This window comes from Cygnus olor, chromosome Z (genome assembly GCF_009769625.2).
Source record: "Cygnus olor isolate bCygOlo1 chromosome Z, bCygOlo1.pri.v2, whole genome shotgun sequence".
NCBI lineage: Eukaryota > Metazoa > Chordata > Aves > Anseriformes > Anatidae > Cygnus > Cygnus olor.
Window position 1 is genome coordinate 73,197,554 of NC_049198.1, and position 130,859 is coordinate 73,328,412.

Here is a 130,859-nt window from a genome sequence, read left to right on the forward strand (position 1 = left end):
GGTTAGAAAAGACCTCCAAGATCATCTGGTCCAACCATCCCTCTACCCCCTACCACCAATATTACCCACTAAACCATGTCCCAAAACACCAAGTCCAACTTTCCTTAAACACCCCCAGGGACAGTGACTCCACCTGGGCAACACATTCTAATGCCTGATTACTCTTTCTGAGAAGAAATTTCTACTTTCCAACTTGAACCAATCTTGGCACAACTCGAGGCTATTCCCTCTTATCACTAGTTATCTGCAAGAAGAGGCCAACCCCCAGCTCCCAACAACTTCTTTTCAGGTAGTTGCAGAGAGCATTAAGGTCTCCCCTGAGCCTCCTCTTCCCCAGACTAAACAACCCCAGTTCCCTCAGCCACTCCTCACAGGACTTGTGCTCCAGGCCTTTCACCAGCTTCATAGCCCTTCTCTGGACACGTTCTAGGGCCTTGATGTTCTTCTCATACTGAGGGGCCCAAAACTGAACACAGTAGTCAAGGTGCGGCCTCACCAGAGCAGAGTACAAGGGGACGATCACCTTCCTGCTCCTGCTGGCTGCACTATTCCTGATAAAAGCCAGGATGCTGTTGGCCTTCTTGGCCACCTGAGCACACTGCCAGCTCATGTTCAGGTGAGCATCGACCAATACCTCCAGATCCTTTTCCTCTGCACAGCTTTCCAGCCACTCTGTCCCAAGCCTGTAGTGCTGCATGGGGTTGTTGTGACTAAAGTGCAGGACCCAACACTTAGCCATGTTGAACCTCATCACATTGGCCTCTGCCCATCAATCCAACCTGTCCAGGTCCCTCTGCGGGGCCTTCCCACCCTCCATCAGAGCTACATGTCCCCTCAACTTCGTGTCATCTGTAAACTTACTGAGGGTGCACTCAATTCACTCATCCAAGTCATTAATAAAGATATTAAAGAGGATGGACCCCAAGACCGACCCCTGGAGAACAATACTGGTGACCGGTTGCCAGCTGGATTTAATTCCATTCACCACCAGTCTCTGGGCCCAGCTGTCCAGCCAGTTTTTAACCCAACAAAGAGGGTACTGGTCCAAGCCATGGGCTGCCAGCTTCTCCAGGATAATGTGGGAGACCATACCAAAAGCTTTGCTGAAGTCTAGGTAGACTACTTCAAATGGTGTACAGGTCCTAACTGCAGAACATTTAAGTCATCCATAGAGTTCAAGGCTTACCATAAGAGCAACATGACCTAGCAACAGCCATATTATCACAGAATCTCTGTAGGATCACAGCCAGAGGGACAGATCAGGCTGCTCAGGGCTTTGTCCAGTCAGGGTCTGAAGCTCTCCAAGAGAGTGCATCTTTATTAGAATGAGTCCAGAGGAAGGCCACAAGGATGATGAAAGGGCTGGAGCACCTCTCCTACAAAGACAGGCTGAGGGAGCTGGGGTTGTTCAACCTGGAGAAGAGAAGACTCCGGGGAGACCTTACAGAGGCCTGCCAGTACTTAAAGGGGGTTACAGAAAAGCTGGGAAGGACTCTTTGTTAGGGAGTGTAGCGACAGGACAAGGAGTAATGGTTTCAAACTAAAAAAGGGTAGAATACAGATTAGCTATAAGGAGGAAATTCTTCACTCTGAGCGTGGTGAGGCACTGGAATAGGTTGCCGAGAGAATCTGCGAATGCCCCATTCCTGGAAGTGTTTAAGGCCAGGTTTGATGGGGCTTTGAGCAACCCGGTTAGGTGGGAGGTGTCCCTTCCCGTGGCAAAAGGGTTGGAATTAGATGGTCTTTAACACAGACTTGAGAATTCCTCTCTGTTAGACCTTATAATTAGGTGGTTACTTGAATGTCTTTGATCCCACTAACCTGACAGAACTTTAGAGCAATGCTGCATCTCATTACCCACTTAATAGATAATGGAAAGTCTGTGGATGTTGTTTACCTGGATTTTAGTAAAGTGTTTGGCACTATTTTCCACAGTATTGCCCTGGAGAAACTGGCTGCTTAGGGCTCAGACACATACAATTCACTGTATGAAGAGCTGTCTGGAAGGCCAGGCTCCAAGAGTCCTAGTGAATGGAGTTCAATTCACTTGGCAGCTGGTCACCAGTGGCATTCCACTAGGCTCAGTATCAGGGCCAGTTTTGTTTAATATTGTGTGGTGGTTTAACAACTGATGGGCAGATAAGCAGCACCACGCTGCTCTCTCACACCACCTCAGAAGGACTGGGGGGGGGGGGCGGTTGGAGCTGGAAGGAAGAGCTCATGGGTAGAGAAAAATAAGGAGAAGTTTAATGGCAGGAAAGGTTGTGCAAAAGCAAAGGGACAAAAAATAATAATTCTCTTCTTCCCATCAGGAAGCGATCTTCAGCCACTTCTTAAGAAGCAGGGCCTCAACATATGTGGTGGTTGCTCTGGAAGACAAATGCTGTCATAACGACAGTCCCCTGTTCACCTTCTTCCCCACCAGCTTTTCATAGAATCATTAAGGTTGGAAAAGACGTTCAAGATCATCTGGTCCAACCATCGCCCTACTGCCAATGTCACCCAATAAACCATGTCCCTAAGCACCAGGTCCAACCTTTCCTTAAACACCCCCAGGGATGGTGACACCACCACTTCCCTTGGCAACCCATTCCAATTGCTAAGTACGACGTCCTAGAGTATGGAATATCCTTTTGGTCAGTTTAAGTCAGCTGTCCTGCTTGTGTCCCCTCCCCACCTCTTGCCCAACCCAGGTCTAATGTCCTTGTGGTGGGAACAGTAAAAACATTGGTGTTATATCAACACTGTTCTATATCAACACTAGTGCAAAGTACAGCACTATATGGGTTGTGTGGGGAAAGTTAACTCCATCATAGCCAGACCAGGTACACATTTTTATCAGTAATCTGGAAGAGGGGATCAAGTGTACTCTTAGTAACTTTGTGAATGATACCAAGTTAGGTGGGACTGTTAATTTGCTTGAGAGTAGGAAGGCTCTGCAGAGGGTTCTGGATAGGCCAGATTGGTGGTCCAAGTCCAGTCACATGACATTCAACATGATTAAGAGCTGGGTTCCCACCGCAGAGAGGGTAGTCAAGTACTGGAATGGGCTGCTCAGGGAAGTAGTGGAATCCCCATCCCTGGATGTGTTTAAGAGATGTGTGGATGTGGCACTAAGGAGCAACTACACTTTAGTGATGGGACTTGGTAGGTCAGGGTGATGGTTGGACTTGGTGATCTTAAAGGAATTTTCCAACCTAAATGATTCTATGATTGTGTACTGGTTTAGGATCCCAGAGAAGACTCCAAGCCTGTGTGAATATCATTTGTTAGCCATCTGGCAGAAAAACATGGTGCACTATTCCTCTGTCATTTTTGGCTGCAGCTCCTTCTAACTTTTTATTTTAATTAAGTACATTTAAGCAATTTTTTATTCATATTAATTATCTGGAAGTACAGAGAAATCTGAGAAGTGAGGCTTCACATAAACAGCAGCATGTGAAAAGGTTTATGCCAAATAAACTGAGGAATAGCCATGGGAAAGGCTCCAGGATCTTTTGTTTGTTTGGTTGGTTGGTTGGTTGGTTTGTTTTGTTTTCTGGTGATGCTGAATTTAATTTCATATTGGCTAACACATTGCCTGGCCCATTACTGTAACTTCCAGAGACTAATGTTGTACATATACTTGACATTACAGGAAATATTAGTTATACCTTACATGCATTTCATTTATTGAAAAAGTTAAAAGAACAGAAGTTTTAGAATCTTTTTAGGTGAATCTTCTTATGTTGAAGACATTTTGACTTTAACTCAGCCTGCACTAAGTGTCAATATGTATTCAAGGGTAACAGGCTTAAATATGTGTCTATGCACATTTACTATTCATATATTCAGCTTATTCATACATTCAGCTTCCTGGAGTGACTTCTTGACAGTAACTTTCTTCTTGGCAGTAATGAGCAAAGCAAGAATTCTAAGGGTCACAAGCAAATGCAGGCCTCCTGGCAAGGTGTACAGGAAAATTAAAATAAACACACGTGTCTCATACTCCATGAGCTAATCCATTCCACTTGGATTTCTAAACAATGAATCAAACAGCTAAACATGCTATACTCAAAAGACAGGGAAAAGCAAAAGCTACAATAAACACATACTAAAACTAGTTACTTCTTTCTAAAGTCTGAAACAAATCTTTTTCAAGTTTCCTTCAGACTTCCTAAGGAGGAAGCTAATATTATTAGCAGCTTCTTACCTGTAACAAGATGTCATTCACAATTATGAGTTGCCATGTCCCAGATCTCTGTTACATATCCAGAACATACATACAACCTCTTTTTGATCTTGATGGAAATCGATACACCAAAGATTGCAAGCTATCTATGAGAATGAGGTCACTTTTGCCCCATATGCAAGTGGGGAGCCTGGTTCCCTTAATAAAGATGAACACTTACTTTTCCTTACTAAAGGAATGCACACAAATATGATTTATGTAGAAGTTAATTATGTTCGAGCCCTGAGTCTCTTTCATTGTCCCTCTATGAAATGCTAACAGAGAGCTCTTCTTCTCAGCTTACATCTAAATTTCACAAACCAGATGGCAAACATGCTACTTTGTGTAAAGCCTGTAGAGAGAACACAAAATAGTACTACTAAAATAGTGTGATTTCCCCCAAAAAACACAATGAAATGCACACAGTCCCCTGAAGTAATTTCATTATAGTTTCCAGTAAAAACAGTGCAAGTCTTTTGTCACCTTCTTCATAAGCATATCTATCTACGAAGCTCCACACCTGGTACCAGTACCATGACAGTTAGAGGTGCGATCTTTAATTTACAAACAATTTATGGTAGAGATCAAACAATGGCAGAGATCTCCTCCAAACCAACTTGCACCAGTAGTAGGGTGCATCCCAAACCTGCACCTCTGCACAGTTCTAAAAGTCTGTGAAACACAGAAAGGTTACTATGAAAACCTTGAAGTAGAAAAACGCTTTCTGTGTTACTTCAGTTGCTTAACTTAAAATACTCTGAATAGTCAACAGGATTGCATTGAAATAGAACTAGAAATGGGTGGACCACTGGACTGGCTTGCCAAAGAAACACTTTCTATTCTGATCTACTCCACTTGCCTGGTGGATAACCTTGTACATATTATCTAGCCTTCCAGAGCCCCTCACTTTTTCTATGTGTAGTTCTAACAATAGAAAGAAAAAGATATTTTCTGTTAAAATTGCACAGACAAACTGCCTGAAGCTGAAAGACTCTTGAGGTCATTTAGACATCTTCTAGGTAATTTTTCTAGCCTGGCTTCTACCAGGGTTCTGCTCAGAAAAGAAAAATATTTTCATGTTTTCTATTAGCTACAAATATACATAGAACTTTTCAATTCAATTCAAATTATTCTTATTGGCCCAGTTATTATTTTATTAGTCATTACCCTACGGCATCACTTCATTCACAGATAATTAGAAATCAATTGCAAAGATAGGGAGATAGCTTACCAATTACCTTTGTGGGCAAAACAGATGTAGTTTGCAGAATATTGTCCGATCATTCAGGGATGAAGTTAGGAAAGCCAAAGTCCAAATGGAATTGAATCAGGCCAGTGATGCCAAAGACAATAAGGGGCATGAAGACAGTCAAGGCAATAGAGCATCTGTCCTAGGAGAAAAGGCCGAGAACTGAGGCTTTTCAGTCTAGAGAAGAGAGGCTTCAGGGGGGATCTTATCAATGTATACAAATACCTGAACAAAGGTTGCAGAGAGCCAGGGTCTTCTTAGCGGTGCCAAGGACAGAACAAGAGGCAATAGGTACAAGAGGCAATGGGCACAAACTGAAACACAAGAAAAATCTGTCTAGACATCAGGAAACACTTATTTACTGTGTGGGTGACTGAGCCCTCAAACAGGTTGCCCAGAGAGGCTGTGGATTCACCATTCTTAGAGATACTCAAAAAAGTTGTCTCGACAAAGGCCTGAGCAACCTGCTCTAGGTGTCATTGCTTAAACAGAGGGATTGGACTAGCTGACCTCAAGAGGTCCCTTATAACATAAATCATTCTGTGTTTCTGTGAACATTAACTTAATTTACTGCCAAATAGAATAGATCTGAGTAGGGAGAAAGAAAAACACTAAAACACCTTTACTCCTCCCTCTCTTATTGTTTTAATTCTCTTAATCTTTTTCCAATATAATATATCCTTTTTGAGGTGGGAGGACTTGTATTGGCTCAAAATATTCAAGATCTGGGCATGCTCAGGTGAGGAAATTCCCCTCTTCAACACAAAGTTTTATGAAGGGAAAGAGAGTAATCTGGATGCAAAGGAAGTGTTCAGAATACGCACAAAAAGAATGAAAATGTCATCTGAAAGCATGAAGTTTACACAGCTGCCTTTGTCACACTCTTCAGAAACATTGCACTGGCGAAGGTAAGGCTGACTGTCCACTTATCTGCAACCTGCATATTTACACTGAGTACTCAAGAGAAATTTTTGCCTTCTTAAATGTCAACTAGTTCTCTAGCCTTCTCTCAGTAGTGACATGCAATCACATCTTTCTTCATCCCAGCATACAGCCTGATTCTTATAGTACTGAGAAAAATGAAATTGGTGCATATAAGGTGAATTGTTCTTTCCCTTCATTCTGGATGAAACTGCACACTTCACTTGTAAGAGAAGCAGCAATATATTTCTTAATATAATGTAATGATCTAACAAAGCTTAAACATAAATAAGACAGTGACTTTAAAAGATTAGAGATCATAGAATCATAGAATCATAGAATATCCCGAGTTGGAAGGGACCCATAAGGATCATCAAGTCCAACTCCTGGCACCGCACAGGTCTGTCCAAAAGTTTAGACCATGTGACTAAGTGCACAGTCCAATCGCTTCTTAAATTCAGACAGGCTTCATGCAGTGACTACTTCACTGGGGAGCCTGTTCCAGTGTGCAACCGCCCTCTCGGTGAAGAACCTCATCCTGATGTCCAGCCTAAACTTCCCCTGCCTCAGCTTAACACCGTTCCCGCGAGTCCTATCACTGGTGATAATGGAGAATAGGTCACCTGCCTCTCCACTCCCCCTCGCGAGGAAGTTGTAGACTGCGATGAGGTCTCCCCTTAGCCTTCTCTTTTCCAGGCTGAACAGGCCAAGTGACCTCAGCTGCTCCTCATACGTCTTCCCCTCTAGGCCCTTCACCATCTTTGTAGCCCTCCTCTGGACACTCTCCGACACTTTAATGTCCTTTTTGTACTGTGGTGCCCAGAACTGCACATAGTACTCGAGGTGAGGCCGCACCAGCGCAGAGTAGAGCGGGACAATCACTTCCCTCGACCAACTAGCAATGCCATACTTGATGCACCCCAGGATACGGTCGGCCCTCCTGGCTGCCAGGGCACACTGCTGGCTCATATTCAACTTGCTGTCAACCATAACCCCCAGATCCCTCTCTGTGGGGCTGCTCTCCAGCATCTCGTCGCCCAGTCTGTATGTATAGCCAGGGTTGCCCTGTCCCAGGTGCAGGACCCGGCACTTGCTTTTGTTAAACTTCATGTGGTTGGTGATCTCCCAGCTCTCCAATCTGTCCAGATCTCTCTGCAAGGCCTTTCCACCCTCATCTGCGTCCACAACTCCTCCAAGTTGGGTGTCGTCAGCAAATTTGCTCAAATCACCTTCTAGTCCTACATCCAGAAAGTGATGGCAAGATGCAATTTTTTCCTGCACAGAGGACAGGGTAAGTCAGGAGCATTGTGGAGACCATCCCGTCGAGTCATGAGGTTCAGAGCAGACCCGCTTGCTTTATAAACTCCTTGAACCAAGGTAAGGGCCTAGGTGCAGCTAAATCCATTCCTAGTTCCAGACTTGGACAATGATTTATGGCTAAGGATTACATGTGCATAATTAATCTAAGATATAAGTGAAGCTATTAATCACCTACCCAGGATCTTTTGCAGCAAGGAATGTCTCACAAGGAGTAAGGGATCTCTGCAGCAGGCATGACCTTGAGAGATAACCTTATTCAAGGGGTGATCCTGACATACAGCCAGCTGTTGTGCAGAAGAGCTCAAAGAGCTCTTGGTCCACTCACTATTTATGGGGTAAGATGGTGGACTAACAATCATCTGGGTTTTGGCACATGCTCCATTGGCCCTCAGCTGCTAAGCAAGATGTCTGTCAGTTTCACCAGCACCCAGGTTGAGCCAATATTGTGGTTGCTATCTGCCTGAGCAAAGCCTGGGGTGCAACAGCCAGTATTTGAGCAAAGCAACAGTCAGACTGAAGGCAAGGGTGGGGAGCACACCGTCACTCCCTCTCTGCAATGCAAAAAATACTAATACCATTGTACAGGCTAACTATAAAGAATCACTCACAAAAGAGAGCAAGGTGTCCCTCCTCTCTCAATCATCAGATCATTTTCAAAGCTACCCCAATATATCAGCTAGACCTTGTATATGTAAACTGCATGCTAATAATATTGGAAGTGAACAGAGAGAACAAGCTGAGTTGCAGAAGATTAATGCATTTCCATACATAGTTTATTTAAACAAGAACCCAATATAAGGACATTGCAAGTCAGGAAAATAATGCCTCCTTCCAACTTTATCCTAAAGCTCTGAATGGAGCATGAATTGCAGCATTAACAGGAAAATCTAAGTTCATTCCTAGAGGAAAACAATTCCAACTACTGGGATCTCCCTGCAGGCTCCCCGTGGTAAACTTTACAAAGGTAAAGGTATTTCTGCATGTACTGCATAGTAAAAGGTACTTTTGCAATGTGTACAGACAAACAATGAAATGAGTCAAGGTCAAGCAAAGGTGTGAACTGCATGCTGAAGAGGTAAGGCAAAGTTCAGACTTGGACTTCTCTTCCTTCCAACTGTAGCTGCACAAATTACATTGAAAGTGAATGGTCAAACTTTGGGGGAGGGAAAGCAGTTTTGAAAGGAAACAGCCCACCAACCCCTTCAGCCTTGTATTTCCAGTACTATTAGAGGCCCTGGGATACCTGAGGGATTTCAACCATGCTGCATGAAGTGATACAGAAATAAAAGCAATAGTCTGGCTTCAACACCGTGGGAAGTCTGTGATTTTTGTGGTGTGAATCACTGCTGCTTTGGAAGGAACTGCATATGGCTGTGTTACACCCTAACTGAGTCAAAGACATACCCAGTCTTCTTCCTATTGCATCTGTAATTACAGCACCTCAGAATTATGCCTTACAAAATTATCTGACTAGCACCAGTTAGCCTAACAGGTGTGCTTTCTATACTTTTAAGACTTTTTTCTACCACATTTTCATTGCAGCATGAGGTAAGTTACAAAACAAGGCATTTCAAGCTCTTTGTGAGGAATCCACAGCTACACTTAGCATTCAGCTCCCCCTGGTCTCTCCAGCATCTTGGGATGAAAGGCTTTTCCGATGCATATGGCTATTTATTCCAGCTTTAATCATCTTGCTGACCTCTGGAAGAAAAGGCCCAGAACACCATGTAGCAGAACTAAAAAGAGAAAAATCACACATATTTGTTCTTGTAAAGATCTTCTTGCTTGAAGTTGGCTTTGAAATAAGAGCAGCAAGCACTTTGATAAATGGGCTAGAAAAGGATGTCCAGTAACACTGCCACTTTTACAAGCACAACAGCATAAAGTGTCTGAATGAGGAATAAGAACATTTCCAAATCAAACAAGAAAATGTCTGTCGCATGATATGATGGACTATCCAGAGGTCAGGGATTAGTTATTAGAATAGAGCAGAGCCACAAAGACATACTCACTTTTGGGAGAGAATAAAAGGCTGTGCTACTTTACTGATGTGATGGTTTCACACGGATGGCTAGCTAAGCTCCACCACACTTTTCTTTGACTCACCCTCCTCAAAAGGACAGGAGGACAAAATATGATGAAAAACAGCTCATGTGTTGAGATGGGATAGGGAGATTGCTCCCCAGTTACCATCACAAGCAAAACAGACTCAGCATATGGAGATTAATGTAACAAATTGTCTATTTCTTACAGACTAGAGCAGTGAGAACTAAAAGCAAACTAAAACTACCTTCTTCTCTCTCCTCTACCCTCTTCTACCTCCTCCATCCAAGCAGCACATGGGAACTAGGGGAATGGGGAATGGGCGCTGTGGTCAGTCCCTGACGCTTCATTCCCGCCATTCCTTCACGGTCCCTCTCTGCCCCTGCTCCACATGGGGTCCCTCCCAGGGAATGCCGTCCTTCCCGAACTGAGCCTGCGGGGGCTGCCCACAGGCAGCAGCTCTTCAGGAACTGCTCCCACACGGCTCCGTACCACGGGGTCCATCCATCCCCCAGGAGCAAACTGCTCCAGCACGGGTCCCCCACGGGCGGCAGCTCCCCCCAGACCCCCTGCTCCTGCGTGGGCTCCTCTCCACAGGCTGCAGCATGGAGATCTGCTCCAGCGTGGTTCTCTCCATGGTCTGCAGAGGAACTTCTGTTCTGTCACCTGGCGCATCTCCTGCCTTTATTCTTCACTGACTTTGGTGTCTGCTCAGTTGTATCTCTCTACATTTTCTCACTCCAAATGCTATTGTGCAGCATTTTTTCCTTTTCTTAAACATTCTCTCACAGAAGAGCAGCCATTATTGCTCATTGGCTTGGCTCTGGCCAGCAGCGGGTCTGGCCTTTTAGAGCTGGCTGGACCTGGCTCTTTTCTGACATGGGGCAGCTTCTGGTCTGGTACCAAAACCTTGCCATGTAAACCCACTACACATAAAGAAAGAAAATGCAAAGAGACTATCACTCTTAATTTAAGATTGTTAATCCACCTGGTTGTCAGTCTGAGTATTTTGCTCTTAAAGTTTCTAATAGCACTGTTGATCACTTTACTAAGCCATATATAACATATTGAGACAAAGTAGAGTTTGGGACTTTAGCCTCCCACAGCACTTCTTAATTTTGAAGTTGAAAGTTCTGCATGTATGGAACATTCATACTGAAGTTTCACTGTTATTGAGAAGCTTTGATTACAGACGGTCTTAAAATTGATGTAGATTAATATAAAAATCCTTAGCATTCACTCCTCTGGGTGCACAGACAGGCTTCTATTCTGTACTTAAGTAACTTCTAAAAATTGTTTTGGATAACTGCCATATTTAATTTTCAATGTGTTTCTTTGTTTATTTCTTGGAAAAGACTAAATCTGATTTAATCTCTTTCTAAAACTGCTATTTTTAAGATAAAATTTGGAGTTCAGTATCTTATATGTTGTTATGTAATTCGGGCATTTTTTTCACTACTCTGAAGACAGGCTGAGAGAACTGGGGGTGTTCAGCCTGGAGAAGAGAGAGCTCCAGGAAGATTACATTGTAGCCCTTCAGTACCTAAGGGGAGTTTATAAAAACGATGGACAGTGACTTTTTACATGGGCAGACAGTGATAGGACAAGGGGGAATGGTTTAAAACTAAAAGAAGGGAGATTTAGATTAGATATGAGGTGGAAATTCTTCACTCAGAGGGTAGTGAGGCACTGGCACAGGCTGCCCAGAGAAGCTGTGGGTGCCCCATCCCTGGAGGTGTTCAAGGTCAGATTGGATGGGACCCTTTGCAACCTGATCTAGTTGGTGGCATCCCAGCCCATGGCAAAGGGATTGGAACAAGATGATCTTTAACCCAAACTGTTCTATGATACTATGGTTCTATGAAAACAGAGTTACAGGAAACACTGCAGATGCTGTTTTTTGCTATAGAAGTCCCTAGGAAAAACTGTATTTACAATTCACTGCAAAAAAAAAAATACTTTTTATTGTTTCCACAAGACCTTACCACAGAACATACATGCTGTGAGGTAATCATAAACAAACCACAGAGCTTTTCAATTTTATTAATTATCCCTAACTAGACTAAATAAATCTTTTATACTTTGACAAATGTACAGTGCCTTCTGGGAGGTGCTGTATTTTGCAAGCCCTGTGTGAAGATTTTCAATTACTCCTGAAATATCTGTACCTGTATCATTAACAATTTCCCACCAGCACAGCTTAGAAGCATGAGTCCTGAGGTAGAACAAAGCAAAATGACAGAAAAATCCCTGTGTCTGTCATAGAGCAATATTAGGCTACCAAAATCAATCTTCTTGCAATGGGTAATAGCAGGGTGATTGCACTGAATAACTGAAAAAGCATTACAGAAAATATAGTGGAAAGACTGTAGCTTTGCATAGATGCACCTGTATATTATTATATTCCATTCCTTGCATAAGTAATTGCCAAAGCTATGGAGTCAAGCTGAGAAGACACTTATGGTCATTCTCTGAAATGGGTACAGAAAACAGACATGATGTGCACAACTTCAGAAGATCCAAGTAGTATGGTAATGTCATGTCAAGTCATACAATAAAGCAAGGTGATAAAAGGTAAATGCAGAATGAGAGCCTGATTATCTAGACAGAGCAGAAAATAATGCAGACGAGGGCCAGTCTACAGTCATCTGAAATCAACTTTTCTTGCCTGGAGGCGACAGTAATGACTGAACTCAACAAGACTAATTGCATCTATGGAGTCACACGGAATTAACAAATAAACCATCAGTAAGGACACCTGTCATAAGCTGGAGGAGGAATGTGAATAAATGCAATTTGTCATTATGTCAGCTAAAGGAAACTTGGATATCTGTTATCAAATATATGGGCATGTTAGTGGTAAATCTAGTGGCGAATGCAGACGTTAGAGCAACCAATTTGAAAGTACCAGTTGTCCAGGCTGGCTTGGATAGAGCAGCTTACACAAGTGGCAGAGTATAAGATGTGAATGAGCCAGAGCCTTAACAGTTCTCAGAAACAAGTAAAGGTCCAATAAATGCACCTAACTTGGACAGAAGACAATGAAATCGGTGAAATACAGGTCCTTCCCTAAAGGCTTCAACTATGCAGCCAGATGCAGAAGGAGTTATCCTCAAAAAGACATTCTGATGAATATTTTAAACAGTCTCTAAATGCCAGGTGTGGTGGAGCTTATGCACATGTCAAGACACACAATTATTCTATCTAGTGATCAAAAAAAGATGGCATTTTTGTCTAGACCTTGTGGTCAAACTTAGAGCAAATTGCTGTATAGTCAGTCTGATAATGTTATCAATGCAATGCAGTATTTGTCATCATATGAATATTATTTTAGCTTGAGCAGTATGTCTGGAAGAGACAGTAAATGGAGTTGAACAGTGCTCTGTGTAAATAGAACTGCTGCTCAGACCCCATTCAATAAATCAAATATACTAAAAAAGTACTTTCTAGCCTTACCATTCAAACATAAGGATATTGATAGTACTTGTCCTGTTAACACAAGAGGAAGACAATGTTACAACTGAGAAAAAAAGTCTGATATTAATGCCTTCACATTTGTAAACTAAAACTGGTCCTACAGTGCACCCCAAAACAAAAATTGCTGTCTATTTTTAAGATATTATACAGTCTATATACGTCTATTGTCTAAAAGTGTCTATTGCTAAGATATTATACAGTAATCACTGAATGCAATGCAAGCTCTTTTTGTAGGAAAGCGCTTGTGGGTTTGAGATCTCTTTTGCAGAAAACAGAATAAAAAACATAGAAGCACTTCATAGTCTTCCAAAGTATTCTCAGACAATAGCACCTGCAGCTTCTGTTTGCAATTGCAAACATGCTGGATATTTAGATTCATGTGAAATATGCATAGCATCTGGCATCATAGCATAAAAATCTATCCAAGCAGTTATAAAGAAAATATTACTACAACCATGTAGTTTGGCTGTCAAACATTATACAAAAATTGTTACTGATTAGCATGAAAATACTATCTTTTTGATGCAAAATAATTTACACTGCCTATATTGTCCAAAGAGGAATAATTTAAATGGAGTTTCCAGTAGTTACATGTAGGTTTGGTAAGATGCAGCCCCACATACTCAATCAGTTTTCACAAATGGTGCATATTTTTGTAATTTATCTCAGTCATCTGTCAAACGAACACGACAAAATATCAGTAAAGCAGCTTAGAGGAGCAAAGGTTCAAACACAAGACTTAATTTAATGAGTAATGCTTAAGTCATTTTGATCTAAGAGATATCATAGATGTCAAAGTATTTCAATAAGCCAGATTTTTGATTAAAAAATGGAAGAATAGAAATTGCACAGACAAACTTCAGAACAAAGTTATCGATGCCTGTATTAGTCCTTCTTTTTCAAACCAATTAAAAAGGAAAAAACATCATAATAAAATACAACTTCTTGGATCTCCTCGTAAGAAATAGCTACAAAAATGCAAGGCTATTGTCATGTTTCAAGTGATGGGTAACAGACAAAGACACAGATATCCTTCGCACTGTTTTGAGTTCAGCAATGATTTATCTTACCAGATGTGTACAAAAATTGGAAGATAAAGATGGATCTTAGGAAGTTGTCATGTTTTGATTTACTTATTTGCAATTTCTCTTGTTTTGGGGGCACAACCTGAAAGAAAAGGATATAATGAGGCCTGAAACTTTGTGAAAACTTTTTCTCAGTTTGGACCATATTAGGTGCATTTACCAAATCTTATAGAAATTGTAGAGTGCATGTCTCATGCCTCTATCCCTAAAGGAGCCACAAGAGCCAGGAATCAGCCAGTAAATCAACAGAAAATAATTGTCAACAGAAATGGAGCTCACTCCACACAGTTCCTGTACAATGTCACCTCTTTAGGTCCATGCATGATGAAAATGATCAAGAACAAATCCGAAGATGGTGCTAGAAGGATGAGTGTACTAGGGTGGCAGATATAAGAAGTTATTTCCAGAACACTGCTGCCAGAAACAATTGAACAATCAGAAGGTGGTTAGATGATGAGAACCAAAACCATTTCATGGTACTAAGAGGCTGGAGTTCACCAAGGTGTGGAGGCTATGATTCTGTCGTAAGGAAGAGGAGGAAAAAAAGGGAGACATAACAAAAAGGAAAATAGTGAAACGTATCATCCCAGTAGAGTTACAGTTATAGTCAAAATATACGATTGATAAGCTTGCCTGTCTGGGGCAACACATCTATGAAACGATATTTTTTTCATAACAAGGCAATGAACTGGATTTCTTAACTGTATTAACAATTATTATTTTTTTTTATCTAAGAAATCCAATATCCAGTAAATACGTGAAGAAAAATACACTTCCTACTGACTGGAAAGGTGCTGTCATTCAGAATACAGCTGTCAGGACTGAGCCATCATTCAGCCAAGCCTATAATGGAACATTTTTTGGTGAGGACACCTTTTTCTGCATTTATAAGAGGACAGAAGAGACTCTGCTTAAGTTTAGGAACATAACTGCTTACCTAGTTCTCATTTCCATGAATTACTTCTCCAATAGACCATTTTTACAGGGCAAAATGTGTTTTGTAAGTTTCTAGGAAAAGTTTTGCTTGTTTCAAAAGAAATACTGTCCCTTCAAAATACAGTGTTCTTTAAAAATAATAATAATAAAATCAAACCATTATAGAAACTCCGGACAACAACAACTCCAAAGCTTCACTGCAATCCTTAAAAAAAAACTCTTGCTTTCACTGGAAATAATACATCAGAGTAGGGCATCCGCAGGCAAATCTTCACAGATGGATATCTTATTGGCTGTATCCTCAACAAAAAGCAACACCTGCTCACCATCTCCTTTACATCATCATCAGCAGAAGTCAGTTTTAGCAGATGATGCTTCTGTGGGTCTTGGGATATGCCAGTAAAACTTCTCAACATCTAGCATTTTGACCTTGCTTGGTGAGCAGTCTTGTGTTTCCCTGGGGCAATCCATTTGACTGGTATTTTATTTCACTAAAAGCAGCTGCTCACTGCTAGCAGGGAACAGGCTACTACAGGTAGCATAAAACATGTCAATTGACAGTATTGTCAGATTAAATGTTCATGATATTTTCCATGTGTTTCATTTTTTCCTACTGACAGCACTTTGTTGAAGAGCAGCCTAACTCAATCTGTGTGTATTAGCTATACTGAAAAATGTAGGTATCTGATAGATGTAAAATGCAGGTGGCCAGAGCAGAGGTTAAAACAAGCACACAATGAGCAGCTACTGTTTAAGCTCACTTTTTTGGTCTTTGTGCAGTTCAGCACAGCAATTTCTAACGTTGTTTTGGTTAGGTTAAAACTTTCATTTCAAGAAAGTTCATTCTGAATACTGACATTTCACACTTCATTGATAGGATGTAAATTCTAGAACTAGTTTAAATTTTCATAGATTATTGAAATTTGCATCATTTATAGTGGCTATTAATTTCTGCACTTTAAAGAATTAGAAGTTAAGGAATTAGTTGGTCTTTAAGGTCCTTTCCAGTCCAAAACATTCTGTGATTCTGAGATTCTATGATCTACGTTTTTTTATGGGACACTTTTCTGTGAAGGCAAAATTTTGCTGAAAAGTGCTTGTGAATGTACCACAGCAGTCTGTTTCCAGATGGGACACTGCAATCCTAAGAAAAATCTCAAGAGCTGTTTTGATTGTTTGGACCAGAGCTCTCATTAGCACAAAATATATGAAAAACACTAGTATGGAATATGTGAAGATTTGTAAGTTAACATATTTTAGAAACACACTTAACAGCTTTTTGCCTAGCAGAACACCATCCCTTTCTCTAAGTATTAATGGCTACCTTTGTGAAAATGATGGTGCAGATAGGATGGCAGACTACACTAACTGCCTCCCAAACAAATACCAGTCACATTTCATTGCCCATTGAGGAATTTCAGTCTCATTGGATAAACACAACTATTTATGATCTAACAAATCCAAAACAGAAATGCATCAGCTACCATGTCTTCTTTTCCTGGAGAGGAAAGTCTTCTGAGAATAGAGCAACTAAAGAGAACATGCTTATAGTCTTGTCAGTAGAAAGCCATTTAATCTCTCTGTGATCCCCCCATGTGTAAAATCAGAGTGATAGTTTATTTCACAGAAGGGCAATGAAAATGAACCTAAAGAGCATTCAGATGGTGACAAGTACTACAGAGGCTTTTAGTTGTGTTCACATGAACTAACTACACTAATTACAGGATGACATGCCATCATCCTGGCTATTTATCCTTTTTCATTGTGGTTGTGCAATCTCTTGTATCAAGTTGAGATATTCTATGATTCTATGATCTGACACGATTTCAGTGTTTTTTGTTGGTGGTGGTGGTGATGGTTGGTTGGATTTTTTTTAATGCTGAACGGCATATTCACTTAGCCAATGAAGATCATAGTCTCTTATAGCCTTATAGCACTGAGTGCTGCCAATTTTTATTGACCCTTAACTCATGGGGGTTGTTCAGCATCTGCTAAGGCTGGGTCTGAAGAAATTAGAGTTAATTGCTGCAGTTTTTCTTGATAAGATTATTTTCAGTAGAGGAAGCAAACACTGACAGGCCGGCACCACCCATTTGACTAAATATGATCAAAGATGACATTTCTTCTCCCAAAGGGACAAACCAATAGAGCAAAATTGAAGCTACACTGCTGTATTATAGCTGAGAGGGATTAGCCTCTTCTCAAGACCCAGCCTTAAAACAGGACTAATTGATTTTCTGTTCTATCTGACCTGCACAATTATTGCATTATTTTAACACGAAGCTAAAAAAAAAAAAAAGCCAAATAGGATGGCAGAATGGAAGCTTCCCCCAAGTATTACTTGTAGTATTAATATTATTATTTAATCTAACTGATTTAGAAGACTGTCCTCTGAGTCTTTATCCTCTGTCCAACAGACTGCTACCAGGCTGTTACTGCACACATCCTTTAGAACATAAAAAGCAGCTGCCATTCTTGGCCTTCAGACAAAATATTGCAGGCACCACCCACTGGATGTCAATTAAGCCCCTAACGTCTGCAAATTGATTTTTATTTTTTTTTGTCACATCTTGCTTTTACTGTTGAAATGTACAAAAAGGTACTCTAAACATAGTTTTAATTCTTCTAGATTAGGTTTTGGATGTTGCAAGTGAAGCTCACCTAAACCCTTGCAAGAAGGAATGAGCACAAATCTGTGGTCACTGATTTTTATCTCTTTTTTTATTATTATTATTTCTCTGCCTGAATGCAGAGTTTTATCTACAGTGTAGCTGAAAACGGGAAAACCTCTTGAACTATAACTCCAGCAAATCCCAGGAAAAGTTGTTTTATTGGAAAATATTCTCGAATTGACTCCATGCCAGTGAATGTTTTGCTGGGCCCAAGGTTAAAGGTGCTGCTGTCCTAGAAGGAGATGAGGAAAGGAACCACATAGGGAGGACACATGAGATCTGTTGGGCCCCAGGAGAGATGAAGTGAGCAAGGCAGGAATTAACTCAGGAAGAGAAACCTACTGTTTTGTTTGTTTGGGTTTTGGTGTTTTGCTTGTTTGTTTCTTTGTATGTTTGTTTAACAAAAGATAAAGGCTTACAATTATACAGAAACCTGTAATCCCGTGCTGCCAGTGTTGTGTACTTTAGTGTGAAGTATGCTTGATGGATTCTTGTGATGAAGGCAGAAAATGGAATGGGCCCCATGAATCCAGTCACGACATTGCTGGGGACAGAACTATTGCAAAGGATATTTAGGGGAGGAACCAAAGACTGGCAAAAGGATGGAATTAGATGATTTGGGGAGGAAAAAGTGTGGGAAAATAATGGCAACATGGGATAAATAAATGGCCAGTCAAATGGGGATATGCTTGGTGAATATGCTGGTTGGTACACTGGTCTGGCCACGCCCTCCACCGGATCAGCACAGTCTGTCAGGTTTTCTTGCTCAACTCCATTTCTAGCTTTTCTCCTGAGTGAGAAGCACCTGTTCTGTGTGCTTGTGTGTCTATGGGGTCTGGGTGCCACCAGCTGGGCTAGGGTAAAGGGCAAGAGCCCAGGCACGTGGGTGCCTGTGGCTGCAGAGACACGGTGAGTAAAACCATGTGCCAGCAACTGGAGTGACACCACTGTCAGAGGCTCCTGAGCCTACCATGCCTACAAGGGGAGTGTTTGGGTGTGTGAGCAGGTGTGTAAGTGCTAGTGATGATCAAGCCAGATATGCCAGAATGGAGGTGACATGCCCGGAGACACGGGGAGAGAGTGGGTATCTAAGGGCAAGACAACAGGACAAGGTGGCTGCTGAGCAGCAAGGAACAAAGGTCCCATCAGCCCAAGACCCAACACAAGAGTAACAAGGATGCTGTGAAAGGCTGAAGCTCCCCCAGAAAAGGGTATTAATGAGCCATCCAGAAAGGCAGAGTGCCCTGGAGTGCAGGAGCCAGCAGACTGGGCAGGGATACCAAGTAGCCTGTCCTGGGCTGGCTGTATTTGGCTTATGTGGCAGAGTTTTGATAATGGGGTGTGACGCCCTATTAAATGACAGCCAGTTCCAGCCAGCTCAAAAAGGAACCCACTGCTGGCCAAAGCTGAGCCAATGAGCAATGGTGCTGGTTGTGCTTCTGTGACAGCACGTGTAAGAAAGGGAAAAAATGCTGCACAACAACCGGTGGGAGAGAGGAGAGAAAAAACATAGAGAGAAGCAGCCCTGGAGACCCCAAGGTCAGTGCAGAAGGAGGGCAGGAGGTCCTCCAGGTGCCAGAGCAGCAGTTCCCCTGCCGCATGTGGAGAGGCCCCTGGTGGACCAGGCTGTCCCCCTGCAGCCCAAGGGTACGTGGCAGGGTAGATCTCCACGCTGCAGCCCGTGGAGGAAACCGCAATGGAGCAGGAAGATCTGGCATAAAGGAGGTTGTGGCCTACAGAGGCTGCATCTCTGGACAGAGATGAGGAACCCAACTCGCTCAGCAAGCTCTGCCTCCATTCTACTCGTTGGGGTCCTCAGGGAGTGCACTGTATGCCTTGCTTCCTCCTGGCATGGTGATATGGCTCACTGTTCTGTCCCCACACTCTTGCGCTTGAGCCTTCACCTCAGCTCCCCACACAGCAGCCACCATGATGGGAACTTTGCCTGCTGTGCACAACAACAACATCTAACCCCAGTGACACTGACTGTGACAGCCACATTCCCTATGGCACTGGTACCCTACCACAGCCAGGAGAGCTGACACGCTCTGACACCACCTAAGCACGCCTACTGGAGCATCCACACTGCACCAGTGCTACACGCACAAAACTACATGCACAACGACTGGCAGCAACACCTGAGCATGCAAGTGCCCACGTCCTGAATTGGCCCTTACCCAAAAACCACAGCCACAAGTCCAACAAAGCATGTTTATCGCCCACTCCATGGAAGCTTCACTTTGTCAGCATCAACACCAGCGGGGGCAAGTCCAGGGGCCCAGCAACACCTCCAGAATGTCCTTATTCTCCCAGTGAAGCTGCAGCCTGTAGGGAGGGGGAGCACAGTCTGACTTCTGCACACAAAGTCTGGCTCTGGGAGGTGCACTCAGGCTCCAAGGGGCAGGATCTCACCAGAGAAAGGCTTCTACTCTGCTGCTGGCACCTCCTGCAGCCTGCAAAAGACTATAGCCATCAGCAATCTTCCCCACTCTTGCATGGCCTCACACAATGCTTCAGACTCCTTCAACCTCTCTCCTGGCTGAATGGCCCTACCCACTCACCTATCACCCTTCCAGTGGCTGACCAACTTTGTCTGTTCTATGGCGCTGGTCACCGTCCTGGTTGCTGCTTAGGTGCTCTGCACAAGTTTGCTCTGGAATGACCTGGCAGAGGAAACGAAAGTGGGACACAAGTTTAGAGCCTGCTAGGACCAGTCCTTGCTGGCCAGAGGTCCCCCAGTGTCAGACCTCACCTCTGGAGTGCTGGCAGCAGAGGAGGTCTTGTCAATTTCTGCAGATGGTGATGCTTTGTCCATGGGCAGGACAATGCCAGTTGTCATGTCCTCCTCTTCTACTTCTGACGTAGAGGAGGCCTCCTCTATAGGCATGGCCCCCTCTGAGCGTGTGTTGAGGAGACTAAGCGCCCTGGGCATGTGGAGCATGTGCGCCAGCAGGGCCCAGCAGAGGAAGAGGCCCTCAGAACCAGGGCCAGGACTCAACTGAAGATATATCCTGTGGCCTGTGTGGAAACAGAGCCACAGACGTTCCTCGGAGAAATCCTGCACAGCCAGATTTATACACCACAGTGGAAGCAGCCTGGAGGAAAATCTAGTTACTGGGGTACTCCCAGTGGTGGGCCCCCCAGTGTCAGTGTACATACTACGTTGGCAGACACACCACCTCTTGGGCTGTCCCACATCACGGAAGGGAGTGTAGGGAAGGTCGACTACAGGGACAGGTGGTACCTGGCGAGCTCCCGTCCCTCAGCTGGAGGGGCCGCAGTGACAGCAAGTAGCAAGGTGTCCCCAGTAGCACCTGCAAGGAGCCCCCAAAAAGCACCTGCCTGGAGCTTACAGGACAGAAATGCTCACTTCTCTTTGAGCTCTTTGGCATAATGCTTGATGCCTCAGGCTGTCCTACTAACTAAAACAAAGTTCTCTAATCTTCTCAAATTATAAAGAGTGCCACAGACGATTCAGAGGAATTTATTCTTTTGTTTTAGTCAAGTGGACACTGAGCTATAACATTCAGAAAATGTTTATCCTTCTTCTCTTGTTGCCATAGTTAATTCTTCACTGTAAGAAAGCACCAAGGACAGGGAGGGTTCTCAGATTTCTTGATGCTTTCAAAGAGTTTGTAGGGCTTCCTAAAAGACCTCACGAAAAAATTGTGGACAAGCAGCTGGACAAATGATGTAGAGCTCCCTAATTCATGATTGGAGAAGAATGCGGGTTACAGGAGTGAGCCCAACAGGAGGCCTGCGAGGCCAGCCACACCTAGCCCACAGACTTACCTGAAGAAGGTGCATCTCCAGGGAGCAGTGTGGGACACAGTTCCGTTCAGGGAGCAGGACAGGCCTGGAGGCAGTGCAGAGGGTTTGGAGAAGACAAACCCCAAATCTGAATGATGCTGTGGATGTGCTGGATAGTAATTGTATCAGTAAAAGTAGTTGTATTACTACTTTGTATTTATTACTAACACTAAACTAAAGAGACATTTCAGTGGCACACAGGCAAGAGGCCCAATGAACTGAGTCATTAGCTGAACTGAGCAGGGGTCATACCCTCCAAAGCACCCTAGAGAGGGGGAAGTGTCACAAGTAGAGCTGTAACAGAACTTAAGCTGTAAATTTCCCTGTTGAAAATTAAACAGTGGTGACAGAGTTAAAGACTACACAAGGTTGTTCATAGGGGACAAATCTAAACCTTTTAATAGCGGCATTAATTCCAAGGTTATGGCTATACATGTATTTTCTAACTTTGGATTTTAACAGTAGAGAAATGCAAACACACATCACACATTCAAATTTGGTTTGTTCTTCGTTTCCTTATTTATGTGGTATCACTAATTATAACCTGTTAAGTTGATTTGCATGAAGTAATCCCAGTTACAGTGAAGTGCTAAACCACTTAACAGTCTGTTCAGACAAAGAAAAAACACTTTTCATGTGTCAATTACCAACCATGGGATTATTCTTTGTTCCAGCACAGCTGCAATTTAAAGAGAAAACTGCATGCTACACCAATAGGTTCCTACAGAATACAAAGGACAAAAAGGACTTCTGATTGATTGTTCTATTTCCTCCTCAATAAATTATGAAAATATTTTCCAAAAAGGAATCCAAAATAATGTGTTGTACAACATATGTTCAACCTATAAACACTGTAAAAATATCTGTAGCAGAATACAAAACAGTATTAATACAGTAGGAGTTTTATTTATATCATCGGTATAGGATATAAAACTTTTTACATATACCCTTTAGTCTCTTCTTTCAGAAGGTTCAAACTTCCAAACAGCAATTTCCCTGAAGGTATAAATTTTAATAGAACCTTCAAATGCTGACAACTAATCAACCATGTACTTAGGAAACCCACTGTACAACTGCAGAGTAAATTAATATGTGTAAAAATAAAAATAACTTAAGAGTGAAACTGATTATCTACAGTCTTTCAAACTGTATCATTTATCATTTACTGTTCTCTCTCTCTTAGTATAAATTACTTTCATGGCTCAGAATAGGCAGGGAATAGCCTGCAATTTAGTATTCTGCTCAGGTCTGATCCTCCAAAGCTAAGGGGAAGCTGAAGAAACATCTTGATACTGACACATGTTTAGATCTGGCTTCCTCACCCACCTAAGTAGCTAAAGGATTACTGATGTGCAGACCATACTCACTTTAGCAAAGGCCTTTGATGCATTTTAATCTATTCAGGCAACTCAGTGGTTGATATTTTGCTGTACTCAGTCACTATCATATTCTTCTATTTTTAACTCATCTTCCTCCATAGCTGCTTGGGCTGCAACAGGCTGAGGCTGACTGCAAGGTAGTTCACTTCCACTGCACTGGCTAGAAGAAAGAGGGAATCCATCTGAACCATTCTCGTCTGTTCTGTTTTGCTCCACCTGTACATCCATCTCTGTAGCATGCAAACCATCAGGGTCCCCCTCAAAACTAACAAACAGGTCTGGTATTCCAGGATCTTTATCAGTAAGCGTTTCAAGCTTTAACCTGTAAAATAATCATCACAAGATTAAGTTACCACCAAAAAAAAAAAAAGGACACACAACCCAACAACCCCCCCCCCAAAAAAAACATTTCCTGCTCTAACACAAGCTGCAGTAAAAAGACCACCTGTGTAGCACCTTCCTGTTCACTGATGCTGAACAGCTTTCACATTTTCTGTCAGTAATACTCTTTACAAGTCAAATTTAATTCAAACTGTACACATCCTTTTTTTACATCACTACTTCCAATATAATGTTTTACTTCTGTACACATCTACCAAGTATAGATATTTATGCCCAGAACTCAACGCTATATAACCTGCAAGACCAACAGAAGATAGAAGCTTCTCTCAGGTGAAAAACAGTACTATCTAACCTAAAACTAGAGCTACAGCAAGAGCAAAGTATCAAGTCATGTACGTTTTGTGTTCTTTCTCCAGCACTGTCTGTTGCTTGACATTTCTTCCTTATGGTGACAGTGTTTTTGGTTTGCTTTCCTCAAGCACACGAACTGCTAACAACTACCTTACTGACAACAGCCCATGATACATCAGACCCCTTCCAAACAAGAACCAAGGCCTTTATGACATGAAGCAACTTAACTTGAAACAGGTAACTTAAGACAAGGAGTGGAAAGTATTTCTTTTCACATTTTTTATTTCTTTTACTATTTGGACTTCTCCATCTTTGTAGCATCCCTATCTCAGTATGTTATCAATGTTCCATTATTTTTTTCCCCCATTTTACATGGTATTAATAAACTTTCCCAAAAGTTACTGAAAGAAACTCATCCTGACAACAATCCCAATTTAACAAATAACATACAATCTCCCCAATGCCAATTTTCTTACTACGGCAGTATTCCTATCCCACTAATAAATGTGATGGAAAATAATATTCTTATTTCTGTTGAAACATATATTATTGAAGACTACTTTATATAAAGTGGTCTTTAATAAAATAAAGTATTTAACAAAAGTAGTCTTTAATAAAATAAAATAAAGTCTTTAACAAAATAAATGATTTCCAGTTGGGATTTGTGAAGGAAGCAAATACGTACTACTAAAATATTTAAACTTCTTTACACTTCCTTTCCAAAATAGTGAACAAATTAAAAGGATTTCAGTCTTACAAAGTTGTCCCTCAGATAAACTAAATGGTACACACACAACTTATTAATGCAGCTACAAAATGTTTATCACTATTTAGAGGTACGCTGCAGATAACGTTAATGGCATAAGAAAGTCTATATTTATAATTTCACAAGTTCATCAGTTTGGCTCAGACTAGGAAGAATACAAAAATATCTCCCTTTCTTCCTGACTAGCAGCCAAAATGGTTTTTAATTCATATGTCCGGGAACAGTGTGGGTTTTGGTAACTTTACTAGGTAGTATTTCACAGTTAAAAAAGTCAGACAACAGTATTACACTGATAAATATGAGATGCTTTGTCAGATGCCCTGACAAACCCTTTTCTCTTGGCTAAAAAAAACACAACACCTTATTAATAGAGGCCATCACAATTAAAATGTTTTAGTTTTCAGAGGTATCAAGGTCATAGAAATGTAACTAAGTCTCTACTTTTTGAACAATCCCTATGGTTCAGAAGCCCACTAGAGTCATAGTACAGCATATCAAGCTATATTGCCCCATAAGCACTACAGAATCTGTAAACAGGCAACTGTAGCATCACAACTGAAAAAAAGTATTTTTTCAGAATTCTAGCATCTAAGATGGAGGAATTTCAGTAGTTGTAGTTTTATGAAAAAAGATACACATAATAAAGTCAGTGCTGCTATTTAATTTCAGAGTAAGCACTCATTAAGTACTTGTTAGTTCCACAGGCATACAATTGTTTCAAAGGAAATATGAGTAATTTCTTGTATCTTCTTTCTTAAGCCTCTAACAAATGACATAGAATATTCTATCAAAGTTTCAGATTAATGTTTTATGTCATGATAAACAATAGGCAAAGCACACTACACTCATACCAATTGTGTTTTATTCTCAGTTCAATGTTCTCGATGGTCAAAACAAAGATTTCATCCAGATCGTGCACTGGACAAACATAAGCATGTCTAGCACAGATAAGTAGTATTTGATACAATGGAAAAGAAAGCTAGACAAGAATATAAAAGTAAGACTATAGTTAAAATATTGCTACTAACATCATAATATAGATTTGAACTGGAAAAAATTCTAACAGCCAAACTACTAAATGAGCATGCTGCAAGTGAGATAAAATGTCACACTACATATATACACTGAAGATATTTTTGTACAAAACAATTCTTTTCTTAATATGTTGAGGAAGAAAGAAGGTATTTTATTTTCTTAAAGAAAGCAAAAGGCAAGTTTACCTCCCAAAATGTCTTTTCAGGGGTAGCCTCCCAACATCTTGAATAAAAGCAATCTGAGCTGAGAACAAAGAATCACGAGTATCGTATTAAGTACATCATAATGCACATAGAATTAAGCACACTGGAAAGCAAGTAATTCATCATAAGTTCAGTTACATGGTTCTGCATAAATTTGCTCATCAAAACAGTTTATATGGTAGTATGACATACTTTGAATATGTAGTATGTTTATATATTGCCTACACAATTATTATGAATGCTAGGGGTATTATAACTCTACAGCACAAATTTACAGCTTAATACATATCCTACAAAATGAATTAATCTGGATGTTATGGCCTTAGTTAAGACATACAGCCTTTTACTAGACATAATTAACATAACATAAGTGATCCACCTGTCTGATCAGTAGTTTTTGGATTAGATATCATACAAAGTAAATTTTTATGCATGTACTATCTGCTCATGGGTTACCTTCATTACGCACTTTTTTAAAATGCACTGTAAATTTTGATTTTGGTTACTTCTTTCTGGGAAAAGCTTTTTAGAGCCTTTTAAGTCTGTTGCGGTTACTCAAAAGGTATCAGAAGCAATGAAGATGTAGCTAATGTAGTCTACTTGGTTTCCAAAAGGCTTCTAAGTCCCCTACCAGAGGCTTTCAACAGAAGCCTTACGCCTGAAAGAACAACTTAATTAGTAAAGTCTGATAAATAATTAATGGATGGGAAATGGGCGCCATGGGTATGAATTGATAGTTAACTCCTGAAATGGAGGAAAATTGCCAATACATCTCTGTAGAGATCTGTGCTAGGATCTGGGTTATCCAGTACGCTCTCAAATGTGAAAAAAGAGTTGAAGAGTAAGATTAGCACAATACCTCAGGGCACCGAGTTGAATAGGCTAGTAAGGATGTGGGCATACAGAAGAACTGTGCAAGATCTTGAGACTGCACAACAGTCACATAATGAAATTCAGTGCACACAGACACTCAAAATCTGTGCAGTAAGCTAGAGGGAAGTAGGATTTTTAAGTACTCCAACACAAGGACCAGACTTACACATTTATAAAGCAACGTGTATGTATTGTATATGTCTCACCTATTACAAGACAGACAGCTTGTTTTCATTCTTTCAGTTACAAAAACTTTAAAGACATTCCTGATTTTGTTTCAAAACCTAGCAGGACAGCTTGAATTTTGATTACGCACCAGCTCACTAGCTCTATGTGTGTACCATATGTGGTGGCTTTGGGGTTTTGTTTTTATTTGTTTTGTTGTTGTTGTTATTTTTGCTGAAGTGAGGCAAAAGGACAGATGGAACTCACATTCTCAGTTACTAAAATTTTTCAGTATGCTTTAACGTTTACAAAAATCTAAGAGCAAGTGTAACACTGATCTTACCTTGGTTTCTCATTGGATTTGCTAACATAGCAAGGTAAGGCAATAGCTCCGTCTGAAGACACTCTGGTGGTAAACAGAAGCTTGAAAAGAGAGATTTTGCAGCAAGGCAGTTTTCTTTATACTGTTAGAGTTGAGGAAAAAATTAAAAGTAAAAACTCTACTAAGCGAAAATTATTATATGTATTCTGTACCAGAAAAAGCAGCAGGATGACTTTCTTCTTGTCTGCTGGATAACTATGCACAAGCTTCTACAGAGCAAGTCCAGAAAAGAGAGAAGCAGTTAGAGTTACCATATACAGATTACAAAAAATAGTAAATTTCTTCATTTTTGTCTTTCACTGGACATTGAAGTTTCCTGAAAGTTTTTATCCTTTGATTATAGTATTCCCCAACCATCCTGGACATTTTTTTTTCCCTCTGTCAGGCACAGCAAGGCAGGTATGTGTTCAAATGTAAGAAGCTGCCAAGAGCTTTGGTATCTCATGAACAAACCATTTCTGATAAACACATATAATACTACAGAAGTAGTTTGTAATATAAGAGTGTAAGGCAATTTAAACTACTTAAATTAAACTTACTTTTAGGAATATTTAAAAATATTTCAACATTAACTGTGTTCCCATAAGGTGGGGGTTAATACTGTCCCAGAGATACAGTAACTCTGGCACAGGGAACACTGTTGGAGGTCTCCAGTTTCTTTTTCCACTAATGAAATAATACAAGTAGACCTCTTCAAGCAAGTGATCTTTACAAGTAGCTTATATTAAAATAGGGTATTTGACAAGTTCAGCACCGTATATAAACTTCACATATACTACTTAATCACTTTGAAATGTAAGTGAAATACCTTCCTCAAAACATCAAGTTTTTACCTTGTTATTGATAAAGAACCACTGGGGTTTATGCAGCGGCCGGAACCCCATCCCTCCTTGGCAGTGGGCAAAGGCTCGGGATGTGTTTGAATGTATCACACCTCGGGTAGCCACAGATGCACTGTATTCTTCCATCACAAGCCGTGACTAAGATAGAAACTGGGCATTAGATGAACTCAAGGCCTCTGTACAGTGCATCTCATTTGACTAAAACACGCTCTTTAACTGCAGTGACAAAACATGTTTAGCATGTATTTAGATTATTGCAGAACCTCTGGTCAAAGGAACTGAACAAAAAGCTAGCTCAAGTACTTCAGGGAAAAGACACATAGCCTCTGATACATTTAACACATTACTGTTCTACTTAAAAACACTCTGTAGTGTAAAATATTCTATTTTATAATATAGTGTATTTAATATACCATATTATATATATATATACACACACACATTATATACACACTGTAGTGTATAAAATATACAATGACCAACTATAAAAAAAACACTGACAAATTGCACAAAAATTGTACACAAATGGCCTGCATCTCTCCTCCATTTGAGGCAGTTTAACAATTCACTGTCACCTGTATCGTAAGTTTGAAATGATACAGCTTATTTCTTATTAACTTGCACGAAGATTGCCTTCTACTATTTATAAATACTTGGAGAAAAATCTAGCAGCTCAATTTACATATGTATAAAATGACACTTACATTCCAGTTACTACAAAGAACATCAGCGGTGCTCAGGTATTCACTGGCTCTCACAACATCATCTATGTCAGTAAAAAATTCTACATAGTTCTGGTGAAGGTATAAATTAAACATGCTTCCAGACATGTGTGATTTTTCCACAATAACCTATTGGAAGTGAGGGGAACCACAAGAAAAAACTTCAGGTTTTATACAGTATAAAAGGAAATGTATCCCATAGAAGTTATGACACATTTAGATGATTACAGAGCTGGCACACATGACCTACAAAGGGAAGGGATGCCACCCAGCAGCACCTTGACATGCTTGAGTGATGGGGCCCACAGAAACCTTGTAAGGTTCAACAAGGCCAAGTGCAAGGTCCTGCACCTGAGTGAGGGCAATCACAAACATGAATACAGGCAGGGTGATGAGTTGATTAGGAGCAGCTCTGAGGAAAAAAGACTTGATGGTACTGGTGGTTGAAAAACTGAATACGAGCAAGCCAGGTGCGCTCACAGCCCAGAAAGCCAACCGTACCCTAGGCTGAACCAACAGCAGCGTGGCCAGCAGGCCAAGGGAGGTGATTGTCCCCCTCTGCTCTGCTCTTGTGAAACCCCACCTGCAGTTCTGCATTCAGCTCTGGGGCCCCCAGTCCAGAGGAAGGCCACAAGGATAACCAAGGGGCTGGATCACCTCTCCTACACAGACAGGCTGAGGGAGTTGGGGTTGTGCAGCCTGGAGAAGAGAAGGCTCCAGAGAGACTTTACAGTGGCCTTCCAGAGCCTAAAGGGGGCTGCAGGAAAGCTGGGAAGAGACTCTTTGTCAGGGAATGTGGGAATAGGACAAGGGGGAATGGTTTTAAACTGAAGGAGGGTACGTTTAGATTAGATGTTAGGATGAAATTCTTCACTCAGAGGGCAGTGAGGCACTGGACCAGGCTGCCCAGAGAAGCCGTGGAAAGAGAAGAGAAGCCCCATCCCTGGAGGTGTTCAAGGCCAGGCTGGATGGGGCTTTAGGCAACCTCATCTAGTGGGAGGTGTCCCTGCCCACGACAGAGGGGGTCTTGCTGTCTTCAGCTCTCCAATGAATGACAACAGAAAGGTGAATTCAGACTCCACTAGATCACACACAGCAAAAATGTGAGAGAGAAATCATCACAGCCTGCAGCAAGGGAAAGTCCACCCTTCGATGCAAGTCAGAAATTCTCTCACCTTGCTGACTATCATTGGAGATACTCAAAACTAAACAAGACTGAGAACCTGACTGGTCTTTGAAGTTGGCCTCCAAAGGTCCCTTCCAGATTATTCTGCAACTTAGACAGATTGAATATGTATATATTAGGATTAGTGACAAAGCCACTGTGCTTGAGAATTTGTAACAATTACTCAGGTTTATTGTTTGGTTTCCTCCCATATCAAATTGGAATCAAGCAATTAATGCAGATATACCTCAGGCTGAATAAGCAGGGTGTCTCGACGGTATTCTGATAAGTGAGAAGGCAGCTGAAGAACTTCCGACTCTGACAGAGGTTCTCCTAAAAGGAATTTTATAATCCTTAGTCCTCTAGTACCACAAATAACGTTATGTTACTGCATACTATCAAAAAGCTGACAGGAGAAAGAGGCAGGGAAGACAGGCATTTCAGACGTTAAATTCAAACTCAGAAAATCAATGAGATTGAGAGCAAGAACAGAAATGTGCAACTTCATAAACAGTAGTTTTCATGTATAGTGAGCATGATTTTTAGGCAACAGTTGACTTTACCAACATCTAGGTTACACTGTTTTCACTTCCTAGGAAACTATTTATGCCTGCATCAAGAATTAATTACATAGTCATCAGCATGTAATTAGATACACTATGCTTCATATAACACATTTCTCCTAATAATTTTCATATTCGCTCATCTCACCATTTCTGAATTGATTTTGGAACAGATACTGTGAGTTATTACATAAAAGGTGAACAGCCAGTGGCATTATGGATCCTTATTTAGCTGAGTGTAGATAGTATTACAGCATAAGTATCAAGTTCTTATGAATTGTATTATTTAAATGTTAAAAAAGGACTGTAGCCACACCCACGAAGCAGAGCTGAAGTAAATTTACAGAGCTTGAGTATATAAAAATCAGTAAAGTGAAAAGTATTTTGGAGAGGTGGAAAAGGAGATGGGGTAGTAAAAAAAGAAAAAAAAAGGATCAGATAAAAGTAGGGAAGTAGGGAGGAAAAGACAGCACAACAATCCAAAACTATACACATCAACAGGGGAGGCAGCAGCCAAGAGGCTGCAGGGCCGTTTTGTAACCTCTAAGAAAACAGATGAAATCAAAACATAAATGCACAACTGTGTATAATTCTACACAAAAGGAAAATTTCGCTTTTGGGCAAAGCAACAAATGTGATAGCTATCTATCTAGCTGTACATGCATGACAGCATATGGACCTAATACAACTAGAGGTATGTATTTTATTACATACATGCAGTAGATTCTTTAATGAAATGTGTTATTTCTCTATTACATAGAGACTGCTGCAATCTCAGTTACCAGAGGCGTTTATTACTATCTTTATACTGTTATATATGAATTAGGGGTCACACCTAAGCCTTACTTTATCAAGTCTAGCTACTAGCAGCTGACATACTTTCCTTGTTACTAGGAGAAGTAAGTCAAAGTTTTCTTACTTTTGCAGTAAATTATTTTCCCCAGAGCATGGAAAAGAAAAATGGAAGCATCTTTGCCACCAATAGCTTGTATCTCCTGGTCTTCTGAAGGATCACATTTACTTTTCTTTCTTGATTTACACACTGCTGCTGCTCCATGTTTTAGTGTGGAGTTGCCTTCCTTCCCTGACCAAAAATTTTTCTCCAATGAGTAGTCTATCAATAAAAGAAACAATACAACCATGATGAAGTACATGAAGTAAATAAATAAATAAAATCTATGATACAGAAAAAGTTTTACAAATAAAGTAACTAAGAGAAAGCACATTTGTTAGGATGGCAACCTCATCACCTAAACTACCATGATTTATTACACTTTTGCCCCTTAAGCCATAACTAAGATGCCAAGTATTTCTTCAAATAATAAACAGCTGTTCTAAAAGAAAAGCTGGTATTCTTTCTTACTTACCCTAGTTCTGTGTGCCCAACTTATATTTTATCTATAAATAAGAAAATTGTAAGTAATGCAGCTGGAAATAACGTAAATGGTATTTTCATTATATTTTGTGCAATTACCAATTTCTTTTCTATTTGCAGGGTATGTTTAATGCTCTTACTGAAATATATGAAGGTAAAGAAAACCTTTCATTTAGTGATTCTTCCAACAGCCTCCTATTTCCGCAATCATCTGAGCTCCATGGAATAAAACCCTTCTTTGATTAGCGGCAGATGAAATGTCCTCTGTCAAACTAAAGGAACTTAAAGTAGTCATCTTTCTCTTCTCTCATGATTATCATGGATTCCTTTTACCCATTAATACTACCATAGAGAATATATCATTTGTCTTACACACATAGAGAAATTACATAAATGTAAAACAAATTCTGCATTTTGATGGCACGTGGAGATGAACGTGAAGGTGAGGTCCCTCCAAATTTTCACTGGCTGCTGATCTATTATCTAACTGAAACACCTGAGCAATTAAATAATTTCTATTTGACATGAAGACAGCTCTCTTCATCAGTGTTTAAAAGGAAAAATGCAAGACGGAATGTATGCCTTTATTCTCTCCCAAGTTCTTTTTATAACTCCCATGTTTTTACACTTCCAAGATGAGTTTATTTAAAATTACACAAACCGGTCATTTTTAAGACTATTTAGATTTTCTACAGTATGTATAAAGCATCTTGGCATCCACCAGTGAGCTAGACCAAACTACTCACAGGTACTTCCAACCTACTTTTTATTCATTTAATGGCACTACAATCAAAAATGGTTTTGCTGAGAGGAATATTTTTTTTTGAATAAAACAGTAAAAACTACTACTCAAAAACATCAGAAGAACTTAGTTTCCATGTTTACAATTGAAACCTAGAAACTTGACTTTCTCCCCAATTACATGTAAAAAACACAGCTAGAAATCCATTTCAATATACTGTAAAACCCAAACCACAAGGACTTGAAACAACATTTAATCTATTCCACATTTTCAACTTGAGAAGTGGAATAGAAAGGAAACGAACAAAACAACATGATCACTACCAGCTTTAAGAAGTACCACAGAAGTCTACTTCCTTATTTCTGGTTTGAACGTAAATGCTGGCATCATCTACAGGTTCTCAGAATAAACTACAAGTACCAGAGACCACGTACCAATTTGTTTCCTTAAGTTTTGACTTCCAGCACTTAAAAAAAAAGACATGGTCTTTTCTTTCTACACTGGAACATTTAAATAATCTTAAACCAAGTCTGATTTAAGCACTGTATAGCCACGTATTTTAAAGGCAACTGTAATGCTGAACTTCACAAAGCTATTCTATAATCCTGTCAACTTCATAAAAGGTCATGCTACCTCACAGCTTTTCAACTTATCAACAGCTGTAGGCACTCGAAAGCAAAATCAATCATTTCAGAAATGCCACACATAAATTCAATGGGCTATTTCAGAAATGCTACATGAGCAGAGATGAGGACATAAACAGGTATAAAGAACCAAGCAGTGAAAATACTCCTTTCAAATTAAGTTTGCATCATAAAAGCTTTCATCAGCAAATGTATACTGGTAACAAAGATATCAAGAGGAAGAGAGGTCACTGCATTAAACTATATCAATACACATGTAGCAGATATTTAGAAATGGCATAACACTTAACTTATTTAGCTTTAAAGAAAAATAGTCCTTTTCGTCTTGCTCCAGCGCAGCAAGTTAAAATTGTTTTCACACAGCTCACCTAACAGCTTCAACGGTGAACAGCATACCTTTACAGCAGCAGTGGTCAAAACATCATTCACTTTCATGAAAATCATAGGTATTTACCTTTCATAGAAGAAAACTGAAGACTGTTTATTGCACTTCTTATATCACCTGAACAACCTCTGCAAAGCAGCTCTAGAGATGTTCTGTCAGGAACATAATTCTTATCTCCATTCTACAAGGAAAAGCAACATCCAAAGTAATAACAAAAAGTAGGATAAGGAGTATTTGAGTATTATTATGACTGTGGGTACTCACCTCTGATATAGACCATAAACAGACTGTATCAGGACCCAATCAGAAGCTCAAAGTAATAGGTCTAATTTTAAAACATTTAATCAATTTAAACATATTGCCACATTTTATACAGCTATACTAGAGAAAACAATGCACAGAGGTCTTTCCAAGCTGTTAGTCAGTACTAGAATACATTGTAATCAAGTAGTTGGGCAATAACACAGGATTCAAGTCAATGACCTCTTCTGGTCTTACTGGAGAAGATGGGATTGTCTTCTACTCTTATTGTTTATATATATATATATATATATATATATATATATATATATATATATATAAATATTTTATGTAAAAAGCAGAATTTTCAGAGGCAGATTTGAAAGTTTATACCAAGGATCAAGTGGAACTCAACTGAAAAATAAGATGGCTTTCTCCTTTGTTCCTTGTATTCTGCTCTTTTTTAATAGATTTTTTCTTTTGTTGGGTGAGGGGAGGGTTGTTACGTGATCAAAAGATCAATAAAATAACAATTAAAAATAGCAATAACATATTTCATATATAAATGCCTGAAATCTTTTGATCCTAGCACTGTGCACAAGTTCAGTTTTGACAACTTACCATACTAGCTTCTGTTGCAGCTATTCGATTAAGAACTTTCATCATATTTGTTGGTGCAATAGGCTTGAAACTATTAAAAGTCATTAAAAAAAAAAATCAATTAGTTCCTCACTTCTCATTTATTTTGATGACGTTTTAAAGAGATAAAAGATCTTACCTGATAATTGAAATACACAACTCCTCCAGAATTTCTTTTGGAAATAGTAACCTCTGGTTGCTGTCTCCACTGAAGTTATCTGAGATTATAAATATAAGGGGACACCTACTTGTACGAACGAATCTCCTAAATTGAAAAACAAGCAGGTGAAACAGGAATCAAACTCCACTTAACACAAGCGGCTAAGGCTAACTATTAAAAGTTCATTTATAACTAACCTGAGAATTTCATGTAGACTGCTAGGGTCTCGATAGAATTGGTTTGGTATGTCCTATTCAAAACAAATGAACTGCTGTCATTACATTCAAATGTAAATATTCTCTCCCTCAGACTGACTGTAACGCCACACTACACTGCTACACATTTTGTCCTCCTAGTTACCTTGCTTTCAACTAAATCTGAATGCAGCTGGCACTGAAAATAATCAGAAAGAAAAAGAAAAAAAAGCCTAGTATTTCTTTCTTTCCTTATGGAAAAGAATTACCTAAAAGAAGCATTTTTTTCTATCCTTGTTTCCCAAGAAACAGCCATGGATGACTACATTATGTACTAGACAGTTTTATCCAAACATAACAGAAATGCTCAGGGCAGCACCTCCACTGAAGGAGGCATACTACTCGAGATAGGAGAGAATCTAGACCATGAGCTGACTTTATGAAGAGCAATCACAGGAAACCATGCTTCCTAATTTATACAATACACACATTACTAAGTGAGAGCTCTCATCTATTCTTTTTCTTGACAGTTTACAGGCAATTTCATCATTGTACTTTATAAAATTCTTCCGTAAGAAAACAATGAAGTTTTAAAAGGACATACTAGTAAAACACATTCCTGAGTAAGTGTAACAAAGCCTTCTCCCAGACCTCCTGTTATGGCTTACAAGAATGTTAAATTACAAACTCCTTAAGTTGTACTAATTCTCAAGTTCTTCTACACTATCTTGCATCCTCAACAAACAAGAAAAGTGGTAATTTTTCCATCTACCTGTTTATAAACATACACATTTCTAGAAAGCAAATCATACAGAAGCACAGATGGGATTTTTCAATATGGCTTCACAATCTACTTTTTAATAATCTATTGCCGATTTCTGTATATGAACTAGTGTCCAACTTCTGCCTGGCAGTTAGCTTATATGGTTTAAGTATGGGTAGATTTTGATTCTAGCCAGCTGTCAAGACTCAAAAAGTAATAACTGATCTGCAGAAAAGTAGTCAAACTTGTGGCAACACCAATTCACCAGCAGCAACTAGTTAGCATGTCAAGATTATCATGAAAGTTTTCACTTACTTCAATGAGAATAAGCTTTTTATCATTTCCTGAGGACTCCCCAAGCATCTGAAGTTTGTTATACTTATTTGCTCTTAATAGAAAATCTTGAAGAAGAGCTGCTTGGGCCTGACTCGGAAACGTATGAAAATTTGAGACTGAAACAGAAAATTAATTAAAAATATGTATTCTATATTATACCAAGTAAAATACAAATAACCACAAGAACTAATTCCCACGCATGCTACTTTTTGATAAAAGCCATTGAACACCAGCAGCCAAGCCCTTTGGCAAACATAACTGAAATACAAAACTATTTTTACAGAGTAGAATTGAGCTGAGGACCCAGACAAAGACACATGCTTATTTAACTAGTTCAGATGATATCCAGGATATTACATAGCTCTCTGTGTGAACTGTAAACTATTTTGGAGTAAACACTGTAAAAAAAACTAAATCCCTTCTCAAATAAAAGTAAGATTCTTATTAAACTCTAAGGATCTGACTTATATGGACATTGTATTTTTTATTCTTTTGCCTCTGTCACATACGAAGTCAGATCAGACTACAAAAATCATGGAAGTATAAGGAAAAAAAAATCAAAATACTTACTGTGGCCAAATATACTTCTTAAATCTTCTTTTGTAAAGTCTAATGATATTGGATTGGTCCATTCTTGCACCTGAATGTCAAGATCTTTTGCTAATATTTGTATAGTTGCTGTCTTTCCACACCCAGGAGGACCAGTTAACAGTAAAACAGAGCCACCCTGTCAAAGAAAGAAAATAATACTCAACATTACAAATAAAGACCAAAGCTTGGCTGAAAAAGAGTTCTTCTACATTTTCTACAGTACTGATTCTCTTTTACAAATGAAAACGTAGGTAAGTATTTTGTCTTACTGATTTACCCGTTGACTACTTTGAAACAGCTGGAACAGAACTTGGGAAGGCACGCTGGCATGCTCCCAGGTTTTTCAAAGGAATCTGCTTGATTAACTGCACACCAACATAATACATACAGGAGAATCAGGTTTGAAAAGCACTATTCGGGACTACTAAATGACACATCAGTATAAGAATGCCTCTTATCAATCAAGAAATTAAAAATACCCTCTTACTTCAAGTCACTGTAACTGGAAATTTGCCGTGCTATTTAAAATTAGTCTCTTGGATATAAAACACAGTTGTAAGCACAAACCAAACAGGTATGAACTGACTGGATGCTAGAAAATAATGCTGCTGAAAAAAAAAAAAAATAGAATTCATCTGTGCTTCCCTTAGCAGCGTAAGACCTAAACTAATGTAAAAGCTCTAACCTATGTTCTTAAGAGATTTCTTATAGAGCGATATAACCACTATCTAAAAGTAGAATCATAGAATATCCCGAGTTGGAAGGGACCCATAAGGATCATCAAGTCCAACACTTGGCACCACACAGGTCTGCCCAAAAGTTTAGACCATGTGACTAAGTGCACAGTCCAATCGCTTCTTAAATTCAGACAGGCTTCATGCAGTGACTACTTCACTGGGGAGCCTGTTCCAGTGTGCAACCGCCCTCTCGGTGAAGAACCTCTTCCTGATGTCCAGCCTAAACTTCCCCTGCCTCAGCTTAACACCATTCCCGCGAGTCCTATCACTGGTGATAATGGAGAATAGGTCACCTGCCTCTCCACTCCCCCTCGCAAGGAAGTTGTAGACTAAAAAAAAGTGAAGAGTTTGTTGTGGTTTGTTTTGTACTTTTTTTCCCCTGAAATTAAAAGAACGTTGAATCCAGCTTGTTTAGACAGTTTGGTACTTCTAGCTGTTAATTTGTAGCAAAATTACCTGCTTTGGTGGCCTCTGAAATGCATGTGTTTTTAACCAGGTTTCAACTTCTTCAATTTTCTTCTTTTGCACAGCAAGGTCATTCTGAAACAAGACGAAAGCATATGAAACGCATATATATGCGCATCTTGTCTTCTACAACTTTTAACGATGGGGTTCAAGAACAGAATACATACAGACTAAAACAATAACATATATATTCCAGTTACATATATTTACGCTATTTTAGAAGTAACAGAAAGATGATCATTGGAGCTTCTTTCCTCAAACAACCAATTTTCCATGGCCAGCAGTATGGAAATAATGAATAATTTATTATTCCTAAAGTAATAACACTATACTCCTTCATGGTAGTATGCTTTATAGCTATTGCTAGAGCTGATACTTTTTAGGCCTTACTGACTCTAGAACTACATATATTTGGGGGATTTCTGCAGATTTTGTGGAACTTACTCGCGTTCTAGTCTTCCTCTCCAGAGATGAGCTATTAAAAATTTCAACATAAAATACAAGTACTACACTTAGTTTTCTATTCTTCCTCTAGCTGTGTATTTTTCTAGTACTTGTGGCTGACAAATTTGGCTAAAATTTGACAACATATTCAAAAGTTTAGGAGTCGATGAACAAGAAACAACATCTTATCAGCACATTTGTATCCCCAGGAGGCCTGCTAAGAAATGCACCTTCTACAGATAAGTAGTTCATTAAAACCTTCAATACAGACAGTAGATAAATCAAAACAGTATTTTACTGCCCTAATAAAATACAACATATTTAGGACCCAACCAAGTTGGATTAGAAAGACGAGCATGATATGTTACAGTGTAACATTACTATTATTTTAGTACTTAGAATAGCTCTCACACCTGAGTTTCAGGTTTGTATTTATCTACCCATGGCTCATCTTGAGATTGGCTCTGATTTTGTCTGCACTTGTTGCAAGGCAGACCTACTGAAGATGACTTTGTTCTTTTTTTGGGTAGAACTCTGCTTTTGCTACATCCCGGCACAGAAGACAGGTCTTTGTTCTGCTGACAGTTTCTTCCAGAGTTGCTTCTAGGCAGCTTTGCAGAAACTGTGCTAGAAGAAACAGATGTGTTTCCAAAGAAGTCATCGAATGAATCTGCCAACCAACCTTTCACCTGGTAAAATAAAAAATAAAAAAGTTATTATTGTAACATTGTCTTCCTTTTCTTAATTGGGCACAACTGTCTCCAGAAAATTTGAGATTTCTACCAGGTGTGTATAAAAAAATACCTTGTACATGCAAAAGAATTTCATTAACATTGAGAGGATATTTAAAATGCCAGCTACCAACAAACGTTGGCACTTACTCTGCTTGGACTATATCAATTACAAGCTTCTTAAGGGTCAAAGAATAAAGTTAATATTTACACCTTGTGCCAGAGGATTTTGCAGCAAACTGGTAAACCAGAACAAGCTGAAATCTCCGCTAAAACACATTTAAATAAAGAAGTAAAGTTAAAACAGAAGTAAGAGTGAAAAGGCAGCATAAGCTTATCCATATTGTCTTCACATTAAGATCAAGTTTGTGTCGCCTCTTTTCCATTTTAGAGACTTTTTTCCCCCACTTACATTTACAAGGCAGCTTTTCTTCTTTAAAAGCTAGAAGCACGCAACAGAGAAAAGTGATGTGAAGAGCATGATAAAATCAAGTGTTACTGTTTATCTTCAACATGATGACATATGGATTGATCTCGAGTCAGCAACTGTGACATGCATCACGAATCTGACAGTGACACGTAAAGAAACCACTATTAGCGGTTTATTTTTTACGACATTTATTTTTGCACTTGAGAAATACCCTGTGAGGCCGGTGGACAAGGTTGCACGCGCTGAGCTACTTCTCAGAGCACCTGTGGCTGCAGAGTAACACAGCAAAGGGCCCCACACACAGTTTGCTGCTGTTAATCGCAGGACAAGCTCTCAGAGTACGATTTTTTATGAGTTAAGGTGACTTCCCCGAAAAAGCTAAGCGAGTATTTGTGTATCTGCGCTTATGACCTCTCCCAAAAGCTCTCTGAAAATTAAGAAATTAACGGGAGCCTCTCAACGCCTGCAAAAAAACCGCCTGGAACCGCAGGCGAGAGCCACCCCACGCCCACCGTGCCCCGAGTGAGCCACCAGGGAAGGAAGCTTCATGGCCGCTCGGGTCCCCCCTTCCCCCAGACCGATCCCTACCTCCGTCTGCCGCCCCGCGGAGCTCCGGGACATCGCGGCCGAGAGCGGGGCAGGGAGCTGGGCCGGGCGCCTCACAGCGCCGCCGGGCCTCGCTGGGTCCTTCCTCGGCGCCGTCCCTTAGCTGCCCGCCGCAGCGCCTTGCCCCGCTCGGGCTGTGCGAGGCGGGACGAGCGGCAGGCCCCGCGCAGCGTGTCTCCCGGGCGACGGGGCGATGCGGCGGCCCAACCTGCTGCTCACCGGTGCGGGGACGTGGGGGACGGGAGGGGACGGCGGCTGGGCCGGGAGGGGACGGCGAGCCCCTTCCCCGCCGTGCCGCGCGCCTGCTTTTGCTGCCCGTGCCCCTTCCTGCACCCTTCTGCCGTACAGACCCGCTCCCTCTTCTCGTTTCCTGCCAGAAAGGTCTCTGTGGAGGGTGCCTGGCTCTTACTCTTTCACGTGGGCCTTTTTATGCAGGTACGCCGGGCGTTGGTAAAAGCACACTCGGGAAGGAGCTTGCGTCGAGGACTGGGCTGACCTACATCAACGTGGGTGACTTGGCCAAAGAAGGTAGGCCGTGTTAGCGAGGTCGTGCGCCAGAAGGCTCAAAACGCCTTTCCTTTCTATAACCTTACACTTCTAAAGTGTTTATTATACAGTAAAAAATGCAACAGATTTGCCTTAGTGGAAGTAGTTTTGCTGGGATGTGTTAAGAAAACCACTCGTGTAACAGTAATTTATTAATCAATGCAATGCAAGTGACAAACGTCTCTTTATAGGAATTTGTAGAGGTTGGACTAGGTGATCTTGGAGGTCTCTTCCAACGTAGGTGATTCTGTGATTCTGCAAGTGAAGCACTCCATGCTCTGTATAGTATTTTAGTCTGTACAATCTTTTGTTTACAGCCTCCCAAAACAAACGTAACTATATTTTTAATAACTCCTGCTATTTCACTAACTTGCATGAATTATTTTTGCTGCAGGAGAACTATATGAAGGTTTTGATGAGGAGTATGAATGTCCAATTTTGGATGAAGACAGGGTAAGTTCAACTTCAAAACCTAGGATTTTTGCATTTGTTTTGATCATTCCTGTGATGTCACTTAAGCTTGCCTGTCTGGTTTTTTTTTGCAGGTAATCGATGAGCTAGAAGACAAGATGCACGAGGGTGGAGTTATTGTTGATTACCATGGCTGTGATTTTTTCCCCGAACAATGGTTTCATATCGTATTTGTACTTCGCACAGACAATTCGTTTCTATATGACAGGCTGGAAAGCAGGTGTGTCAGACAATGAATAAGTAAATTGCTGTTGTGTGACTTCTTCACAGACTTTAATGTGATATAAATTACTGATTCTGCACAATATATTTTGTAATTCTCTTTATATCTGAGGCTTAGCTCTTGGTGCTGTTCTTGTTTTTTAGGGGTTACAAAGGGAAGAAGCTACAGGACAACATTCAGTGTGAAATTTTTCAGACTCTTTATGAGGAAGCTATGTTGTCATATCGGGAGGAAATCGTGCACCAGTTACCCAGCAACACTCCAGAAGACCTAGAGAGAAATTTGGATCAGATTATGCAATGGATTGAGCAATGGATGAAGGACAACAACTGACATTTGGTGAAAAAGTAACTTTGCTGGTCTCTTCCTGGGAGGTTTAATAAATGACATTTTTTAACTCTTGTATGGTTAATTAAAATTAATTTAATTGTAGTTTGACATGGTTGGAAACTAGAAAAAGCTTCCAAATAACCAAGCTGTAAGGCTTTGGAACAGTCTGTGAAGCCGTGTGGGAGAGGCACACAGAACTGAGACCAGAGTAAAAATTGAGCAGCGAATGTAAAGAGGATAACGACGCAGTTGCCTTTAGTAGCAGGAACAAACTTGAAACCTAGCCTTTTTTTTTTTCCCCCCACTAAGAAAACTGTAAAATCCTTAAAATTAAGGAGCATTCAATTTCAAAAGGGTAGATCAGTCAGTGTCCTGAACAGCAGTCAGTTTCTGAATTGCCAGACTTCGAATTGCTAAGCTCCACTATATATACTTGACTATGTGCAGGCTAATGTAGGGTGAGGGGTGATAGATTTTAAGGACAGTGCTTCATTTTTTGAGGGAAGAGATGTGACCTTGCTAAAAGAGCTGTGTATAAATGGAATTATTCATGGTGTAAGGAAACGTTGGCTGTCCCTGCAGTAGCATAGAATAGCAAGCTGCAAGCTTGCTTTTTCCTTTTTGTCTCAGCATTCTCTGTCGCCTATCCCAATCATAGAACGTATTCATGGGTTGAAGTCTATGAAGAAAGTATATCAGTTGGTAGGACAGCTAGGATGCAGGAATCCAAAAAAAAAACACGGTTACACTTACAGTACCAGCAGCTATCTGTTCTAATTGTTTAGAACGGTGATGGTGTGGGTCCCAGGAGAGCACGGATGTTTACCTTTCTTCACTGAAAAGGTGGATTGTAAAGCCTTATTGAATGTTCTGTGGAAAGTGCTTGCAAATAAACTTTTTATATCCGTGAGCTTGAACAGTAAAACTGATTCCTGGTAAATTCTATTGTAAAGAGTGTTGTTGTTACGTGTTTTAGATCCTATCTTTTTAATCAAAGTTCGATGAGGCTGACAGGAATGTTTGAGAGGAAGCGAAAGTCTTTCTGCAGAGCATCTTCAGGTGCTGTTAGCGCATCAGCAAATCAACCCGTGTGCACAAGGACCGTGAGTGGAAATGGTGGGAGAAATCTGGAGCTTCCTTGCTGGATCGGGACCAAACATGGTGAAAAAGCCCTCGTTTTGAGTAGCAGTTTTCAGGGTGAAGGCATGGACGGAAAATAAACGTAGGCACGAAGCTGGGTGAACTCGAAACCGTTCCCAAAACCTGCTTTGCGTGCGAGGGCGGCTGTGTGCAGAACACAACGCACCGCTCAGGAAAACACGGGAGGAGCCGCAGCCCGCCCTGCCCTGCCCTGACCGGACACCGGGGCCGGGTCCCGGCGGCAGGCGGCGCCGTGCCGAGCCGTGCCCGGGGGGAGCAGGGCGCACGGTGCCCGCAGCCGTGCCGCCACCGAGCAGAGCGATACCCCTGCGGCTTGGGGCGTTTTCGGGGGGAATCTGGGGGACTGGCCGCCTTCTGCACCGCCAGGGAGGCGGGACAGGTAACAGGGAGCAGCCACACGCTGAAAGCTTCGGGTTTTCCATTTCGGTGGTGTTTTGCCGCTTTAATGAAGGGGCTGGTTTTGTTTTTCCAGGTAAATTACCTGTTGGCAGGGAAGGGGCGCTGTCCACGCGGGCAAAGTGAGGCGCGCTCGATTAAAAGAGAGAAAAAGCAAACAAAGCAGGAAGAAGGGAAGATGGAGGAAGCAGAAGAGGATGACATGGCATGCGGAGACTTGGGAAACGGACTGGGGAGAAGACCTGGAGCTGCATACGAAGGGGAAAATGCACAAAACTATTCGTTTAGATCCAGGAAGGGATCTGGAAAGGCTTGCAATAGTTTCTTGTCAACGAAGAGAGTGGAAGAAAATGAAGCTGCTCTTCCCTGCTCCAAGCAAAACAGCTTTTATGATGGATCATCCAAAAACCCTGTTACTAGTTTGACCCGACAAAAGAGCTCCGGTAAGACTAATTTGGAGTCGATTATTCACCTTGAGGAAAAACTTGGCAAAACGGGGCAGCTGAGCTACTTCACGAGGCGTCATCAAATTTAGTGTAAACTGTTTGCCAAAACCCTCTGAAGCTGCAGAGGATTCCAGGCACATGTTCATCACGTGCCTCCTGGGGTCTGTCACTGCGTGGCCTTTGAGCCTTGTTCTGTCAGGGCAGCGAGCAGTGCACGGAGGAGATACTCGGTGTAACCAAGGCAGCAAAGTAGTCTCTGCTCCAAGCTCTTCCTCCCGAAATTGCCTTCCAGCCGCTCGGGCTGTGGCCCTACTTAGTGTGAAACGACCCTTTCTAGTATTTAGTTTTGCCTTTGAAAGTGACACCCTGTGGTAGAGAGCAGCTTTGTTTTTCTCTACACACACATATATATGTGTGCGTATATATATATTATTATTAGATTTAAGATACATACATACATATATATGTATGTATATTAAATTTAATGGATTTGTTTGGATTTCTGATTTGAATGTACCTTCCCAGAGACTACATCCAAAATTTAGGGCTAAATATTCAAAATCCTGTTTGTTACTGAGTTGAAATTTTTGAACTGGCATAGTTTTAAGGTTAAGAAGTTTCTGTACATCTCTGTTATCTCAGTGTTGGCATTCATTTTTTCTTGTGAAGAAATGCTACTTTAAATAAAATCAGGTACAGGCAGTGGTGTTCTTTACACTTTAGCTTCTTTGCTTTGTATTTTTAGTGCTTTGACTGAAGTATTTCCATAAAACTTGCTTATTTCTCTCCTTTGCAACAAGTCCACACTATCTTCTCTACACACTGCAGTAAACTAAGCCATGTAATTATTCTCTGTAGGTTTTAGTAGTGTCAGTGAGAAGATGGTACAAGAGCAATGTAATTCCAGTTGGTCTCACTGTACTCCTGCCAGTGCTCCTGCTGTCTTGGACCTAGGTTGTTCATCTGGATCATCCACACAGCGCTATCCATGAAAGCACAACTAAATCCCACATGAACGTGACTTGGATTTAGCAGGAGGCTGTGTGTTAATATATTTCTGTGCTGCTCAGTTTAAGGAAAAATGGTGCCAATAGGAACCGCTTGTTTAGACAAACATTGAATCCTGCAGAATACACCACTGTACTTCATCTCAGTGTCTTAAACATTGGCCTGACTTCTGAATTGCACTAGCTACTGTTGTGTCAGGTGCAGTTGAAGAAAAGTTAAAATTTAAAAGGAATCTAAAAAATTAAATTATTTTGGGAGTAGAGATCACAAATTTGTTGTTATTTCTAAATGGAAATTTTAACCTTGAAATTTACTTTATTTTAGATTTCTTTATGACTTCTCTTTTTCTTTTTCTTTTTTTTTTTTTCCATTTGGTTTCTTTAACCATGAAACAATGTTTGAGTTTAGGATTTATATATTTCTTAGATCTGCTTATTAGCTCCAGGAGGAAAAAAAAAAACATATATGAAAATCATTTCTGCATGTTTCCTGTTTTCAGGTTAAAGCAAATTCTCATATTTTCTTTTGTAACTGTTTTAGTATCTCATATTCTAGTATCTCCTATCAATTTTACAGAATCCAGTACTGAAATGTCAAATGAAGAACTGAAGCAACAACTTCGAGAAGCTCTAGAGGTTAGTAACACTGGCAGGTATGCTGTTTTTGAAATTGGCATTTCATTTTAATGTACTGAAGTAAAGTATAGTGTTACTTTGGCAGATGTTTGCATGGTCAGAATCTTGGATGGAATCAGATTCTTGAAACTCATGTACTACTTGGAAGCCTAATTCAATTTTATGCTAGGGAATCATAGTGTGAGATGCAGTTTATACTCTGGATTTTTAGAGGGAAAGAGTATTTTTAAAGATGTAGAGAATGTTAGAGGGATTGTATTCCTTTTCTTGCAGTTTTTCCTTTTTATTGAGGTTTGCGCCTGAAAATCTGGAGAGTAAACTGAATAGTCTTTGGCTTTTTAATATACGTTTTTACCAAAAGGTAGTCAACTCCTATGTTTTTAATTTTACTGTGGGTAATTGTGTTGGCATCAGTACAGGCAGAAATAACAGAGTGATCTCAGCTGTAAAAACATATACTTCACCTTTACTGTGTTCTTTTAGCTCAAAATACCTCATGGTATGGCACTTTTAAGCTGTCTTTAAGCTGTCCTATGAAGAACCTTTACTGCAGAGCAACTTAAAACGTCCAGGAACCTTACTAGTTTTCAATAAAATGAAGGTAATAAATTGGCACTGCCCACAGATACAATCCCAGTATCAACTGCTGAAATACTAGAACTAAAAGACCTATGAAATATGTTTTGGATAGCCACAGATGAACAATCAAGGGACCTACATAGAGGTTAAGCAAAAGTCACTATACAAAGTAGTGAATTTTCTTTGACTTCTTGGAAATTGAAAAACTGCCTTCTTCTAAAGGGAGGAATGTTGCTTAAAGGTATGACTGGATCAAGAATCTATCTCGTTTTTGCTGTTGTTTTGTTCTGGACAGGTAATGGTCTTGATCTAACAGATAGTCCTGAAATAATATCCATTCTATAGAGTACTGATATTTTGTATAATATATTTATAATACATCATATTATAAATGTATAGTAAGTCCTAAGTGCTATTAATGTTTATAGTATATTTTCTTTCTGCTGCACGTATAAAGAAATTTATTCTGTTTGCTCACTTAATGTAAATGCTCTAGACCTATGTTGGTATATACAACTTCTTTATAAAGGGAGAACTGCAATATTTAGTGGTTTGTTTTGTTTTCCTAAATACACTGGAAGAGAACAGAATGAAAAATTGCAAGTATTCTTTAAGGATTTTGCGCTAGCATGTGCTGTTAACATTTCATCACCAGCAAGCTATTAGAAAAGAATCAAAGAGGATAAAAACAAGAGGAGATTTTTTTGGGGGGAAAGGCAAATTTACATTGATGTTATACTTGAGTTTTTAACAGGATTATCTTGACTTTTACCTAGTGTGCCTGTTTTATTTTGCTTCAGGAAATTGAAATTTTGAAAGTTGAGCTTGAAGCTTCTCAAAGACAGCTTGAAGGAAAAGATGAAGCCCTAAGAATTCTGCAGAGCATGGTAGGAGTTGTTCAGAAATTTTCTGCTTACTTTGTGGTAAAGGAAAAAATATATGTATATATTTCTGCCACTCCTCATCAAACCCCACAAAACTTAAAGTCTTCCTAGGGCTATACTTTAAAAACGCTGAGTCTGCAAGTCTGTACAGACTAGGCCCTTACAATTTACTACTTTTTCTGCATGGAATCATCACAGTTACTTAAGAAGACTTTACTGTTGTAGCAAATTTTCAGTAACTTATCCTTGAGGATTCCAGGATTGTAATATTTTATTCACTGTCATAATGCATGATGTTGAAATCAACTGCATACTTGCGTAATCCGTTTATAGTTCTGCAGGTTCTACCCTCAGACATTTGTAATAAGTCAAACCTAGATCAAGGTATAGGTATGTTGTAACCAAGTTTTCTGAGAGTTGATTTTGGGGACAGTCCTTGCAGATGTGATCTCTTTCTAAGTCATGTGGTATTTTTCAGGAAGAGTCTAGGGGATTGAAACACAAGTTTGTTATGCAGTGTAGCTATTTAGTATCTTGAAATTAGAACCCATGGGGACTTATAAGGTAATTGCTAATGTTTGAAATTCAACACACTCCTGGTTAACCAAGAGCATGGACTTGATTGATGTACAACTGAATATTGGGCTTTATTTAATTACAGTATTTGACAGTTGTGCCTTTTCTTTTTTTTTTTTTTTTAGGCAGTATTTAATAAAGCCACTAGTCATACAAAAGCAATGCTTCAAAAAACTGAGGAAGAAAAGAGAACTTTAGAAAAGGTAAGGGTGCAGGTTTCCTTTAAACTGGCACGAAATCATAGAAGTTCATCACTATTAATAAGGGGTGGTCATACTGTTTATGTAAATCTATCCCAATCTGCCATTAGCTCATTTTTTTTCCCCAGCCATTCTATTTTTAAGTGGAAAGGGAAAATGTTAATGTGTCACTCTTGATCTAGATGTTTTCCAGCTATACCGTGTACAAATAATAACTGCGAGATACTGGAATTCTTTTTGTGTTTTCAGTTGGTCTGTGTTGTGAGATTCACAGTTGTTGATATTGAGTTGCATTATTTCTGAGTTAACCTTGAACTTCCAAACAAGTCTAAGAAACGAATACCCTATTTTAATCGGGAAGATGAGGAGGAGGAACGCTTTGAGCTACTTCATTAAACGGAGTTCTATTTCTCTTCTTATGTGGCCTTTCCACAGAACAGTAATGGAAGAGGGAAACATGACAGCATGGGTTTGCTTTTGTCATAAGCCAGTACAAGCATTAGCGCGTTCAGCATGGTCTGGAACAAATAGGTTAGTGACGCAGAAACTCATTATTGTCTGCTGCCAAATTCATTTTAAAAGACATAGATTGTAGTTACTGTTGGTCACCTTAGTCTCAGTCAGTGCCAAATACAGCACTAGCTGTTCCATTTCTTCCTTCCGTTCTGAAGATTATAATGAACTTCTGCTGGTTTGTTTTGTCTCTACAGGAAATAAACATTTTGCAATGGGAAATCGAATTTGATCAGGATAGATTTAAAAACATAGAAGATACATGGACAGAAAAATATGACAGGTATTTAACTGTTTCTTTTTTCTTTCTTTTTCTTTTTTTTTTTAACCCCATTTTATGCTATATGTCGTCTTCATCTTGTTCCAAGTTTGCTTCATCAGGTCTTCTGGTGGTGGTGTTGGTGGTTGTTTTTTGTTGTTGATGCTGTTTTGTTTGTTTGTTTTATTTGTTGTTTTTTCTTTCAAAATTTCCTTCACGATTTGGGAAGATGAATTTAATTTTCATGTTAGTCAGATTTGTATTTTTCAGTTAAAACTACTAAAATTAATAAGTCCAATTCTTTAGCTGGCTGGCTTTGCTAGGTTCAGTTTTCATTTTTATCCTTTTACTTTATTATGTTAGTCAGCAGGAACCAGACTGTCTCTATTTACTTTAAATGTAAATGAGGCATGGAAAATAATGGTATGTGCTTGCATGTGGAAATATCGTTTGCTGGTTAATCATTGCTTTACTTTCTTGCGTTGTAGGTATGAGACTAGGTACAGGTAAAATTGAGTGCTTTTGAGAGAGGCAGATCAACTGGTTCTTTGTTTAAGTAAGAATTATTCTGGATGGACTGAAGGTATAGATAGGCAAGCAGAAGAAGCCAGAGGCACTAAACTAATAATGCAATAACAGACATTGAAAAAGTGACCAGCAGCCTCGCTTATTTAAATGTACATATAGTATGTCTGACCTCTACACATCAGAGTTACAGTTATTTTAGTGGAGTTTTTTATTTAAAACTTTCATACTTAGAATCAAAGAATAAATAAAAAAAAAAAAAACTATTCATTTGTAAGAAGAGTTTTGCTAAGATTTTGTATCTTGTTCACCTCTTAACATAGTTGCAATGTCAAGGAATCCTTTTTGAAAAACCACTTGGCTTTGTGGACTCAGGAAAGTAGCAAGAGGTGCGAGATAGCTGTGAGTAACAAAATTACTGTTAATGGTTAGAAGCTGGAGACTGAGCTTCAGAAAGCTGCAAGCTATGAGCTGAAGACATGAACTAGTCTCTGCAAAAAGGTTTTCAGAAATCTGAGACACAAGGATGAGAAGAATGTGTATTTCCCTTTCTTTATTCAAAGGCAATACTCCAAGTTATTATTTAGCTTTAAACAAAAACATGAAGTCACAGTATGCTGCATTTACTGGCAGCTGAAGAGATACACCGAAAAATGTATATTGCTATAACATTTAGGACTTCAGATTTCCTGGAAGCATTTCCTGTTGAATGGAAAAATGGCAAAATGAATTATAAATGTCTGTTGTATGTTCTCAGTTTGCAATGCTGAAAAGTACAGCTCTTCTTTGCGAGAGTATTAAGATTACAGGAAGTTTACTTTCTGAAATCGAGACCCAAGCCATATTGTCGTATGTCCAGTAACAATTTCCTGTTTTCAAGGAAGCAAGAAATTGCTAGCAAGTGTTTCAGAGGTTTACAATACAAATTTTATTGAGTTTCTAATGGTAATTATGATTTTAATGAGTTTCTAATAGTACTTAAAGACATCTCTTGTTAAGCTCTGAAGTTTGGGGCACAATGTACTTTCATGTGAAACATTTTTTTTATTGCTTTTTTTTTTTTAAAAAAAAAAAAAAACTTTCACTTGAGCACACACAGACACAATTAAATTGGTTGTGGGTGTGGTTTTATTATAAACGTCAGCCTGTTTGAACAGCGTGTGTTATCTGGATTGTAGAGAAACCTCCACATGAATGCAGAGATTCTTGCTTTTGCTTCTGCAGAGCCAACTGCAGCCTGAATAACTGGGAGTGACCCTGCAGAAGCCAGTGTGGCATAGCCTGACTTCTTAGCCTTGGTTCAGTGCCCATAACAAGCCTACGCAGAGTCCCTCAGGTGTACTGTGGTCACCAGCCCCTGTGCAATCTGTACTTTGCATTATTAAGAATATTTAGTTATTTTCATATGCTTGACCAGGCGGAGGGGAGTTAATTAGTTTTTAATGAGAATCTCCCATCAAAAAATGCTGGGTGTGTAAAATGTCTTTCTTGCCTATTTTTTTTCAGAAAGCTGGCTAAAAGTAGTTTCACCTAGTTTACTGGCCCTGACTAGCAGATTCAGATCTAGCAACACACCACTTATTATTGGTAGACTTTATTACATAAAAATAGTAGAATTTTTTTCCTTAAAAAAATTACAAGTGAGGAAAGTGATGATATATGTGTAATATCTTGTCAAATTGAACACTCAACTATTTTCAGTTTTCATTTTTTTCCCTGTTCTTTTCAGTAATCCTAATTTTAATTTGTAGAAATAGTAGATACATTTTAACCAGCTAATGTTTTTTTTCATTTGATTTCCCATTTTTAAAAAATATTTATTTCAAAGATAATACAGCCTTTTTCTAAATTCTGCAGGATATATTGTGAAAACGCAGCTCTTAAGGAAGCATTGAAACTGAGAACTGAGGAAGTTAAAACGCTTAAGTCTGAAAATGCAAGTAAGCTATCAGCCACTGTTCCTCTTACTATACGGTTGCTCTGGAATAATTCAGGAGTTAACTATGAATGAAGCTTTCCGTCAGGACAAGTCTATTTTTACTGACAACTGATATTAGTGGATATGCAGCAAATCTCTTTAAATAGACAAGCACTGTTTGTTATTCTTGTCACATTGTCACTTTAACTGGAAAAAATATATTAAATGATAGGAAAAGTCAGGGTACATGTAGCATAAAAAGTAGGTCGGGTCTGAAAGAAACAGACCCATCTTATCTCACTGGCTTGGTGACACACTGGGTGTGGAGGGAAACAACCTCTTGTGTTCCAGTTCATGATCTGTAAGGAGGGAGCAACAGGCCAGGAAAGCTACAGAATGCTTCTGCTACAATTAAAGTCATTACTGGAGATACACACTTCTAATGTCTCTAGATTCCCATAGCAAAAACTTTGAGGTATTCAGCTTGTCAGCTTTATAATGGAGTTTTCCAAACTGTATGCTATGCCCATGCTGGGTTGGGTCACACATCTCAAGCTCCTTTCCCTTATTTTTGGTTTCCAAAAACCATTAAAATGGCTGAAACAGATCATTATTTTCCCAACAGTGTGTTTTTCTAAAAAAAAAAAAGTCTGCTGCCTTAGTTGTAAGTGGAAGAGACATGAGCACATAATGGAAAAGGAATATTTGAGACAGTATCTCTGTAAATGGGTCATCAGCTCTAGGAAAAGACAGAAGAAAAAACAAGTGGGATCTGAGTTTGTAAATCTATATAGTCTCATCGTATTCCCCAGATGCTTATACTATAAAACTGCTTCATTTGGCTGTAGTTAAACTATGAAATTAAGAAAATGAGAACAGCAGACTTTTCAATTATTTTCCTTGTTTATTTCATAGTCCTGAATCAGCAGTGCTTGGAATTTCTTGCGATGCTGGATGTGAACAAACAGAAGGTTGTTCAGGAAAACATGTCCCTGAATAGAAGCAACATCACAGATATTACCGGTCTCGAAGTAAGTATGAAGTGTGTTTTTCAAAATGGCTGGTTCAAAGATGTGTTCTAATGAGGTCTGCAGTAGCATAAGCAGGCTGACAATTTCTGCCTTTAGGTTACCTCCTTCCAGTAAAGTAGAAGGGCTGTCAGCAAGTTCCTGCTCGGTGGAGGATGTCCTAATAACCTCGGTGATGTATCTAAGAACATAGGGTGATGGCCTTCTGTCCCAGATTGTCATCTGGAAATCTGCATTCTAAACTTTCTTCCTTTACAATATAAAAAGCAGGCTCTAGGATACAATGCATTTATTAATCTTTCCAAAAGTGCTCAGTCTGGCAAGATCACAGTGTAAGACTTTATTTGTTTGATACCTGCATCACGGTGAAAGCTGGAGGGGAGCAGTGTTTACAGGGATGTATTGACACAGATTTACTGGAATTCAGTCGTGGCTCTTCTTATGTATGAGCACACTACTGTTTCACCTTGATTTTCTAGAGCATTGCTTTGTAGATAAGTACCGAACAGAAGACTTTTAAAGCCCATCTCCTCTGCTGCCTTTGTAGTAGTGAGTTCAGATTTGAACAGCTAATGGGCATATTTAGATTCACAAAAAGTACATTAGTGATATGAGATTAGTGCTGAAAAATATACTTGACATGTGTCATTGTGAGTTAAAAGAAATCATGCCTGAATCTTTGTGGCCTGGTTTCCCTGACCCTTACATTCCCTCTGTAGCTTCAGAATGTTTTTTGCTAAGTCATTTGGCATCTCTTGCATTGTGGTGTGTATGCTGATATTTAACTGGTGATTTGTTTTGGATTTTAAGCTGGCAGTTCTTGGAGCCTGCACCTGCAATACTTCTGGGGGTCAACCTTGTTCCTGTGCTAAAATGGCAGCTGTCACTCGAAAACAACTTCTTCATCTCAAGCAAGAGGTAATACTGCTTGACTTAGATATAAACAAGTAGAGAGATCAGAAAAACAAATTTGCTCAAAAAAAAAAAAAAACCTTACGCAAACTGATGTGTTTTAAAACAAGAATGCATCCCAGAAATACTGTTTGTTTGTGATGCCCTGATTGTTGCTGATATAAAACTGTAATTATGATTTTAAAGATCTACTAGTAAAAAAATAAATCTTGTTCAGTTTTCTTCCACTTGTATTTTTAATATAAAAATATACACACTCAAAATGTATTACACTCTGTAAATGTGTACACAATGTGAGTGTGGACTTCCTCTGAAAAGGATAATTTTCTTTTCCCTTTCCTGTCAGTGCATTCCACCCCATTACACCACTCCCTCGTGTTGACGTCAGCATTCAAACAACTGCTCATCCAGCTAGGTCATGGTGTATTTACATCACAAATAAATCAATAAAATTATTTTCAAGCCCTTAAAGTCTTTAATTTAGTAAATCTATAGTTTTAGAAAGAAGAATTTTTCTTCTAATTTGTATTTGAACCTGCAAGTGTGGTAACCTTACTCACCATTCTAGTGCAGAAGTTCCAACTGACATATGGATCTTGAAAATAAGTGGAACAGAATAGAATAGTTCCAGTTGGAAGGAACCTCCAAAGATTGAGTCGAACCACCAGACTACATTGGGGCTGACCCCAAATTAAAACTTATCAGTAAGAGCGTCATCCAGATGCCTCTTAGACAGGCATGAGGCATCAACCACCTCTTTAATACTTTCATACCTCTTTTGTATCAGGGTTATTATACCTTTTTTTTTTTTTTTCTGCTCAGCATACTGGTACGGAACAAGCTGGTCTGCATGTGCAGAGATAAGTAGGCACCACCAGCAGCATAGCTAACGCAGTGCGTAGGTGGTGTCAGGTACATGCGTAGAAAAGGGTACGGACTTAAATACACACTTCAAAACATATCTCTTTACGTAACAAGAAACCGTTTAGTCTGGTTTTATACTACTTCCCCAATTAGATATATTTAAAATTTGCCTGGTGCCTCATCAGTTCCCTTTTATGTGCACACGTCTGCCTTGGGAACCACTATGGTGACCTGGTAATATGGAAGTGCTGAACTGCATTAGTGGCTTTAGTCTGTCTCTTAACTTACCTTTTAAATTCATTATTGCTTCCAAATTGCTTAATATACTTCACATTTTCTCTTAATCAAAACCAGATCGAACTTCTGAAGAAGAGTAAAGATGAAGCTTATATAATGGCAGATGCCTTCAGAATTGCATTCGAACAGCAGTTAATGCAGCGAAAGGACCAAGCTCTGAGACTTGCAGAAGTGATAAAGATTAAAAAGGAAACAAAATTTATAAACTGGAAACGTCTGAAAGAGGATGGTAACTGGGCATGTTATGTATCAGTAACAGTCAAATAGAAAAGAAGTCAGTTGACAAAGGGGCACAGGCAGACTTTTATTGCATCAAATACGTGGTTGTTGTTTAATTGCTGACTGAGACTTCTGAAGAGCCCAGAAAAAAGGAAAAATGTGAAACCCATAAATACACTAAGCAGTGTGGCACACAGTTCACAAACTTCTACCAGAAGTTTCTCATGTAATGCAGGATGTCTGGGTATAAGTGGACTATTACAGTAATCATAATATAAAAACTACTGTAGGATGTTGGTGTTACTAGTCTAGCTTTTAATGTAGCCTTTTTTATTACATGCTCGTGAAGTAAATTATCTGAGTTAAATCATGCTAGAATAAATAGACTTATCCAGGATGACAGTAATATTCTAGATATTAAAGATCTCATAAAAGCAGCACAAAAGAAAGGTAGCATCTGGAAAGTTTAGCCTGGCTGTTCAAGATGTTATCAACATATTTTTTTTTTAATTATGTGTAAGACTTAGGGAAGGAGACGTGCAAAAAGATATATACTGAGCTTTTTCTGAAATACTGAATACAATTATTTTTAAATTTTCAGTTTTTCATTACATATTTCCTGGCATTAGTATTTCTTCTTCTTCTACTACTGCTTAGCATGATCATCCATAAATTACAAATCCCTTTGTAAAAGAGGAAGATTTGTCATTATCCTTTTCTTTTTAAGGAAAAGCATAAAGAGAAGTATTTAAATACTTATGTCATGGTCAAAACCATAGAATTGAGGAGCAGAACGCATTTCAAGATGTATTTGTGTTAGCTATTGACCTGTAATGTGCCAGGCTTAGAAGTTTTGTGGGTCTTCTGGATTCCTTGGGCACCCCCAGGAAGCAAGACAGGATACGTCTTCAGTGTCTGTTTCCCTTTTACCAACGTCATTATTACGAAGCTCTATATTGTGTTACCAGCATTTTGTAACTTTAATGTATGTTAATCTTTTTATAAATCTTACAAATTTAACAAGTTGTGCCAAAGAAATCTATTTTTTTAGGCTACCAACTGCTTAAAAACACATTACCATGAATTGTCATTTAGTTAGAGCCAAAGTTTAATTTTCATATGGCAAAAATAACTTTTATTTTCAATTTGCCCAAAGTCAATGATGAAAAGTCCATTTAGCCTTTAAGAGATGGCAAGGGTGGTGCTGCAGGCAAATAACTTGCCGTATTATGTACTGTACAAGCTGTAGCGTGCAGTGCCCTTTTAGAGAGGTTGCTTGGAGTTCAGCTTTATGCATGCCCATTTTGTCCCAAAGCAGCTTTTCTCTTAAGCATTTCCATAATTTATATACTTTTTCTTAGGGTCTGTCAAGTTACAAGGGAACAAGAATAATCTCGGACAGAAATTATCAAGCCTGCTCTCATCAGACGTGGACAGCAGGAAAGTTGAAGAACTAGACAACCCTCATGAAATCCTGAAGATATTAATAGATTTGGTTAGTTTTTTGTTTTATTTAATAGTCGGCATGATTCCCTAGAACAAACGTAATTGTTGATTTACACGGATTGCCTTGTTCTTATAGCTTCTTTCTTGTCTTTCCATTTTAAATAAACGTGCAGATAAATGACAAAGAGGAGGCCTTGGCTCATCAGAGAAAGGTTAGTTACATGCTAGCCCGTGCGATGGAGCTTAAAGAGAAGGCCTGGGCAGAAGATACAGAAGGCCACCAAGGCAAAGCTGTGCAGCCCCTGGGGCCCTCAGGGCTCTGACGCGTGGGCTGCCACAACGTTGCCACTCAAAATGGACTTTCGTCAGCTTCTGAGGCAAACGGATTTGCAAACTGGCTTAAAGTGCTTCGAAAATCACACTCCTGGCCCTCAGAGACTGTGCCCTACAAAGAAAGTGACGGAATGGTGAGCGAAACCGTTGTCATTTCAATACAGAGGTCAGGCGAATAAAAACAAAGTCTTTGTTTTTTTTTTTTAACATGGATTTTGTTGACTAAGTAAAAATAAATAAATAAAATAAAAAAATGTAACACGGATGTTGTGGGCGCACCCACAGCGCCCTGCGGCGACGTGGCAGCGCGGCGGGCGGGGTCGTGCGGGGGCGCAGGCGCCATGTCGGCACTGCCCCGCGCCTGCGCCGAGCCACAAGATGGCGGCCGCCGCTGCTCCGCTGCCGCCGCCAGGGGCGGGCGCCGCACATGCGCCGAGCGGCCGCCGGGCGCGCAAACAAGGGGCGCCGCCGTCCCGGAGCCGCCGCCCGTAAGGTGAGCGCTGGGGGGGGCTCTGCCGCCGTCCCTCCGCTGCGGCACCGCGGGGCCCGCGCGTTCCCGAAGCCCTTTGGTGCTCCCTTGGCCGGGCTCCGACGGCTCCTCCGGCGAGGGGCCGCGGTGCGCCGCCGGGGGAGCAGCCGGGAGCAGCCGAGGCTCCGTGCCGGGCTGTGCGGCGGGGCAGGGGGTCTGCGGCGGCTGGGCAGCGTCTGCCGGCCCGGGAGGAGAGCTCACCCGTCGCCTTCCGCCGTGTTGGGTCTCTCCCGGCGCTGGTGGGTGCCGCTTGTGGGCGGTGCGTGCCTCTTCCCTTCCCCGGCCTAACGCGGGTTGAGGAAAACGCGTCCTGAGCTGGGTTTCGGCACTGAACTGTATTCCAGAGCTGAACAAGGAGGTGTGTACTTCAGAGCTGATAAAATGGTCATGAGACGGAGAAACCTTGTGCAGTAAGCGTTTTACGGCCTCAGTGACATCAGTGAAAGCACGCTTTGGAACTCGAAGGTGTGGCGTTTTTGGAAATGAAACAAAGCACTTGATTTGTTTTGGTGTGGGTTGCCGCTTGCGTGCTGTAGCAGCAAGCTGTGCAGTCCTCTAGCAGCAGTTCTACAGTGTTGCGTGTTAGACTGCTTAGGTGGATAAATTGCTCTCAGTGATTTAGTGATATCTTCGCTTATTTCTGTTCAGTTGACTTAGCTATAGGATGCTGAATATAATCGACATGCTTACGCCACTCCAGTTAAGGCATTAACTATTTTAAGGCAGGCTTCTGGATAAACTGGAAAACATTATCACTCTGTATTCAAATGCAAACTATAGTGGTAGAGAACTGGTTATTAGTGTGCTTTAGAGAAATGTCTAGTGGTTGACTGACAGTACGAGATGCTATTAGTGTCTGCTACTTAGGTTCTCTAATATGAATATGTGATCATTAATAATGCAAATCAGAAGAGATGAGTATGTTGAGAGAGCACTGATTTCCTTTGTTTGGAGTATGATACTTCAGACCTGATGTAACAATCACGTTCTCGTGACTCAGTTCCTAAAGCTTAATTATAAAAGCTGATACAGCCAATAGTGATAGCATTGTGTGCAGCATGTGAGAGATGTGTTTGTTCAGTTGGGCAAGTGGATTCTTCAGCTGCGTTGGTACTGCTGATGTGCTAGAGCACTGCTGAAAATCAGTAATTGTACAGCGTGGTGGTTTTCCTCAGCTGGGCAGGCAAGCTCCACCACAAACCGCTCTTTCACTCCCCCTCCTCAAAGAGAAAGAGGGAGAAAATACGATGAAGAGGGCTCAAGAGTTGAGAGAAGGACTGGGAGATCACTCAACAGTTATTGTCGCAGACAAAACAGACTTAGCATAGGGAGATTAGAGAAATTTATTACCTATTACTAACAAGAAAAGTGAGAAACAAAGAAAAAATAAAACCACCTTGCCCCATCCACCCTCTGCCACCTCCTCCGCCTGAGCGATGCAGGGGAATGGGAATGTGGGCTACAGTCAGTCCCTAACGCTTTGTCTCCGTCGCTCCTTCACGGTCCCTCTCTGCCCCTGCTCCACGTGGGGTCCCTCCCACAGGATGCCGTCCTGTCCTTCCTGAACTGAGCCTGCGGGGGCTGCCCACAGGCTGCAGCTCTTCAGGAACTGCTCCCACACGGCTCCGTACCACGGGGTCCATCCATCCCCCAGGAGCAAACTGCTCCAGCACGGGTCCCCCACGGGCGGCAGCTCCCCGCAAACCCCCTGCTCCTGCGTGGGCTCCTCTCCACGGGCTGCAGCTCCGGCCCGGGGCCTGCTCCTGCAGGGGCTCTCCATGGGCCGCAGCCTCCTCCAGGCCACAGCCACCTGCTCCACCGGGGGCTCCTCCACGGGGGGGCTGCAGCGTGGAGATCTGCTCCATGTGGGACCCATGGGCTGCAGGGGGACAGCCTGCTCCACCAGGGGCCTCTCCACAGGCCGCAGGGGAACTGCTGCTGCATGCCTGGAGCACCTCCTGCCCTCCTGCTGCACTCACCTTGGGGGCTGCAGGGCTGGTGCTCGCTCCTCTCTTTCAACTGCTGATGAGTAACTAGTTTTTTTTCCCCTTTCTTAAATCTGCTGTCCCAGAGGCTCAAACAACATCACTTATTGGCTCGGCTCTGGCCAGCAGCAGGTTGCTTTGGAGCTGGCTGAAACTGGCCTGTATCTAACATGGGGCAGCTGCTGGACTCTTCTTACAGAGGCCGTATCTGCAGGCCTACTGCTACCAAAACCTTGCTACATATACCTAATACATCCAGTGACATCTTTTCTCCCTGTGGCATGCATGATACTGTTTTCTGGTCAGAAGAGAAGTAACATGTTACTGCGGCTGAGTAAAAGCAAAATTTAGGGGGGCCTGAATATGATGTTACGTTGAAGTTGTCTGATTGCTGTTGGTGATAATACTGTTAGTGGCTTTTTATTGTAGTTTTTCTGAAGAAATTTTGTTGAAGTAACAGAATATCCCTCTTCAGGCAAGGACTGCCTTGCAGTAGTGTTTTGCAGTGTGCCGTGTCGGCTTTCTCTTAGGTGTCTGAAAACTTCTGTAACTTTTATGTTCATTCCCTGATTCAGCCAGTAAATTTGCAGTTTCAGCAGCTCCTGCACTTTTTTGGTTGGATAATATGTTGCATTGGTCAGCAAGAATCATTTTATTTTTTATCTGACACCACTTAAGCTTTTCTCAAAGCTTTTGGTCAGTTATGTTGATTGCTGATGAGCTCCACGGGTAGTTGTACCCTTAGGTTTTTGGTGTGGTTTAGTTTTGTTGTTTTGGTTTGTTGTTTTTTTTCTCTGTAGAGCCTCAAGCGTCTAGTTTCTGGTCACTCTTAAGTATAATGAGCAAGCACAATGATGGAGTTGAAATAATGCAACTTTGCAGTGAGCAAAAAAAACTTTCCTGATGACCGCAATAGCGGTCTTAATGAGAGGCTAATTTTCAGGAATGAAGACCTCTGTGTGTGTGTGTATGTGTGTTTCATTATCTCCAAACCTGATCCACTTTAGCAGGCCTGGATTCTGCAGGGATGATGGGTTGTGAGTAGATTGAGCTCTGGTAATATATAAAGTAATGGTAATATAAAAGCCTACATATATCAAGCACTACAAAAACTGTTTTTTAGGGATTTTTAAATATCAAAAGACTGCTCGTCATCAGACAGAATTGGTTAGTAAATAATAATGCATTTATAAATTTTACTGCGCAAACTATAACGGAAAACTACTAACTTTGTGCATTTAGAGACACTGTCTTTGATAAACTACAACATAGATTGCTAGGATAGAGAATAACTAAAAAATGGCAAACGTATTATGTTCTCACTTAAATAGGAGTGCACTTAGAATTCCCTAACACTAAGTGCTTTTTGAACACTGGAATGTGTGCCTATTATATTAGAAGTGATTTATAAGGTTATAAATGAAGATACCTTTTTTTTAATTATTTTTTTAATATATTGACACACTTGTTGCATGGTCATCTAGATGACATTATTTGCTTCTCTTGGGTGACATTTTTTATTTAGTAAAATAATTGCCTCCATTTCTTAAGATACACTCTTTGTGCAATGTAAAGTGCTGTGTTAGGAGTTTGCCAGGGACCAAGCCTGCTCTGATTGGGCAAATAACGTAAGCAAACCTGCATTGTTTCCATTTGTTCACTTTAAACTTGCAGGTAAAGAAGGGTGTCTGACCAGATGCCGATGTGTGCTCAGTACTGACTGTTCAGTTGCTCCAGAGATTACCACAGAATAACACTCTAATACTGTTCATGTTGGCTGTTTGGGATACTGACTTCCTGAGTTCACCATGATGAATACTGCCTGTTTTAGCAGTTTTGTTGTTAATCGTCCACTAAATAAACTTGGGTAAGATAATAAAGAAAGCTTATCCTGTAATTATGGCGTAAGAAAAAGCTTTGAAAGCTGAAAGACTGGCAGCAAGCTTGTTTAAAAACAGACCAAACATTTACCTAGAGAAGTGGCAAGAGTTGTCTTGGTGTGCCTTTTTGTAAAACATTAAGGAAGACTGTTTTTCTGTCTTGAAGCTAAAGGATAATCAACAAAACGAAGGCTGTTGGCTGGAATAAAATGTACTTTTGCCAAGCCATGTACTTGGAAGCCCTGGTGATAGGTGAGATCTTCAGTGATCTGTTCTTTGGTGAGATTGTCCATCCATTAAGTGAGACATACATAAGGACAAATGGTGTGATGAGAGTTGATGATCTGCAGTGGTTCAGAATGTGTAGAATTTGAAAGTTGTCTTTTGTATATTTCTGGCTGAAGAAGTAAGTAGTAAGTGAGCACTCCAAGGCTTCTCTTGTTATCTGGCCATGTCCTTCAGTCATAAGGTAGACAGTAAAACTCATAAGGAAATAGATGTAATTGGCTCAGTTTAATACAGTCGTCTGTGAAAGAAAAGTCTGTAAAACTGGTCTGTAAACTAAGTTAACCAATTCAACCATAGCTACGTTCTCCAGTCTAAACTTGTCTTTCTGAAATAAAGCTTGCTCTTTAAGCTGATTTCTAGCATTAGAAACTGTTTTAACGCTGTACTGTAGTCATTTTTATGCTTTTTTTTTTTCCTGTTTTGAGGAGCACTGGTGTATATCTTCCAGTCTCCTAGCACATAAATACTTAACTTAAGATGAAAGCATAAAATCTTTGGCAGACAGTGATTTAAACAGTGCTTAAAACTTAAATCTTTCTACTTTGGAAAAAAATATACAAAATGGAGCCAGTAAGAGGCTCGAGTTGCGTGTCCCCCTGTACCATTAGACCTCAGATACAGTTATGAACGGTGTGTTTTAATTGTTTACTTAAAACAATCAATCACTCTCTCACTTAGAGACAATCTTGTGAGAGCATTCAGAGCTCTAGAAGACAGCACTTAGCAGAAGGTACATGCCTTTAAGTCCATACGAGGTGGCAGCAGCAAGGGGGGGATTGACTCTTGTCCTGAAGGTCTCTGTTAGACACACAGATCAAGCTTCCATCTGTTTTATTTCCTGGCAGTAATTCCTTCCTGTTTGTGCACTGCCCCTTCTGGTATGGTGGCATGTTTTGTTTTTTTTTTTTTTAATGTGTCTATGCAAGGACCTCATTTGGATGAAAAATAACTAAGAAAATAAATAAATTAAAAATGTTTAAATCAGCCAGGTCAGTTCTTGCTCTGCAGAACATGTAACTGAACAAATCATAACCGGAGTGATTTAAGGAATGGTATAGGGGCAAGTTGTTTATAAAACAGTTCCTCTAAAACCTGCAGTGTCCAGCAGTCATCTTCGTCTGCTTTCATGCTCTCTCCATGCCCATACAAAATACTCACTTCCCTCTCCTTTCTCAGTCATTTGGGTTTTTTATGCTTTTGTGGGGGTGGACCTTTAACTAAAATTTTCTACCTATTTTAAAAACTATGGTGATGCTGCTGCAGGTTTGAGACGGTTAGAAGTATAATTCTTGAAATTGAGTGTATGTTCAAAGTGAATTACTTTCGTTTGAGGAAGCAAGCAACCATTTAGCAAAAACACGTCACTAGAACCTCAGAGCTTCTAGTTCACTTCTTGTTTAATGTAAATATTGGGACTGGCTGTAGGCAGCTGTAGCAAGCCAAAAAGAAAACCTGGTCTCATTCCTAAAAGAAAGATCTCAGACCAGAAGGATTTTACAGTTTGCTGGTGATACAAGTATTGAGAGCAGAGAGGTGGGATATGAGTAAGGTAAGGAATTACTGTTGTCTTCTCTGTTTTTGCGTTGATTTGGGGGAGATGAGGGAGGGGAGATGGGGGAAGGTGTTGGAGAGCTGTTCTAGAAGAGCTGAAGATCTGTGAAACACTTCAAGAAAGGGTAGTTAAAATAATACGAGTAATATACTAGTTATTCAAAGTTATTTCAGCTGTTCAAAGAGCTTTATCACCTCAGAATCATTTTATTTCAAAACTGTAGGATTAACTAAATGTGACAACTTTATTGGGATGGAGTGATGTATCATGGTAGATCTTCTGAGATTTTTAATGAAAATGATTTCATCTGTATCTTAAACTCTGCTGTGGTTTGTATTACATAAAATTTCAGTTCTGCAGTTCTTTGCCCTTGATTCTTTCTGTTTTGAGAGAGGTCAGTGGGCCAGAAATGCACAGTGCAAACACATCCTTCTAATTAATTATTTAGCATTATAATCAAATACTGCGTGTATACTTAATTCAAGATTTGTCATGTTCTAAGAATGAAAAATGCCATGGATAATCTGGAAGTCTTTTTAAGTACAAGATGAAATTAGTTGAAATAATGACTTGTTTCTCCACTATATATATATATATATATTTTTTTTTTTTAAATATCAAAGTTTTTTTTGGAGAAGCTTCTGTTGTCACTGAGGTAGGAAAATGTAACTCACTTCAGAGGAGGTCTTTAAGTCATCTTTATTGGTGATAGACGTCCATTTCATTGACAATTAGTTCTTTGTATTGCTTTACTACTTGGTGATTTTAAAATAACTAACATTGTGATTACTGTAAATTGGGAGCTCAGTTTACAGGACTGTAAGTCAGTGTTTTATGTAGAGAATTAAGAGTCAAGCAGTAGGATTTAAAAATCCTTGCCAGGACCTTGTGCCAGGTTAGCGTGTTTCATGTTGGAGACCTGTTCTGGTGGGGAAACAAGCAAGAAGTCCGTTCTGTTCTCCCTCGAAGTACATGACTTCGTCTGTTCAGCAGTCTGATCTGGCTTCTTGTGGGATTAGGTGATCATGGTTGCCAGAGCAAAGACTTGGGGAGTGGTGAGGGGTCTGTGACCACCCCTTTTGGTCACAGCTGCTCGTCCATTGATTGTAACATCAGCTGTACCTGAATGGTCAGGACGTGTAAGAAATCCCTACAGAGTGTTAAATCAGCTTTATGTATCTCTTGATTCCCCCATTTTCTCATAATCCTTCAGTATTTATAGTTTCTATGATCTCTCCTAATTTTTTGACCAGCAATTTTGTTGGTGTTCCATTATCATATCTTTAAGGGTGGTATCTATGCTAGAATTGCTTTTAATTAGTCACCAAAATCTGTTGTAAGGCTCTTAATTGGAATAACTTCTGCTTCAAATATCGATCTTCCACTTCTCAGGAGGTTGTGAAATGGGACAATTGTTACTTTTATTTGAATACAGTTTTCACTGGTAAGAGAAATGGCATTAAACATGTACTTGGTGGCATTTGTAGTGCTCATTATACAGCTGTGTCAGACTTGACTTAATCATGCAGTGTGCTGAAGGCTGTGGGAGTGACGGCTGAGGATACAGATACATCAGTATATTCAGATTGTGCCATATAAAAAATAACAAAGTACTGCATTAAGTTCTGACAAATACTGTTTGTTTCAACTATCTTGTGTTCTACAGATCTGTACTTAAACTATAGCTTATTTTGAAAAAGTATTCTTGTAACATGCATACTGGTAGAGTAGTAGGTGAACATTACAGATCTGAACCATTCAATGAGAAGGGAAACTTGTTCTTTTGTGGAGTTAGTAGGGCATAGGATCTAGACCAGTAGCTGCAGGGTGGCGTAAGTGATAAGAGGATTTAAGTGTTTCTTTGGTCTCTAAGCATTGAGGAGAGATGGTCTACTGAATAGCGTAGGGTGTGAAGTCATCAAATGCACAGAGGCTGAAGTGTGCTTGCTGATCAGAGCATCAGGGATAACAAGGCAGCCCTCCACAGGCCTAGTTTCCAGAGGAAGGGAGACTTAAGCGATCCAAGTCCCTTTGGTTTACTTGAGGGAAATGTAAATGACATCTTGATTATATGTTCTAGGTAATAGTGCATTATGGGTATTCAGACGTGAACAGATGTGGAATTGGGAAGCTCCTTAGAGTGACCAAAAGGGCATAACATTCAGTGGCTGGAGATCTTCATTAAAGAAATGAAACACGATGTTTTGTAGTGTAGAATGTAATAGCAAATAGCTTTCTGGTGAGTTGGCGAGTATCTAAAATGAGATTTTTTTGTTTTTTTTAATGATCTCAGAGTCTCAGAGAAAGTTAATGGATTTTGGGTATGGTGGAGATGAAATGAATTACCATGCTGGATTTTTTTTTTTTTTCACCTGGCCTTTGAGGAAAATTTCAGGGGAGGATCTACTAAAGGCAACGCGTTGATCATTGTGGGGAGGAGTCCTGACCTCAACCTGCCTAAATGCACTGCACCTCTGTGTTAAGATGACTGTCTCACCATGCTTCAACTGCTTATCAGCTTTCTAGTCCCTGATACACTTTAGTTTTTAGCTTGTGTTTAGTTTTAACTGAAACATTTGACCATAGCTGAGAGTTAATTGCAGTTGAGTGGCTGGATAAGTTGGGAACTAAGAGAATCCATCTCTTTTTAAAGGTTGTGTTCACATGCTCAGATTCAAGCTTGACTTCCTACCGGAATTCCTTTTTTTTCTTATTGGCATTTCCACTAGCAGATGGAAACTTCTTTTTGCATTATCTGGGATTATGTAGGCATCGTTTACTTATGCAATTCATTTGTATTGCAAGGGTAACATTGGCCTATCTTGTCTTTGTTTTTCCTGTGAATCATGTGGTATAAAATGTATAGGGGAGTCGAGATAGAAGATCTGACTTCTTGCTGGTTTTTCCTCACTGTTACAATGCCAGAGTATGAACTCAGATGCATTTGGATTTAAGAAGTCAGTCTCCGTTTCCCGATTTGAGGTGAAATTTGTAGTGTATAGTGTACTGAGTAAACTGTAGAACAGATAGAGGCTAACAGATTGCATCCATCTTCTTACCAGCATTTTGTTTATATAGAGAAAATTTTATTAAAAGAGAAAAAGTATACCTCCTGGAAGTTGTTTTCAAATAATGAGAGCAGGTTGACTTTGTAAATAGCAGAATGTGAGTGAAATGCTGTATTTTTCTTTCTAGGTTTAAAGGCATAAAGCTTCACTAGAACTGTAACTAGAATGGACAGTTATTTTAAAGCTGCAGTCTGTGACTTGGACAAGCTACTTGATGAATTTGAACAAAATACAGGTTAGTACCTCCACTGCCTTCCTCTCCAGTGTAGCAATACTAGTGAAATGACTATTACAGTGGAACTTGAAAGTAACATATAATGAGTAAAAGCTTGCATTAATGAGTAGTTGAGATTTTGGGGTTGTGCACTATAGAAACCCATGAGTCTTACAAACTTTGCTTTTGATCTCTTTTTGTTTAAAATAGATGAATGTGACTTCTACAGAACACCTCAAAATCCATATGACTCGAAACAACATTCATTTTCTTCAGACTTGGATGGCTTACAACATGCATATCCAACACCCAAACTGCATGAGGATGCTTGTATGGCATCAGAAGAAATCTCTCTAGTCAGCCATACTGGACCAAATGAAGGGATTCTGAATTACCCATCACAAAATGAGAAGAGTGTTGCTGGGCCTGATCTTTTGTCCACTGTGGACAGCAGTTCCTCAAAAGAAATTCAGGCTTCCACCCCAGGAAGGTGTAGTATACCTGTGTGTGATCTTGTTAATGACACAGGTAACTTGATTCATTCAGCAGGTTCCAGTGAAGATAATCAAAAGTTGCAGCCACATGACTCCCAGCCCAGTGAAGACTGTTTGATTGGCTTTGGCATACCTTGCATACCTATTCCTGTTTGTGTGTCATCAGTAAGTTGCAGCGGTGGTGTTTCAAGTACAGAACAGTGTGATGGGGACTCATTGCTACAAGATTCAGGACACCTTAAAACAGAGGAGAGTAGCCCACTGCCTTTAAAATCAGATGTTTTTGCTAAAACAATGATCTCAGAACCATGTGGTGATACACACAGAACAGAATCTTTAAAGTGCAGTGAGGTGTTTGATCAGCCAGAACAAACTGCTTGCCTTAATACTGCATGTGGCTCTGTAACATCACAGAGTTCGAATGTATACAGTCCCAAAGATGAGACAGCAGATGGGAAATTGTCTTGTGAACCAGAAGATGAAAGTGCATGCTCTGCAGTGAGCAAAGAGGTGTATGGAGGAAACACCCTAGAAGATGAAGACTCAAAAGATCAGAGTAAAGATGAATCCATGCCTTCGGATCTGCCAAAGAGGCCTCAGTTGCACAAAAGCCATGCAACATTACCTGGAAGCTGTGTTTTACCAGGCTCCACATGTCAAACGGGGACTAAAGTAGCCTTAGAAGAGAAAGTTACAGAGGAGAATGTAAATAGTGAAGAACTTGCTGGCAGTGAAATACTAAGCAGTGTTTCACCTTCATGTGTATCAGTCAAGGATGTCCAGACATCGCTGTCTGTATCTGAACGTGGTTCATCAGTTGTAACAGAAGAAGTTAATCCTCTACCTCAGAATGAAATGGTGGAGGTTATTAGTGACAGTTTAACTATTCATGCTGGGAAGTCTAAAACTGATGTCTCTACGTGTGAATCCTGGAAAGAGACTGACTTGCATGAACAGGAAGAATATTTACCTAAAATCAACCAAAGTGTTGTGGAAAAGAGTGCCGGTGGAGAGAGATGTGATACTGAGAATGCAATTGATGACAGTGATTCTGAGCAAATCAAAGCTATTGCTTCTGCTTTTCAGGAATATGAAGCTGAGCCATATGGTGTTGGTATAGACTCCTATTACAATGAAAGTATTGGCCAAGTTGTGGCTGACTTCTCTGTTGAGGAGGGCATTATCAAAAGTGATACTCTAATAAGTGATGCCGAGCTTGATGAATTCTTGTATGGACAAAGTCATCAGTCTAATTTGACTTTAGACAATGACAGTAACTTAATGGAAGCTGATGCAGAACAAATGCACTTAACAAACGTGAACCTAGATTTTACAGAGGTTGCTGAAGAACATACACAGACAAAACTGGAAGATATAACTAGCATTAATAGTAATCTCGAAGTATCTCTTACTGCCAATAAATTGGAATCTCCAACAGAAGGGATTCATATTCAGGATGTGACTGAGAATGGTAGCGAGGCACTAGTTTCGAAGTTTCACACTGAAGGTGCAAGACCAAAGCAGTTGTTTGGCCTTCCGCAAGGAGCTGCTGGTCAAAGACAACTGAATGAAACAGAAGTACCTGAGAGAGAAAACCAGGAAGTGAATTCTGTTACCCCAGAAGTTCCCCTCTCAAGCACCAGCATTAAATTTGATAAAAATTCTGAACCTGCTGTGGAAAGTAGCACTGAAACGGGAGGAAGTCAAACATCTGAAAGTGCAGAACCAGTTAAAACACCTGCAGCTCTTTCACAGAAACAACCGTTGTGGGTCCCTGATTCAGAGGCACCCAACTGCATGAACTGTCAAGTGAAGTTCACCTTTACAAAAAGACGACACCACTGTCGTGCATGTGGAAAAGTAAGTTATTGATGAGGGGGTCCTTTGGCATTGTAAGTAAATTTACTTTGATTTAGGGATAACCAGAATATGAAAGGTGAAGAATGTGGACAGAATTCTTCTGGGCTCTAAGTGTTTTTCTTTATTTGACTGTTTTAATTTTTATTCAGAGATACAGATTGTTGGGAAGTACTGATATTAAGTCTTTTTAAGTCTATTAAAAGACTTTTTAATAATGGGATTGTAAGTAAAAAGTTACTATTTTATCTTCCATTACTGGCTAGACTGTTCTTCTTAAGGAAGATGGGACAGTGTGCACTGCATAGTGATTACTACAATGAATCTTTTTTTTTTTTGCCCAGTTCTTAAGTATTTAAGCTTTAAAAATGGAGGTGATGATGATGGTCATCGGAATTCAAGTAAGTGAATCCATGGCTCACAATATCCATGGCTCAGGAAGGATCGTGTCTTTGAGGAGCTGTGACAGCAGTAGCCATGCAAAGGATTTATAGTCTAAGTCTGTCCTCTGTGCTTAAACGTATGTGTAAATTTCCAAGGGAGTTGTCAGGGAGGGAAGGGGAGCAGGGAGAAGTGTGCAACGTCTGCTGAGAGAACGGTACTCTGCAGGGAGTAAATAACGTCAAAACTTGTTTTTAATCAAAAATAAATTTCCTTGTGAGCTAATGTGGCTTATGTACTTGTGCATAAATTGAAATATTAATAGTACTAATGAACTGTTTTTTCAGTGTTCCTCTGCAGGCTTTATGGGAGAGGAAGTATTGCAAAGGCTAGTATTTATTAACTTCTTACATCCTCAGTTTTAAAAGACACTCAGAGAGGCTTGCTATTTTTTTTATTTTTTGCCCAGAATGCCACTTCTGGTGCTGTGTATTCAAACCATAGTCCCCATTTACTTGCAGTAAATGTACAGCAAAGGGTAGGTGAGCAGTTTGATGCCAAGAAAATGAAGATTTCATCATGACAAGCTAAAAGTCATTGAACTTAAGTAGTTGGCAGTATACTCTACTAAGTTATGCAACATTTTAAAATACAGTTCTTCAGAGTAGGCTTCATTTCAGTCATTTGGCTGTTTACGCTTGCCATGAGATTTCTTGCACGTCCTCTGGAGAAGGAGGACCCTTCAGTACATGCTGTTGTTCACAGCTAACAGCTGCTAGTGTTGCTAATCCTGTGCATTAACGGAGGATGTCTTGGCATAAGAACAGCATAATTAAAGGGAGCTTCACAATGTATGTGCATTGGGAGAATGGGTGAAGTCTCATAACTGTTACAGATAATGGTGTGCTATGCAGCTCTGTCATAGCTTTTCTGAGCATGCAATAGCTTACTGTTTTGTCGCTTGTCTTTAAAGACAAAGTTTACCTTTCTCATGGGTCCATTGTGGGTTGCTGTGTTTTCTTCCACTTGGACTTAAGAAGAAGCTGGTAGAAGTGCATAGTTGTCCTCTCTGACCCCTCCCAGAAGAGAATTGTATATTTTTCATATGGTCCTACAGCTTTATTAATGAAAAGGCAGAACTTGGTAATTCTGGCTTCTGTGCTGGAGGGGAGCTTGAGGCAGTTATCCCTGCCGTCTTTTGGTGGCATACGTGAGGCCAAACAACTTCTCACCTTTATTTAGTTGTTTGCTTATTGCTGTGGTACGTTTTTTCTTCCTAGTGCAACCAGAATCAATTTCTTTGTTCAGCGGCTTCATTTTCACCACTTTTGCCCTGCCGAACTACCTGTCCCTTAGTTCTCCACCTCTTGTCTCCTGTGCAGGAGGATTAAGTCGATTCCTCTGTTGATGGTGCCAGTGGCACCAAGTGTAAGAGGAGAATGGCAGTCGCAAAGGTTGCGCTGCTCAGCATGTGAAGCCTTAAGGTTGATTGCAGCTGATTAGCAATTAATCCTTTCCAGTTACATTCTTAACTTCTTTACTGGGCATGTGTTTTCAGTTGAGATAAATTACCTGTGACATTAATGCAGGAGCAACTGGAATGGTTTCTTTTTTGGGGTTATCTTGCACTGATCAGGTGTAACTGTGTTTGCAGTGGCTTTTCCTCCTTGAAGAGTTAACTTATAATAACCATTTTTTTCCTCTGTCACTGCTGTTTGTTTTTTTCCCCTTAATCCACTTTGCTTTCCTGGAGATAATTAGGAATAGCAGGAGACTTAGTGTTGCCTCCACTTAACTGTGATAAGGCGTAGAAGGCTTCTGTCAGACCAAGGTTTGAAAAACTATTTTTTGTAAAGGCTAATATTAAATCTAGAGTATGTATATAGCTAAAAATAGTAAGAGTTGTTGAAAACTTGCAAGCTCCAATAGGCAGAACATCAGATAAAAGCAGGAAAAGCACCAGGTATTTGTGGGAACTTGCAGAAAAATTAGAAATGTAATTGTTGAATGGATTGTACAATCTCATGGCATGGTCCAGACTAAAAAGTTACCACCCCTCCCAGCCCCAAATCTATGCTTAAAAATAGACAGGAGATATATATATATATATATACACACATACACACACACACACACACACACACACACACACATATATATATACACATATATCCTGTTGAAGTGCGAGAGTGTAAGCTGTTCTTTCAAAGCATGATCTTTAAGTGCTTTGCTGAAGGGAGCTAGCAACAAGAAGGCATCTAACATAATTCTATCTGGCAGAGTAGTGGAGACTCCTTAGCTAACGTAATTCCAGAGCCAGCATTATTAGTAAGTTGTTTGGGAAGCACTGAGCCTTGGTTAAGGTAGTCGTCTGAGAGGTAGAAGAGGTAGCTTGGATTCTCCTAGATTCGTTGTAGTGCAGGTGTCAGTGCTGCAAGAAGAATGGTCTGGGAATGGATCTTTGCTGACATGGTTTCAAACAATACCTGAGTCCTTTTTTTCTGGAGATTTGGAGATAGCATCATGGATAGCTTCCATGGGAGATGGCTTGCATGACCTAGGCTTGAATATGTATTTCTTGGAAGAGCTTTCTAATCACTATGCAATTATATGCCAGATGCTTCAGGGTATGGTCCTAAAAATAAAATAAAATAAAATTTTTAGTCAATCTGGGGGTACCAGGCTATATGTAATTTGATCTATCCACAGGAACAAGCTTTATGTGCTGCTCTTTTTCATACCTGGATCAGAAAGTATACTGGGATGACACTTTCTATGTCTGAATCTTTCTGTTCCTCTGTTCTAGCTGTATCCCTGAAATACGCTACTAATACAGTCTGTTCTCTCCTTATTTCCCATTTGAGACTAAACTGTTCCATAATACTAAGGAAGACAAGTGTTCTGTAGGCTATTGGGGATATAATAAAATGTTTCAGAAAACATCATGCAATCTTAGCTTTTAAGAAGAGATACCTGGAAGTTCTTATACAAGACCAAGAGTTGCTTGGAATATTATCGTACCTTAATTTTTTATTTATTAAGTAATTCTTTCATTTATTTTTAAGGATTACTGCACTTTCAGCAGCTTTCCATGGAGAAAGCAGTTGATGGAAACGTGCAAAGCAGCATTTCAGACTCTTTGCAGAGTTCCAGCAGGTGCTGAAATCATGATGCTAAACTTGAGCTTTGGGAGGGGGTGGAGCTTTGATCCAACTCCTTAGCATGACTTGGCCATCTTCCCTGTTAGAAGGTTCTGCAGAACATGATGATCCCCTGAGGAAGTGACGGGTGTACGTTTTGGTTAAAGTAGAATGATGATGTGCAATATCCAAGGTGTTACCCTGGTTAATGTTGCAGAGCAGTTCTATGGCACAGCATTCATTGATGAGTATTTCAGAAGAGCAATGGGATGTAGCCTTTTTCAGTTTCCACTATGGACAGACTGTGATGCAGTTTTTGGAAGTAGGGTAGGAACTCCTGATCAAAAGCAGACTTTGCAGCCTGAACCAAACTGTGGAGCTTTGAGCTTCCTAATGAAAACCTGTCTATTCTAGTACTTTCCCTTCTCTAAACACAGAAACGTGTTATGACATGCATGTGCTAAAATGCTTTATGCATGCTTTGTGTTATTCCATCTGTTTGAGTAAAACAAGTAATAATAGGAACTGAGCTCAGGAAATAGTGGGGCTTTGCTCATAATGCTTAATTTAGTCTTTCTTGTTCAGGTTTTTTGTGGTGCTTGTTGCAAACGAAAGTGCAAACTACAGTACATGGAGAAGGAAGCAAGAGTCTGTATTGGCTGTTACGATGATATTAATAAAGGTAAAGAGCTTTTTGTTTGTTTTTTTTTTTTTTTTTAGTAATTGCAGTAATCATTAAAGGAGAATATTTACAACTAGTATCTCTTTAACTTTGTGGTTTTTGAGAAGCTTCCCTGCTTCAGTTGGGGTCATCTGTGGCAGGAGTCCAGGAAAAGAGATTTCTGCCCCACCTTCCCCCGATCACCACAGGAGCTTTATACTTGTTGAAAGGCCATACCCCTGCTAGTTGTCACATAAAATGGGCAAATAACATGTAGCTTTTTGTCCCGATCTTCTTAGAAGTCACCTGAACAGTATTACTGTAATTGTATCATAGGTTAACTTTTTCTTAACTGAAAGCGAAGCGTGGATGCTTTATGGAAATAGCCGGATGAAACTGAGATCCTTATTAATAATATTTAAATAAGTTGAAAGCATACCAGACTTTTTTTTTAAAATGTACCACCTGAATGGAATTTGGCTTCATAAATGTGATACATCTGCACTGAGGTACAGGGATTATATGGTTCATTGTAGTCACTGCAGCAATAACAAGCTGTTTGAGAAGGTCTCTTTATATGTTGGGAGTGAATTAGGCAAATGGGGAGGTTGAAAATCAAGCAGTTCAGATTTTCTTCTGTACAATAGCTTGAGCATTCACTTCTCACAACTAACTAAATTGTCCACTGTTTTGGCAAAAAAAAATAAATAAATCAGTATTATACCTCAAAGTAAATTTATTCAATTGTAAAATTGTAAAAACTAACCACTTCTTGTTTGGTTGTTGTTTGGTTCTTTGTTTGTTTGTTTTTAGCACAGGCATTTGAAAGGATGATGAGTCCAACTGGTCCTCTTCCTAACTCCAGTGTCTCCTCTGAGTGTTCTGCTGCACCTTTGCAGGAAGCCCAGATACCTGGTAGTGCTAACACTCCCTCATCCTCTGCGTTGTCACCTATTTCAGTGCTTAAACAACCTGGCATTGAAGGTATGCTAAATATAGTATAATTTAAGTAACTCTTTTTCAAGTTCTGCTTGGAAAGAGTTGTATACTGTATCATGGATACATACTTGGTATACTGATATTTCTTCTGAGACTCAAACAAATTCTGTGAATTGGGATTTAGAGGAAGCTTACAGCTCCTAGTTCAGACTCCATGTATGAGCTTGACCAAGTGTGTCTTACATCTCTATTTATGAAATGTGGATGTTTGTTCTTTTTCACTGTCTATGTGCTTATACAGTAACTTCTTTTTCAGTACAGATATTACTGTCATCATTTTAATATAGTTGAGGATATTTCTGGCTTGTGTTGCAACTGCCAGTCTTACAGTAAACAAAGTATCCCCCCACACCTTTTTAAGGGAAGAGTTAGGGAGCAATGATTAGTGACTAAATAGAGTCTTTGTCCCACCATTATCTGACTTTTCATCAATGAAAATAAATTTTTAGCAACATGATACTCCAATTTTTTAGAGTATTTCATCTTCTAGTTGTGATATGCATTTCACTCTCACCTAACTACAGAGGGATGATGGGATGACCGAGGAAGTAGTCCTCCTTATATAGGAACTGATACATGTAACTGTAGCATGACATCTTCCTATGCTAGTATGAGATGTCTTTTGCGTGTGCTCACCTGATGGGAGAGACTGGCTGGAGTCAAGCTGTCTACTTGTGCTTGGTTTCAGTGAACAGACTGTCTATATAACTGGGGGGAGAAGGGGCTGAATTTGTATCCCTTTCAGTTGTTAGGACAGTGAAAATAATATGAAGTCAGTGTTGTTTTCTCAACCTATCCTAGGGCTGTGCCCCAAAGAACAGAGGAGAGTTTGGTTTGCAGATGGTATTTTGCCAACTGGAGAAGTGGCAGATACAACAAAACTTTCATCTGGAGCAAAGAGGTCATCACAGGACCTAAGTCCAGTAAACCCTGACTTGCCAGAGATGCATATGGTATGAATTAAGAAGTGTGTGTAGGTGCATGAATTCTATCTTGAAATAACTTTGCTTGCTACTGATCGGGGCGTATGTGAACTTTAAAAATGATATAGCTGAATAAACTCCAAATCAAGCTTTTCCTGTACAGGCTTTGATTAACTATTCTTATGAAGGTGTCCTCAGCCATAGCTCTAAAATCTGTCATTATTAACGTGCTAATAGTTTTTTCCAGTGGTTATCTGTAGTTTGCTTGTTAAACTAAACTAAACTGCTGTACAAGAAGCTGATTAATGTCCTAGAGTACTATACCATAGGGTGCAGCAAAATCAGTATACTGATGTTGCAGAATTAGATTTTACACAACTCTTATGTAGCAATAATTAAGGATTTATTATATTTGTATAGCACATAACCAAGTTAGATTACATGTTTTTTTAACAGCACTTGATCAGTATTTAAGTTTTAGACAATTGACACAATGATCAATGGTTCTACAGTGGAAACAGGGGCTTAAAGATTCAAGGCTGGCAACGTTCACCCGAGACTTACTGCAGGGTCCTGGGAAGTTTCTAAATCCAGTTCCACACTTCCAAGACTCCCTCTTAAAGTAAATTTCTCACCCTACTCCCCTGTCGGCGTTTGTCTGCAGACAAGCTTGTTCCTTGAGGAGTCAGCCCTGAGAGGTACTTCTTCTAGGATCCTCCCAGCTCAGGGGGACATTGAGGGTGCCGCCTGCTGAGGTCCCCAGAGAGCTCCAAGAGTTCTTGCTTGGGATCACTATTTATAGGATTGTGAGGTCATTGTGTTTTAGACAGTTTTCCAGGATTCAAGTCTTTTTCACTTTTTTTTTTTATAGTTCAGGACGTTACTGGCTCAGGTTGTGCAGTCCCTCTTCCCTTAGCACTTAATTGTGCCATTGTCAATAAGTCACGCCTCAGGGACCCCCGGAGCCAGTCACAAAGGAGGCCTGATCACCCCGTGTCCATATTACATAAATAGCTGGGGAGTGAGGCAGCATAAGGCTTCACTGAACTGTGTAAACAGAGGAATGGTGCTGTTAGGGCTTTTCGTTGAATTAGAGATAGCAAAGGGATGAGGCACCATATTTATTAGATAAAGTGATTGATCGTAGTCAAGCTCAAATTCCTTATCACGTTGCTTCCTGAACTCTGATGTGGCTCCTCATTTTCCCATGGTAGACTTCCCAGAGCATCAAGCTCTGCCTGGTGCTCCGCTATTAATGAGCTGTCCAGTTCAAGGAGCAATCACATTGAGACCTGCTGCAGCTCATAAGCCTGAGCAAAACTTATGTCGAGTGCAGGTGCAGAGCATACCCACTACAAGTGCTTCTAATGCAGACAAGTGCTGAACTGAGAGGAGGGTGGGATTTTAAGAGGTCACGTTTGGGGTGTGAAACTAGTCACACTTGACAGGAAGAGTCAGGAGTGACACAAGCTTGCTGTGGAAAAGTTTAGAGGGATTCCTGAGCTGGAATCTTTTTAAAACAAAATACATCTCCGAAGCACAGTCTCACAGAACGGTCTCAAGTTATAACAGTGTTCAAGAGTTTTAAAAACAAATTACAAAAGCTAATACCCAGATCAGATCATTATTGAGTGTATGGAGAATTTCAACAGTTGCAGGGTGTATAGTATGTAAATCAGCCTTATTTCATGAGGCAGGGATAGCAGTAAATGTGATTTCATTTGAACAAGGATTCCACTAAGTTGCAGGTGAATCTGGCTTCCGCAGAGACTTTGAGCCTGAGGAGCCGTTCAGAGTGACAGTGAAGAAGTGCTAAGGTTTTTGATGGGGATGATCGTGCCTCACACGTCTGTTAGAGGAAATGTGCAGTGGTAGAGATAATGCTGGTACTGTTCATGAACATGTATGTCTAGAAAAGCTCATCAAGAGCTCTTGAAAGAAGGTAGGCATCAGTTAGAAATAAAAAGACCCCCTTCCAAATCATAAAGATAAACCGAACAGCTACCGTAAGTGATAAAGGGATGAAGAACTGAGTCTAATTGTTCTGTGTCCTGGACTCAGTGCTATTTGTTGTACTTGCAGAGGATAAAAAGGGTAAAACTGTTCAAACAGTGAAGGCAAATATATTCCAGGTATTAGTGAATTGGATGTTAAATTATGTCATATGCCATGAAGTGCAGGCTTAGGAGTGTGTGATTTGGGGCTTATTAATGTTACACTTATTACTGTCTCACTGGGTGGAAAAGGCCGGTTTATGGTCAGTGATCAATCTGAAGAAAATGCTTAAGTAATTGTTAAAAAGGGAAGTAAGTAGGTGGGAACAGAGGAACAGAAGTAGAAAATCATTATGACAATAGGGGCATCCATATTGCTCTCAGAACTTGAATATACGTAGCAGCTCTTGTTCAACCCAACTTTGTGATCAAAAGATATATACCGTGTTCCATTTTGGGGAAAGAGGAGGGCATTTTCACTTCAAAAAGATGAGAAACGTCTAAAATTAAACGTGGCATGGACAAAGGAAACAAATAGTTGGTGGTTCCTGTGTGCAGCTTTCAAAGTTGAAACAAACCCTCCATAATGCAGCTCTAAAGCTCAGGATGTACTTTACCAGGGAGCATGTAATCCTGAACATGCTGTCACAAGATGCTATAAAGGCTGAAAGTATAAAGTGATACACAACACCAGCAAGTGAATTTGTGGGGAAGAAGTCTACTAGAGGCCATTTTAATCATAGCTCTTATATTTTTGTGTGCGTTTGTGGAGTTGGTGGGTTTAGGGGTTGGTGTCTCTCCCCCACCCCTTCTATCACACATTCTATAAGCAGGGGATTTGATAGAAGCTGGGGGCATACCAGGAGAACTATTATTACAGGACAAGCATAGAGTTGTTAGGTTTTTTCTTGTTAAAATGTGGTCTTTCCTGTTGAAATAGGATGCAAGTCTACATGGATTTGTAGTGTGATAACTTAGCATACTTCAAAGGTGATAGATCACCTCCTGGTTTGTTTTTTGATGACAGTCCATATCATAACGTGACTGTGCTCTTAGTTTGCCATATCCACTTCACTGAGGGAGCAGTATAGGTTTGACACCAAACTAGAAGTGAGTCAGACTGTACAATGCTAGACTCCTGTTTCTTCTCTCATGTGTTCTACTAACAGCTGCTTGTAATACTGAAGTGGTCAAAATGAGGACAGATTACAATGTTCAGTAGGCATGAGTGAGGAAACAGTAATACAGAACAGATTACTTAAGGGATACTTATTGTTGATGTGTTAGATCTAACTATGCTAATACAACTGATTTACAACACTGGTGGGATTTTTTTTGTTACCAAACAAACTAGTAACACATCTTCACCTAAGATAGGGACTAATGTGACTTCTAACAATGGGGGGAAAAAATGCAAGAGATTTGGTGGCATTTCCTATAATTTTTGATAGATTTCTTTCCCATTGTGCTTTTTACTTCTAGATTGCTAGTATAGAACTTAGAGTTTGTTGTGAGACTAGAGTGTAGATCTTCTTTTTCTTTTTCTCATAGGCTGCAAACCCAGAGGAAGATGACATACTAACTGATGTAAATTCAAAACCAAAAGAAGAAATAGATGTTATTACAAGAATGGAGGGACTATGTCCTTCTGTTCCTTCAGAACAGGATGTGCAGCAGGCTGTTTGCGGCCAGAGCGAGATGGCGCATATTTATAGATTCGTAACTCCAGGAAATAAAGAGAGTTCTGCTACAGAAGATGAGAAAACTAGTTCCAGTTTAGTTGATCGGACTAAAAGTGATATGCCTGTTAGTCCTTCAAGTTACAGAGCACTTTGTGGTGTTGAGAACCGTGTCCATAGAGAAATCAGCCTTGTTCCTGATGGTGACAAACTCCCACCACTTTTGCTTGCAGTGGGTGAGAAAGGAAAAGGTAAAATTCAAATAAGTTGTATTGTATCACCAGATGCAAGATTTCTAAATGTTACTATTTATGTATGTAACTTACATTTTAGTACTACTTTAACTCTCATCTGTGCACACTGGATTGTTTGTTAATTGAACATGAATTATTAAAATGTCAGAATGTTATGAAAATAGCACTTCATCGCTTAAATGCATTATAGTAGTGACAGTTCGAATTGTTTGTAATTGACGGTACCAGTATATGGATTGAGAAGACAGCATACACAATTTATCAGTAATCAACAAATGAGTGGCAGCCCTAGTTCACACCTTTGTTAGAAGTTACTGCTTTATTTTTGTATGGCCTTTGAATCTTAGGATAAGCTGTTGAAGAGAATAGCTGGTTGATCCACAGCTGTTCTAAGTTTGAGAATAATTACCACCCATTTAACATGGGAAGATAGGACAGTCTTTCATATGCTATGATCTGTAGTTCTTATTTTAAATATTCGGCTGACATTGAACTAAATCAGATGTTTGTTTAGATCCTCTAGTGGAAGAACATCCGTCTCACCAACAGGTCACCTTGCTTCTTGCGGAAGGAGGTCCCAATCCATTAACATTTATCCTAAATGCAAACTTGCTTGTGAATGTCAGGTTAATATCTTGTAAGTACTGCACATTTCATTTTACATTAAATCTGTATTTCCTCTTCTGATTGTATGAAGCAGTATCTTTATTACTGTGGTATCTATCTTTGATTAAAGATTCTTCAGAAAAATGCTGGTACTTCTCAACAAATGGACTACATGGTTTGGGTCAGGCAGAAATTATCATTCTGTTGCAGTGTTTGCCAGATGAGGAGACTTTTCCTAATGAGATACTCAAATTATTTATTAACATCTATAAAGACGCAGTGAAAGGTATGTAACTGTGATGATCTAACTTTATATTATAATATCTTCTTACTTGTCTTTAAAGTTGGAGGTTTATGTAATTTTTATTGCAGTTTTTGTAGGTGTCTGATTCGGTTGAAAAAACCTTGCAGTGTTAGCCTTGGGTTCTCTAAACAAAAAAATGGGAGGGAAAGAATTTAAGTTTCTCTATTGTAAACATCTGGTTTGCTTGTTTGTTATTGTTCTTCATATGGTCTTAGAGATTCTGGGTATAAGTCCTTGAGCCTATGGCTTAGGGTATCTGAACTTCATTTGTAGAAGTACAATACTCGTATGTGTGTAAATATGAGGTCTGTTAATTGAAGTTCATCAATCAATGTGTACCAGAACACTGTACACTTCAAAGTTTTTTGTATTTGGAAAAAAATAGTTTTCATCTAGTTAATAAATAAGACTATAGAGCACTTAGTCTATGGGTTTAGATGTCTCAAATTTTCAGCAAGATTTGAGATATATACCTTATGGTTTACAAGTCTGTGGTAGAGCAATGACATTAGGTAGGTACTAGTTTTCTTGGCAGTAGCGTGTTACTTTTTAAGATGTATAAAGACTCTCTGTCCCTTTTTCAACAGGAAGATTTATAAGAAACATGGAAAACATTACGTTTACTGAAAACTTTCTCAATAACAAAGATCATGGAGGATTCCTGTTTGTTTCACCAACTTTTCAGAAACTTGATGATTTAATTCTACCAGATAACCCTCTTCTTTGTGGCATTCTAATCCATAAGATGGAAATACCCTGGGCAAAAGTTTTTCCAATCCGTTTGATGTTGAGATTGGGAGCAGAATATGGGGGTAAGTTTTAACACTTCAAATAGCCATATAGATGTAAAATTCCCCTCGAAAAACGTAACTTTGACACTGCTCCAGGCTCACTGGAAGAAAATACTTTCACAAATTGTCATTGCATTGAAGAGATAAAGCCAGCTTGCACAGGACCTGAAGGCAGATAGTGTCTTAAATGCCTTCTAGAGTTGCTTGTGTGTACTTTTTGAATAACACAGAGACTAATGTAGAGGTGTAGGTGCTGCTTTGTTTCCTGTCTCACTGTTCCTTACTTGGAGACAGTTTAGATAAGTTGCAGCATGGAGCTGTCACTTGAGTGGAATGGATTTCAAAAATATATAAACTTTTCCCAGCTTGGATGGTTTTTAATAAATAAGCCTGTCATTTTAGAGGTTTTAAGCCTATAAATGTGCATCACTCAGTTATTCATGCATTCGAGTCAGTAGTGGAGTTCTACTTTCTGCCTGGGTGTTGGCAAGGGTGGTAGCTTCTTTGCTGTTATTCTTTCTCAACAAATTTACTGTCATTTTTGTATCAACCATGCACCTTCTTTGATCTCACAATCCTGACTTTGCAATGCAATTTGCTTTGTTTTCAGATTACTTTGTGTTGTGGTCTGTGGTCTCCTGCATCTCCTTGCTTTCCCTTGGTTTCCATCTGCACGTTTTCTATTCCAACCATAGAACCGCAAAGCATTTAAAACCTTGTTACCTTGTATGAACCTCTTCATTCACTTTGTTCGTTGCCTACCAATACTAAGTGGTACTTCATATTAGAAGCAGGTGTTACCTGCATGGTATTCATATTCAAGCAACTATTGAGCCTTGCATCTCCTCTTATGACTGATGACCCAAAGACTGAACACAGGATGTTTCCTTCCAGCCCAACTGTTGCAAGAAGCATAGCTGATAAAGCATGTGAACAGCATCAGGTCTCTCAGAAGACTTCTGCTGCTGGGGGAGACATACAGACATTGCAGTATGATTTAACTGTGGGCGAGGAAACCATGCAGTGGGCTGAAGTGAGGGAGAGTGAGGGAGAAACACAGTGGCTCTAGTTCACTTGGCAGTTTGGATAATGAAATTAAGAAACATAGGCTATAGCTGAAAATAAATACTTGTATTAGTGAGTTTTACAGTTGTTGGTAAGTAAACTTGACCTTTTTTATTTCTTCCACTCCAGCATATCCAACTTCTCTAGTAAGTTTCAGACACCGAAAGCCACTCTTTGGAGAAATAGGACACACAGTAATGAATCTACTTGTTGTGAGTAATTGTTCTCTTCCCTTCTTGTTGTAATCTATTTTATATAAATATCCTCAGAACTCAGATTATTTAAAGCTGAATTACTTCTGGCAAAGTTAAAGAGCTAACATTTTTGTTTTTCAGAGCTAACTCGGAAATTCCTTACCAAAGACAATTTAGATGTCAGTTAAGGAAGCTGAATCTTTGTGGTGGGTTGATCTTGCCTGGCTGACAGGTGCCCACCAAGATGCTTTCTCTCTCCCTCCTCTTCAAGATACAGGGAGAAAATATGATGAAAAATCTTTGTGGATTGAACTAAGGACAGGGAAATTGCTCACGTACTACCATCCCATTCAAAACAGGCTTGACTTGGAGAAGATTAAACTTGTTGCCAATAGATAACAAAGTGCGAACTGAAATAAAAACAAACTAAACCCACCTTTCTTCACCTACCCTACCCCCCTTTCTTCCCAGGCTCAACTTCATTCCCAGTTCTTTTACTTTCTCCACACCTGAGTGGCACAGAGGGATGGGATATGGGGTTGCAGTCAGCCCATAACACTTCATCTCTGCTGCTCATTCCTCCTCGCTCTCTTCCTCTGCTCCATTGTGGAGTCCATACCACGAGATACAGTCCTTTGCCAACTGCTCCAACGTGGGTGTTTACCACAGGGTTCAGTCCTTCAGGAACAGACTGCTCCAGTGTGAGCTATTCTCCGTGGGCCACAGTTCATGCCAGCAGCCTGCTGCTGTGTGGGTTCTCCATCAGCTGCAGCTTCCTTCAGGCCACATCCATCTGCTGTGACGTGGTGTTCTTCATGGGTTGCAGTGTGGAGATCTGCTCTGATGTGGTCCTCACTCGCCACAGAGCATCTTCTGCTCTGGGACCTGAAGCACCTCCTTCCCCTTCTTCACTGACCTTGGTGTCTGCAGGGCTGGTTCTCTGTTTCTTGCTCCTCTCTCCCAGCTGCTGTTGTTTCCCCTTTCTTCAGTCTGCTCTCCCAGAGGCCCAACCAACATCACTCATGGCCATGCCCTGGCCAGCAGCAGGTCCCTTTTGGTGCCGGCTGGAGCAGGCTCTGCTCTGACATGGGGCAGCTGCTGGGCTCTGCGCGCAGAGCAGCCCTGCAGCCCCACTGCTACCAAAACTTCATCAGTTAAACCGGGTATAATCTTTCACGTCATACTTTTGTTAGCACAGTCTCTGGTAGTAAGAAATAGCTTTAACTGAGAAAAATGTTGAAATTTACAGTAAAGCTGGTAGTAATCACTGTTCAGTTACATTTTTCTTTTACAAGGACTGCCCTGGCACAAGAACTCTAGTCTTAAATCTGACATCTCATTAAATTTGAAAAAGCAAACTTGACAGGCAGATTCTGTATTCTAAGTAACATTAATTACATTGACACACAAAATTAACTTTGTTATGGTTAACTAGTCTGACTGTCTTGCATGAAAGACTTGACTCACTTCAAGTCATCAAGAGTTTTTCCTTTGTTACCCAAATAGTTTGATGTAAACTTCTAGTAAGCCTGTATTTCTGACTGGTAACTTCCTCTTCTAACACTTATGTATAACTTATCCTTAAGGCTGTAAGCAAAATTACCGAAAAGGTCACAGACAGAATTGCATACACCCAGGTGATTGCTAAATCCTCTCTAGTCTAGAAACCATTACAGCTTAGATGAAGTGGCGGTCTTTGGCTCTCTTCTGTTTTTGCTATCATTGATTTCCATGTTGTTACATGGAGAATCAATCTCAGGAATTAAGCCATATGAAAATAGTGATTCTTTTTTTCTTTCTCGATGGAGGAATCTTAAGTTTCAATTCCATGAGGTTGCTCCCTGCCTGATTGGTGACGGACCAGTACCAGCGTGGGGGCAGAGGAAGAACTTCAGGGCAGAAGGGAGAAGAGTACAATGGAGATTCACTTAATTGGCTTAAGCCACAGTCTTTGTGTTACTCAAGTGCTAAGGCCACAGATTGTTAAGGTCTGGAAGAGTAGCTTGGGAAAGACAGACAGGCACATAAGGACTAGCATAAGCTGATCAGTGTTTACTCTCTGTCGCTGTCACGCAGGGGATATTGAACCGGATTTGTCTTAGTATCTGATGTAGTATACCTATTCCTTTTTTTATCCTGCTGTGGAATTACACCTTTAGACTTAAAGGAGTCTTAATGTTGCACTGGTGACAGGGAGGGCTTCTATAGAATCTATTTTCAGTTGGATTACAGTTGCTCTGATTTTTCTTTATAGCTGTGTTCGGTGGCATCTGTTCAGTGGCATCAGCTCAAAATACTGAGAATATGTGCTTCTTGGCAGGGTTACTTCTTTTGATACAGCAGGAGTTTGAGTCATGGTAAGATGACTGCAAAACATTCTCGTTAGGTTTTTAACTACAGGCGGTGCAAGCTCAACTGTTAAAGATCATAAAATCTAGTACCACACAAGTGACTGGGGTGATGGTAAATGGTGAAGGCAAAGGGAGTCTGTGAGGTATATCCTTACTACTGCTAAACAATGTCGGTTCAACTGAAACTTGCAGTGCAGTGAGATCTGCTCATAAACACTCTTCTTGCTACAGGTGAGCTGATCGAGGAAGTTACTGATTTCCTGGCTCAGCTGCTGACAAGAGCCTTCTCTAATCTTACTTCAGCTGAGCAAGTAAAGGCAAATGAAACCATTTTACATCTTAACATCACATTTCCATAATAAAACAGAATAGGGAAATTTTGCAAAGTGGCTGTCAGAGGAATGTATGATAAACACAGAATCACAGAATGGCCGAGGTTGGAAGGGACCTCTGAAGGTCATCTAGTCCACCCTCCTTAAACAGTGCAATACTCGAGCAGCAAGTACTTCAAGTGCTCAAGAAATTATAGAATCATGAATATCCTGAGTTGGAAGGGACCCATGAGCATTGAGTCCAACTCCTGACTCCATGACAGAGTTGTCCAAACCCTTCCTGAAAACCAACGCTCTTGGGGCTGGATGTAAAATACTTTGTCTTGATGAGATTTACTCTCAAATGTAAGGAAATTCTACTTAATCTGTCTGCTAACGTAAAATCTTTGTCTGTTATAGGATCTTAGAAACTATCAATATACTTTGCATACCATAGACAACCTATTTGTTCATGTGGAAATGGGTAGAAGCTGTATTAAAATACCCCTAAGGAAGTATAATGAGGTGAGTAAAAGTAATCCAAACTGCTTTAATCTTCATTTTTGTATAACACCAGTTACATCTTCTATGTGAGGTATTTTATTTTTTTACTTTAAAAAAAAAAGGCAAGAGGGACGAAGTGATTCTTAGAGGCAGTAATGCTTTTATTCTCAAATCAATTTCCAGGCAGTTCTGCAAGTGATTTCTCCAACTGATTGCAGCTCTCTAGTTTGCTGTGCGGTAGACTCATGATGTCTGGGGAGAGGGCATGAAATTGTCAGAATGCACATTTCTGTCTTCATGGATGTGTTAGAAGATGGATGATGAGTGAAAAATTGAGGCTTAGGGTAGCCTGCTAAATGTGAAAGATCAACAGTTTCTGTAAAGTCTTTTAGCACGTGTTCCCAAGGAGAATCTCCTACATATTTTCTGAAGGTGCTGTTTTGTGTAAAACTTCAAAATACAATACAATTTTAAAAAAATATTTTGTCAGTGTAGTTTTTATTACAGTTTGTTTAACTGACCTTTAGCAACAACAAAAAAGAGTAGTAAACTGCATGATGCTTAATGCGTCACCTCATAACCAATAAAATCCCTACAACTCTGATACTCTGTGTTATCAGTAGTCAGACATCACTCTCAACTGAAGTAGTATTTTTAATCATGTTTAGTTTTCCTCGAACTAGTCATGGCAAATTAAGTTGTTCAGCCTTTCTGGAATTAAGTGAATAATCCTTGGGATTTGTTTCGAGACCTGGATTTTTCTAATGTCTTGTATTTAAAACAAGTACTGCAAAAAGAGATTTGTCACTTTAATGACAAACTTTATATTGACAGGTGATGAAGGTGGTAAATTCTTCTAATGACCATGTAATTAGTATTGGAGCCAGTTTCAATACTGAAGCAGATTCTCACTTAGTGTGTGTGCAGAATAAGCATGGCCTCTATCATACGCAAGCAAACAGTGCTACTGAACATCCTAGGAAAGGTAAGCTGTCTAACGTGGCTTGTGAGGAACAGAGCAGAAATCACAGAACCATAGAATGGGTTGGAAGGGACCTTACAGATCATCTGGTTCCAACTCCCCTGGCACAGGCAGGGACACCTCCCACCAGACCAGGTTGCCCAAGGCCCCATCCAGCCTGGCCTTGAGCACCCCTAGGGATGGGGCATCCACAGCTTCTCTGGGCAGCCTGTGTCAGTCCCTCACCACCCTCTGAGTGAAGAGTTTCATGGTGCAAATAAAATGTAAGTTCACTGACTCATGCTGCAAGGAAAGTATGTATTCCCAGTAGCTTATTTAAACAAAAAGTTCAGGCATTCAAGTAGCAGAGTAAGTGCAAAATAAAATATTACTATTTGGTTTCAGCTGTTAGTTACCTTTTAGAAATGATCTATTAAGTGAAGATTCATACTTTTTTCGGCTTGTTTTTAGATTTTTTTATTATAGCTTGCATTTTTAGGCATAATAAATTTTTTTACATCTTTCAAAATCCAAATTTAATATGTGTGAATTGTGCAATATGTTTACAGACTAAATAGCCTGTCTGAGTAACAGAGTGTATGAAAGTACAGTATGAGTGAATCACTCTATACAGCACCTAGCAAACTGATGAAACCATGTGTAGTGAAGAATGTAGAGGTACCTTTGAGGTTTTGCAAACAATACATTTGCATTGCATAGCAGTGTATCCAGGCTGATTATTTGTGCTTCTCAAGAGTCATTAGTTGCAGGGGAATTCCGGGTTGGTAAGGCTTTACTCTTGCCATCTCTGGTGTGAATTAGAAATACTGTTCTGTGCTTCATTAAGCATATCTATTCAGCGTGCTTTTGTTTGACTTTTGTTTGAAGTGCTGTATTTGGATTGACTGATCCCAAACTAACAAATATATGCAAAAGTTTGTAGTATGGAAATTCACGTCATCTTTTCTTTGAGTTGTTTTTAGTACCACTGAAAATGATCTAAGCTTCAGGAATATTTTCAGTTAATAAATTAAGTTAAATTTAAAACTTACGTGACATATATGTTGTATGTTTTAAGAAAGAAAAAAAACACAGCACAACACTGTTCCATTAACTGTCTCCTGTTTGTATACTGAGCTTTGCCAGCTTGCCTCTTACCCATCTGTCAGTATCTTACAAGAATACTGTATGCACTCATAATGTAGCTTAACAAAAGTTTTTTGCCAAGGTCCAGTGTTTTGTACTAGACTGTGACTAAGCAATTGCTAGTGATACCTTTTTTGTTTGCCCTCTTAAAAAAAAAAAAAAAAAAACCACTGTAAATTAAATGTTGGTAATGACAAACTTCAGAGATATGTGGTGATATTTACGTTCTTTCTACTTTTTCTAGTTACAGGTGCAAGTTTTGTAGTGTTTAATGGAGCCTTAAAGACATCTTCAGGATTTCTAGCTAAATCCAGTATAGTTGAAGGTAGGAATTTTGTCCTACATGTGTGTTTTTTTTGTTTGTTTTGTTTTTTCCCAGAGGATCCTAAAGGGGAGGGGAATAGAGGAGAGGGGAAAAAAAAAAAAGGCAGTTTCATGCAAGGTCTTTGTTCCACAGTAAGCAAAACTTTTTCAGGACTTCTAACTTGTAGAAAACCTCTTACAAACAAGTCACGCACTATAAAAATACGTGCTAGATCATCTGTTGGTTTTATTACATATTAAGTTTTATCGCTCTTCATGTTAACCAATACTTGAATTTCCTTTGTGGCTGGCTGTATCTAGAACTATTTTCATTGATGTACTGATGAAATGCATGTATTGACACATAGATGCCAGATACTTGTAAGATTAGTCTACTGGTCTTTGCTCTGTTGACTAGAAAAGCTTTAATTACTACTTCTGTCATGTAGCATTTAATGCTGTTGTTGGGTATAGTGTCCAAATTAGGACTTGATGTCTGTTCATTAGGGAGCTGAGGGAGAGGGCTGGTCTCATTAGAAGTTAAGCTAAGACTCTACTTTAAAGCTTTGCTACTTTTTCTGTAAAAAAGTGATAATCTTAACTGATTTTCTTCTAGATGGACTAATGGTACAAATAACACCAGAAACGATGGAAAGCCTACGCCAGGCATTAAGAAACAAGAAGGACTTTAAAATAACTTGTGGCAAAGTGGATGCAGAAGGCCTAAAGGAATATGTAGATATTTGCTGGGTAGAAAACGAAGAAAAAACAAACAAAGGGTAAATGTATTAGCAAAACAAAACATCTTACAGAATTCCCTTGTTCCCTGCTTGAAAATATTCACCTTTTATTTCTTGAAATAAATCTAAGGTATTTTTATTCAAAGAAAGTGTTCTACTAAAAGCTGTAAGGGAATAGGACAGTAAACTACCTGCTAGCCTGTAGATGTCACTAGCAGAACAGTTTAGCTCGTGTTCACCAAAATTAATACTGTTTTCAATGTACAAGAAGTGTGTGTGTGAACCTGTGAAAGTCCTCTATCGAATCAGTTATCGATTTAAGGATGCAGTTAATCTCTTCACGTTTGGGGGAGGTGAGGTGGCTTGCGAGCGCACAGTACTGCTCTTTGCCACTCGCTGCTTGGAATGCCAGCATTCAGTAAAACAAAGTAAGATGCAAGACATCCTTACTTAATGTGTGTTGAATGGTTGTTTATACATCTTTAAACTTTAATTGTACACTGCTAACTCAAAAACTTGCTTTGTGTTAACCGAGTTATTTCTCAGGACTTGGGCTTGACTTAGTATGCCTTTTTCTGTGGTTTCATTGACCAATTAAAAAGGTGCCTTACCTAAGATGGTTTATAGTTTCTTAAACCCGTATGATGAGGCTTTTATCGAGTAAGTGTTGTTTGTTCCCTATTTAGGATACTTTTTTTTTGTAGCTTCCATATTGATGTGATGCAAATCCTGTATTATATTTTGTTATAGAGCTGTTTAAAAAGCCTTTAAGGATAACTAAACATTTTGTAGATTGGAAAAAGTTGTATGAAATATTTTTTTTTTAATTATTAACAATGCTATTATCTTCCATAGAATTCTAAGTCCAGTAGATGGAAAATCAATGGAAGGAACTCAGAGTGAAAAAGTACCACACAGCAGAGACTTTGAAAGAGAAGGAAAAGTTCTGAAGTGCACTGAAGTTAGTAAACTACATTGTACTTGAGCCTTTTTACTACCACTTAAAATATTTTAGTGTTAAAGAAAGGGCTATTAAATGTTACAATTAAAGAATCTAACTTACCTGGTATATAGCCATACTGATTTGCAAACTGTTCTCTATGATTCCTTGATAAGCTTACATACTTTATCTTCCTCTGAAAAGCAGTAAATTGTAAAAGTCTATTATCATTGCTAATTAACTATGAATGTATAATCCAGATATTCCCATGGTCACTTAAGTATTATGTCTGAACATGAAATGTTAGAATAATTTGCTAGCAAACAAGCATTGGTATTTATAGCTCACTTTGTTCTGCATTATATTGAATAACTCATTTTCTTACTTCTGTCATATAACCAGGCTGTTGTCTGTCCTTATCCTTTCTGTGATTTCAGGTGTACTATTTTCTAAAGGACCATGAACTATCCAGTCCTGTTCCTCTTCAGTTTGCTAAAGAGATTGCGATTGCCTGCAGTACCGCTCTTTGCCCGCACCTTAAAACCTTGAAAAATAATGGGATGAATAAGATAGGCCTAAGAGTTTCTGTTGACTCAGATATGGTAATCTTTCAACTTTTATTGCAGACACACCATTTCAACTGAAATCTTTCCTGTGAAGACCTTGGATCTCTTTCTGAATGTTTCTGTTTTTTTTTTTGGTCCTACCCCAGATCCAGATTGAGGATGAAATTTCATTTAGAAGCTGACTTAATGACTAGTGGTTCATGAAAGGAATAGCCTCATTTTCTTTTCTGCCCCATTCCATAGTAGCTGGTTGCTATAAGCTATCAGTTCTTCTCTGGTTCTGACTCTGACACTCACTTGCCTCCAGGGTGAGTCAGTTTAGAGAATTACAGAGTTAATTTTCTGATGCTTTTCTTTAAGTATGTAGTTTTCTGCTGCATTAGCTCCCAACTCTAGTTCAGGAAGAGATATTTGCTCCAATATTTCTACATCAGAAAAGGACAGGTTTGCCTAGTTCTGTCCAGTATGGATGTCCCTCAAAAGACTGCAGAACTCCAGTATTGAAATAAACTTTGTATCTGAAGGTCTTATTCTATGTTACACTTATCTATTTTGAGGGAAGCTGTAAATGTACTCCTTAAATTCTAATTTTCAGCAATCTATTTTGAAATTTATCTATTAGTAACTGTGGTCCTGGAATAAAATCAGATAATTCTTGGACAGAAGTCTGAAGCAGTCTGGGATGCCAAGGATTTGTGGCCTGGTAAACCTACGTAGAATGTTGCATGTTTCTCTGGCAAACCTAATAGTTCGTGATTAACCTGAAAACCTACCCAGTTCCCAGTGTTTGAATGTTACTTTGTCACTTCACACTAGGTGAACTACTGTTTTACCAAGATACTACACATTTGTGTCATCTTATTAATTACAAAAAATGTTAAAATAGATGTGTTCTCATTCTAGGTTGAGTACTTGGCAGGATCCGGAGGTCGACTTCTTCCACAGTACTATCTGAATGAATTGGACAGTGCTCTGATTCCTGTGATCCATGGTGGGATGTCAGATCCTACAAGTTTACCATTGAAAATGGAATTAGTATTTTTCCTTATAGAACATCTGTTTTGATGAGGCCACTTACTGGCAAGATACTGATTTGCTAGCTCTGAATACCAAAGTTGTAACGCGTCAAACACTAAAAATGATAAAAGTTTTTGAGACTGGTTTTGTTTTAATGGATTTTCATTAATGGATTTTCAAACTGTTTTTTTTTTAAAAAAAAAAAAACAAGCACCAACTCTCAAACTCTTGCTGGTTACTTTATGACAAAAGAATTGTAGTTTTTAATGTTTCCTCAAGTTCTGAAATTTTACACTTAATACAGGTGATGAAGAGGGCAGTCTTTGTTACCTCTTTACACAATTGTAGCGTTTACTTTGTGTAGTGTAACTTTAAGCCATATTATCTTGCCTCTTAACCTCAGATAAGTATTAGAGAAATTGCTGTGGTTAGGTCTAATCTCAATCTGAAGCATGTGCTTTCCATGTGCATATGAGCTAAACACTGAAGTATACTTAGCTGGCACAAAACTGTTTTCTTGCCATTTGAGATTCAAATACGCGATCTGTAGCTGACTGCAAACTTCATGTGTCAGTGCAAATATAAGTGCACACTTTTTGACACTTGTCTATGATCAGCACAAGGAAGAATTTTGCAGGTATGTTTATGGAGACTTTGTAGTTGAAGTCCTGAATTACTAGGATATTATGCTGGTGCTTCAGGAACATATGCTTCTGAATTCCTTTTTATAGAAAACTGATTTCATTCTTGTATTTATAAGGACTTATCTAACTTAAATGGATGCTATTTTTATAAATACTGATACTTTTTTCCTTTACTCTGTTCAGACGTCCTGATGCAATTTGACCTTTCAAGGATTAATAAAAAGCCAGATTACCTTTGCAGTAATCTACATGTAGCAATAAGTAAGACAAGGATTCTGCAATACTTTTTCTGCTTCCATCTACTGCTTTTGTCACCTCTTGGTAGCCACCTTTATTTTCAGGGACAATAAATGTATTGTGTGAATTTTCATGAACGGATTGCTTTAGTATACCTGCGGTTCTTGTATAGTATGTATTTTTGATATTGGGTCATTAAAATCTATTTATGTACTTGTGATGCATGTGATTTGTACCAAGGTTCAGTGAACCAAGGTTTGATAACTGTCACAACTGTTTACCAAGAACAGAACCAAAACAAAATCTGTCCAAGGTCTATATTGTTTTCAGTAAAAATGTTGGTACAGTTTTATGAGACTATTAGAACTTTGATGCCTTCTTGATGCTCATAGGGGATATTTCATGTTTTTGTATCAAAAACAATTTGTAACTTAACCTAATCAGCTCTGCTGTTAACCGTGCTTTAAAACGCAAGTTTTTGGAAGGTTTCAGGCTTCATCAAGATCTTGCTGTGGAGGATACTGGGGATACCTTTGAGCTAATTCTTCAGAGAAGCTAATTCTGGAGAGGAGCTGAAGACCACAGGAGAAGCAGTTGAGTGCAACCAAGCCATAAATGGACAATAAAGGAAACAACAGTGAGGTTGAACAGTAGTTTAGAAATGTAATTAATGAGGGTGGAGGTGGCTTTCCTGTCCCATCCTACGAGGTTAGCTTTACCCCTCTCTGGGCTCGGAGGTCACCAAAGGTGCCGGTTGCCTCTTGCCATCTAGCCTGTTCTAACCCATTGTAAGTACTGATCACTAAAAGTTAACTGAAGGTTACCTGCTATTTAAATAAATACAAACGTGTTACGCCTGTGCATGCCTTCGCTTTCTTTCATTCCGGGGGCACAGCCCTCTGCACCCAGTAGGCTCCGGGGCCGCTCAGGAGCCGCGGCCGCCCGCCCCACGGCGCTTCCCCGCCCGGCAGCCGGGGCAGCCTCCGCCTCTGTCGGGGCGGGCCCGGGCGAAGAGATGGCGGCGGGGGCCCCGGGTAAGCGCTGCGCGGCCCCGCCGTGCCCTCAGCCCGGTCCCCTTCGTGGGGGCCGCCGCGCTGAGGGCTCGTCCCGCTTGGTGCCGCAGGAGCGTGGGGCGAGGCGGCGGTGGAACACTTCCTGCGGTGCGGGCGGCTCGCCCGCAGGGACGGGGCGGGGATCCTCTGGTGGCATGCGGCTAATAGCCGGCGGCGAGCCCGGGAGGCCGCCACAAGTAAGTGCGAGCCGGGGGCACGATCCCGTCACCGACCCCATCGCCGCCCCGCGCCCTCTGGCCGGCCCCTGGGGAAGGGGGGTCCGCAGAGGTGGCGGCTGGTGTGGGAGCAGCTGGGGGAGGCGGCGAGGGGCCCGCTGCTTTCACCGACACGAGCTGAGCTTGTCTGGAGCACCTTGCAGAGGGACGCAAAATGTCTCTTTCGTCTCCGTGAGGACAGTGGGGAATGCAGGAGCTGTTTCCCCTGACGTGGCAGCAGTGGCTGTATGCGCAGGCTGGTGGATGAGAGGTTGGGGAGCAGCCCTGCGGAAGGGATCTGGGGGTTCTGGTTAATGGCAGGTTGGACGTGAGTCAGCAGCGTGCCTGGGCAGCCAGCAGGGCTGGTCATGTCTTGGGGAGCATCAGGCACAGCCCTGCTGGCTGGTAAGGGAAGGAAGGGATCATCCTGCTCTGCGCTGGGACAGCCTCACCTCCAGTACTCAGCATAGGCTTGGGTGCCACAACGTAGGACGTAAGACTATTAGTGTCCAAAGCACGACAACAAAGATGGTGAAGGGCCTGGAAGGCAAGATGCGTGAGGAGCAGCTGAGGTCCCTTGGTTTGTTCAGCCCAGAGCAGAGCAGAGCAGGCTGAGGGGAGGCCTCATGGCAGCCTGCAGCTGCCTCACGAGGGGAGCGGAGGGGCAGGCGCTGAGCTCTGCTCTCTGGGGACAGCGACTGGACCCGAGGGAACAACATTCCTGTCTGCGGATGTGCTCTGGAAAACAGAAAAAAAATGAAGCAACCTGTTAAAAAATCTGTCTATCCATCCACCTGATGAGACTCAGTATCAGTTCTGTTAAAAAGCCGGTAGTAGGCAGAGTAAAAAGCAGAAGGGAAACTACCATCACTTTCAAGCTGGCTTTGCTTTGGACACCTTCCCATCAAGCAGCAGCCAAAGTGCTGGGGGACAAGTATTGTGATAGCTTTGTCAGGGATATACAGCAAAATTTGCCCAGTCTTCTAGAAGCAGTTAGGGATTCTGAGTAGTTTTGGCCTTGTATGGATGAATCCTCTTCTAGGCCTTTTTAGGATGGTTCAAAATTAGGTACTGTTGCAATACATAGAGTAATATTTACTGGATTCTACAGGACAATTTTGTTACTACTTTTTTCCAGTTGTTTTGTTCCAGGTAATTAAGTATTTCAGGTTATTTATGAGCAGTATGTTGTAGTGAATTTTAATCTATGTGAACGTTGGAATATATGTGATGTTTTTGATTTGCTTTTTATCAATACAATTATCATCATCTTTTTTGTAGTATTTCCATCTAAGTAACCATTTTTATTGAATTCACTGCAAAGCTGTTAGCACAGTCCAAGCTCTCAGATACCTCTCATTATAGGAAGCTGTTATCAAGAGCTTGCAGCCTTCCTAAGATTTCCACTCATTTGTGTTGAGCTTCAGCTACCATTTTCGTAAAGCTCTGGCTCAAGTGAGTTGGCCAGTTTGGGGAATGAAACAAAAGGAATCTGACACCGTCTTTCAGCATTAAAATCTTCTGGTGACTTTTCTTTAAGAAGCTCCAGAACTTTATTTTAAGTGAAAGAGATTTGAAATTTAGCAAGAGTGGATTCACATTTTGGATATTCATTTTGCTGTTCCTCAAATCCACTGCAATTACTTGGCTAAATGTGCTTTCAAAAATCAATTTGCACTTGCTTGTAGATTTCTAAAGTGCCTGTTGACTGAACTACCCCAAAAATGCATCTCTGTTGCTTCACATAGAGCAACTCATAGTCACTGATCTTTGTGGGGAAAGCGTGCACAGTCTTCCCAATAGTTGTGATTCTGAAGCAGACACTGGAGCTGTTGGATTTGCTTTCTCTTACAGCACTCATCTTTTAATAACAGGTGAGGTTCACATGATAGAAGCAGATGTCCTTCTCCGTGGTGGCAAGGGAGGAAACGGAGACCCTATCATGGCTCATCCGCCTGAAACAGACAGTGACATCACATTGCAGGAGTGGCTAAATGTGATTGTCAACACAGATAAAGGCATCAAGTTGGATTTTAAGAGGTATTTCAAGACAAAAACATTTCTATATACTACATATACATATACATATATAGTTGTATATATATATCATTCTTACTAATTAACAATTAGCAGTTTTACAGGTAGTGCTATATTTTGGTGATCATAAACCAAACCTTTTCTGATTGTGCAATTTAGAGTTATTCCTCCCTTACTGAACAGTAACCGTAGTGAATCATAGTCGGTATTACTGAATGCGTTTCAAGAATAAAAGCTTTAAAGTGTTTTTAAACACAGATGATGATTTCATATTCAGTCAACTTATTACTGAGTTGCCACTGAGCAGAATTTTCCCATTGGGGAAGTTGACTTGGTAGTGCCTACCTGGAAAACTCCCACCAGTTTTCTGCTTGAGCAAATAAATTAGGAAAGATGACCTCTTGGCTGGAAGTCAGAGTGGCTGTCGGGCTGCAGATGGGGCTGAGCACACTGGGTCTCTCTCTGCCCAGCGGCATGCATGTCACTCCCGCTGTCCTCCAGATTTCTCAGTGGTGTTCTATACTCTGGAAGAGGAATGAACGTGTCAAGGCTGTTTAAGGAGCTTCTGAACAGCTTGTTGAAAAGCTAGCTCTGTTCCAGGCCTGCTGAAGGTCATATTGATTTAAAATATATATATATGTATGCATATATCGTCCCATATCAGCATATACATCTCTCTTTCCAGAACTCTTTATTTATTTATTTATTTTAAGGAGAAGACTTCTGTTCCCTCATCAGCTCCAATATTAACAGTCTGTTGGGAATTTCTCAATTCATGAATTAAATATATTCTTTTGAATGCCTGATCTCTCGCCATGCATGATGCAATTTTTGAGTGTGATTTGTAATACAGTAAAGCTTTATTACTGTCAGTATGGTAAGTTGCATGTATATTGAAGTAAATTCAGTTTCTTTGGTCTAACTTCTCAATTTCAGCTTCAGACGTTCATTTTCAATTTTAACCATGCTGTTTCCTTAGCTTTATTGGAAAATGCACCTGAAAAGCCCATGGAATTGCTTGGAAAAGTTTGAAATTGTGTTCAAAGTGAGATGTGATTTTCAGATGTAATCTCTGCAATTCCTGTCTTCAGCTTTGTCTGATTATCTGTGTACATCAGTTTTTGCAGCAGATGGAGAATCCAGCTGCACATTTAAAGGAGCCTTGGTATGTTACAGACACACAAAAATTGCTAGGTAGCTATAAAATTTGTACCTGTTGTTCTGTGTAATGTAATCACAGTTTTCATGTAAAAGTTCATGAGAATACAGAAATTGGAGGCAGACTTTTATTGTTACAGAGTCTCTAAAAGTCAGCTTAGACAGGAAAGGAAAATAAGAGAAGTAGAGAGGTTTTCATTTTTTTTTCAATTCAGTTTTAATTATTCCTGAAATTAATTTAAAAACTGTTGCCTCATTTTTTCTACAAGGAATTTCTGTCCAAGTGCAATGATTTTTTTAAAAGCTTTAAAAATTATATTGCATTATAAAAGTCTGATTGTATAAAAGCATTTAAAAAGTACAAGCACACAGTGCAGATGCATTCAAATGAGTGACACAGGATTTGATGTTCATTTGGATAATATTTCTTTGGGTACCATTGCTGAAGTTTTGAAGGTTATTCCAGTGGTGCTTAAAAAGAAATATTTTCTGTATTTCTAGTCTGTGAGCTTGATTAATCACATAATCACATTTCCTGTTCGAATTAATGTATTCTGCAACAGGACTTCAGAGTCACATTTCAAAAATGCCAGAATCATCTAAAGTGGAGTCAACAATACATTTTAATTTGTTCAGATTTATTCAGTGCTGTGGAATAAAAATAGGGCTGTTGGTTCTTTTTTGTGTGTTTGTCTTGTTTTCGAGAGATGCTGCTTTGTTTGTTTGTTTCTCTTTACATTATCACGTAATTTACAGCAAAAATGAAGGCAGTCTGCTGATTTGGAGAATCACCTGCATATTAGTTCTGGGAACATGTGAAGTGTTCTGGCTTCATAAGATGTGAAAAATACTTAAACCAATAATGTTCATGCAAGCCATTACTAGATTTTCTCTGGGAAAAAAAAATGAGCCAATGGAGCCATATTTAATAACATAAATATTTAATAACTAAAAGTGCTGGGTGGAATTCCTGACAATACGCAGTTTTCTCAACAACACCAAAGTTAAGATGTACAAAATGACTTTTCACAGTAAGTAACACAGGCAGCTCAGGCAGGGTACATGGCTGGCTGCCATTCTCATGTCTGGCTGAACATCCTGACATGATTCATCTGACTTCATCCTGAGCTGGGTTTGGGAATAGCTTGTTCCAGAACCAACCTTACAAAATGGTGAGAAGGACTCACAGGAAAAAGCACAGGTCCTTGCTATTAATAAGGAAAGCACGACTCTGACCATAACAATTTCAAATTCCTGAATGTTACATGGAATGTTCATTAATTTGCTGAGTGAGAAAAATTATCTATTTTCTTCGCATTCAGTCCCTTTCCCCATTATTCTACATTTCCTTTTTTTTTTTTTTCCACAAAACTTCTGAAAGTTTTGTTAGGATGGGGAAAGGTTATAGTTTGCTTTCTAGCTATGCTCTTTCTTTTTATTTAAGAGAATAGCAAGAATAAGACTTAAGACATTTTGTTAAATGCTTACAGGAGGTTTCTACATTGGTTGCTCAAGTGACGACATCACATACTTAATAATTATCTATAGGATGAGCATCCGATGTGCAGACTTCATGCTGCCGTTGGTATGCCACACTTCTGAGCTATGGGAATAACCACTACCAGGGTTAAAATGTTCAGATGAGTGCCCTTTCAGCCTGTTAGTTGCCTAAAATGCTCAGTTTTTGTCTTTTTATTGTCCTAATACAGGTGCATCATCTTGCACAGATATGAAGGTAATTTTTGGTCTGTCAACTGGATTTGAAATAGCTATCAGTGGACAAAAAACATACCATTTTAAGCTAGGTTGAGAGAGACTGCTTTTAGCCTTCAGATAGTATATAAGCCTCGGGAACATACTCGAATAGAAGAAATAAATTTAAATTTATGACAGCACTTGTGGCTTTCAGGTATCGTCAGCCCAGTTGTCTAATCTGATTTAAAATGTTAGTCAGAGCCTGCTGTGGCTTCCTTTACTAAAATCCTTACCAAGCATCCCATAAAGTCCAAGTCTTACAAAGCCTCATGTTAGAAGAGCCATGAAGTACAAGCCATGAAGCAGTTCATTTTGGGCAGTCGCCTTGTGGTAGAAAGGCTCCTCAGCGTCTGCTCAGATGCTGCCTGGGTTACGTGGGGAGTTTTCATCAACTTCCCCACCTGTACATGCACAGTGCCTTTCCCGTCCTCAGTCTGGTAAGGCATCTCACCTCATCTGCATGTTGGTGGCACAGTCTAGATGCCGTACAGCCTTCCCTGGAGCTTCTTGAGTGTGTGAAGCCGCATTTGAGGCGACCTGTTTGGCTCAACGCAGACATCCTGCCAGGACCGAACGGGAGTAGCACTGCAGTGGATGCGAAAGGATTCCTTGACACGGTCACTTCGGTTTTCCCGGACGTAACCTTGTCGCTGGGGTGGACGACTGGATGGCACCCTGACGAACAAAATAAAGGTAAAGATAGAAAATTTAATTCATATGCTGTATAGCCTACTCCCTTCAAATTAATTTCATAGTTGATTCAAAATAAATCGAATGCCATCTTGTCAGTTTAAAAACAGTAGTGAATATAAGAAGAATTATTTTCTTTCTTGATGTATATTTGATAGTGTGTTATATAGCAATTAGTTCTGTCTTTGGGTTGCAATGGAGCTGTATGAAAATTCCGTGTTTCTGTTAAAATAAACGGTACTTTGTTCTTCTCATTCTCATGTACTGCAGAATTTCTTGTGGACAGACTGCTTGAGTTCTGTTTCAGGTGGTTTGCTCCCTGAATCCTGGCAGGATCGGAATGGTAATCAGAATTCTGGCACAGTTCCTAGAGAAAAATTGATTAGCTGGAAGTTTTAAAACCTATGATTTTGCTCTTTCATTAGATAACTGAAATCAAATTGCTGGTCAACATTGTTTTCAACATTTCTATTGAAGAATTGAATTTGTGCGATAGATTTTCCGAGTTACTGATGTTAATAATTTTCTGAAATCTCAGTTTTATGAATCTAATTGCAGTTTGTTATTGTTAATCCCTAACTAAAGTTTAAATCTGGAATGTGTAAAGATTATTTTAGGATCTTTTCTACAGGCATCCTCTCATCATTCTCAGAGCTGTTTTGTTGGGATTTTTTACTCCAGGGCCCATGCGTTTGTATACAATGACACAGTTCCCACTAGTATCATCTGGGACAACAATGACAAAATTATACACCGTTTCAAATTGCTTATTATTTATTAGCAAGATTTAGTATTTTCTTATGATGATTGTGTTGTATGTTATAGAGGCTTTTTTTAACTTGTATTTTCTCCAAAGTATTATCAGTACAGTAAGAAGTTGTTGGAAATGCGCATAGGAAATATTGTACTGAATAATCTTTCTTAATAAATCTAACTTTATGTTCATTCAAAACTTCAGTTTATGATGATGCTAATTATGGATGTACTGTAAGACAGAAGAGAAACAACTTATTTGAATGTTTACAACTGCAAGTTACTGTTTGCCCAACAAAACCTTTATTTAAAATTTTGTGCTTTTGTAGGCTTTTCAGTAACTACATTGCATTAGAGTAATTGAGCAACAAATGATTAACTGATGTTACTGAAGTTAAGATTTTCATAGCCTTTAGAAGTAAGAGAAAATTTAAACAGCATTTTATGTCCAGTGCTTGTAAAAATCTCAGCAGCAAGCACTGCAAGTGTTTTAGATTGCTTGTCTTCTAGCATTTAATGTGTTTTGTTTTTTTTCTTCGTAATGTTTCTGTTTTTTTTAGGGCCACAGTCATGTTAAAACTAGTACATACTGAAGTCAGTGGCAACACATTTTTAGAGAGAGAGCAAAGATACAGTTTTCTGGACATTAAAAATGTCACATTCTGTAGCTTTATCCAAAATAACACTGCAGTTAATGTAAATAAGTTTCTTTTTCCATGTTAGTATTGGGACATTAACATTTTTTATTTATAATCATTTGGTGATTTCTTTTTTGAATTATCTGATTTTCACAAAACAAATGTTTGCTCTTGTTTTGTCTTGCAAGCTTACCATTCTATAAATCATCATGTCTTTATTTTAAATGGCCTTTGTTGTAGGCTATGACTGGATGATGGTGAAAGAAATGGCTCAGATATGCAGTACACTTTCCCAGCCTGTTACCTTCCCTGTAAGAGCAGCATTAGTACGACAGTCAATGTCTGAGCTTTGTTGGTTAATACAACAGTCAGACAGGTAAGTTTGAGGGACTTCCTTCAATTTTAGCAGTCCTTATTATAAAGCTACATATTTGTTATATTAAGTACAGCGCATTTATATGTACATGCTTATCCCAATTAAATTGAAAATATTTTCTTTTAGCTTATTCCTTTAGTTCCTTAACTCCATCAGTTCTTCAGTTGTTTTATCATACATGACTAGTCAGTATTCACTTCTGTAAAATAATTAAATTTCAAAAGCCTATTTTAAAATTACTTTTTATAGTTAATGAATCTTTTATAGGATTAATTGGATTTATAGGTAATCCAATTCCATTACATACATTTCATAAGACTAATGTAGTTAAATAGACCAAGCAGTTTGATGTTGCAATTTAGAATTAATGAGGTTTAGTACTGACATTTTATATATTCCTTGTATTAGGTTACTTGTATACTATAGTAATGTGCCATAAAAACATCAAAGGTGATTTTTGAGTTGGAATTTGTTTGTTAACCTCGGTAGGAAGCTGGGCATCACCCAGCTCTACCCCAGCAGGACTGGAAAGAGAATCATAAGGGCAAAAGTGAGAAAACTCATCAGCTAAGATAAAGACAGTTTTCTAGGTAAGAGGAGCGACAAAATAAAGCAAAACCCAAGGAAAACAAGCAATGCAAAAGCAATTGCTCACCACCAACCCACTGATGCCCAGCCAGTGCCGTATCAACAGCAACCCTGGCAAACTTCCCTCCACTCCCACAAGTTTTTACTGCTGAACATGATGTTGTGTAATGAACACTGTTTTGATCGCAATTCCAAAACTTACTCCATACTGATCTGCTATGAAAAAAATTAATTCCATCCTAGCCCAAACCAGTGCTACAGAAGTTAGTAAGTTTGCTACAAACTTGTTTTGATTAGGTACTTGATATATATTAAGTGGTTTCCAAACACCAAGTTATACTTCCTTTTAAAAACTGTTCTTATAAACCCATAACAATTTCATAGCCAACATGTATTTGCCTATTGTAGAAGAAGAATAAAATCTGCTTTATACACACTGCCATTTACTCATTTTTTTTCACCTACTCTGCTTAGCTACACTTCAATAAAGTTGCTCCTTAAGCACTAACCAAGGTCAAAGCACAAACCAGAGAATTTTATTCAAATAGTTTCCTGAAAAATTTCTAAGTAAATAGTGAAAATAAGGCAGAAAAATTAAGTGTTTTTCTTCATGTTAACAGTGGAGAGTTGAGAGAGAAATGTTGATTACTGTAAACTGGGAAATTCATTTCTAAATACTGTTATATTAAGGATATCTTCTTTGATTTGTGCCATTCTCAAATATTTCTTCAATGTATAAAAGCATAATTCCCACTGAAATAGTAGGATTTTTTCTTCACCTCATCCTTAAATTTCCATTTTTTTAGTGGCATTAGAAGTCAGAAATTCCTGAGCTGGCTTTGCTGACATACAGCTACACTCTGATTTACCTCTGTTTTAAATGAATAGAGTTTTAATAAACAAAGGGAAAAAAAAAGAAAAAAAAAGTTTGTTATGTGGATATTGTGGACAGTAATGCTTTGTTTTTTATAAAAAAAAGTTATAATAAAGTCTGTGCAATTAATGAGAAAAGCATGCATGATATGGTATGGAAGATACATCCAGTTAATCAGATGTCATCACTATGCATCGCATATGTAAGAAAATGTGAGACTGATATCACCAATTATTAAGATTGCCTCCTATTTGCTGTTATAATGCTCTGTAACTATTGCTCTGTAACTCTGTAACTATTTATTACTGTATCAAACTTAATGTTCAGCCTGAAATTTCTTTGCTGGATATCTGCCCTGGATTGTTTATTTTATTCCTTGAGGAACAGTTCATACAAGAACCAGGCTAGGTATAAATTGTGTTGGGTAATAGACAACTGTCCGTCTTAAAAAAATTGCAGTCCTCCTTGGGAAGTTCTAACAAATTTAGTTGTAGTTGCAAGAACTTAAATTTTACTAGAACCAAACTGTGTGATTTTCTTCATCTCTAAGGAAAAAAAAAATGTGGCAAATGAATAGGCCTTTGCAAATTGTCATTTACCTGCATCAAATAGAGGTTTATTTAGAGGCTTGCAATCCTGTTCTTATGCTAGCCTGTCTGTACAAAGCATTCTGTAGGCTCCCTCTGCAAACTAGTTTGAGCATGTGTTGGAGCATGCCCGCTTTTGGAGTAGCATTTTCAAGAATTGATTTTCCTGCTAATTGTAAGTCATTGGGGTAATAAGACAAGTAGAGAGACTATCGGCGCAGTTCCTTGTAGCACAAATGCAGGGTAGGGGAAGATGATTTTCCTGGACGTGAAGGGGTAAAGAGGACAGGGATGTTTAATTCGGGTAGTTCATAAATTTTTGTTGCTTAACTTTGAAATCTAAAGGAGATAATTTTTTGGTATGTAATTTCATTCCTAAAATTAAGATACCGTAGTTCTGACTATTTTTAGAAGCATATTAGTGCAATGTCTTTCTGTCTTATATCCTTTAAATTAAGAAAATGCTCTCTATTTTTTCTCTCTTCTTTTTTTATAGGTACAGCCTCACCATTTGGACAGGGAAAGAAGATGTGTATTCTGTAGAAGATTTGCTTTACATCCGAAAAAACTTTGATAAAAGTAGGGTTTACTATGACATCTTAGAACCACAAAATTCTGAATTCAAAAAAGCCATAGGAACAGAATGCTAAATATGAACCCCATGAGCTGAGACCTTGTAATACGTAGCCTCTTTAAACATGAAAACTTCTCATTCAGCGAACGCACCCATGGTTATTGAAGAAGTTTTTGTATAACTTTTTTAAAAGGTTTCCCAAATAGGTAATGCCTCTTTGATAGGTCAGAATTGTTACTTGCTCATCATATGCATCTCCCCTCTCCTTTTAGCACTTGTTCCCTGCAAGCATATAAAGAGGAGAGTGTCCTCAGTGCGTAGTTGTGGACCATGATAATTTGCTACCAACTGCTTTTGTGTAAGCCAGTTATGGGACACTTGATGTCTACCAAAGAAAATAGTTCACACTTTATACAGGCGGACAAGAATTGAGGTTGTAGTAAGTACAGAGACATACAGTTTCTGAAAGGTTTTATTTTGTAGCTCATACTGATACACTATATTTTTACTGCTATCATAATAGAAAATTTTCTCAGTCCTAGTGAATAGAAGATTCTGATTGCTGGGTGGGGGATCTGTGATGCTACATGTTCCAGGGAGATAAAATAGTTATTTTTCCTGAATTAAAACTAATCGAGTTCATTGAAGTGTGGCAGTCATACATTTCGTGGCTTTCCTCCATGCTTTCCGAGCCATCAGCAGCATGGACTGTGTCCCTGGACTGTGAAAAGCTGGAGTTGTAGCTGTAGCTGAAGGAGGCACTGGGGCAGGGAGAAATGGTGAAATAAACTATAATTCTGACCTGTACTTAAAGCACATAGACAGATTGCAGTGAAGTATGTATCAGCTACAGTATTAAAAAGACCTACAGCGGTTTATAAGAGAAGTGCTGATTGTTCTTTCAAGAGTCTTAAACTAAATTTTAAGTGTAAGAGTAGCTATGTAAAATGTTCTGTTGTAGTCTTTTTGAAAGCCAGAGGCTTTAGGAGTAAAATAGCTGTACAGTAATTGGTGCTTACCACAAAAATTGTACGTTTCTGTGATTGTACAGTTATTTTCTACATTCTCCTGGATTGGACATCTCTTTGATTCACAGAATGCAATTTCAAAAATTTTCAGAGGTTAAACTCTGCCTTCAAAAAAAATAAACTCATTGCAACCTTGTTTGTCATCTGCAGGAAAATTTAAGCATTTTTTTGCCTCTCTTCCGTCTGCATTTTATAAAATGATTGGCAGTAACCACCAAAAGGTCAACTTTATCAGTGTGATTCCTTTTAATGAATTGGGAGAAAAGATGTATTGTTTAGTTAACTATGCCAACACGAGCAGGTTTGAACAGATTTATCCTCTCTATTCTTTGTAGCATCTGTTTCTATTAGCTTTGTGGGCACACTTTGCTATTGCACTGGAAGAAGAGGCATTAACTATTTCCTTACTTGCCATAACTATGATAAATATTTTAAGTACTTCAAGGACCCTTTTCTAATCCAGATCATTTTGACTAACCCAGCTTTCAGAAGCTATTACCTGAACAGGCATGAAAACAGATCTGATGATGTAGTACACTCTTTTGGATAATGACCTTTTCACCTTACTCCTTTTCAGGGAGAACAGTATGTTTGACTGACCAAAGCTCCCATTAACCCAAGTTCTGGATGCTGCTTTGAGTCCACAGTACGTACAGCAAGCTAGTAGGAAATAGTATAGTTCAGGTTTTTTAATACGTGAAGCATTAGGAGTTGTTAAAACTGATTAAACTATTAAGTAAAAAACATTATCAGCAATTGCCAGAAGTACTTTTAAGCATACAGGCATTGTAGAAGAAATATCACTGAATAATATATGTGGATATGAATAAACAGAGATAGTCAGATACAATTAAATGAAGACACAGTCTGGTTACCAGAAAAATCAATTAAGGTAACAAGACATGTGAAAGTAGATTAAACAAAGTGCTGGAGTGAATTCTGTGAAGCATTCTTTCAGTGACAGAAGGGTTTGACAATATTCTGAAGTTGATTATTCTGTTTGGATTATCCTATAAATCTGAATTTCTCTCTGTTTTCTTTTTCACCCATGTATCTCTGTTAGTTGTCCTGCAAAGGGGCTTGGGTCCTGGTCTGACTTGCACAAAAATAAATTAATTTGAATTTGTTTCTCTGTTTTCATGCTGCTGTTCCTACAAATACTCTCCTTGTAATATCAGATGTGTTAACTGTGGGCCTAGCAATAAGATAGTAAAGATGAGATGAAAGCCAGTTATTTATTCTGTTGGAAACAGGTATCTATGACAGTTCTGTGTTGCTCTAGCTGTTGATGTCTCCTTTTTTCTTCTGCAAATGATCTATTCCTTGTCCTTAAAACTTTCTTTAGGAGTTTTGCCTTCTGCTTGTGGATTTTTTTTTCTCCAGCAGTGTTACTTAATGTCTGCTATCTTTCAGCCAAGTTTTTAGACATTCCTGTCCTTGTTACATGACAAACCTGATTGACTTTAATGGATTAGGTATTGTTCTGGATATCCAGGTGAGTTAATTGATTAATAAAATGTTTCTAATTTACTTAAAATGTAGCTCAAGCCATATATTTTTCTGTGAATTTGATGGAACTTACTAAATAGATAATATAATGTCACAGAAGAGAGGTTGCATTGTTAATCCTCCATAACTACTCAATGAAATTCAGAAGCAATGTGTGTAATGACTAAAGCAGAACAGAATCTAGTTTTCTGAGGTTTGTGTTTTTCAAATGTACTGTGGAATCAAAGAAAATTCTTTAAAAACAGTTGAATTATTCAGTTTTGGCCTACTCTGACTGAAAAAAAAAAAAAACAAAACTGTCTTTTTCTTCAAGATAGATTAAAACCTTTTAATTTCTATTTATCAGTCTGCTGTCTGTGATTAAGCCATTTGCTAACGTTCTCTCAAATTTATTTTGCATTTAACTTTCCATTAAACCCTATTTAATGTTATTGACCTCAAGCACTTGTGATTTTTATTGTGCTGCTTGGAGACAGAAGAATTTGATTCCAGCACCTGGTGCATGTTATCTTTTTTCTATCAGTAGGGATTGTGCAATAGCTGCAGGAAACTATGTGAACCTTCTGAGTCCCCTTGTGTGAATCAGGTTAACATAAACCTCTACTTCTGCAACCCACCATCAGGAGTTTCTGTTACAGATTAAGAAGACAGAGAGAGTGAATTACAGAGAAAGTTTTTGTACCTCATTGAATAATTTGGTGACAAAATAGTCCCTTCCTTTCCTTTCTTTCCTTCCGTTCTTTCTTTAAGTATAACTATAGTAATAGCAGTTAGCAGTGTTGTGAAGTTCAAAATGCTTGGGCTGTTTTTCTTTTTTTTTTTTTTCTTTTGATTTCAAAAGGGTTTTGAAGAGGCGACTAGAGTATTATGAAATGCATCCTACACTACATCCAAATTCGGAGGAGCTTTTCCTTAAATTTCCATGTTCTTCTAAAATTTCTTTCAATTTATTTTAAAATTTATTTGATTTTCAGAGAGTATTTATTTTAATAAGGGTAAAACTACTAACAAAATGATATTAGGAAGTGTTGTGGCACTTGTTTTGAAGAAATATTTTTCATAACCTTTTGTTAATTAGAAGTAGTTTTCTACCATGAGACAATATTACATATCTTGAAATTTTAATTGAAAAGTAATATTGATAGATTTTTGATGCTGTGTTTTGATGTTTGTAGACTATTATTCTTTAATCTGTATGTCTTTTGTTACAGTAATACCTGTATGTTTATGCAATGTGATTCCCTAATGCCTAGGTTTATCGTCTATTAGTTTGCTATATTTACTGACAGTTTTACCAAGAGTTTTATGTACAAATCTTGTACGGACCTGTGTGCAAAAGCGAGGGCTCCTAAATAAAATCCAAGCCAGAGTGTTGTATGAGTCTCTACTTCTTTGCCTCTCTTCTAGGGCTTTGATGGTTGAGCTCTGGCAACTGTCTTTGCAGTGAAGTAAGATGGTAATACTTTCTTCTGGATGCTGTTACTCCTGACTTGTCTTTTTCCTTCAGATCACTGTAATTATTGCATTATTTCCCTTTCAATGTGGGTGAAGAAAATACTCACTACATACTGCAGTTACTCTTAATTGCAGTAGGATAGTAGGGTCCACGTTCCCTTCTGCCAGATGTTCTGCAGGAGCAGTAACTTCTGGTAGATTGGAGCAATAGGATGCTGGGGATAATAACATCTTACACTGCTGTAGCAAAGTTTATTCATTAAAATCCACAATAAAGAATTACCATTTTTATTGTGCTTCCAATAAAATTGAAACTATGTTAATCTTATCATCTTCTGAATTTTGAACATCTGAATTTTCAAGGCAAATAAATTTGTTTTTAAATATCCGTATATTTTGGTTTTGTTCCCTTGAATTTTTCAGTGGTCCTTGTATCATTATAGCTGTTGCCTTTGACATCCAGTTGCCATTCCTGTCATTGTTGTAACATAGAAATTGCATCTGCAAATTTGTAATGTCAGTTGGGATCTATCTGAGCAGAATTAAAATATATTTTTTTAAAAGGTGTTCCAGTTACTGTGTTTTTAAAATGTATGTTCAGGTCAAGTTTTTATTTTAAAATGGACTAACTTTTTCAGAGAGAAGCCTGTCACCCATGCCATTTTTGGCAGCTTGTAGAAGTGCTTTAATTGCTAACTGATGCCTTCAAGGGAAAAAATACAGGAATTAATTACAGTCTATCAACATGCAGCTGCATCTGGAGTTCAGAAATTTGGGAATAATCTGGACTGTATGCAATTTTTAAAAAATTCACTCTTCAGTCTAAGATTGTAGAGTTTTTTTAAACAGCACTTAAACCCATCTGAACATAAAGTCACTTTTTTCCTACTTAGGCCAAAACCCCTGAATTAATCTTAGACCTACAGAGTGCTGCTAGACAGAGCGCTGTGCTACAGGAGGTACCATCTTCGTGGTTATATTTAAAACAGTAATTTCAACTTCACACAGATTCTCAGAGTCCTCTGGTACTTTCTTAAGTGTTGAAATGTTAACACCTGATCTTCCTAAATCCCAGTTTAAGTGAATTATGTACTGTCTAAATTTATCCTTCCGTTTCTGCGTGTTACAGCACTCACTGATCGTGTTTAGTACTCCAGAGGAGCAAGGGAGCAATACAGGTGGAGTAAGCCCTGATTTGGGGATGAACTTCCAGGCATTCCTTTCAGAATACTTTTTTTTGTTTGTTTGTTTTTTAATAATTTAATGGCACTTTTCACCTACTACAAAATAAATATTAGCACAGAGAACTAATACAGGTGCAAAATTAGTTTTAAGTAATTATTTGTAATTCCTATAGTTCAGTTCTTATAAACTTTCTTCTTCATTGCATTTTAATAGATCTGTGCAAGGAATGTGTTTAAATGAAGACTTTGCACAAAGTAACTCAAATGTTTGTATCAGTAGAGTGATTCAGCCCCTAGTCAACGTCCTCAGGCTTTGTTGTCTATTTTGTGTAAACATAAACAAGCAAGCTTATGTTTTGGTTGTGTAAAATGCTAAAACCAAGGATATTCCTAGGAGATGTGCTCTCTTTCAGCTACAGACATTGTCCAGGCAGACACCTTTCTCAGATAACCTGTATACTTTGAAGAACAGGAATATTGGATGTTAAAGATTTTAAAATGAGGTTAATTTCTCTGAGGGACTGTAAGACCTGCCATCTTTTTTAAAAGGATTTATAGCTGGGGAATTTTATCAGAGCAATTAGTCATAAAAATTGGTATTTTATCCCTTTTACTCTAGAAAAAGAGTTTTCATAAGATGCCTCCATATCAAAACTGATCTTTTTGAAGGTATTGCGGTGCCAGTAAAACTTTGAACTTGAAGGAGAAAATACTATGCTGGCAAACAGCGGGAAATATTTTACAACAAGTATTCTTCCTTCTGAGTTTTAAATTGAAAGTGAAAAAAGCTTGTACCTCTTATGAGAACAGTTTGAATGTTTTTAGTAGGATCATTACTTGTGACTAACATTAACCTTTCTATAGCAAGCCTTGTTCTTGTTACATGAATAAAATAGTAAACTAATGGAGTAATGGTTTACTAATAAAAGAATCGATTTTATTATATACATCTGGTTTTAGAAAAAAGTAGCTGGAAAGTTGATCAGTTGTATTACATGACATGCAGTAAGATGAAAGTCTTACTAAGGACCGATGAGGAAAAAAGACTGAACTTTAATGACTTTTAGTTTACTATTTTTCTTGTGTAGCTGCATCAAACGCTCTTGGAAGAGTTTCATTATTTTTCATAATTGTAAAAAGACAAAAAGCAAGTGGGAACAATTCCTCCAAATGACTTTCTCCTTATTGTGAAAACAAACAAAAAGAGCAGGGAAGAATATTTTCAAAGCTGTACTTTGAACACATTACCTTAAATACAACTTTGAACACTGTTTTGTTTTGTTTTTGTAGTATTTTCATGTCATGACTTACTGTTCTTGTATTTAATGAACCAAACTAAAATACAGAAGTTTTTAGATGATCACTATTTTTGTGAGGCCACCAGTATTTATCTAGAAGATACTTTGTACGGTTTCACAGTATTTTCCAGACAAAATTGAAACCAAAGATAAAAAATATTTTTTCACCTTTCTAAGTTCTTAGATGGTCTGCAAAAATATTATCACAGAGGTTCAAAACCAATAATCTTATAGCTAGTATATATTCCTGAAAGCTGTAATTTGCATTGACAGGAATGCTTGCTCACAGAGGTATCACTTCCATTTTTTAAAATAGTTTAGTATAGGACTGTTTAAGAATTTATATCACTAATCTTTTTAGAAGTTAGAGTGGATGAGCTTCACTGATTTTTCGCTGTCAGGTGTGTGAAATAAGCCATTCCCCGTGGCGTGGGAAGCAATGGTTCTTGAAGGAAAACTGGAAAGGAAGAAGTTTCAGCTTGTGATGTTTTCTTTATTGAGATACATAAAGAACACCTGAAAGGTCTTTTGTTGTTTTTAAACTTCTAAGCTTTGGGGGGAATTTAACATTAGAAATCAGGTCTTGTTTCCCATTCTTTGCTTAAGAGACTTTAAGAACAACTGGAAAACAACTAGGATTAAGACTTCAAAAACGGCAGAAGTGTATCCTCACTGAAACTAAACATTAAAAAAGCTACTGATAGAGGTTCTCTCACACATTGCTTTGTACAAATTCAGCTATGCTTGATTAAATCTAATTAATAGTTCCAGTTTTCCAGTATAGAGACATCCTGAGAAACACTTAAAAGTGGGTACCTTTGATAGTGACTCAGCTGCTCCTAAATGGCGAATAAATGGATGCCTATTTCCATGTTCTTTGAATGGAGGAAAAAAATAACTTTTATTTATGCATCAGAACAAAAGCAATTAAATATGACTGGAGTGCTTTTCCATCTAAGGTCACTTGTAACATTGCTGCAACAGTAAACACTGATGTTAACTTTTCACATTACTTTTGCATTAAAGTTAGGCACAAAATACTGGCAACATGACAAAAAGACTTCACTCCTCAAGACATTTAGCATTTCCTTCCGTCATCTGAGTAATTTGTAAAAATTACTATTTCTATTCAGGAAGCAGTAACCCCCACACACATAATTATAACACTGACACAGCAGAAATCAGGTTTCTAACAAGTTTTACACGTAATCCTTGTATCTACCATGTACATGCTGAGGTTGATCCAATAGCATCTGCTGAAGTACAATGCTGTTTTTCAGACTGAACCTGAAAGGAACCAAAGGCTCCTCCAGTTTCACCACGTCCTCCAGCAGCTAGTAGCTGTTACTAAGTGAAGTGTAACTTCTCAGGTTTGAATGTTTAGCTATGCAAACTCACCTGAGTTTTAGTGTTGTTTTTTTTTTTGGGGGGGGGGGGGGCGTGTTTTTTGTTTGTTGGTTGGTTGGTTGGTTTGTTGGTGGTGGTGTTTTGTTTGTCTGAAACCCAGAGAACACTTGTTGCTTATGTGCAGAGACTAGGGTTGGCCATACAGTCCATAAATAAGCAAGTCTTCCAATAGCCGAAAAGTCCTTCTCTAACTAACTAACCAATGAATAAACAAATAAATTTTAAAATACCCCAGTTGCCATCAAATTTTTGTGACTTGAAGTGGTTACTCCTGATGGGTAAGAAACTAAACCAGTGTGACAATCATAACTGATTAAGTAAAATGTGGTAGGATTGTGCAGTTACTCTGGGGCTCCTCTGCTGTCACCAGTGCTATGCATCCCAGGTTAGCAGAGCTGTAGGGGAAGGACAGTAAAGGACATGATGACTTTCAAGACCTGTATTTTGTGTAGAAGAATTAATTTTGACAATAGCAATACAGATTTGCATGTTTGCTTATTCCCTAGAATCTAGATGTCTGAAGGGTTTGGTGTTGCAAAATTGATTTTTTTAAATTTGTAGTTTCAGACCAGCACTTTACATACAGTGATGTAAGAGTAGAGCTATAATCCATGCTTCCTTCTTCAAAATAAGTACATTATGAACTTTAGGACATTTTTATATTTTCACATCCAAAGGTTCTTACAGAGACAATATATTTATCATCTTACTTGAAATTGTCTTATACTGAGAACAAAACTAAACAACATTACAGTTACTTATTAGGCAACATCATAGACCAGGTGAATTTTGACTGAAGTGGCAAGAAGGCAGATATGACTGACTATTTTCAGAAAAGAGTATGTCATTTCATTACACAGAAATTCACATTATACAGACACCAATACTATATATATATATATTTACCTATATATAGGTAAATTTTGGCAAAACAGAGCACATTAAATATTTCTCAATCTTTAGAAGACAAGCTATAAAATACTACATGTGATACCAGAAACCAAGCTTCTACAGAATATGCACAAATACAAGGTAGACTTTTGGAAGTCACAAAACTCTAGATGGGAAGGAAAAACACTTTTTAGATAGAGATACTTAAAAACAGAGATATATACAATACCTTGAAGGCAAAAGTATGTTTCTGGTTTGCAACAAATTCAGGCTTTTGCTTCAAATTAGGTAAAATAAGGACTTTGAATGCCCAGGCAAGTATCCAAGCTGCTGGACAGATTTATTTAGGAATGTCTGAGCAGCAAGACAGAGCTTGTCCCAGGCATGGGTGTGCGACCATAAGCACGAACCAAGACAAAATCTGTCTCCGACCATCTGTATCCTGTCTTGAAAAGACACCTAGACCTGTGGCTGGGGAGAAGGATGATGTGTGTGTTCTGGAGATCAGGTTGTTGAGAGTCTGGAACTGCAGAAAGCAACAGAACCCAGTTCTGATAGAGACTCTGCCTTCCCCCACCCCACCTTTTTTTTTTTTTTTTTTAAATGAGCAAATTCCAGCACTCAAGTAGTTTGATACACCCAAACTGATTGACATGCCTATCTGAGGCTGCAAGCAGGGTTTGGTCATTTTACACCAGATGAGAGAGAACCCCTTCACGGCTCCGTGCTGGATCGCTGCCACATGTCATGCGCTGAAGTCCAGCTCTCAGGATCAGAGCTGCTGACTCCTGGTGGGCAGCAAGGCACCTCCAATGGGTTCCCAGTCTTTGGAATTTCATGTGTGAAGCTACATATGCAACAGTACTCTGTGAGTTTTTTTCTTAGTCTTTGTATTGCCTGTTAACATGCAGTGAAGCCACTGGAGCCAGAAGATGCTGCTGGCAGACACTTGTCCATGCTCGTAGCACAGGCGTGACACTGTCAGTGTCTGGGGTCTGTGGATACTGCACAGCTTGGCCACAGCCACGCTTTGATGTCCAGCATCACAGCCAAATGCTTCAAGTTCCCAAAATTCACTTGTACAACATTTTTGGGTGGAGAAAGAGTCTATGTATTTGGGGAAACCTTGCAGGGATATTATTTCTAGCCCAAAAATGAGAACTGCAGTGCCTAACATCCTTTGTAGATTCAGTCTGTTGTGGGCAAGGTTTCAATGCTGAAGTTGAAAATATTATGAAAACAATATAATAAATACTCTTCCATTTACAGAAAGCAGCATCACTTAGTTAGACAGGTAGTTAAGCCTATCTTTTTATGCAGTATCTAAGATATTTAACTCACTCCAAGACAGAAAGCCTCATGCTGCAGACCTGCTATCTTTTCAGAAGTGTAACAGTTAAATAGTTAGGCAAGTATGTACATATTGTAAGGATTTTATAAACCTTCATTTCTCCTGTTAAAAATTCAGTAATTGCCTTATCTGTTCAGTTTGTAATGACTGCCTCCTTAGTAGCATTTTTTTACTTTTGGTCTCCCTAGAGGAAGCAGCTACTGCTGGTTGTAACTGTTTTTGCCCATAAGAAATCACCCCAGAAACCTTATTTAGGAAACTAATATCTGGAACTGGGGGGTGTGGATTCATATTCAGTGGTGGAAGAAAACCTGGTCTTGTCTGAGCAAAGTGATCCAGTAATAAAGCCCCTGAACCCCGTCTTTCTAGAACAGTCTGATTTCTTCTGCTCAGGGGAACAGGAGGCATGCTCTCATATAATTCTCTAGAACTTGGTAACAAAGAGTGAGATGCAGAGGTGATCTTTTTCTTTCCTATCACTGACTTAATGTCTTCTGCAGCAGCAGGACGTAGACTAGTAGTTAACTGAGAATCAGAGCTGTAATGATTTGCTCCTAAATTTCTTTTCTGGATAATACTGCTCAGGTCTGAAATGAAGCTGATCTGTCCTAAACTGGAATCCTCACCCACAGGAATCCCACTGGGGAAAAGCTTCTCTTCACCATAAAGACTCTGAGAGTTTAACTCATCATATGATGATTTCTTCAATTCAGTTTGATCAGTAGCTTTCAGTAAATGAGCAGCGTCTTTTATGTCAATACTTTGGTGTCTGGTAATGAACCTCTTTGATAAGGCAAGGCCATTGATTTTAAAAGAGAGCTCTTCTGGAGTTACATCCTGAATCTCTCCATGTAAAGAGGCAATTTTACTCTGGTGAAACAGCGGAGAGCTCTTTATCCAAGGTTCGGAATGCAGCCGCTGCACTTGTGCCAGCTTGGAAACCGCATTTGTTGAACTGGAATTTCTCAGTGAAACTGACTTAGATGGGTTGTCTGTGCTTCTGGGATGGTCCAGATCCTTAAAGCTGAAGAGTGCACTTTTAGTTTCATTGGAGCTTGAAAGTGGGGGTGGAGATGTTTTCAGTTCTATTTCGGATGGGGATGTGCAGGCAGCTGGGGAACAATGCTCACTGAGGTCCACAGGAGGCACGTTTAAGTATTGCTTTGTTGTTTGCCTTCCTGATGGAGACTTGTCTGTTGTGATTATGATTACCTCTTTTCCTCTCGCTTTGCAGGCATTGAGAAGAACTTCCAGGGTCTCTTTGTCTTCAGAGTTTATTGCGTACACCAGCGCAGAGCTGTTAGAGTGATCTTGTAGGCCTGGGTCAGCTCCGCTTTTCAGTAGCAGAGAGACCACCTCAGGCCCTGCTTTTTCTAAACAAGCATGCATCAAGGCTGTCTTTCCAGACTTGTCCTGTATGTTTGGATCTGCCTTGTTTTCCAGTAGATATTTAACCATCTTTGCCTTGCAGACACTCTGGGCATCCACATGTTTCGTCTTACAAGCAATCATTAAAGGGGTTTCACCTCTGTCGTTGCTTTCGTTGATGTAGGCCCCACCTTCCAGTAACAGCCTGGTGAGGCGCAATCGGCTCTGGTAGACAGCTCTGATCAGGGAATTCCCATCTGTCGGCAGCTCCACGGTCTCATTCATGGCACTTGTCTCTCAATTACACCTTCCTAACTGCTGAAAAGAACACCTGGTGCTCAAAGAAGACAAGGAGGCCAAAAAAGAAGGAAAAAAAAAGGAGGGAGGGGAGGTGTCAGCTTTTTGAATTGCTCCTGTAAACTCACCACTACTCTGTGACAAGAGGGAAGATAAGGAGGAAAATAAAAAGGTAGTCTTGCCTCCTAAACTTCAAGAAATACGCTAAAAATTTTAAACAATATTTAGCTACACTTAAAATATTTATGGATGCTTAATACACAGCTGTCCCTTTTTATTTTTCAGACTGCTCTTGCTTCTGTCACAGCCTGACAAACAAGCTGCAAAAAAAGTCGAATTCTCCACACTGTGATGGCTTTATACTTACTATACCCAAGTGGCCCTGCTGCAGTTGTACCGCTCCTGATTTGCATCCGTGGAAGCAAGAACTGAATGAAACCTGCAGCACATTTTTCACTGATATGAGTTACTGTGTCACATTCACTTTTTCTTTCTCATAAAATGACAGTGCTAAATGTCTAGAAATTAGTGAGGAAAAACAAATTCCAAGGTATAACAAATAAGAAAAGTACAAGCACTCTTTGTTTGTTTACCTAAGAAGTAACCGTTAAATAGTTGGAAGATAAATATTAATGTCTTTTATAAAAGTGGTAATATTTGGGGAAGCACGCTACCTTCCTTATGCTGATTCGAAAACATACTAGTTTGAGTGAAACGGCATAAATGAAGTGATGCAGGGGCTATTGCATTTGTCACGAGGATCAGTAGGCTGAGAGGTGTCCACTGCCTGGGCACAAAGTATCAGCTCTAAAAGAAAAGAAGTATTTGACAGCATCAAAGAAAATCTGAAGGTTTCACTTGAAAAAATTATGAGCTCAATGTGATGTAAATAATGAAAGGTCTTGTATGAATATACACCCACATACATGAAAACAAACAAAAAAAATGCTTTTAGTTATGTGATTGTTTACCTATGTGGAGGGAAAATCTTCAGAGCCAAAATAAAAATCAGTATTTAACAATGGGCAGAGCACTATAACACCAAAACAGGAATACACATGGACATGAAAACTACATGTTTATTTACAAGGTATTACTAGAGAAATAAAAAATGTTTAATTGGCTTAACTGCAAAGGAAATGAACATATGCACTGTTATTTACCATTGAAAGCACTAGTAATATTTTGCTGAATAACTGAAAAGAAGCAACTTCATTCTGGTTTTCTTCAATATTGGAGTTTTATTTCCAAAATCAAAGAAGAGTATCAACGTAGTTTGTTCTAAAAGTCCAATAAACAAAAAAAGTTAGTTGAAGTACATACACATGAGACTTTTATCTCATATACCCCCCACCATGCAGTTTAACTCCACAGCAACATGCTCCACAGGCAGAGGTGCGCTTGTTCAGCTGTGGTTTGTCAGCCACAATGAGAACAGTTAGCTCAGGTTCTTCACACTTACCATGTGTTAATAAAATACTCAACTATTATTGATATAGTCATTAGTTGTTGATGTGGTGTAATAAAGGTCATATGCAGCAAGCATTTTAATAAGATACCACAAAATATTTGGAATTTCAGGGGAAAAAAAATATACACAAACACATGTGATGAAGCAGTTTGAGTTTGATGGCATTCATTAATTTCTGGGCTCATGGCCGACACAAAGGCTGATCATTATCTGCATATGACCAAAATCCTATCCTGAGAAATTAAGGGGGACCAAAGAGGGCCAGAACTTCTCTGTCCATTCTCAGGGGAGAAGACGTCCCACTACTGATCACTGGTGAGAATGGGGACACCACTGTGGTACTATCAACTTTTTTTTTTTTTTTTTTTTACATTTTTATTGATAAAACACTTTTTAAAGTAATTGCACTCAAATTACTTTAAGGATTCATTCTATTATACTGAAAGTACATGATTCAGTATTGTCTATCTCAGCTTTTGTTGATGTGCAAATCACTATTATGCAATGTACATTTTTGACATGTAAAACATTCAAGATTATTATTGTCTTTTTTATAAAAGTATCTGATAAATTGGTGCACTTAGGTGTCCAGAAACAAATTAAACAGAAATCACTTTTAGATAGCACACATGCTAGAATTCTGATGTACTCTCCCTTATTTTTTACATATCTGCAAGTCATTGTCAATTTTACATTTCTTTCATGTTTATCTAAGACTTTTCTGATACCTACCTGCTTGTGTTATCTAAGTAATGGTATGTAGCACTTATAGAAGTCTTTTCATCTGTAGAAATTCTTCTAAGGTGACTGGTGAATGCTAAGCCAAAAATGAGACTGTTTTTCTGATATCTGACCAAATATCACCACCTGCTTAAATGTGCTGTCTCCATAGGCTTTACCTGGACTATTAATGTAAGAGGCATTAGAGTAAGAATAGCCTAAACCAACAGAATTTCAATGTTTGGAGTAGGTTTTGCACTTGGCAGACCCTGTTTTGCCATAGCCCTTCTGCGGGGTCATTTAAAGCTCAATTTCTAAGCACCTTTTAACATCTTCAATAAACTGAGATCTGCAGAAGCTAGAAAAAGCATCCAAGCCTCATTTTCCCATCCACACTTACACAGAATTGCTGTTAGAAAAACTGCAAAACAGACTGTGAGGTGCTTACATCCTGTTATGATGGGATGATGCAAGTACCAAAATACAGACAGGATGCAGAACGTAGCATTGGAAGGAAAAAATCATTTGTAAGAGACTACTTCTACCACCACCACCCCACTCCTGCTGTAAAGTAGGTAACTACACATACGTAGACATATGCACACCCAGACTGATCAAGATTCATCTTTAAGCATCTCTTGACTTCACGGTGAGGAAGATACGACTACAAGTCAGGCAGCATGTGTTCCCAGGACGTTGTATGAACCTGGTCTGGGGAAAGCCCAAAACAATGAAAAGAAAGTGTTACAGATTTGTAAGCGGAACAATATAAAGCAGAATACAATCTTGAATGCTAGGTGAAATAACCATGACTTCGCCTGGAGAATCCATCCATTGCAGGATAATGTGCTCAGAGCTGTGTCATCCCAAAATTGCCACTGTGGGAACAAAATGCAGCTGGACTTCTCTAAGACCCAGAGTGACACTGGCTCAATGGAAATGCATGTGCCCCACCTGGACAGGGTACACCCCGCTCCAAAAAAACAAACAAACAAACAAACAAACACAACTAGTTAAGTAGTTGAAGTGAAAGAACACCATTCAAGCAAACTCCCGAAAATATTTACTTACTTGATAATCTATCACAGATTGATGCTAAACAAATTGGGACTATACATTCCTCAATCTTAATTATCTGTGATGCCAGGAACAACTGCATATGTTACCGAGATCTCAGGAGTGACACAGCTGCTTGTCAGCTGTGGAGATAACCTTGTGCCAAGCTGGCTGTTCAATGAATGATGAACTGTGCGACCTAGTTTATGACAGCAAATCACAGGCTGGTCTGTCAGATTATTCACAAATTCCTGGTGTTATTGTGCAAATTGTATTCCAGGAACACTCCTTCTGTCTGGAAAGATTCATTTTATTTTCAAAGAGCAAAGTTGTCCTGGAGACTGTTCTGAGATGAAGTAGCACGAAGCACCTTTCAGAATGAAAATCGAATTTCGAAAGCAATGATGGTTTGTACCCAAGGAGTGGCGAGGCAGTATCGTGGATTTGTCTTGGGTCCTATCCCGAGGTCTGCCTGGCAGATATAAAGCAATGATAACCTAAAGCCCTATTCTGATAAAGGTGTTGCTGCCTTCAGAGCAGGAAAAGCCACTAAAACTTTTAAGTTTTTGCACTTTTTTTCCTGTACGCCTTGCTTACTGGATTTGTAAGCAGCACTTAATTACTAGGAGAAACTCTGACAGTGTTTTGTTACAGGTAACAACAGAAATAATCACAAAGTTAAGGGGACAAAAGGCTCAATGTTGAAACAAATATACACACAAACATTTTCACTAAGCAAAGGAGTGCTATGAAACAAGGCTATTGCAAGGTATTCCTTCTTTTTTTCCAAAGTTAAAGCCAAATTTTCTCAGTGTGCCCCAGGACTCAGAATCACACATGAGCTCTCTCAGTAGTCTTCAGGGCATTGAAAATCATTCCAGTAAAAGGAAGGCGTCAATTCTCCTCTCTGGAAAAGATGGGCTTAGACAATGAAAGAGCATAAACCTATATTTGTGATTCTCATACCCATCCTAACTTTGTAAATTCTCTTGGTCAGCATAACAAGCACTCTGATTTCCTACATTGTGTTGTAAACACGCTGAGAATTTATCACTAGTGGAAATCACTTTTGATTGAAAAGTCACCGCTATGACACATCCACCCCCCTCCCTAAGCCCCACCGGGGTTGCCAGGACCAAGTCCGCCCGGTTTCAGGACCCCAGCCTGTACCGTGCAACTTTTCACACCCACGAAAAGTCCCACAGTCTCTGCACTTCTGCTGCTTGCCAGCTAGCCGAAGGGCGACCAGGATCTCCCCGCCGCTCTTCTCGCTTTCAGTCTTCAGCGTGCGCACTTCCCAGGAGATTTTGGAGGGGTCCAGCCAGCACTTTTTCCCTGCCACCATGCCTGTCGCCTTCCCAAGCGCTATGTCTCACTCTGAGGTGCTTTTTCTGCGGTCCTGTCACCGTCAGAGAGCGGCTGCAGCCCGGCGGAGAGCACGGGGGGACAGACCAAAGTTTCCTCGGGGGGTCTGCACGACGCTGCACGCCCTGCCTCCAAACCTACCGGCTCTAAGGCTTCTCCCGACGGAGACCTGGAAGGAAAAAAACCTGGGGGACGAGCAACTTCTCCGCAGAGCCGGCAGGGAGAGCGCACCTGTAAGGGGAGGCTACGGCAGAAAGCACGCTGGAAGCTCCCGTCAAGAGCCGGCCGGGAGGGACCGCGGCGCTGGAGAAGAGCCCCCCGGCCCCGCTCCCTCGTTACCTGTCCCCGCCGCCGCTCCTCGGGCGGCCCCCTAGCGCCGTCCCAGCCGGGGCCGGGTCGCACGAAGGCGCAGAGCCGAGAGATAAAAAAAAAAGCGGGTCCTGCCCGCCTTATAAACCGGCTGGCTGCCGGCAGAAAGCCCCGCGGGCACGGCGCAGGGCGGAGCGAGCTCCCCGCAGCGGAGCTGCCGGCCCTGCCCTGCCCAGCCCGGCCCGGCCCTGCCCGGCTTGGCCCGGCCCGGCCCGGCCCGGCCCGGCCCGGTCTCCTCATGGCGATGGCTTCCCTCCCTCCCTCCATCCCTCCCTCCTCAGCCCCACACCCTCTGCGAAGCGGCCTGCCCCACGGCACAGGGCACCTCGCCATGCCCGGGACCCCCCGACCTCACCACAGGGCAGGCTGCTGAAGAACATGGCCGTCACTCCTCGTGGTGGAGACAGCAGCGGGATGCGTTCAGCTGTGGTTACCCATGTCTTCACGTGCAAAGGGAAGAAACAACCCTCCATAGACCCTTCGCCGGCTTGCCGCTTACTACTGCCCAGGGACATGAATTGAGTGGTGTTTAATTTGACAGGTGACCTGTTGCTGGCTGCCCATGGCTAGCTTCCAAAGTGAGCTCAAGGGACAACCTTCAGCCAGCCCACCTACGGCTATACCCAGATACTGATGGAAACAGCCACAGCTTTTGATGCCAAAAGGGATCTGCATTTTGAACATTTTATAAGTCTGTCCCTAGAGTACCATTAAGCAAAAATGATCACCTAGAGATGAAAAAGAAGTGGAGAAATTTGTCTGAGATCTTTTTCATTGCAGCCTGAAGACATTCTTCCTTTGAGTGTACTCAACTTTTACTCTGCAACAATATTCACCAGCTACTTCAATTGGCAAAACTGCCAAAGGAAAAAGGGGTTTGGGGGCTATGTGTTTGTAGGAGGTCTAAGAGTTTTGTGATTTCATAAATTGCCTTAGTTCTCTCACACAGCTTCTTCAATATTAAGCAAGCCTAAATCCAACCAGAAGGTTATATTTTTCATGACGATTTTTTTTTTCTTCTGCAGAAACTTGTAGACACAGTTGGAGATGAAGGCCACAGTGTCAATATGGGTTTACCTTATATTATGGATTTTCTCTCTGCTGCTTGCTCTTTGCCAGAAGCAATCCAGTCAAAGCATGCCAAGAAAGACGTCTTCTTTCCTGATACTTGGTGTTGCCTAACAATCGATGAACCTCGAAGCAAATAAGTCCCAGTGGTTGGGATTGTCTTGGGTGGCAGGCAAACTAAAAAGTTTGTCTGCAACACCACTTCCATGCAACATCACTTTATACAGATTTGTCTCCTGAGAAGTAGGCTACGTTATATTTTCCAGAGTGGCTAGGACAGCCGGAGCACCAGAGAAGCTTCAGTAAGAAACATTTATTCCAGCAAAACTAATGTGTTGTTTCTTTAATACAAACTCAGAAAAAAAAGTTACAAAACAAAAAAGTCCTATCAAATAGAATGCATCAATCTCTTCTCACAGCTACAATGTATTTTTCTGAGGTTATATGAGGATATAAAATACCAGAATGTGTCCAGAGGAGGGTAACAAAGAGTGTGAATGGACTAGACAGAGGGCATGACTAAGGAGGAGTGCCTCAGTTCTCTTGGTTTGTTCAGTTTAGGTGAGACAGACGGGTGACCTCACGGCAGCCTACAGCTTCCTCACCAAAGGGAGCAGAAGGGGAGGTGCTGATCTCTGCTCTCTGGTGATCGTTACCAGGGTATGAGGGAGTGGCTTAATGCCCCATCAGGAGAAGCTCAGATTGGATATTAGGAGTAAGTACTTGCTGGGGGCTTTCAGGCCACTACAAAAAGCCTATGGAATTTCAAACTATGCTGCAAGGACCTTCTTAAGTTTCATGCTAGTTTAGGACACCTTCACAGAATCACAAAATGGATGGGATTGGAAGGGACCTCTGGAGGCCACCTGGTCCCACCCACCTGCAGGACCACCTTGAACAGGTTGCCCAGAACCAAGTGCAGGTGCTTTTGGTACAGGTTTTGAGACTCCACATCTCCGGGCAATCTGTACCAGTGCTCAGTCACCTTCACAGTAAATAGCTGTTTCTTGATGTTTAGATATAATCTACTGTCTTTCAATTTGTCAGCATTGCCTCTTGTCCTGTCCCTTGGCAACACTGAGAAGAGCCAGGCTCTGTCTTCTCTGCACTCTCCCTTTGGTTATTTGTATACATCAATACAAATGAACCTCCGAAACTTCTCTTCTCTAGACAGAAGAGCCTCAGTTCTCTTAACCTTTCCTCCTAGGACAGATGCTTCAGGCCCTTTATCATCTTCATGGCTCTTCATTGGAATCTCTCCTGGACACAGCATTCCAGGTGCAAAGGAGAAGGGAAGGAACACCTCCCTTGACCTGCTGCAATGCTTTGTCTAATGCAGCCCAGATACCTTTGGTCTTCTTTTCTTCAAGGGCACAGTGCTGGCTTGTGGTCAGCTTGGTATCCACCCAGTTCCTTTTCTGCCAAGCTGCTTCCCAGATGGGTGGCCCCTAATATATATGTTTTTGATCCTCCTTAGGCAGTGCAGAACATTACACTTATAGAATCATGGAATCACCTAGGTTGAAAAAGACCTTCAAGACCGTCAAATTTGATCATCTGCCTGACCTACTGAGTCCCATGACTGAACCATGTCCCTTAGTACCGCATCCACATGTCTTTTAAATACCTTCGGGGACGGGGACTCCACCGTTTCCATGGGCAGCCTGTTCCAATGCTTGACCACCCTCTGCATGAAGCAATTCTTCCTAATGTTCAATATAAACTTCCCCTGGCACAAACTGAAACTGTTTAATACAATCATAGAACAGTTTGGGTTGGAAAGGACCTTAAAGACCATCTAGTTCCAACCCCCTGACATGGGCAAGGATGCCACCCACTAGATCAGGTTGTATGGGGCCTCATCCAGCCTGGTCTTGAACACTTTCAGGGATGAGGCATCCACAACTTCTCTGGGCAACCTGTTCCAGTGCCTCACCAGCTTCTGAGTGAAGAATTTCTTCCTAATCTCAAATCTAAATCTCCCTTCTTTTAGTTTAAAACCATTCCCCCTTGTTCTGTCATTGTGCTGGGAGCCTCAGACCTGAACGCAGTACTCCAGGTGGGACCTCATGAAGGCAGAGCAGAGAGAAACAATCACCTCCCTCAACCTTCTGGCTTCTCTTCTGTTGATGCAGCCCAGGATGCAGATGGCTTTCTGGGCTGCAAGTGTGCACTGCTGGCTCGTGTCAAGCCTTTTGTCCACCAGAACCCCCCACCAGAACCCCCGGATCCTTCTTCACAGGGCTGCTCTCAAAGATTTCTTCTCCCAGTCTGTGCTCATGTCTGGGATTGCCCCAGCCAAGTGCAGCACCTTGCACTTGGATTTGAATCTCATTAGATTCACATGGGCCCATGTCTCCAGCCTGTCCAGGTCCCTTTGGATGACGTCTCTTCCTTCTGTTATATCAACTGTACCACTCAGCCTGGTGTCATCTGCAAACTTACTGGGGGTCCGCTCAATCCCATCACCTGTGTCATTGATGAAGATATTGAAAATTGCTGGTCCCAAGACAGACTCCTGATGGACACCACTAGTCACTGGCCTCCACCTGGACAAAGAGCCATTAATCACTACTCTCTGGGTGCAGCCATCAAGCCAATTCCTTATCCACCAGATGGTCTACCCTTCAAATCCATATCTTTGCAATTTGGAGATCAGGATGTTGTATGAGACTGTGTCAAAGGTCTTACAGAAGTCCAGGTAGATGACATCAGTCAGTCTTCCCTTGCTGACTGCATCACAGACTTCCCTTATCACTCCATCACAGAAGGCCACCAGATTGGTTGGGCACGATTTGCCCTTGGTGAAGCCATGCTGGTTGTCTCAGATCACCTCTTTGTCTTGCAAGCGCCTTAACATTGCTTCCAGGAGGATCTGTTGAATGATCTTGCCAGGCATATAGGTGAGACTCACCAGTCTGTAGTTCCCTGGGTCCTCCCTTCTACCCTTTTTATAAACGGGAGTGATGTTTCCCTTTTTCCAGTCACCAGGGACTTCACCTGAGTGCCATGAATTTTCAAATACGATGGAGAGAGGTTTGGCGACTACATCAGCCAGTTCCCTCAGGATCCTGGGGTGCGTGTCATCAGAGGCCATAGACTTGTAGTTGTTAAGTTGCATCAGGAGGTCCTGAACTTGCTCTTTGCTTACAGGGGGAGGGACTCTGCTCTCCCAGCCTCTACCTAGAGGTTCAGGGACTTGAGATATGTGGGAATCCTGACCACTAGTGAAGACTGAGGCAAAGTTGTTAAGTACCGCTGCCTTCTCCATGTCTGTTGTTACCAGTTCTCCATCTTCATTTGTCAGAGGTGTTACACTCTCCCTAGTCTTTCTTTTGCAGCCAAAGTACCTGTAGAACCCCTTCTTGTTATTCTTTGCATCCGTTGCCAAGTCTAGTTCTGTCAGTGCCTTGGCTTTCCTGATCCCATCCCTACACATCTGGACAGTATTTCTGTACTCTTCCCAGGATGCATGGCCCTGTTTCCACCATCTGTGCATTTCCTTCTTTTGCCTAAGTTTGACCAGCAGATCCTTATTCAACTGTGCTGGTTTCCTACATTCCCTGCTTGATCTATTACATATAGGAATAGGGAGCTCTTGTGCTCCAAGGAAAATATCCTTAAAGAGTTGCTAGCTCTGGTCAGACCCACGTCCCATGGGATCTCGTCCACCAATTCTTTGAACAGCTGGAAGTTGGCTCTTCTGAAGTTCAGGGTCCTGACTTTGCTCTTTGCCAGGCCCATATCCCTTGAGATCACAAACTCAACCAGGGCACAGTTGCTGCAACCCAAGCTTCCTCCAATTTTAAATTCTTTAATGAGCTCTTCTGCATTGGTGAGCACCAGGTCCAGTAACGCTTCTCCTCTGGTTGGTTTGTCTAACACCTGGACCAGGAAGTTGTCCTCAGTGGACTCCAGGATTCTCCTGGGTTGCTTACTGCCTGCCATGTGGCTTTCCCAGCAGTCATCCGGGTGGCTGAAATCCACCAGGAGGATGAGAGCCTGTGAGCATGATGCTTCTTGTAGTTGGAGGCCTCATTCACAGGCTCCTCTTGATCGAGCAGCCTGTAGTAGACACCAACCACGAGATGTCCTTTGTTGATCCAGTCCTTAATTTTTACCCACAGGTTCTCAACCTGCTCTTGGCTATTTCTTAGAGGGAACTCTTCATAACCTATCCATTTCTTAACATAGAGGGCAAATACCCCACTCTTCTTTCCCTGCCTGTCTCTCCTGTAAAGCTTGTAGCCCTCTGTCCCACTGTTCCAGCTGTGTGATTTGTCCCACCATGTTTCCATGATAGCAATTAGATTATAGTTTTCTAATTGCACTGTGGCTTCCAGCTCCCCCTGCTTGTTTCCCACGCTGCGTGCATTGGTGTAGAGGCACTTCAACTGGGCTATGGGCTGCATCCAATCTCTTTCTCCTGATTATCGGTGAAAAAGTTAAACAAATTCGGCCACAAGATTGAGCCCCAGCTGATGCCCCTGAATTGAGCTCATCACTAGGACTCTTTGAGCCAGACCATCCAGCCAGTTCTTCTTCCAGCAAACTGTACATCTGTCCAAGTCATGAGCAGCCAGTTCCTCCAGGAGAATACTGTGAGAAATGATGTCAAACATACTTCTTCTTGTTGAACTTCATGAAGATCCTGTCAGCCTTTTTCTCCAGCCTGCCCAGGTCCCTCTGGGTGGCAGCACAACCCTCTGGCTTATCAGCTCCCAGTTTTGTGTCATCAGCAAACTTGCTGGGGTCACTACCCATCATCCAGAACATTAATGAAGAAATGAAAGATGTTCTGGATGCAGTATAGACTCCCAGTGTATTCCACTAGTGACTGGTCTCTGACTAGGCTTTGTGACACTGACCACCCCCTCTGGGCCCAGCTGTTCAGCCAGATTTTGATCCACTTCGCTGTGTGCCCATCCAGCCCATACTTCATCAGCTTCTCTGTGAGGATCTTATGGGAGACATTGACAAAGACCTTACTGAAATCCAGGTAGGCAGTACCCACTGCTCTCCCCTCATCTGCCAGGCCACTCACTTCACTGTAGAAGGTTGTCGGGTTGGTCAAACGTGACTTCACCTTGTTGAAGCCATGCTGACTACTCCTGATCACCTTACCATACTAGTTTATCTGCTGGGTGCCCCTAATGATGCTTATGGACTATTCTTAAGAGTACTTGTGAATGATAGGATTTCCTGCAGATATCCCTGATATTCCAAGGATATTTTCTCGGAATGCTGACTATTACAAAAGCCCACTGCAACAGTTTTACGCAACATTGTGGAGAAGTTTTGACTGCCTTTTGTCATTGTGACTTTCTGCAGTGAGGACATGACAACTGTCTCCCCTGCAAACAGTGTTAATTGTGGGGTCTGTAGTGCCTTATTCTGCAAGACTCTGTACTCGTGTATTTAAAAAGGCAGCTGCTGCCTCAAAGACTTTGTCATCTTGGCATATAAAAGATAACAGATGAATGCAGTAAACAAATAGGGGAGTTGAGGGCAATGTAACAGTGAAACAATCAGGCATGTTCTGTATAATAAGCAGCAGTCACAGGGCGCCAGCAGCCTTGATGCTATGAAGGGCTTTTTTAGGCATCACAGGAGATAAGTTTCCAGGAGGAATGTGAAGGAGATTTGTACCGTTCTACTTTTCAAAGTACATGACAGGATTGGTTAGGCACAGGCATGACTAAGAGCTGGATGAATTGTATGAATAAGCTACTAAAACAAACAACATACCAAGGGCAGCTTCTTCAGTTACTCTTTAACCTCGTCTTTCAAAAACTAAGTTGGGAGACTGTCCACGGATTTTTATTTTTATTTTTTCTTTTCCTGTGTTGTGATTCTAATTATCTTTGTTTTCTTTTATTCTCTGCACCTCACCCACATTGTTAATACTCTATCCATAACAAACAGTCTGAGATAGGCATGTATGTCAAACACCCACTCTTCAGGAAGGTTACTGCTCTTCTCAGACCTGCTATTGTGTGAATTATATAAGGTACGGAGGCGGTGTGCGCTTGTGTATGGTTCATCAATTCTGCTGCTTGGGCATCTTCGTTTGTGTGGTTTCTGCAGCTCTCATGTACACTTTCTTATTGTGCCTTCTGTCCTTGCTCGCATTGTATTGTTATGCTTATGATAGCCAACATAAATCTTCTGCAAAAAGAGTTTATCACACCCATTCTTAGAAGAGCACTTTTAGAAAGATAATTATATTTTTTTTAAACATGTCACAACTTCCTCACTTTTTGCTACTTTTAATTAGGTATAAAAACAAGTATTGATACCAAGAAGTTAATTTTTATGTTAACAGTGAAGATGGGTGGAAAGCCAGAGTAGGGAATACAGCAAAGCAGTCCAAGGTTTATTCTAAAATGCAGATGTTTGCATATGCACATGACATATTAGCCTCTTACACTTTTTCATATCCTTCTCAGGATTTCCATCTACCCAGCCCTTTTTCAATATTTCACTGACATTTGGGCTAGCTAGATATCTACCAGAGGAAAGTTTTATGGTCACAGCATACTAACATTCATTTTAATTAACCAAAATGTTCCACTGCATTGATTCTTGATAAACTTTTACTCAAATACAGGCAGATAGACAGTAAAGCTGAAGAAACACACTTCATCTTATCGTAGCCTGATCAACAAGCTGCTGGAAAGCCAGAGTTGGAATGCAGACCTCGAGCCCAGGATCTTTGTTTTGGGAAGGCGGCTTCAGAGCTTCAGTCCAGGCTGTGCAGCCAGGAGTCTGGGCACAACAGTGAGACCTGGCTGGGTTTCCGAGCACCACCTCAACAGCAGGGGGCTTCCCAGGGTCACTTGGGACCCTAGGGTTGGGGGAAGGTAGCTTCTTCATCGTGTTTGGGTGTGGAGGGGAGAATAGAAATATCTTCATCTGAAACAAAAAATTTTGTGGATTTTTATTTCTATGGGAAACTGTAAACACTTTGGTTGTTGTGTCTATTTGGAGAGCTCATTAAAACCATCTTGCACTGACCAACCTTAGCCTACACCAAAAAAAATCAATTAAAATGAAGAAAGGCCTATACATGTTTACTGTATATAATTATTTAATTATTTCTATATTGGTGCATTACTGTGTAAATCATTGAACAGTACCATATAAGTCATTCTACTATTTTGTAATATATTGGTACTTCTTTTTTTTTTTTTTTTCACTAAACTGTGAATAAATGAAAAAATAGAAAGAAAGAGTACCTTACTAGGTTTGGTTTTGGTGAATAAAAAAAACACCAATAACAACATTGAAATTAATATAATTGTAATTTGGTACCTAAGTTAGTACATTTTAAAACATGTACAGAGACAGCTGTTTACTGTGCTAGAACTGTTTGCCGAGAGGAATGCAATAATAGTTTGTAAGTAATAGTGTTTCTTAAAAATTCTTTCATTAATTTTAGCAGGTACAGCTGCTTGCTTGTTTACAATAATGAAAAGGAATTATGCTTGTGGTCTAGAGATGTCACTGTTCTTTGCTTACAAGCAAAGAAAGGGGACAGAGGCAGGAGACAGAGTACAGAGGAATGCTGTTTTGTTTCAACAGTAATAAGCAAAAACAAACAAAGAAATTAGGGCTCCACTAGCCACACAAACTAGGCCTCACACAAAGCCACAACTCTGCGCATAGTACAAAATCTAGAGTAAAATGTTATTGCTTTATTGGTTTCTTTACTTAGCTAATTTTGACTTTGAGGTGTACTTTACGTTGTACTTTCTTTGCTAGATCAGTCGCTTGGAGTGATCACACCAGGCAAGAGATCCAAAACAGGTCCTTTTGACCTGGTCTGGTGTGACCTCTTTGGCTTCAGTGAGTCAGCACCAGAAGTGATACTTCTGATTTCTTTCTGGCATGTTTTAATCATGTAGTTATGACATGGAAGCTTCGTTCTCAAACAATATGCTCTCTGAAGTGTTTGGTGTATTTTGGCTAATTACTTCAATTAAAAAAATTGACTATGCATGGGAATTTGCTGTGTGGTACTTGCAGGGATAATTATCACTGGTGAGGTAGCAGAAGTTCTTAAAACTATTTTAGAGACTACATTGCACTGAAATGTCTGGTTCCACAGGTGCATCCATTTGCAACACTGTGCAACACACGTGCTAGATTCCTAAGTGCTATAAATCAGCAGCTCTGTAGGACAACCCTCTTTAGGCAGGGTTATTTCTTTGTATGTGAATCAGATGCTACTAACCCAGTATGCAAATGTCCACAGAGCTGATACTTTCTCATAAATGTGTTCAGAAAAATTGAAAATAGATTCTGAAGGAAGTATTTTTAAATGTTTTGACACGATAACGTTAGGCATTGGTAAAGTAAAACGGTAGCAAAACATGCTCTCTACTATAAAATAAGGACTTATTTCTATATTGTGGTTTCTGATCACAGTACTTGTTTTCTAGTTAAAAGGAAAAATCATATAATGGTTCAAGACATCAACTGCTAGTTTCTATGTTTACAGGCCTGTTTGAAATTCATATACTAGTGATTTTCAATTCCATCTGAATCTTTCACACTATGATAAGGAAAACTGTACACTCACTGTTTCCAAGTTTGTTTGTTTTTTTTTATCTTGCCTGACAGAGCTTTTTACTTTATTTATTTATTTATTTATTTATTTTAGCAGTCCAAGCAGTAATTTGTCCATAACGTGAAGAATCTAGATTTCCTTCAAATGAGGATAAATAAGATACTAAATGAAAGGCACAAGTACTTACATTACAGGAAAAAGTTTTCTGTACCCTTTGTAAACTGCAGGAGTTTCTATGGGTACTTGGACTTTCATACTAGAAATAAAATATAACGGATTATGCAGTGGAGAACAGTAGAACTCCTGTATGACAAAAGGAACAACATCTATATGACTCCATCTGAAAGAGAACCATAATTTGATGGACACTGGGACTCAATACTTTAAAGAAATCTATTTTAAGTGACAGAAGTAGCAATATGCACAGAAGCACTTGGTGAGGAAAGAAGAACTCAACTACAGAATGCCTCTTTAATTGGCTAAATAGCAAAGACAAATAAAGACAATTTAAATTAAAATTTTAAAAATTGATTCTTTCAGAACTAAGTATGCTAAAGTCATGACCTTTTCCACCTAGGACTCTTGATTCAAATTTTAACCTTTCTGAACAAAACTAAAAAAGATCAAATAGAGTGATCAAAACTCACTTCTTCCACTTGTGAAAACGAAGCTCTCTTTCAAGCTGATTTCACAAGAAATAGTTTTCAGGAGATTTTTTTTTCTTTTTTTTTTTTTTTTTCTGTGTTTTGTAACCTACTGTTACATTGCAGAAAAACTTCTGGACTAAAGTACTCTGTAGTACAAAGTACAAGTGCACAAGCTTCAGTGGAATTAGTGGTGAGGTTAATTTTGTTTTCAGTTAATTATTCTTACTTGAGCGGTATATCTTAATATTTATCTCTTTTCTATTTTTAATTACTGCATGGATACATGCAGTATTTTTAAATACTGCACAGATGGGAATGAGAGGTAGAAACCTGTTGAGATGTTCATGGTTGAGAGCAGGCATCCTCCATGAGCGTGTTCCAGGGGCTGTGAGATGCGCTCCTCCACGGCATGTGTCTACAGGAAGTTCATGTCAAATTATTCAATGTTTTAAAGCTGCTCAGAGGAACACGACACTTTCCATCAACCTTACGTTGTCCTCAGTTAATCATGGATCCCATGGTGGTGCAGTTGTATAGCTGAGGAATACGGGTACAGTCCTGGAGACAAATAATCCTCCTGTGGTTCTACAGCTTATGTAGCACTTCCCTTCTGTGAGCATGTTGAATGGCCCAGCCTGGAGCCAGAGAGAGCATGACTGAATTTCTCGTGCATTTAGGGCACAGGTGGGCATCTCATCTAGGTCTAGCTGAAGACTGACGGTATTACAGCTCCTGTTTGGTCATCACTAGGAGCTGCTGGCCCAGCTGTATCAGTAGAAAGGATCACTTGACTTTTTCCTGAATAAAAGTCTCAAGAATGTAACCAGAAGAAAGACTCTTGAGTTTGAAAGCTTGTCTGTTCTCTTTCCGACCAAGTCAGTTAATCTAATAAAAGACATCTTACAAACTTTGCTTACATAGAATCACAGAATCATTAAGGTTGGAAAAGACCTCCAATATCATCTGGTCCAACCATCACCCTACCACCAATGTCACCCACTAAACCATGACCCTAAGCACCAAGTCCAACCTTTCCTTGAACACCCCCAGGGACGGTGACTCCACTCCAATGCCTAACTCCTCTTTCTGAGAAATGTCTCCTAATCTCCAACCTAAACCTCCCCTGGTGCAACTTGAGGCCATTCCCTCTAGTCCTATCACCTGCGAGAAGAGGCTGACCCCCAGCTCCCCACACCTTCCTTTCAGGTAGCTGTAGAGAGCAATGAGGTCTCTCCTGAGCCTCCTCTTCTCCAGACTAAACAACTCCAGTTCCCTCAGCCGCCCCTCACAGACCTTGTGTTCCAGGCCTTCCCCAGCTTTGTAGCCCTTCTCTGGACATGCTCCAGGGCCTCGATGTCCTTCTTCTAGTGAGGGGCCCAATACTGAACACAGGACTCAAGGTGTGGCCTCACCAGAGCAGAGTACAGGGGGATGATCACCTCCCTGGCCCTGCTGGCTGCACTGTTCCTGACACAAGCCAGGATGCTGTTGGCCTTCTTGCTTTGATGATATGCAAAAGGAGATGGAATGATCTGCAGACAGAAAACAAGAGAAAATAACCCAGGATTCATCCCAGAACACACAAAAAGCAAGTCTTTATAATTAAAGGCCAAGAAAAGCTAGTAGGTTCCTCATACGGAGCTGCAGAAATGTATGCTTTCCACCAAGAGAAGCAGAAGACCAGCCTGGGCACAGTGTTAAGTCTTAGGCTACTGGATACTCTGGGATGGGACTTGTGCTTTCAAATGTAGCTTAGGCACTTCAGGATAAGATTTGTGTCTGAGGATTTCAGTGTAGCTGATAAATGCAGTTACTGAAACATCCAAATTCCAAAAATTCTTCACTTCTGAAATTCTTTGTCACATCATCTTACAAGTGCTGTACCCTGGGGCAGTTAGAAAATGTTTCCACTGTAATAATTTTACTTAGAGAGCAAACTAACGCAAGAAACTGTGTAATCCTTCTAGAAAAAAAAAATCCTTTTTTTTTTTTTTTTTTTTTTCCTACCTCTCTTTCCCCATTTTCATTCTTTTGTTCCATGACCTGCCTCTTCAGAAGATTTTTGTGAGTGTACCTTGACTTGGTAGGCTTTATCCCCACAGTCCAGCTGGGCAAGCAGATACAGTTAAAGCACAACTGTATAATAAGGCAAGTGTCTTCTAGTTT

General features: G+C 39.9%; 7 protein-coding genes and 1 long non-coding RNA gene across 16 annotated transcripts; 5 read left to right on the forward strand and 3 right to left on the reverse strand.

Annotated features, from left to right (window-relative positions):
- The first annotated feature begins 2,432 nt into the window (after nucleotides 1-2,432).
- LOC121062187 lies at nucleotides 2,433-9,286 on the forward strand. The gene is made up of 3 exons (XR_005815456.1): nucleotides 2,433-2,603; nucleotides 8,186-8,188; nucleotides 9,276-9,286. It is a non-coding gene; the product is annotated as an uncharacterized LOC121062187 (long non-coding RNA).
- Nucleotides 9,287-20,440: 11,154 nt separating this feature from the next.
- LOC121062186 (protein FAM71A-like) lies at nucleotides 20,441-21,156 on the reverse strand. The gene is made up of 2 exons (XM_040541901.1): nucleotides 20,666-21,156; nucleotides 20,441-20,576 (listed from the first exon to the last, which is right to left on the reverse strand). The coding sequence occupies exons 1-2, from the start codon at nucleotides 21,068-21,070 to the stop codon at nucleotides 20,478-20,480; spliced, it is 504 nt and encodes a 167-aa protein (XP_040397835.1). The 5' UTR covers nucleotides 21,071-21,156; the 3' UTR covers nucleotides 20,441-20,477.
- A 939-nt stretch (nucleotides 21,157-22,095) lies between these two features.
- Nucleotides 22,096-40,079, reverse strand: RAD17 (RAD17 checkpoint clamp loader component). Of its 2 annotated transcripts, XM_040541891.1 has the most exons (16): nucleotides 39,976-40,079; nucleotides 38,640-38,915; nucleotides 37,774-37,857; nucleotides 36,560-36,716; nucleotides 35,969-36,105; nucleotides 34,894-34,946; nucleotides 34,676-34,801; nucleotides 34,519-34,588; nucleotides 33,727-33,838; nucleotides 31,431-31,625; nucleotides 30,196-30,281; nucleotides 28,766-28,912; nucleotides 28,053-28,199; nucleotides 27,181-27,301; nucleotides 25,782-25,839; nucleotides 22,096-23,424 (listed from the first exon to the last, which is right to left on the reverse strand). In XM_040541891.1, the coding sequence occupies exons 1-16, from the start codon at nucleotides 40,006-40,008 to the stop codon at nucleotides 23,157-23,159; spliced, it is 2,070 nt and encodes a 689-aa protein (XP_040397825.1). In that variant the 5' UTR covers nucleotides 40,009-40,079; the 3' UTR covers nucleotides 22,096-23,156. The 2 variants fall into 2 exon arrangements, with proteins under 2 accessions (XP_040397825.1, XP_040397826.1); XM_040541892.1 differs by lacking the exon at nucleotides 28,766-28,912.
- Nucleotides 39,973-42,488, forward strand: AK6 (adenylate kinase 6). The gene is made up of 5 exons (XM_040541900.1): nucleotides 39,973-40,214; nucleotides 40,429-40,521; nucleotides 40,934-40,992; nucleotides 41,085-41,230; nucleotides 41,377-42,488. Exons 1-5 carry the CDS (start codon nucleotides 40,187-40,189, stop codon nucleotides 41,564-41,566), a joined length of 516 nt encoding a protein of 171 aa, XP_040397834.1. The 5' UTR covers nucleotides 39,973-40,186; the 3' UTR covers nucleotides 41,567-42,488.
- Nucleotides 42,489-42,632: 144 nt separating this feature from the next.
- On the forward strand, nucleotides 42,633-55,967 carry CCDC125 (coiled-coil domain containing 125). Of its 5 annotated transcripts, none has more exons than XM_040541896.1 (12): nucleotides 42,633-43,103; nucleotides 43,197-43,563; nucleotides 45,130-45,209; nucleotides 46,589-46,675; nucleotides 47,374-47,451; nucleotides 48,159-48,244; nucleotides 50,603-50,685; nucleotides 51,579-51,694; nucleotides 52,502-52,609; nucleotides 53,822-53,993; nucleotides 55,345-55,478; nucleotides 55,603-55,967. In XM_040541896.1, exons 2-12 carry the CDS (start codon nucleotides 43,299-43,301, stop codon nucleotides 55,750-55,752), a joined length of 1,359 nt encoding a protein of 452 aa, XP_040397830.1. In that variant the 5' UTR covers nucleotides 42,633-43,103; nucleotides 43,197-43,298; the 3' UTR covers nucleotides 55,753-55,967. The 5 variants fall into 5 exon arrangements, with proteins under 5 accessions (XP_040397830.1, XP_040397831.1, XP_040397827.1 ...); XM_040541897.1 differs by having other exon boundaries at nucleotides 45,151-45,209; XM_040541893.1 differs by having other exon boundaries at nucleotides 42,633-43,563; nucleotides 45,115-45,209.
- Nucleotides 55,968-56,113: 146 nt separating this feature from the next.
- Nucleotides 56,114-91,197, forward strand: ZFYVE16 (zinc finger FYVE-type containing 16). Of its 3 annotated transcripts, none has more exons than XM_040541889.1 (18): nucleotides 56,114-56,756; nucleotides 65,192-65,299; nucleotides 65,489-67,632; nucleotides 71,736-71,832; nucleotides 72,625-72,795; nucleotides 73,612-73,763; nucleotides 77,279-77,657; nucleotides 78,175-78,297; nucleotides 78,397-78,552; nucleotides 79,158-79,382; nucleotides 80,556-80,638; nucleotides 83,703-83,807; nucleotides 84,621-84,771; nucleotides 86,138-86,218; nucleotides 86,813-86,975; nucleotides 87,792-87,897; nucleotides 88,314-88,478; nucleotides 89,346-91,197. In XM_040541889.1, exons 2-18 carry the CDS (start codon nucleotides 65,230-65,232, stop codon nucleotides 89,505-89,507), a joined length of 4,533 nt encoding a protein of 1,510 aa, XP_040397823.1. In that variant the 5' UTR covers nucleotides 56,114-56,756; nucleotides 65,192-65,229; the 3' UTR covers nucleotides 89,508-91,197. The 3 variants fall into 3 exon arrangements, with proteins under 3 accessions (XP_040397823.1, XP_040397821.1, XP_040397824.1); XM_040541887.1 differs by having other exon boundaries at nucleotides 56,114-56,255; XM_040541890.1 differs by having other exon boundaries at nucleotides 56,267-56,701.
- A 60-nt stretch (nucleotides 91,198-91,257) lies between these two features.
- Nucleotides 91,258-105,543, forward strand: FAM151B (family with sequence similarity 151 member B). 2 transcript variants are annotated; one of them, XM_040541898.1, is made up of 6 exons: nucleotides 91,258-91,374; nucleotides 91,464-91,589; nucleotides 93,482-93,647; nucleotides 97,033-97,250; nucleotides 98,879-99,014; nucleotides 101,560-105,543. In XM_040541898.1, exons 1-6 carry the CDS (start codon nucleotides 91,356-91,358, stop codon nucleotides 101,711-101,713), a joined length of 819 nt encoding a protein of 272 aa, XP_040397832.1. In that variant the 5' UTR covers nucleotides 91,258-91,355; the 3' UTR covers nucleotides 101,714-105,543. The 2 variants fall into 2 exon arrangements, with proteins under 2 accessions (XP_040397832.1, XP_040397833.1); XM_040541899.1 differs by lacking the exon at nucleotides 91,464-91,589 and having other exon boundaries at nucleotides 91,264-91,374.
- Nucleotides 105,544-108,999: 3,456 nt separating this feature from the next.
- ANKRD34B (ankyrin repeat domain 34B) lies at nucleotides 109,000-118,613 on the reverse strand. The gene has a single exon (XM_040540628.1). The coding sequence runs from the start codon at nucleotides 113,411-113,413 to the stop codon at nucleotides 111,866-111,868; it is 1,548 nt and encodes a 515-aa protein (XP_040396562.1). The 5' UTR covers nucleotides 113,414-118,613; the 3' UTR covers nucleotides 109,000-111,865.
- Between the last annotated feature and the right edge of the window lie 12,246 nt (nucleotides 118,614-130,859).

Excerpts from the sequence above, each read along its gene's own strand:
- ZFYVE16 (XM_040541889.1), top strand. The coding sequence starts at position 65,230 with ATGGACAGTTATTTTAAAGCTGCAGTCTGTGACTTGGACAAGCTACTT. Across the intron at positions 78,298-78,396 it reads GAATGTCAGGTTAATATCTT|ATTCTTCAGAAAAATGCTGG; the intron begins GTAAGTACTGCA and ends CTTTGATTAAAG. Across the intron at positions 79,383-80,555 it reads ATTGGGAGCAGAATATGGGG|CATATCCAACTTCTCTAGTA; the intron begins GTAAGTTTTAAC and ends CTTCCACTCCAG.
- CCDC125 (XM_040541893.1), top strand. The coding sequence starts at position 43,170 with ATGAAGGGGCTGGTTTTGTTTTTCCAGGTAAATTACCTGTTGGCAGGG. Across the intron at positions 45,210-46,588 it reads AACTTCGAGAAGCTCTAGAG|GAAATTGAAATTTTGAAAGT; the intron begins GTTAGTAACACT and ends ATTTTGCTTCAG. Across the intron at positions 46,676-47,373 it reads TAAGAATTCTGCAGAGCATG|GCAGTATTTAATAAAGCCAC; the intron begins GTAGGAGTTGTT and ends TTTTTTTTTTAG.
- FAM151B (XM_040541898.1), top strand. Across the intron at positions 93,648-97,032 it reads ATCAAGTTGGATTTTAAGAG|TCTAGATGCCGTACAGCCTT; the intron begins GTATTTCAAGAC and ends TTGGTGGCACAG. Across the intron at positions 99,015-101,559 it reads TTAATACAACAGTCAGACAG|GTACAGCCTCACCATTTGGA; the intron begins GTAAGTTTGAGG and ends CTTTTTTTATAG.
- ANKRD34B (XM_040540628.1), bottom strand. The coding sequence starts at position 113,413 with ATGAATGAGACCGTGGAGCTGCCGACAGATGGGAATTCCCTGATCAGA.
- LOC121062186 (XM_040541901.1), bottom strand. The coding sequence starts at position 21,070 with ATGTACACTGACACTGGGGGGCCCACCACTGGGAGTACCCCAGTAACT. Across the intron at positions 20,577-20,665 it reads CTGCTGCCAGCACTCCAGAG|GTCATTCCAGAGCAAACTTG; the intron begins GTGAGGTCTGAC and ends TTCCTCTGCCAG.
- AK6 (XM_040541900.1), top strand. The coding sequence starts at position 40,187 with ATGCGGCGGCCCAACCTGCTGCTCACCG. Across the intron at positions 40,993-41,084 it reads CAATTTTGGATGAAGACAGG|GTAATCGATGAGCTAGAAGA; the intron begins GTAAGTTCAACT and ends TTTTTTTTGCAG. Across the intron at positions 41,231-41,376 it reads TATGACAGGCTGGAAAGCAG|GGGTTACAAAGGGAAGAAGC; the intron begins GTGTGTCAGACA and ends CTTGTTTTTTAG.
- RAD17 (XM_040541891.1), bottom strand. The coding sequence starts at position 40,008 with ATGTCCCGGAGCTCCGCGGGGCGGCAGACGGAG. Across the intron at positions 37,858-38,639 it reads AATACAAACCTGAAACTCAG|AATGACCTTGCTGTGCAAAA; the intron begins GTGTGAGAGCTA and ends GTCTTGTTTCAG. Across the intron at positions 34,947-35,968 it reads AAAAGCTTATTCTCATTGAA|GACATACCAAACCAATTCTA; the intron begins GTAAGTGAAAAC and ends TGTTTTGAATAG.